Genomic DNA, 144,179 nt, shown 5'->3' with positions numbered 1-144,179 from the left:
ATTTCCCGTTTCTATGACACCGGAAAGTGAGAAAATTACATTCTGCACGTAAAATTTGGACGCTAATTCTTTTGCGCATAGAATTGAATAATCGAGTTGGGACCCATTAGCTTTTCCTATTTATGACATAATCAATGCTCGTGCCAAATTTCCCGTTTCTATGACACCGGAAAGTGAGAAAATTACATTCCGTACGTAAAATTTGGACGCTAATTCTTTTGCGCATAGAATTGAATAATCGAGTTGGGACCCATTAGCTTTTCCTATTTATGACATAATCAATGCTCGTGCCAAATTTCCCGTTTCTATGACACCGGAAAGTGAGAAAATTAGATTCTGTACGTAAAATTTGGACGCTAATTCTTTTGCGCATATAATTGAATAATCGAGTTGGGACCCATTAGCTTTTCCTATTTATGACATAATCAATGCTCGTGCCAAATTTCCCGTTTCTATGACACCGGAAAGTGAGAAAATTACATTCCGTACGTAAAATTTGGACGCTAATTCTTTTGCGCATAGAATTCAATAATCGAGTTGGGACCCATTAGCTTTTACTATTTATGACATAATCAATGCTCGTGCCAATTTTCCCGTTTCTATGACACCGGAAAGTGAGAAAATTACATTCCGCACGTAAAATTTGGACGCTAATTCTTTTGCGCATAGAATTGAATAATCGAGTTGGGACCCATTAGCTTTTCCTATTTATGACATAATCAATGCTCGTGCCAAATTTCCCGTTTCTATGACAACGGAATGTGAGAAAATTAGATTCCATACGTAAAATTTGGACGCTAATTCTTTTGTGCATAGAATTGAATAATGGAGTTGGGACCCATTAGCTTTTACTATTTATGACATAATTAATGCTTTTGCCAAATTTCCTGTTTCTATGACACTGGAAAGTAAAGAAATTACATTCCGCACGTAAAATTTCGACGCCAATTCTTTTGCGCTAGAATTGAATAATGGAGTTGGGACCTATTAACTTTTCCTATTTATGACATAATCAATGCTCGTGCCAAATTTCATGTTTCTATGACACCAGAAAGTGAGAAAATTAGATTCCGTACGTAAAATTTGGACGCTTATTCTTTTGCGCATAGAATTGAATAATCGAGTTGGGACCCATTAGCTTTTCCTACTTATGACATAACCAATGCTCGTGCCAAATTTCCCATTTCTATGACACTGGAAAGTGAGAAAATTACATTCCGCACGTAAAATTTCGACGCCAATTCTTTTGCGCTAGAATTGAATAATCGAGTTGGGACCCATTCACTTTTCCTATTTATGACATAATCAATGCTCGTGCCAAATTTCACGTTTCTATGACACCGGAAAGTGAGAAAATTACATTCCGCACGTAAAATTTGGACGCTAATTCTTTTGTGCATAGAATTGAATAATCGAATTGGGACCCATGAGCTTTTCCTTTTTATGACATAATCAATGCTCCTGCCAAATTTCACGTTTCTATGACATTGGGAAGTGAGAGATTTAGATTATGTACGTAAAATTTTGACGCTAATTCTTTTGCGCATAGAATTGAACAATCAAGTTGGGACCTATTAACTTTTCCTATTTATGACATAATCAATGCTCGTGCCAAATTTCCCGTTTCTATGACATTGGGAAGTGAGTGATTTAGATTATGTACGTTAAATTTCGACACCAATTATTTTGCGCTAGAATTGAATAATCGAGTTGGGACCCAATTTCTTTTCCTATTTTGGAGATAATCTATGCTTGCGCCAAATTTCATGTTTCTACGACATCGGGAAGTTGGAGAACTTTTGGCGAGTCAGTCAGTCAGTCAGTGAGTCAGTCAGTCAGTGAGTCAGTGAGTCAGTCAGTCAGTGAGTCAGTGAGTCAGTGAGGGCTTTCAGCTTTATATATATAGATTATCGTATCATGCACTTCCCATTACTACATGGGTGTGGTGTAACTCTCAAAAAGTCAGTATGATTTTTTTCAGCAGACATTTTTTTCGGCCCTAGACAACATCCATTTTGTATAACATCCATAACCTTTTGTTTTATCATTTAGTAAGCCAAATAATGGGAGGGCCATGATGATTTTTTCAACCCCATACAGTGTAGAATATCCCTCTATCTGTAAGATTATGCAGAAATATCTTCCTTAAGGGCTCCCACGCACTTGTGTTTTTTAACACTATGTTTTTTTTAACACGAATGTCTATGGGACTTTCTAATGTGAAAAACGCATTGCACAAAAATCGCAAAGCACAAACTTGTGAGGTGTTTTTAACATTAGAAAGTCCCACTGACACTTGTGGGACTAACGCAGCATTAAAAAACACAAGTGCGTGGGAGTCCCAAGGCCTCATGTCTATGGGCGGATTGGATTCCGCATACGGGAGCCCGCAGCGGAATCCGACCCTGCTAGTGGCTGAGGACAAAGCGGGATTCTACTTACCCGTCCGGCTCTTCTGCGGGTCATCTCTTCACTGCGGATGTGTGCGGAAGTGCCGGCTGGTAATAAACGAAAAAAAAGAAAGCGTTTAAACTACTAAAGCAAGAAGGCAGTGAGAAGCGCTAAAATATGCAAAGAAAGGATCAAGATTGCTAAGGGGGAGGCAGAAAGACTGATCACCAAAGAGAGCAAAAACAACCCTAAACTATTCTTCAATTATATTAACAGTAAGGATTGCACCAAGAGCACTGGCCCTTTAACAAATAATGCAGGAGAAATCATTGAAGATGATGGAGGGAAGGTAAACCTATTAAATAGTTTCTTTTCAAGTGTATTCATGAACAAAAAGGAAATGCCACATGAGATGCAGGGGAATAAAATGAACCCCTCACAAAATATTACATACCTAACACAGAAGGAAGTGCGGAACCGATTAAAGAGGATTAAAATCGATAAATCGCCAGGCCCAGATGGAATACAACCAAGGGTTCTAAGGGAACTAAGTGATGTGATAGCTAGGCCGCTATTTCTAATATTTATGGATACTATCAAAACCGGGGGTTGTACCACTGCATTGGCGCATTACCAATGTAGTTCCAATATACAAAAAGGGGTCCAAAAGAGAGCCTGGTAACTACAGGCCAGTAAGTCTCACTTCAGTAACTGGAAAAATATTCAAGGGGTTTCTGAGAGACGCCATCATAGAATACCTCAAGAAGAACAATGGAATAACTCCTCACCAGCATGGGTTAATGAGGGGTCGATCATGTCAGACCAATCTGATCAGCTTCTACGATGAAGTAAGTTCTAGGCTGGACCTGGTAGAGTCTATTAATCTTGTATATCTGGATTTCTCTAAAGCATTTGACACCGTGCCGCATAATAGGCTGATATATAAAATGAGACAGCTCGGATTGGGTGAAAACGTGTGTATCTGGGTAAAGAATTGGCTCAGAGATAGAAAGCAGAGGGTGGTAATAAACGATTCATACTCTGATTGGGCCACAGTCACTAGCGGGGTGCCACAGGGCTTAGTATTGGGCCCCATTCTGTTCAATATATTTATCAATGACTTGATAGAGGGGCTGCACAGTAAAATATCAATATTTGCAGATGACACAAAATTATACAAGATAATCAATGCAACGGAGGACAATGTATGGCTACAAACGGACCTAGATCTGTTTATACCCAGGACTATGACGGTAACAAGAGGGCATCTGCTACGTCTATAAGAAAGCAGGTTTCATCGCCAACACAGAAAAGGGTTCTTTACTGTAAGAGTAGTGAGACTGTGGAACTCTTTGCCTGAGGATGTGGTGATGGCAAAATCCATAGAGGAGTTTAAGAGGGGACTAGATGTCTTTCTAGTACGGAAGGATATTACAGGCTATAAATTTTAGGTGACCAGCGGGTTGTTGATTCGAGTCTACAGACAGGTAGGAACTATTAGAGGTTGATCCAGGGATTAGTCTGACTGTCATTAGGGAGTCGGGAAGGAATGTTTCCCCGGAAAGGGCTAATTGGCTTCTGCCACTTGGTTTTTTTTGCCTTCCTCTGGATCAACAAGGAGGTTGAACGGGCTGAACTAGATGGACATTGTCTTCCTTCGGCCTTACATACTATGTTACTATGGCGCGATGCCACACATGTGCAGTGGAGTTTTTTTTAAAACTCCTGTTTTCCCGCAGAATCCGCAGCCTGTCCACAATTCATGGATTGGCCGGCTTCCATTGACTTCAAATAAAATGGAGCATGCTGCGTTTGTTTTTCCAGACCAGAAGATTCGCAAATCAAATCTGCATGCTTTATTTCACTTGTGGATTCCCACGTATCCCTATGGGATCTGCGTATCTTCTGTGCGGGCAAATCAAATCTGTCTGTTGACATTGGGTCTTACTGTGTGCTGACAGGGATTTTGCCAGAATTCTTGATTCAGGCTGTAAATTTGTAGCTAAAAAAGCATTTATTCTCACATAGCATGATTATCAGCCATAGATTTGAATCGTCCTCTTGGCTTCGCTATTCAGGCTGTGTGAAATGTGGCTGTAACAGATGTATTTGTTGCTCCGTTGTTCACACTACAAAAAACTTTGTGTCATGTCACAAAAAAAGCCTTAATTCATAGCTCAATACATAAACCGTAGTACTACTTCTCTGGTTTAGAAGACATATCTGATATTGAACATGCTGGAAGGAACCTGCTATCGGCTGTTTCATCCCATTTCTTTTTGGTTTATATAGAAGATGTTTCCTTTTCACCCATTTTGAGGTAAAAATCACCATCGCAAACGTCTTCATAGAGAGGCATTTTGGATGCATATTTTGCAAACCTAAGAACCGTTGACTTGACTTTTTATTGCACTATTAGTTATTTTTATTCTGTTTCCTTGCAATTGTATCTTGTCAAGTCTTCTTGTTTCAAGCACCCCATTGGCTTTTTATTGTGATAAAAGTGTTACTCACATGTGCCTTGATTAGAGATGAGCGAACCTACTCGGCCACGCCCCTTTTTCGCCCGAGCCCCGCAATTTTCGAGTACTTCCGTACTCGGGCGAAAAGATTCTGGGGGCGCCGTGGGTGAGTGGGGGGTTGCAGCGAGGCAGAGGGAGAGAGAGAGGGCTCCCCCCTGTTCCCCGCTGCTACCCCCCGCTCTGCCACGCCCTCCCCCGCCCCCCGGCGTCCCGCCGAATCTTTTCACCCGAGTACGGAAGTACTCGAAAATCGCGGTGCTCGATTGAGTAATTAGTCGAAACGAGTATATTCGCTCATCTCTAGCCTTGATGTCTATGTTAAGGTAACTAAACGTCCCAATTTAGGCAGGACAATCTTACTTTGGGACCCTGTCTCCCGCTTTCCCCAGGGTCCCCAGCATGACAGCCATTTGTCCCACTTTCAGGACATGGAGTCACCATTAAAGTGACTCCCCAGCTGGTAATTACTCTGTGGCGCCACTCCTGGATTCACACACGGACGGCAGTGTGTGCAACCTGGAACTTCCTCCCCTCCTTGGTTCCGCAAGAGGAGAGGAGAAGGGAGGAGGTGCTACTGTAGATGCACACACTTCTGCCTGCAGCAGTGCTGAGAAGAAGAGCAACAGCGCTCTGAAGACCAGGAGGGAAGGGTAAGTTTATGGGTTTCAGTGGGGGTTCTATTATTACTGGGGCCACTCTGGGGGTCACTATTACTACTGGGGCTGATATAGGGGACACTGTTACTACTGAGACCACTCTGCATGTGGCAGCATACCTCTAGCTGACTTAGGGTATGTTTAGACGCAGTAAAAATGCTGTGGAATGTCTGCAGCGAAATTTCCGCTGCAAATTATGCATTTCCGCATCCAAAAACAGTCAAAATCCATATCATTGGTGCAATTGCCTCCTCTTTTTGAGAAACATTTTGCGGACAGGATTTATGTTCATGACAAACCACCCAAAAGGCAGCTTTTCAGAGGATGCAATATGTAATTCAACATCATCATCCAAGTCATCACAATCACAGTACCATCTCAGAACAAAGGATTAATTTTAAAGACAGGATTTTTGTTCACGAAGAAACACCCATAAGCAAGATTTTCAGAAAAATAAAGATCTTTCTAATGCTGTTTCAGGGCTGAAGACGACTGAAAAACAACCAAGAAGCTCAATTTCATCTTGAGTTGCTCACCCAATTCTATTCTGGGTTCAGGTCCAAGAAACATTTATTTGAACCGTGGACATTATAATGATTCCACCTCACTTCTTGGAAAATCTCGGAGGATGGGGTCCGTGGCCACACATGATATCAAGAGGACACGTGGAATAAGAGCTCCATCAGTCAGCAGTTTGCAGCAAGGCCCCTTTCTTAAAACTAATACCATCACTATCACCAGCAGAGCCTCCTGAACATTATAATACCTATCTGGCTGCATTATGGAATGTGCCTAGTGCATGAGATGAAGCAATGCCATCCGTTTTCTGAGCCTCCTGCTAAAACATCTATCCATTGACGTTATGGCCTTTATAGGCTAGAGACCCTGGGAGAGCCTCTCATTTATTCAACCCTCATAAGCTTGCTTCTCAGAAAATACCTCCTGGATAGCTGCAAGAACAAAGCACTACTTATTTATGTACCCCCACACTGGTAGTCTACATCTTCAACCTCAAGGATCTACTCTTTATCCTCTCCCAATTTAACCCCTCTTCAACTCCTTACTCTCTACCCCTCCAGCTCTTTACCCTGTATCCTCCTTTCTCTCCATTCTTCCTACTACAGATAGTCCCCTACTTGCGAATGTTCGAGTTATGAACTTCGCAACATATGAACAATCTGTCCTGCACAGTATGATGTGATGCTATGGCATTACATCATACTGTGCAGGGACCAGACAGGTTTCCATCAAGCCTATCTGGTCAGATCGCGGAACGCTGTGCGGTTGCTAGGCAGCCGGGGCCTTCTGAAAGGCCCTAGGGCTTCCTGTGCAGAGCACCTATCAAGCCGTGCTTGATAGGCGCTCTGCAAATGCAGCCCTTGGGCCTTGCAGAAGGCCCCCGGCTGCCTAGCAACCGCACAGCGTCCCGCGATCTTATCGCAGGACACTGTACAGGACCCCTGAATGTCGGGTGCCGGCTGTTTCTTACAGCAGACACCCAGCGGCAGCAGTTCCGACGAGTCGTGCTGCTCGTCGGAACTGTTAACGCTTGAAATACCACTGCCTATTCTGACAGCGGCATTTAAAGTGTTAACAGTTCCGATGAGCAGCACAGCTCATCAGAACTAGTGCCGCCGGGTGCCAGCTGTAAGAACAGCTGGCACCTGACGTTGTATAGAGCGGGATCCATCCCCGATATTAATAAAAAAAATAATTATAAAAAAAAAGTTGAGATTTTTCTCTTCTAAAAACATTGATGGGAAAGTAGATGTCTATCCACTCTCTTAAAGGAGGTGTCTGACCATTTCTTCACGGATTCCTCTGGATAGATCATCCGTAGCTGATAGATAGGGGTTTGTTTGGTGTTCCGATGTCCATCAGCTGATTGGCCAGTGTCCAGTGCGGCAGGCTGGATGTTGTCATCAGTGGACAGGAGAGGAAGTGCCAGCGCCAGTTCACTCAATGGGAGAGACGTGCTGCTACTGCACTACCTGCTTCTCTCCTGGTCAAGACTGGATGTGATGTCACAGCCAGGAGAGAAGCAGGAAGCGCTGTGGCAGTGCAGCTCTCCCATTGATTTCAATGGGAGTGAAGGAGGCACTGGCACTTCCTGCAGTGAACATTGATGAGAATGTCCGATCCGCTGCACTGGACATGAGCTGATGGATGAGGGACCCATGCGACAGATCAGACAATAAGCTGATGCACAGGGATCCTGAGCTGCGGAACCCTGTCCCCATCAACTACTGATGACTTATCCTTGGAAAAGAGGCATTGTGTGGACCTCTGAAAAGCATTGCATGTATTTCCCTTTTGATACTTCAATAAACAAATGGATGGTGTATCTGTATTCTGACACCATGTCTCTTGGCACTGACAGTGGAATCCTACTTTATATATATATATATATATATATATATATATATATATATATATACATATATATTAGTGGACATGGAAGAGGGCGGTTGTTTTGCTATTCTGCCCACTTTAAGAATCAAAGAATCGTAGAGTTGGAAGGGACCTCTAGGGTCATCTGGTAGCTCTTCTCTGAACTTTTCCCAGTTTGTTCATCTTTTTAACCCTTTGCAATCCAATTTTGGAGTCAGGGTTTCCTAGGGGGTTCTCACTTTCTTCCATTATACAATGGCACCACCTGCTGGCTAGAGCAGTATTGGACATGCTGGAGAGGCCCCCAACAACAGAGCGGACAGTAATATACAGTAAGAATACCCTGCCGGACGTCTTCCGACATTGGAGCTGTACAGCCTTCAATCAGAATGTCTTTAGACGTCAGACAGTGGATTGGAAAGGGTTAAAATTGGGGTGCCGAGAACTGGAGACAATTTTTCAGATGCGGTCTGAACAAGGAAGAGTAGAGGGGGATAATTACCTCACATAATCTAAACTCTATGCGTCTCTTCATACATCCCAGAATTGTTTTTTTTTTGCTGCTGCATCACACTGTTGCCTCATGCTCAGTTTCTGAGCTATTAGTATACCCAAGTCTTTTTCACATGTGCTGCTTAGCCCAATTCCTCCCATTCTGTATGTGATTTTTTTGTTTTTCTTGCGCAGATGTTGTCCCTTTTATTTCTCCTTGCTAAATACCATTCTGTTTGTTGACGCTTACTGTTCAAGTGTGTTCAGATCTTTTTGAATCCTCTCTCTTTCTGCTCCAGTATTAGCCATCTCTCCTAGCTTTGTGTTGTAGGCAAATTTGATCAAATTTCCCTAGAAATTGAACAACACTGGGCCCAGGACAGAGCCTTGTGGTACCCCACTTAACAGATTCTTCCAATTGCATGTGCAGCCATTTATGACCACTCTTTGTGAATTCACCTAACAGTTGCCTTGTCAATTCGATATTTGGTCATTTTTTAACCCCTTAATGACATGGCCTATTTTGAGCTTAAGGACCAAGCCTTATTTTTCAAATCTAACATCTGTCACTTTCTGTGCTAATAACTTTTGAATGCTTTTACTTATCAAGGTGATTCTGAGATTGTTTTTTCGTGACATATTGTACTTTATGTTAGTGTAAAAATTTCATCAATAAATTTTGTCCTTATTAGGAAAAAAAATCCAAATTTACTGAAAATTTGGAAAAATTCACAATTTTCAAACTTTGAATTGTTTTCTTTGTAAGATAGAAAGTCAAACACCACAACATAGTTATTAATTAACATTTCCCATAGGCCTACTTTACACAGCAATCATTTTTTAAGTGTTATTTTACTTTTTGCAGACTCCACAAAGTATATAAATTTAGCAGTAATTTTTCACATTTACTAGCAAATTTCAAAATCTAAATTTTTTAAGGACCAATGCAGTTCAGACATAGTTTTGCCGAGCCTGTATATCAGAATCCCCCATGAATTGCCCCATTTTAAAATCAGCACCCTTCAAAGTATTCAAAATGGCATTTAGAAAGTTTATTAACCCTTTAGATGTTTTACAGGAATTAAAGGAAAGTGCATCAAAAATTAGAACAGTTCCTTTTTTCTACTGATTTTCAATATAAAACCTTTTTTTATATATAAAACAGTAGGAGTTAGCAAAGAAACAAAACTTGGAATGTATTACCCAGATTCCGCAGTTTTTAGAAATGCCCCATATGTGGACGTAGCCTGTTGTATGGGCACATGGCAGGACTCAGAAGGATAGGAGCGCTTCTTGGCTTTTTGAATGCAGATTTTGCTGGAATAATTTTCAGACCCCATGTAGTGTTTGCAGTGCCCCTGAGGTACCAGTGCATTTGAAACCCCCAACAACTGACCCCATTTTGGAAACTACACCCCTCAGGGAATTTTTTAAGGGGTGTAGTGAGCGGTTTGAACCCACAGGTGTTTGAGGAATTTTTTTTAACAATTTGAGTTGAGAACGAAAAATTCACATTTTTCCAATAATGCTCAGCTTTAGGCCCAGATTTTCATTTTTCACCAGGGGCAGAAGGAGAAAACATAGTCCATAATGCATTACCCAATTACTCTCGAGCACGGAAATGCCCCATATGTGGATGTAAACTGTTGTTTGGGCACATGGCAGGGCTCAGAAAGAAAGGAGCGCTTTTTTTGAATGCAGATTTTGCTGGAATAATTTTCAGACACCGTGTAGTGTTTGCAGTGCCCCTGAGGTACCAGTGCATTTGAGACCCCCAACAACTGACCCCATTTTGGAAACTACACCCCTCTGGGAATTTTTTAAGGGGTGTAGTGAGCGGTTTGAACCCACAGGTGTTTGAGGAATTTTTTTTAACAATTTGAGTTGAGAACGAAAAATTCACATTTTTCCAATAATGCTCAGCTTTAGGCCCAGATTTTCATTTTTCACCTGGGGCAGAAGGAGAAAACATAGTCCATAATGCATTACCCAATTACTCTCGAGCACGGAAATGCCCCATATGTGGATGTAAACTGTTGTTTGGGCACATGGCAGGGCTCAGAAAGAAAGGAGCGCTTTTTTTGAATGCAGATTTTGTTGGAATAATTTTCAGACACCGTGTAGTGTTTGCAGTGCCCCTGAGGTACCAGTGCATTTGAGACCCCCAACAACTGACCCCATTTTGGAAATTACACCCCTCAGGGAATTTTTTAAGGGGTGTAGTGAGCGGTTTGAACCCACAGGTATTTGAGGAATTTTTTTAACAGTTTGAGTTCAATACAAAAAAAATCACATTTTTCACATAATGTTCAGCTTTAGGCCCAGATTTATATTTTTACCAGTGGCAGAAGGAAAAAACGTACCCCATGATGCGTTACCCAGTTGCTCTCGAACACGGAAATGCCCCATATGTGGACGTAGCCTGTTGTATGGGCACATGGCAGGACTCAGAAGGATAGGAGCGCTTCTTGGCTTTTTGAATGCAGATTTTGCTGGAATAATTTTCAGACCCCATGTAGTGTTTGCAGTGCCCCTGAGGTACCAGTGCATTTGAAACCCCCAACAACTGACCCCATTTTGGAAACTACACCCCTCAGGGAATTTTTTAAGGGGTGTAGTGAGCGGTTTGAACCCACAGGTGTTTGAGGAATTTTTTTTAACAATTTGAGTTGAGAACGAAAAATTCACATTTTTCCAATAATGCTCAGCTTTAGGCCCAGATTTTCATTTTTCACCAGGGGCAGAAGGAGAAAACATAGTCCATAATGCATTACCCAATTACTCTCGAGCACGGAAATGCCCCATATGTGGATGTAAACTGTTGTTTGGGCACATGGCAGGGCTCAGAAAGAAAGGAGCGCTTTTTTTGAATGCAGATTTTGCTGGAATAATTTTCAGACACCGTGTAGTGTTTGCAGTGCCCCTGAGGTACCAGTGCATTTGAGACCCCCAACAACTGACCCCATTTTGGAAACTACACCCCTCTGGAAATTTTTTAAGGGGTGTAGTGAGCGGTTTGAACCCACAGGTGTTTGAGGAATTTTTTTTAACAATTTGAGTTGAGAACGAAAAATTCACATTTTTCCAATAATGCTCAGCTTTAGGCCCAGATTTTCATTTTTCACCAGGGGCAGAAGGAGAAAACATAGTCCATAATGCATTACCCAATTACTCTCGAGCACGGAAATGCCCCATATGTGGATGTAAACTGTTGTTTGGGCACATGGCAGGGCTCAGAAAGAAAGGAGCGCTTTTTTTGAATGCAGATTTTGCTGGAATAATTTTCAGACACCGTGTAGTGTTTGCAGTGCCCCTGAGGTACCAGTGCATTTGAGACCCCCAACAACTGACCCCATTTTGGAAACTACACCCCTCAGGGAATTTTTTAAGGGGTGTAGTGAGCGGTTTGAACCCACAGGTATTTGAGGAATTTTTTTTAACAATTTGAGTTGAGAACGAAAAATTCACATTTTTCCAATAATGCTCAGTTTAGGCCCAGATTTTTATTTTTTACCAGGGGCAGAAGGAGAAAACGTAACCCATGATGTTACCCAACAGGAAAATGCCCCATATGTGAATCTAAACTGTTTTTAGGGCGCAGGGCTCAGAAGGGAAGGACTTAGCATGTGGCTTTATGTACAAGCTGTGCGAAGTACATCAGGGTAAAACGTCAGGGCAATAAAAAAATTAAAATTTCAGGGACGTGTGGTAGATCTTAAAACACTCATTTATACAGAGGCCGGGTTGTGTGGGGCACGTTTCACACTGGTATCTGGTGTCTTCTCTTATCCCCTGTTTGTAGCACACTCTGCACCTCTTTTGGGTCCTTCCCTTCGTCGCAGTGGAGGGAATTTCACTGAGAAAATGCTGCCCTGGTACAATTCTTGTGGCCTCGCTTCCAGAAGTACTGGGCCTCTCCCCCACCTCCTGGTCCCCAAATATTAGGTCCTTGATAACTTCCTCTTGAAATTCAAGGAATGTCCCCCTGTGGCCTGCACCTCGGAACAGCACGTAGGCATTATACAGTGCCATCTGTACGAGGTGCACGGCCAGTTTTTTGTACCACACCCGTGTTTTCCGCATGGCTCTATAGGGCTCCAGTACCTGGTCTGATAGATCGACCCCTCCCATGTACTTATTATAGTCGAGGACGCAGTCTGGTTTGGGGGTCTCTGCACTGGTACCTCGTACTGGGCAGGGGGTACTGCTGTGGCCGTGTATTGTCGTCAACATAAGGACATCCCTCTTGTCCTTATATTTAACGCACAATACATTGTCGCTGCATTGGGCCCGGCTCTCACCCCTTCTGAGCAGTTGCCCAAGCAGCGTCTTAGGGAGGCTTTTTTGATTTTTCCGAACAGTGCCACATGCCACTGTTCCTCTGGAAGCGAGGCACTGAAACAGGGGGACACTGGTATAAAAGTTATCCAGGTACAGATGGTAACCCTGGTCTAATAGTGGGTGCACCAGTTCCCACACTATTTTCCCTGTTACTCCCAGCACGGGGGGGCATTCTGGGGGCTCAATTTTAGTGTCCTTCCCCTCGTAAATACGGAACTTGTGGGTGTACCCTGATGTACTTTCGCACAGCTTGTACAACTTCACACCATACCGTGCCCGCTTACTGGGCAGGTACTGGCGGAATTTTAGCCTCCCCTTGAAGTGTACCAGGGACTCGTCTACTGCAATGTTTATCTGTGGGGCATACGCCTGGGCAAACTTGGCGTTAAAATGGTCTATTACGGGCCTGATCTTATACAACCGATCGTAATTGGGGTGATCGCTGGGGGGGCACAGCTTGTTGTCATTGTAGTGCAGAAATTTTAAAATACACTCAAAGCGCGTCCTCGACATCGCCATGCGGAACATTGGGGTGTGGTACAAAATATCGGTAGACCAGTACGCCCTGATTGTTGGCTTCTTTATTAGCCCCATGGTTAGTATAAGCCCCCAAAATTTTTGTATCTCTGGTGCATCCACAGGGGTCCACTTATCGGGTCTGGCATAGCTGGAGGTGGGATTTTGTTAAATAAAATTCTGGGCGTACAAATTAGTCTGGGTAACAATGTGGGCAATGAACTCTTCTGAAAAAAAAAACTTGAAGAAGTCCTTCCCTCTGAGCCCTTCCGGATCAAATTGAATCCCTGGGTTCCCAATAAAATCAGGGATCTGGGGTCTGTAATCTTCCGGGGTACTCCAGTGAGCATCTGATGCATTGGGGTCAGTGGCGGTCCTTGGACGCCTTCTCGGGGGTGCAGGGAGCTCAGACTCGCTGGATGAGGATGAGGAGTCGGAGAATGCCAAAAAAGTGGGGTCGTCATCACCACTACCTGAGTCCGAGTCTGATGCAATGATTGCATACAGTTCCTCTGAAGTGTACCTCCTGCGGGCCATATTTATATAAAATGGGGCACACGGGGAAAAAGTTTTATTAGATGGGACACTGCGGGATGGGGTGACCACGGGACGGGGGTCGGAAACTTATGTGGTGTATTCACGTAAGTGTTTTTTTTTTTTTCTTTTTTTTTTTTTTTACACAGACGAATACACTGACACAACACGGACTAACGACACACTACACACTAGACGGACTAACTAAACGCTACACTAACTAATAACGGGTGACGGGACAGGTAACGAAATGGGAACAACAGGAACTTTTTTTTTTTTTTTTTTTTTTTTTTTACACAGACGAATACACTGACACAACACGGACTAACGACACACTACACACTAGACGGACTAACTAAACGCTACACTAACTAATAACGGGTGACGGGACAGGTAACGAAATGGGAACAACAGGAACTTTTTTTTTTTTTTTTTTTACACCAAGGGATACACTGACTACACGCTGCGCTACACTACACTGCTGATCGCACGCTACAGCTCACTCACTACACTTCTGATCACACACTACAGATCCCTCACTCACTACACTACACTGCACTTCTGATCACTCACTCCACTCTGCTACACTACACTGCCTGATCAATCACTCACTACACTCACTACACTACACTGCCTGATCAATCACTCACTACACTCACTACACTACACCACACTGATCACTAACACTCACTCCACTACACCACACTGATGACTAACTCCTCTCCACTACACTGATCACTAACTCCACTCTGCTACACTACACTCCACTACACTACACTCCACTCCACTCCACTACACTACACTACACTACACTCACTCCCTGCCTAATCTACACTCTAATCGCACTTTATATTCAGAAAAAACACAGTAGGTGCTCTCTGTACAAGCACCGGAAACACACTGCGGTGCTTGCACATGGAGCCCCTACTGTAAACAGCGCGAAGTCCGCTGCTGCGCTGTGATTGGTCAGGGAGTTTTTCCCTGACCAATCACAGCGATCGTGGGGGAGGGACCGCTCTGATTGGTCCTCAGCCCGGACGCAGCACTTGTCTGCTGACTATGTCAACAGACATCACTGCTGTGTCGCCGCGATTGTCACCGCGGCGACACTTTAATGGCATGACGTACCAGGTACGTCATGTTGCGGGAAGTATCCCGCTACCATGACGTACCAGGTACGTCCAGGAGCGGGAAGGGGTTAAAATAAGTATGGTATGAGAAACTTTGTCAAATGCTTTACTAAAGTCAAGATATAGTATATCTACCGCATTTTTTTGATCAACCCAGTCAGTGATACTATCATAGAAGAAAATTATATTTGTCTGGCATGACTTGTTTGTTACAAACCCATGCTGGCTCTGGTTAATTACTGCATTCTCATCCAAGTACTTGCATACATGCTGTTTACATTTATTAAGTTATCGCTTTGCCATTTATGATTGTTGCAGTACACAAAGTATGCATCCATGAACACTAATAGATTTTTTTTGTATCTTGGCTCTCTGTAACATGTATATGATGTATGCATATGTGTTTAATGAATATACTGTAAAGCCCATGATCACATTATCGTTAAACCTTGTGTTTTTCTGTTCCGTCAGAATGCCAGATCCAAAATACAATGTAAAGATAAAGCTCCTTACCTATGAAGAGGCCAGTCTGGCGTCCATTCTGCCCTCCAGTATTTTACGTAGCAAAATAGCACAGCATGCTGAAGTATTTTCTACTAGACCAGTGTGGAGGCTCTGAAAGGGGCCTGTGACACAGATGTGAATAAAGCCTATGGCTTTGTTCATCTGTATCGTTTATCTGTATCGCGATTTCCGTTCATTATGAAAACTGTAATGCAATGCCAGATCCATCAGCGCAGTTTTGAAATGATTGTTAATGTTTGTGTCGTTTTTGCAGGCAAAATTGCTATATTCCAGACAAGCAATCATTTTAAAATGCACAAATTTGCAGCTAATTTGATGTACATGGGGTTGCTTACGATTAATGTGAAATTAGCAACCTCAGCTGCCTTACATTAATGTGGTGTTCACAGGTCACGATTAAATCGCACTTCTGCACTGATTTTTTTAATGAAACCGCAGCAAAAAGTAATGCAAATTGAACAGAATGTGTGAATACATATTAATAATATGAGCCTTGTGTGGTTCAGAGTGTTAAGGCAGCAGAAATGCAGTCCTAAGCTCTGGCTCACAACCTGAAGGTTGTGGGTTCAATCACCGCTTGGTTCAGGTAGCCAGCTCAAGGTTGACTCAGCCTTCCATCCTTCTGAGGTCGGTAAAAAGAGTACCCAGCTTGGTGGGGGATAATAAATTACCTGAAAATGCTGTGAATGAAGTTGGCTCTACACAAATAGCAAGATTTATTTTTTTTAATAATAACCCCACATACCTTACATTAAAACAACCCTCTGGTTTCAGGACAGAATTCTATGCTAGGACCAAAAGGGGTGCGTATATTACCTGCAGTTGTTCTTCTCTGCCAGCTATCCAATCTGCCAGTTCCGGTCCATTTTTTGGCCATCCAAGATGGCCAATGGAGTTGTCAGCCTACCTGATCCCCACAGTGTATTGGTAGTGCTAGACTACTCATGCACTGTATTTGCTCTCTGATTGGCTAGTGCTCCTTATGTGAGGGTCACTGGCCAATCAGACAGCAACGTACAATGTGCATTAGCTAGTTAGAATGCTGTGGTAGTCATATTGGCCAGTCGAACAGCGGACCCGAGGGATGGCAGGGAAGCAAAAACTGCTAGTAATGTCCCACTGCCATCTCAGATTACAGAAGAGAATTTCGTTTCGAAACCGGGCGGTCACTTTAAAAGTTTATTCAGATGATGTGGTAAAATGTCCCTTTTTTTTCTAACATAAATATTATAAAATGCACCATTTTAACAGTTTTGCAGTAATTATAGTGAAAAAAAAAAAGAAAAACACTACTTGACCACATTGTCTAAATAAAGGGATTGTCCACTTCTGAACTATTGACGACCAATGGAGCTTTGAGCTCCATACACACTAACAGTGGCATGGTGAACAATGGATCAGCTGGGCTTCGGTATGGTGGACACTTGCCGATCATCTAGTGATGACCTACTGTATGCAGAGTTTGAGTCATCAATAGTTTAGAAGTGAACAACCCAGTTAACAGGTCATCACACTTTGTTGGAACAAAAAACGAAAGATTAGCAAGGATGCACGCTGGCCCTTTAAGTATGGGGGCATGTGTGTGCATTAACCCTATGCACAGAGTATGGAGACTAGGAGCTGGAAGGGATGCGGCATCTGCTGCATAAAGAATGTGAATGGTGAAGCAGGTGAGCCAAGATGGCGGATGGTAACATTTTGCTTATTTTTGTTCTTTTTCCTATATTGCTTTGGAGGCATTTATGATATTTTTTTTTCTTCCCACTTCTGCTGACATTCTTTGCCAATTACTGAGGTGTAAAGGGGATGGATGTGAACCTTTTAATCTTCTTAGCTTTCCTGTTCTGGGATGGGGCAGTCCTTGCACTGGTGTTGCCATGAGTTTCAGACGATAATCGTTTTCTACCCAGTGGTGGGGTTCCTGGTGAGATAAAGCCCTATAACACTGCGACAGGTTTATGCCATATCTTATAACATTACTGCAAGGAATTATTGCAAGCCTTTTTCTGAGCATGAATTCTTGAGTTTGACCAGTTTAGTCCTACGCTAAATATACAGTATGTGTGTAATATATATGTATATTTATAACCCTCTCCTTCCAAACTAAAAGTATTTGGACACCACTATCAGTAGAATGGATTGCGTCTTATTAGCACGTAATGTGTAAACCATGCTATACAGGATGCAGACCATTGGAGGTGTCAGCCATAGTTTGTGATGGTAAATGTATATTATTAGATATACAGGTTGTCATGCCTTTGGCAGTCTCTGTTCAGTAGGATTGTCTGTACTGTATGAGGTATATGGTATTGCTTTATTTCTGGCATTACTAGATAGACTTTCTGTTAGGGCTCCATCTAGTGGGCTTTTATTTTTTTTTAAAACAAATTTTTATTGAGTTTTCCAAATAATCAGGTTACATACAAACAAGATTGCCGTGATGAAGATGACAAGGCTAAGAGTGCTTATCCTAGCGACAGTTTCTTCAGTAATTTTACATTTTGCAATAAACTACATTGAGAAAACAAATTTTTTCCTTTCAGAAACGATATAAACTAACTTTATCTTGGTGGGCTACATAGGGTGTCCTGGTAGCCTTTGTTCTATATAAACATGTACTAAAACATAACCTAAGTGGGAAGAGGATGGGGGTAGGGAAGGAGAGGGGTAGGTGATGCTATGCGCTTGTTTGTGGGGTTACCCCCCCGGTCTTACTTTGCGGCCGTTGTATCCTACCAGGAGGAGGGTGCCTGTGTTAGGTGCAGTCGGTCTGCCAAGCGTGGTCCACGCCCGTGTCCATCGCACCGTCCGTTCCAACGTCCGGGGCCTCCTTCACGGTACAGTCCAGTTTTTTTTTTGTTTCAGTGTTATGAATGTAGTTACGATTGAGGGTCCGCTGTTTTTAGGCCTTTGTGTTTCCCTGAGGTTCTCGTTCCGGCCCCGGGAGACTCCCGGCGCTGCGAGGCGGGCCTCACTGGGGAATTCTTTTCCACAGCTCCCATTCCTTTAAAAATTTGTCCCGAGTATTAGTTTTCCAACTCGTTAGCTCCTCTAGGTTGTATATTAAGTCTACCCTGTCTCTCCACTGTGCTGTGGTAGGGGGGGATTTTTGTAGCCACCTAGTTGGAATTAGGGCTTTCGCGACGTCTAACAGTAGGGCAATGATTTTATCCTTGAGGGGGTGGAAGTTATCCGTCGGCTTCCATAGGAGCACCATTTCTGGTGTTAGTTTTAAGTTTGGTTTAACGGTTTTGATTGCTCCTTCGATGTCCTTCCAAAAAGAGCCCAATGCTGGGCAGTCCCACCATATGTGTCTGTACGAGCCTGTCGCGGTGTCACATCTCCAGCACTTCTCGTGGGGAGCTAATTTGTGTGTATGTAGCCATTGGGGTGTTCTATACCACCTTGCTAGTATCTTGTAGTGGCTTTCTTGTAGGAGTACGCAGGGGGATAATCCGAAGGCCAGTCTGAGGATGATTTTTGTATCCTCCGCAGAGATGGTGATGTTAAGTTCGCGTTCCCATGAGGTTAGATAGGCGGGCTTATATCCTGTATAGGGGGCGATGTATTTTTTGTGAAGGTTTGAGGTGATCTTATTTTTTGAGGCGCCTTCCAGGTAGAATTTCTCGAATGGTGTTGAGGGCCTAGTCGATTTATATCTCTTGGCAAAGTCATCTATTGTTTTGGTAATCTGCGCTTTTTGTAGGAAGGGGATATTGAAATCTGGGGTTAAAAGCTGAACAGCTTCTCTTGCTCCTAGGTGAATTATGGGTTGTAGGTCTCCTAATTTGATTCCTGCGAACCTCTCCCAGACGCTCCTAGACACCGGGTCTGGCTCAAAACCTAGTAGTTTACCCAGAGTGTCTAGTGGGCATTTATATACTGAGCCTCAGTCTATTTTGTCCTCTGAGGGATTCTGTATCTTTTACCCATGACCTCAGTGACATCAGCTCAGCCCACAGTAGCCATTTTCTGGCACATTCCCTCCATGTCTGGACTGCTCTAGAGACCCTCTGGAAACCTTTATTATCCAGGCTCACAGCAGCATCGTCAGTATGTCAGAACTCCTACCTGAAGTCATACCCTTAACATCCTGTGTATATTATGTTTCCAGTTCCATCATTATACCACTTTCATAGTTTCTAGTCTTATGTGTGTTATTCAGATAGCATAGCATGTGTCCTAGTGTATGCGCATGCACGCTTATCATCTCTCATGACTGTATTACATGCTTCCTGTCTTCTCACATGTATGTAATGTATTCTATGTCCTGCTATGTTAGTGTACATTCCTAAGTGCATTATTTTCTTTGTTCTACAGTTTTACCCCTACCTTGCAATAAAGTTGAAAGCGGACATTGCTCCATCGTCATTGTGTTGCAGGGAAGGTGATCTGCCTGTCTACTTATGCTCCACTCATAGGGAGGACAGAACAGTAAAACGACGGCCCCTCATAGACTGGATATCAGTAAAACGACGGCCCCTCATAGACTGGATATCAGTAAAACGACGGCCCCTCATAGACTGGATATCAGTAAAACGACGGCCCCTTCGCAGGCTGGATAGAGAAACAGGGACTTCTCACAGGCTGGACACAGGGCACCAGCAGTCTAGACAGCAGGATACCAAACCACGCTTAGCGCTATACGCAGAGATACTGCTACAATACGCCCACTACAGTGGTAAGTGTGTAAGCTGGTCTGGAGCGTCACCATGTCAACGTTAGAGACTGAACTGTATGAGACAAGGTCTCACATCTCAGCTAGCTCCAGAAGCTCAAAAGGATCAGTGAGTAGCTCTACAGTCGCCATTGCTCGTGCAAAAGAGGAAGCTGCCAAAATGCGAGTGCATTATGTTGAGCAAGAAAGGCAATTAAAAGTAGAGTAAGCACACATGGAAGCAGCACTGGAAAAACTATCAGTAGAGAAAGAAGCTGCAGCTGCTGTGGCTGAAGCAGAGGCTTTGGAAGAAGCAGCCATCTACGCAAGTGAAAGATTCAGCAACATGTCTAGGGGCAGTTCTGGTCACCAAGACAATTTTCAGCGTACTTCAGACTATGTACAGCTACATGCTAAGTCGGGTGACCACTCGTGCTCAGATCCAGGAGAGGAGTCAAACCTCCAAAAAGAGCTCCGCCAGCAATCGGGAACACAGCAAGTGACCTCAGCAGACCAAATGCCCAACATCAAATTAGATAGCAGTTTGATATTCAGTCGACCCTCAGTACAACCTGAGCTTGAACCAACAAATGTTTGGAGTACCGCGGTCGCCACCAATAAGAAGGAACCTGTAGACTGTAACTATTATCATAGCAGCGTTTCAAAGAATCGCAGTAACTCACTAGGACCTCCACAAAGCAACTTACCTTCAGATCTACCACACAGAGATAAAGGTATGACAGACCTCGTCAAATTCTTTGCACGATGTGAGCTAATAACTAAAGGACTCACAAAGTTTAATGACAGACCTGAAGGCTATAGAGCATGGCGTTCGTCATTCAGAAATATGATCAAAGATCTCGACCTGTCTGTAAGTGAAGAAGTTGACCTCCTAGTCAAATGGTTAGGCAACGAGTCAGCAGAACATGCAAAGCAAATTAGATACATAAGCATTAAAGGGGTTGTCCCGCGGCAGCAAGTGGGTCTATACACTTCTGTATGGCCATATTAATGCACTTTGTAATGTACATTGTGCATTAATTATGAGCCATACAGAAGTTATAAAAAGTTTTATACTTACCTGCTCCGTTGCTAGCGTCCTCGTTCCCATTGAGCCGACTAATTTTCGCCCTCCGATGGCCAAATTAGCCGCGCTTGCGCAGTCCGGGTCTTCTGCTCTCTTCAATGGAGCCGCTCGTGCAGAATGCCGGCTCCGTGTAGTTCCGCCCCGTCACGTGCTGATTCCAGCCAATCAGGAGGCTGGAATCGGCAATGGACCGCACAGAAGAGCTGCGGTCCACGGAGGGAGCAGACCCCGGCGGCCATCTTCAGCAGGTAAGTATGAAGACGCCGGACCGCCGGGATTCAGGTAAGCACTCTCCGTTTGTTTTTTTTAACCCCTGCATCGGGGTTGTCTCGCGCCGAACGGGGGGGGGGGTTAAAAAAAAACAAAAACCCGTTTCGGCGTGGGACAACCCCTTTAACTACCCAAGCAGAGGACTAAAAATGATATGGGAAAGACTGGAGAAGTGTTATGGCTCACCAGAAGTGGTAGAAAACGCACTCTTCAAAAGGATTGAGGATTTTCCTAAGGTTCCCAATAAAGGATTTCAGAAGCTAAGAGAATTAAAGGGGTTGTCCCGCGACAGCAAGTGGGGTTATGCACTTCTGTATGACCATATTAATGTACTTTGTAATATACATCGTGCATTAAATATTGGCCATACAGAAGTTATACACTTACCCCCTCCGGTGCTGGCGTCCCCGTCTCCATGGCGACGATCAAACTTCTTCTCTGGTCGCACGAACAGTCGGGCTTGCGCAGACAGGAATCCCCTTCTGGAAGGTCCTTGCTCACGAGCTGTGTCCTGGCTCCTCCCCCTTCTCAGCATCATCGCGTAGCTCCGCTCCCGTCACATGGTGCCGATCAGCCAATGGAGAAGAACATCCACGGTGCACCATGGGAGAAGACCCGCAGTGCACCTTGGGAAATGACGGCGGCCATCTTGGAAGAGGAATTTTTATAACTTCATGAAACGATCTAACGGTGAGTAGAAACGCTCTTTAAAATCGCTTTCCATGGGTAGATTATCATGTTTGCTTTAGGAGGGGGACTGGGCAGAGAAAAAATTTACAATTTTGCCGTGGGACAACCCCTTTAAGTGATCTGCTGATGGAACTCGAAGTTGCTAAAGGTGAGGGAGACTTGCAAGGTCTCGCATTTTTAGACACAGCACGTGGTGTCAACCCCATTGTACAGAAATTACCTTACAGTCTACAAGAAAAGTGGATTACTCAAGGCTCCAAGTACAAACAACAGCACGACGTCTCATTCCCTCCATTCTCCTTTTTTGTGGATTTCATACGCCAACAATCAAAGACTAGGAATGACCCAAGTTTTGACTTCTCAACATCTGAAACTGCTTACACCAGAACTAACAAACCTGCTTCACTTCGTAACCCGAAAGCTACACCTGTTGCAGTACACAAAACCAGCATATCTGCTGTGCATCCCTTAACAAGAGACCCTTGCAAAGAGTGCCCTCTACATAAGAAGCTCCACCCATTGCAGAAATGTAGAGGATTCAGGGAAAAACCTCTTAAGGACCGGAAAGCCTTTCTCAAGGAAAACCAAATTTGCTACAAGTGTTGTGCCTCAACATCTCATCGGGCGAAACACTATACAGCAAACATCGAGTGTTCAGAATGTCATAGTAAGGAGCACACCATGGCCTTACATCCCGAGCCCGCCCCATGGACTCTCACACCTTCAGACCAGGCTACAGAGCATGGCGGGGAGGAGAAAGTCACAGTACTTCCTGAAGTGTCACCCCACTGTACCCAAGTCTGTGGGGAGGGCCTCAGAGGTAAATCCTGCTCTAAGATTTGTCTTGTTAAAGTTTATCCAATTGGACAGAAAGAAATGTCTGTAAGGTTGTATACCATTCTTGACGATCAAAGCAACAGGTCCCTTGCCAGCTCTACTTTCTTCGACATCTTCAACATCGAAGGACATAGCTCTCCATATTCACTTAAGACTTGCACAGGCGTGACTGAAGAAGCCGGAAGAAGAGCTACTGGTTTTCAAATAGAATCCATGGATGGTGAAACATCCCTGCCTCTACCTAAACTGATAGATTGTAATCAAATTCCAAACAACAGAGAGGAGATTCCAACACCTGAAGCAGCATTACTACATAAGCACTTGAAGACCATGGCCCATCTCATCCCTGCTTTAGATCCTAAGGCTCAAATAGTGCTTCTGCTTGGAAGGGACATCATAAGAGTCCACAAGGTCAGAAAACAGGTAAATGGCCCTCACAATTCTCCATTTGCACAGAAACTAGACCTAGGATGGATCATTGTAGGTGACGTCTGCCTAGGAAATGTCCACAAACCATCCACGGAAAATTCCTATTGCACTAATACACTGGAAAATGGACGTCCATCCTTTTTCCATCCTTGTCCTAACAGGTTCCTGATAAGAGACAAACCTAACAGTATTTCATACTCTGACTCTACGGAAATCGGACCCATTTCTGTGACGAAGACAGAGACAACTTAGGATGCACAGTGTTCCAGAGGACAAAAGACGACCACAAAATCGCCCCCTCTATTGAAGACGAAGCCTTCTTGAACATAATGGAACAAGGCTTTTTCAAAGATGAAACAAACAATTGGGTGACACCACTTCCTTTCAAAACTCAGGGACGCCATCTCCCCGACAACAGAGATCAAGCACTGAAGCGCTTTTTCTCACTCAGACGCAACCTTCTAAGAAGACCAGATATGAGTGAACATTTTTTCACATTCATGGGGAGGATATTTGGAAACGGTCATGCGGAAGTTGCTCCACCTCTAAGAGAAAAGGAGGAACACTGGTACCTGCCAATCTTTGGTGTCTACCACCCTAAGAAGCCAGGACAGATCTGGGTAGTATTTGACTCCAGTTCACAGTGTGAAGGAGTCTCCCTCAATGATGTTCTCATGACCGGACCAGACCTCAATAACACACTATTAGGAGTGCTCATTAGGTTCCGTAAAGGATTAATTTCCATTGTTGCCGACATACAGCAGATGTTTCATTGTTTTCTAGTGAAAGAAGAACATAGGAACTTCTTGAGATTCTTCTGGTTTAAAGACAACGACCAAACCAAAGAGATAATGGAATACCGAATGAAAGTACATGTTTTTGGCAACAGCCCATCTCCTGCAGTTGCCATCTATGGACTCAAAAGGTCTGCCCGAGAAGGTGAAGAAGAATATGGACAAGATGTCAGGCAGTTTGTAGAAAGAGACTTTTATGTGGACGATGGCCTGAAATCACTTCCATCACCAGATGCAGCAATCGACCTACTCAAAAGAACCCAAAGTATACTTGCTTGTTCGAACCTAAAACTCCATAAGATAGCTTCAAACAGCAAGGTTGTCATGAAAGCCTTTCCCACTCAAGATCACGCCAATGACCTGAAGGATCTAGACTTGGCAACGGCCACAATACCCTTGCAGCACAGCCTAGGACTCAACTGGGACCTCAACAACGACACCTTTACCTTTCAGGTGGATCAAAAGCCAAAACTATTCACACAACGCGGTGTCCTTTCTACGATCAACAGCATCTACGACCCGCTTGGGTTTGCAGCTCCCGTGACCATTCAAGGTAAGATGCTGCTCAGAGACTTAATTGCAGATACATGTGATTGGGACTCCCCTCTTTCCCCAGAGAAGGAGACATTGTGGGTAAAGTGGAGAGACTCCCTGGTAGCGTTATCTGACCTACACGTTCCTAGGCTGTATGCACACGTGCCTATTGCAGAGGTCAAGTCTAAAGAGCTGTATGTATTTTGTGATGCCTCAATGAAAGCAATTGCTGCAGTTGCCTACCTCAAAACGATTGACATTAAGGGCCAGACACATATTGGGTTTGTGATGGGAAAGGCAAAACTGGCACCATCTCCTGAGCCTACCATACCAAGGCTGGAGCTTTGTGCTGCCGTTCTGGCAGTAGAACTAGCTGAACTCATTGTGACAGAAATAGATATGACACTTGATGACACAGAATTTCATACAGACAGCAAAGTAGTGCTAAGCTACATTTACAATGAGTCTAGAGATTCTATGTGTATGTGCATAACAGAGTCCACAGGATTAGAAAGTCATCAAAACCTACTCAGTGGCACTATGTACCGACTGATCACAACTCAGCAGATCATGCTACAAGAGCTGTACCAGCACCACTCCTTAAAGACACCCCATGGCTCACAGGGCCAACTTTCTTTTATAAACCAGTACTGGACACTCACAAGAAAGGCACCTACGAACTGCTAGACCCAGATTCCGATGGCAGAGATTCGCCCTAAAGTTTCCACGCTCATTACGACACTTTCTAGCAAACAGCTGGGATCTAAACGTTTTAACAGGTTCTCAACTTGGAAGTCACTAAACAGCGCTGTAAGTTGCTTAATTCATATAGCCAGATCCTTCAGAGCCACGCCAGCAAGATCAAGTCATTGCAGAGGTTGGCACCGCTGTCCAAAGGGCTATACAGTGGATGAACTTACACAGGCCAAGGATGTTATCATCAATTGTGTGCAACAAGAGATTTACGCAAGCGAACTAGAATCACTCCAAAATCAAAAGAATGTGCCTAAAGATAGTTACCTCAGGAAACGTGACCCATATATAGATGTTAAAGGGGTTGTCCCGAGGCAGCAAGTGGGTCTATACACTTCTGCATGGCCATAATAATGCACTTTGTAATGTACATTGTGCATTAATTATGAGCCATACAGAAGTTATAAAAAGTTTTATACTTACCTGCTCCGTTGCTGGCGTCCTCGTCTCCATGGTGCCGACTAATTTTTGGCCTCCGATGGCCAAATTAGCCGCGCTTGCGCAGTCCGGGTCTTCTCCTCTTCTCTATGGGGCTCCGTGTAGCTCCGCCCCGTCACGTGCCGATTCCAGCCAATCAGGAGGCTGGAATCGGCAATGGACCGCACAGAAGCCCTGCGGTCCATGAAGACAGAGGATCCCGGCGGCCATCTTCAGCAGGTGAGTATGAAGACGCCGGACCGCCGGGATTCAGGTAAGCGCTGTGCGGGTGGTTTTTTTAACCCCTGCATCGGGGTTGTCTCGCGCCGAACGGGGGGGGGGGGGTTTAAAAAAAAAAAAACCCGTTTCGGCGCGGGACATCTCCTTTAATGGACTGTTGAGAGTTGGAGGACGTGTCTCAAATGCACAGCTTGATAGTAATGAGTGCCATCCTATAATACTCCCTAACGATCATGTTGCGTCTCTACTTGTGCGGCATTACCATGAACAGACTAAACAGGGACGTTTTGTTCACTGAGGGAGCTCTATGTACAGCTGGATTTTGGATAGTTGGAGCCAAAAGGCTTGTGAGTAATGTCATTTTCAGATGTGTTACATGTCGGAAACTCCGTGGTACATTTCAGTCGTAGAAAATGGCTAATCTCCCTTCTGACAGACTCAGCACTGAACCACCTTTCACAAATGTTGGGCTCGACGTGTTTGGCCCATGGTCCATCACTACGCGGCGCACTAGAGGAGGCGAAGCAAACAGCAAACGCTGGGCTGTCCTATTCACTTGTATGAGTATCAGGGCAGTGCATATAGAAGTTATTGAGTCTTTTGACACATCAAGCTTCATAAATGCATTAAGACGCTTCATTTCTATTAGAGGTCCAGTCAAGCAAATCCGTTCTGATAGAGGTACCAATTTCATTGGAGCGTGTAAAGAGTTGAATATTTCCTCAAACATTGACAGCGACCATGTAGGAAGATATCTTGCAGACCAAGGTTGCACATGGTCATTTAACCCTCCACATTCTTTTCACATGGGCGGCTCATGGGAGCGTATGATCGGCATAGCACATAGGATCCTTGATTCAATATTCCTCCACGAGGGCACTTCAAGACTCACCCATGAGACCCTCACAACTCTTATGGCTGAAGTAGTAGCTATCATAAATGCGAGACCATTAATGCCAATATCCAGAGATCCAGATGACCCTCCTTTGCTTACCCCTTCTAGTCTACTCACGCAAAAGTTCAATGCAATTACAGCTCCTGCTGGTGAGTTTGATTCTAAGGACTTGTACAAGTGTCAATGGAGATGGGTACAAAGCTTGGCAAATGTGTTTTGGGAAAAGTGGAGGAAACAATACATCTCAACTTTACAGACTAGGAATAAGTGGCATTCCAGTAAACCCAACATGGAAGTTGGCAATTTTGTTCTTGTCAAGGACTCTCAGTCAAAAAAAAAACGAATGGCCTATGGGACTCATAACCAAGGTTTTTCCTAGTGAAGATGGGAAAGTCAGAAAGGTGGAAGTCAAATTGTGCAAACAAAATGAGCCTAAACTCTTCTTCAGACCTGTTACTGAACTAATTTCATTACTCACAACGAAGAGGTCTTAATGTGGTAACCTTGGGTTACCAGATGAGGAGTGTCATGCCTTTGGCAGTCTCTGTTCAGTAAGATTGTCTGTACTGTATGAGGTATATGGTATTGCTTTATTTCTGGCATTACTAGATAGACTTTCTGTTAGGGCTCCATCTAGTGGGCATTTATATACTGAGCCTCAGTCTATTTTGTCTTCTGAGGGATTCTGTATCTTTTACCCATGACCTCAGTGACATTATCAGCTCAGCCCACAGTAGCCATTTTCTGGCACATTCCCTCAATGTCTGGACTGCTCTAGAGACCCTCCGGAAACCTTTATTATCCAGGCTCACAGCAGCATCGTCGGTATGTGAGAACTTCTACCTGATGTCCTACTCTTAACATCCTGTGTATATTATGTTTCCAGTTCCATCATTATACCACTTTTATAGTTTCTAGTCTTATGTGTGTTATTCAGATAGCATAGCATGTGTCCTAGTGTATGTGCATGCACGCTTATGATCTCTCATGACTGTATTACATGCTTCCTGTCTTTTCACATGTATGTAATGTATTCTATGTCCTGCTATGTTAGTGTACATTCCTAAGTGCATTATTTTCTTTGTTCTACAGTTTTACCTCTCCCTTGCAATAAAGTTGAAAGCGGACATTGCTCCATCATCATTGTGTTGCAGGGAAGGTGATCTGCCTGTCTACTTATGCTCCACTCATAGGGAGGACAGAACACAGGTAATGCTGCTGCACAAAACCATTAATCACGAAATGCAGTGCATCAGCCCATCTACAATGGTGCGAAAAACATCATTATTTCACAGTTGAACAATGGAGGAACATTCTGTGGAGTGACGAATCGTGCTACTCCATACTCAAATTCGATAGACGTATCTGGGTGTGGAGGACGCCTGGAGAATGCCTTAACCTGAGTGTATCGTGCCAAGTGCCAACAGTTATGTACGGTGGAGGTCCAGTTATGGTTTCGGTCCGCTGGTTGTAGTGACAAGAACCATGAACACAGAGGTGTACTCTGACATTCTAGACAATAATGTGCTGCTGACAATGTGGTAATACTCTGGGAATGGTCAACAATACCTTCAGCAAGAGAACATGCCTTGTCACAAATCCAACACTGTTTTACATTGGTTTTAATATATGGATGTTTCGCGATTGGACTAGCTGAACAGATCCCGACTTGAGCCCTTCTAAACATCTTTGTGATGACCTGGAATGTCAAGTTAGAAAATGTAAACAGTGTCCATCTTCTTTAATTGAGTTTGCCAGACGTTTTAAGGATGGATGGAGGGAAACACCAGATGGAGTGTCTCAGTCATCAGTAGAAAGTATGCCACGGAGAGTATCTGATGTCATTACGGACAAAGGAGTCCCACTAAGTATTAGCATATGTAATAAATACTACTTTTGATTCTTGCTCAAGTATCCAATTACTTTTGGTAGGATAGTGTGTATACACATACAGTGGATATAAAAAGTCTACACACCCCTGTAGATACGAGACTTTTGTCATGTTAAAAAATCTGACAAAGATGAATCATTTCAGATTTATTGCCAACTTTAGTTTCATCCATTATCTGTACAATTCCATTGGAAAACAAGCAAATTGTTCAGGGTGGAAAAATAAAATAATCATAGAGAATCATATAATGGTAGAGTTGGAAGGGACCTCCAGGGTCATCGGGTCCAACCCCCTGCCCAGTGCAGGATTTATTAAATCACCCCAGACAAATAATTGTCCAGACTTTGTTTGAACACTTCCATTGAAGGAGAACTCATCACCTCCCATGGTAACCTGTTCCACTCATTGATCACCCTCACAATCAGAAAGGTTTTTCTAATATCTAATTTGTGTCTCTTCCCTTTCAGTTTCATTCCATTGCTTCTAGTATTTCCTTGTGCAAATGAGAATAGGGCTGATCCCTGTGCACTGTGACAGTCCTTCAGATATTTGTAGACAGCTATTAAGTCTCCTCTCAGCCTTCTTATTTGCAAGCTAAACATTTCCCGATCCTTCAACCATTCTTTTTTTTTTTCAAAACTCTGTTTTATTACAATTTTTTCTTTCATAATCAAAAACAAAACATAGCAACTCACATTACGATACAAGAGAAAAAATTACATAGCTAAATCACATTAAAATCTTTGACACATGTACATGTTGAGTAATTGCATCGCAATGTTTAACAATCTATATATATAAAGACGAAAGCCCTCACTGACTCACTCACTCATTCACTGACTGACTGACTGACTGACTCGCCAAAAGTTCTCCAACTTCCCGATGTCATAGAAACATAAATTTTGGCACAAGCAAAGATTATCTCCAAAATAGGAAAAGTAATTGGGTCCCAACTCGATTATTCAATCCTAGCGCAAAAGAATTAGCGTCGAAAATTAACATACATAACCTAAATCTCTCACTTCCCAATGTCATAGAAACTTAAAATTTGGCACGGGCATTGAATATGTCATAAATAGGAAAAGTTAATAGGTCCCAACATGATCATTCAATTCTATGCGCAAAAGAATTAGCGTCCAAATTTTACGTATGGAATCTAATTTTCTCACATAGAAACTTAAAATTTGGCACGGGCATTGAATATGTCATAAATAGGAAAAGTTAATAGGTCCCAACATGATCATTCAATTCTATGCGCAAAAGAATTAGCGTCCAAATTTTACGTATGGAATCTAATTTTCTCACATAGAAACTTAAAATTTGGCACGGGCATTGAATATGTCATAAATAGGAAAAGTTAATGGGTCCCAACTCGATTATTCAATTCTATGCGCAAAAGAATTAGCGTCCAGATTTTACGTACGGAATCTAATTCTCTCACTTCCCGGTGTCATAGAAACTCGAAATTTGGCACGAGCATTGATTATGTCATAAATAGGAAAAGCTAATGGGTCCCAACTCGATTATTCAATTCTATGCGCAAAAGAATTAGCGTCCAAATTTTATGTACGGATTCTAATTTTCTCACATAGAAACTTAAAATTTGGCACGGGCATTGAATATGTCATAAAAAGGAAAAGTTAATGGGTCCCAACTCGATTATTCAATTCTATGCGCAAAAGAATTAGCGTCCAAATTTTACGTACGGAATCTAAATCTCTCACTTCCCAGTGTCATAGAAACGTGAAATTTGGCACGAGCATTGATTATATCATAAATAGGAAAAGCTAACGGGTCCCAACTTGATTATTCAATTCTATGCGCAAAAGAATTAGCATCCAAATTTTACATACGGAATGTAATTTTCTCACTTTCCGGTGTCATAGGAACGTGAAATTTTGCTGGAACATTGATTATGTCATAAATAGGAAAAGCTAATAGGTCCCAACTCGATTATTCAATTCTATGCGCAAAAGACTTAGCGTCGAAATTTTACGTACATAATGTAAATCTCTCACTTCCCAAAGTCATAGAAACATGAAATTTGCCATAAGCATTGAATATGTCATAAATAGGAAAAGCTAATGGGTCCCAACTCGATGATTCAATTCTAGCGCAAAAGAACTAGCGTCCAAATTTTACGTACGGAATCTAATTCTCTCCCTTTTTGGTGTCATAGAAACATGAAATTTGGAACGGGCATTGATTGTCATAAATAGGAAAAGTTAATGGGTCCCACCTCGATTGTTCAATTCCAAGCGCAAAAGAATTAGCGTCCACATTTTACGTACAAAATCTAATTCTCTCACTTCCCGATGTCATAGAAACTTGAAATTTGGCACGGGCATTGATTATGTCATAAATAGGAAAAGTTAATAGGTCCCAACTCGATTATTCAATTCTAAGTGCAAAAGAATTAGTGTCCAAATTTTACGTATGGAATCTAATTCTCTCACTTCCTGATGTCATTTTATATAATGGAAACGTCGCATGGTTACCTCTCAGTGGTGTTTCCTGGGTAACGCAGAGAACTATGCAAAATGGTGAACATATGTTTTTCCGGTATCTCTAAAGTAACCACGACTTCAGAAGATTTTCCGTGTGAACACCAGATAAACACCAGTACCAAATTAACTCGGGCGAAGCCGGTTATATCAGCTAGTAGCTTATATAGGAGCAGAGCCACTCAGAAACAGGGGAGGACTGACATCATTCATCCAACCACCACACCCCTCAGCTCCAGGAAAGGTAGAGACACTGCTAAACCCTGGTCCGGCCTGAAAGCAAGGTGAAGACTTCAGAACAGCTGCAAAAGTCTGTCACTGGTTGTGAATTGTATGGAGGGAGGTGTATCATTCAGAAGTGCAAGGATACTTTTTTGTCTTTGTGGATATTTGAGAAAGTGAAAATGACCTTCTATAAAGCTGGATGGATTTCCAGCGAAAAGAGAGGAGACCTCTGTTTGTGAGAGTTACTTCAGTTACACTTCACGGTTACTTAGACGCACACATGTGCACTTGGCTTACAGTGCGCCTTCTTCCTTTCTAGGCTGCACTGTCTCAATCCATTTCATATGCTGAAAGCATCCTGGTGATGTATTTTCCTTGGGCGTGAAAATATTTGTGTATGTGGCAGTGAGCAAAAAAATAAGAATTGAAAAACCTCTCATATATACATAGAAAATGGATTTTATACATAAAGGATGTTTTCAACACATATTAACACACAACCATATTAGTCATACTTTATAATATTGCTATAATCTAACTTGTTGAATCGAAATGCAAGAGCAGGGAATCAGAACTGCTTCAGGAATGATGGTTGACTGTGTGCATGAACCCCCTACATTGGCGCTACCACAACATTTCTGTTGGATCAAAGGGGCCGTCTGGTTTAGAAAATACATTTTACAAATACCCTTTTATAGCATTATAAAATAATAGAAGAAATGCCTCATTTGGGACTTTCAACCATTAAAGCAGAGAATGGCTAGTTATATATATATAGCACATTAGCTTTAATTGTCAACATAGAACAAAATAAAATAAAACAAACATTTAACAGTGGATTTTAAGAGTATAGCTTCGTGTCTCTTTGGTTTTTCTTTTTATTAAATTTACTATATGCTATGGCGAATCAATATACAAAAATTTCTTGTCTTCTCTCCTATATGATTTAATAACATTGCTTCATGTTATTTTTAATCTTCCTAATCTATCCGCTCCTGCTTGAGTGTGATACCAGGATGTGTTACTATTAACCATTCTTCATAGGACATGATTTGCAGACTGCTCACCGTCCTGGTAACTCTTCTCTGAACTTGCTCCAGTTTGTCGATGTCTTTTTTAGGGCTCCTGTCCACGGGTGATAGTTCATTGCGTTATGTGCAGCGATAATCCAGCCACGGGTAACACAGTGAAAGCTTTCCATAGCGTGGCCGAGAAGCAAGAGATGTCACTGGATACTGGCGATCACGGAAAAGTGAAAAAAAAAGTTTAAAAAAAAGTTAAATCATGTGGCACGCATGCGCAGAAAGCTGGGGAGCCCAGTTCCTGGTCACATGATCACTGTTATCCATCGGATAACATTAATCATGGAAAGTTAAAAGAAAAAGTAAAAACAAAAAGTTATTCAGTTGTGCCCTGAAAGCCAATGGGTGTTCTCTCCATTATAGGCCTAGCCATGTGTCCTCTAAGTAGATTATGGCCACAATGGGTATGTTTCTAAATATGGAAAACACAGGGGTATCCATTTTAGGGTGAACGTCTTCATTCATATGTGCGCTGTACAAAAAAAAATGCTTTTTGAATTGACGCAATTGCCAAAAAATTGAAAATCATATTTTTTTTCCTTCTGCCTTGCTTAGATTAATTCAAATAATGTGAGGTAAAAACACACAGCACACCCCTAGATAAATTCGTTATGGGGTCTAGTTTTCAAAATGGGGTCATTTGTAGGGGTCCTCTATCATTTTGGCCGCTCAATGGCTCTACAAGTGGGCAATGGGGCCTGGAATTTATTCAGTTGTACCCTGAAATCCAACAGGTGTTCCTTCCATTATAGGTCTATCCATGTGTCCTGTAAGCAGATTAGGGCCACAATGGGTTTGTCTCTGAACACGGGACAAACAGGGGTATCTATTTTGTATTGAAAGCCTTCATTCATTTGTGTGCTGTACAAAAAAACAGTTTTTAAATTGACACAATTGCCCAAAAAAAAAAATCAAGATTGTAATTTTTTCCTACCACTTGGCTTAAATTAATTCATAAACTGTGGGGTGAAAATACAGTACACGCCTAGATAAATTCGCTAAGGGGTCTAGTTTTCAAAATGGGGTTTGTCCATCGTTTTGGCCTCTAAAGGGCTCTGCAAGTGGGCAATGAGGCCTAAAATGCCTTCAAGCTAAATTTCTGTTCTGAAAGCCACTGGCTGCTACTTTCATTTTGGGCCCTGTTGTGCATACAGACATAATATTAGGGCCCCAATGGGTATGTTTCTAAACACATAGCACAAACAGGAGTATCCATTTTGGGGTGTAAATCCCACTATAGAAAAAAATCTGCCTTTAAAATGATGAATTTTCAAAAATATAAAATTAAAATTTTCTCCTCTAAATTGCATTAATCCCTGAAAAAAAAACAGTGGGGTCAAAATACTCATGGACACCCCTCAGTCAAATGTGACACGTCAGATTTTCAAAATTTGGCTTCGTCACTAAGGCGCAAACAGGCTTTGTCACTAATGGGTTAAGCTTTGGGACTGTTTTTCTGCTGCTGGAAGTAGGGCTTTAGTAAAGGTGAAGAGAATTAAGGCCCTTTTACACACAGCGATTAATTATCACTCAAAATTAGCTCAATAGCCATCTTTTGATTATCTTTTGATAATCGATAATCGTTGTGTGTAAATGTGTGCCCATCTTGCACTTACTGTGCACTTTTCGTCCTTCAGGACTATAAAATAAGCTGGACTGCAGGCTGTGTTCTCCATGGGCAGCGCTGATAACAGCTGATAACATTCTTTAACACCTGTTAACAGCTGCTGTCCCACTGGAGAACAATAGAGATGCATTTATAGAACAGACCACCCACTGTACTCTAAATACATGCAGTGAAGTACTAAAGAGCTGATTAGCCCATTAGTATCTATGCAAAATGATCGCTCAGAACTGTCCGTTTCTGACGAATGTTGAGCGATCATCTGTGTGTGTAAATGCACCTTTATGAACAGTTTCAAATATCAGTCCATTTTGGCACAAAACCTTAAGGCCTCTGCTAAAAAGCTGAAGATGAAGAAGAATTTTACCTTTGAGTGCGGCAACAACCCAAAGCAGACCTTCAAATCAAGAAAGGAATGTGGGTTGACATGAAAATGGCGATACAAAACCGCTTCACAGGTTAATTTGGGCTTGCGGATTTTGCTGCGGATTTTCGTGCGGAAAAATCCACCCGCGTTTTTTTCAGCAGCGCTTTTTTACTTTTTGTCGCGTATTTGTCGCGTATTTGGTGCGGTTTTGGCTGCGTCCATAGAGCTCTATGGACAAAAAAACGCTGAGGAAAAGACCAAAGAATGAACATGCTGCATCTTTTAAAACCGCGACGCAGCTGCATTTCCGCACTGCGGCTGTGCGGAAAAAATTCGTCCTGTGAGAACAGCTTTTTGGCAAATCTCATTTGTGCTGCATTGCACTGCAAACGCAGCGGTTTTGCCGCAGTGCGGATATGCAACGGCAATCCGCGGCAAAACCGCAGCAAATCTGCCCTGTGTGAACCCAGCCTAAAAGATTTCAGTTTGTTTTCCAATGCAATTGTGCAGATAACAGAGCACATTATAAATCTGAAATGATTCGTCTTTGTCAAATTTTTAAAACATGACAAAGACATGGCATATTAACAGGGGTGTGTAGACTTTTTATATCCACTGTATATGAAAAGACACCACTGTGTATAAATGCTAAAGATAATTTTGCAGTGTAATTGTTTTTTTGAAAGTGAAAAAGAAACAAAAGCAAAATTACTAGACAGCGGAAATACAGTTTACTAAGCATGTTCTGCTTATATGTTGCAGATACTTATTAATTATACATACATGCTAATTTCAAGCTGAATATTTATGCAATGCGGGGATGCACTACAGTCTCATTTTTTTTTTGTATTTCTTTAGCAAGATCAAAACCATTTATTGTAAATAATGTATGAGCAGCAGCTATTCATAAAGCTACCTATAAAGTGCAATTCGCACTGGAAACGGGTTTTAAAAGCAACTATTTTTTCTTTAAACGTTTCTCTGTAGTTTGGATAAAATCTAAACTCAACTCAGCAGTTGTATGACTCTGCAATACACATAACTAGGCTCTATTTCTCAGCGCCAATGGTGCTGTTTTAAAGGGAATTTATCCCCTCCCATGAGCCCCATAAACTAAAGATATGGGTTCGGAGGAGCTGAAATGTTGAATCCAGGGATGTGACTCTTATACTTATCTTCCTCTTGCAAAGCTGTGGTTGCATGCAAACTACATAGGCACGCGCAGAGAATGACAAGAATCAGTTTTCTATTCTCCTTTGCAACCAAGTGGAAATGGGCTTCTCAGAAGTAGAAATAAAGCAACAGGGAAAAACAGATGACATGTGGCCACCCCATCCATGCCAGCCCTAGATTAGATGGAACTCTGTGTGCTCCAGTCAAAAGAAAAAAAAAATATTTGTGCAAAAGCAACAAAATAACAGAATGTCCACGCCAAAACAGCTCAGTGAACAAATACTGTACCATAATCATGCTAATAACCCAAATACAGCACCAAGCTGAGTATATAAATATAGCACGATCCAACCTCAGTACATGGATACAATACAAAAACAAAGCTGATAACATAAATACAGTCCTAGAACCAAGCTCACAACATACATAGTAGCAGAACTAAGCATTTCTGTTGTGTGGACGCAGATGGAGCAACAGTGGCGCATCAGAAGGCAGAAAACAGAGCCAGGAGGAAGCTAATTCATGTAGCGCTACAAAGATACTGCCATACAAAGGAAGAAGACCATCTGACTGAGTGGACCCAAAAGGGTGATATCCCCAGCCTACATCCTACAAGTTGGTTGCCGGCGCCCTGTGCAACCACACAGGTCGCACATAGCTAAGGCCCACCATGTGGTCAACTAAACAGCCTAAGGCCTTGCTCCCATGGCTGTAAGCTTGTGGAGGCCCGCAGGGGGTTATAGCTGTGAGCTGGGCTGCGACCCTACGTACAGCTGCTAAAAATTGTACTGCGCATAACCACGTATTCACGCAGGCGGTCAAGCGCAGTAGACCTTTTTTGTTTATATAATTCCTGTGCTGTCATTTACCGATGATCAGCAGTCCATATGCAATGTGGTTGGGCAATGTGTATGGGCTGTGGGTGTATCCACGACCATAGAGAACAATGGGCTCTATGTCAGGGGTATCCGCAGTAAAATGCTGCAATTTATTTTCCGCTCATGGATTACGCAATGTGATCGGAACTGCGTAAATCAATTCATTTACCGTATTACTGCGAATTATACGTTTGCAGAATTCGCAATTCAAATCCCGTCGTGTGAGACTGGCCTAAGGCTATGGTTGAGCATACTAGGCAGCAAACAGATTTGTACAATGCTTTTTTTTTTAGCACTGCTGCCACTTCCATCTAGTGCTCAGTGACTTCACACTGACTGGATTGTGACTGATGGCATTTTTATTGTCATCTGATAGTATCTCATAAATTGATGTAATCTTTTATAGAGGACCAGGACAGACAATCGGCAGTTGAACATAGGCACTCACCCAAAGTGCCATCCAATTTTATATATGAGGAAGAGCAATTTTAACCCCTTAATGACACAGTCTCTCCCCCCCCCCAACACACACCCATTTTCGTTCTTTCCTCCCGTTTAAAAAAAAAATTTAACTCTTCTACTCATCGCCGTCGCTGTCTGAGGACTTGTTTTTGCGGGACGAGTTGTATTTTTAAATGGTACCATTTAATGTACCATATAAGGTACTGAAAACTCTAAAATTCTAAGTGGAGTAAAATGAAAAAAAAAAAAAAGAACTTTCGCCATCTTTTGGTGCGTCTTGTTTCTGCAGCGCACAAACTGCAAAAAATGACATGCTAACTTTATGCTATGGGTCAGTACGATTACTACAATACCAAATTTATAGTTTTTTTTGTTGCTGTACTACTTTTATAGACAGGATGACCAAATAAAAATGTGCATTTCCGGCTTAATTCCTTTTTCTGACGATGTTCATCATGTAGGGTAAAAAATGCATTACTTTAAAAGATAGGACTTTTAGGCCTTATTCACACGTGCTACATAAAATGCAAGATTTTGTAGCGCTACACAAACATGTATGTGAAGCCCATGGTTTCCAATGGGTTCTTTCACATGAGAGTTGGTTTACAATGGTTTCTTTCAGGCTACAAAACATAAGCTTCACATACACGCGTTTTTGTAGCGCTACAAAGTTGTGCAATTTTTGTAGCCCGTGTGAATAAGGCCTTTCGAACACCTCAATACCAAATATGTATTTTTGTTTTATAATTTAATTTTTTTATTGTAAATATGGCAAAAGGTTTTTTTTTTTTTACTTTTATTACTTTCCCCCCCCCAACAATTAGTAAAAATGAGAACAATACAGTTTCACTCTTTTTTTTTTAGTCCCAACAGGGAACAACCACTTGCGGTGCTTTGATCGCTCATGCAGCGTGACGAAATGCCATAGCATTACGTCATACTGCGATTGAGCAGGCAGTCTATCAAGCCCCCCCCCACAGGGATGGCTTGATAGGGATTCTGCCAAGACAGCCCTGGAGCCTTTCAGAAGGCCCCTGGCTGCCATTACACCCACACGGCTCCCTGCGATCTCATCGCAGGGGGCTGTACAGGTCCCCTGAACATTGTTTGGGGAATTTAAATGGTGTTGTCAGAATTGATAGCGACATTTAGAGGGTTAACAGGTCTGATGAGCCACGCAGCTGAGTAGAGCTGTAGCCGCCATGTGTCGGTTGTAATAAACAGCCAGCACCCGCAATCTCCCTTCATACATACCCCAACCCCGCAGGATGTACATGTACACATCTCTTTAAAGGGGTTGTCTCGCAAAAGCAAGTGGGGTTAAGCACTTCTGTATGGCCATATTAATGCACTTTGTAATATACATCGTGCATTAAATATGAGCCATACAGAAGTTATTCACTTACCTTCCCTGCACTGGTGTCCCCGTCTCCATGGCTCCGTCTAACTTGAGCGTCTAATCGCCCGATTAGACGCGCTTGCGCAGAAGGGTCTTCTGCCTTCGTCTTGGTCTGGCATGAGCGGCGTTCTGGCTCCGCCCCCTTCTACGTGTCATCGCGTAGCTCCGCCCCATCACGTGTGACGATTCCAGCCAATCAGGAGGCTGGAATCGGCACACGTGACGGGGCGGAGCTACGCGATGACGCGTAGAAGGGGGCGGAGCCAGAAAGCCACTGCTGCCGGACAGACCCGAAGGCAGAAGACCCTTCTGCGCAAGCGCGTCTAATCGGGCGATTAGACGCTCAAGTTAGACGGAGCCATGGAGACGGGGACGCCAGCGCAGGGAAGGTAAGTGAATAACTTCTGTATGGCTCATATTTAATGCACGATGTATATTACAAAGTGCATTAATATGGCCATACAGAAGTGCTTAACCCCACTTGCTTTTGCGAGACAACCCCTTTAAGATCATACTCCAGCCAAGCGGACGGTTACACAATGAAGATGCCGGGCTGTGAGGGGAGCTTACCTTGCATGAAAGGGAAACCCTTATTGTTTTAAGAGCATAGTTTATCACAGCCTGTAACTTGCGGCAGGCATCTACTTCAACCAATCAAGTGCTATCCCTTTTTGCAGCTGAGACACACAGGCTGCACCTTGAGAATCTGGTCAATGGGGATGGCAAGAAGAAAAGTTTCACTTGCGTAATACCAGCAATGACTGAACTGGTGCGACAGTGCAGGTTTCTCCATGCTTGTAGGTGCAGAGTACTGACCAATGCAGGGATGGAACTGCGGCCTCTTATCAGCTTACTGAGAACAGAGAAGGTGAAGCTGCAGAGCAGAAGATCTGAATAGTTACTGGATCCCTCCATAATTATTATACATAATGTATATAAAATGTACATGGTGACTACTGCAAGAAGTAAGTGCTCCTCACCCCCACAGAGCATATAAAGATCTTTTTCTATATCCGTACTCTTCCTTCCCCTTATGGTTCAGTGTCTCCTGAACCCCTCCATCTCACTTCCTGCATACCATGACAGTATGTTTGTGTAATTGTAATATGTTGTGGGCCTTCTTGTATAAAGTGCATATAGTATGTTATTTGTAGTGGTTGTATGTAGGGTGACTGTGAGCCAATGTCTGCAGTGCATGTATACACGTGTGCAATGAGTAAAAGCTAACTATAGCTTGAAACATGTAGGAAAACTTTTTTGCATGTATTTTTAATCGCGCTACAATAAAGTGTGTGATTTATTTTTCCGAAATTGCAGAAACAATTGTATGAAGTATGCAGTGCTTATATACAGGTGTGTAAAGTGTAGGTGTTTGCATAGTGTGTGTAGTGCTGATAGCATTGTTTCAGCTATTTAACCCCTTGGAGAACAAAAGGAGCTGAATGTAGATAAGAGCCCTCCGGCTATTAACTGCATTGAGCCAGAGGCTTCATTTGCACACTAAGAAGCTATAAAGTAGCTGAGTAGCTACTTGGTAGTTTATGCTAAATGATCGCTCAAAGCGGTCACTTAAACTGTCATTTGAGCGATTTTTGAGAGATCATTGCTCCATGTAAATGGGCCTTTAGTTTCACTGATTGCATTGCAAAGAATTAAATCCACAGTTACAATGTGCTTCTTTCCTGCAAAAATTAGAGCACACTGTGAATTTCAAAATCCACAGCATGGCTAAATTTGGCTGTGGATTTCTTCAGCATGTGAATGGGGCTGGTTTTGAAATTTTAGTGCACATTTAGCACCCAAAATTCCACAGCAATTCAGCTGTGTGTGATGTCTCGCTTAGACCTCTTTCACAAAGCAAAATTTATTCAGCATTTTTAGCCAAAACTAGGATTGGAACCTATAAAGACTATGATGGAAGGATTTGCATCTCCTCTATACTTTGGACCCAGTCCTAGTTATGTATTACAAATATTGATGGAAAATATCAGTAGTGACCAAAATACTGCCATGTGAGCAGTGCTGGGTATTCAGAATAGCATATGGTGTTGATACACAGTGTTGACGGAGAAGCAGTACGGCCACCTTGGTTGGCCAGGACGCTAGGGTCGCAAGTATTGTAGAGACTTTCATGATATCTACAGTTTATCCAATAGTTTGAATATTTGTCACCTACTTGATGTACTACCAGGGGCTCAGTGCATTGGCATGTAACATATACTGTATACTCAATGCACTGAGCCCGTCAATACATCTGGTCAGGCAACGAGTCTGCACTGTGAGGGAAGAAGCAGTCTGTAGAATAGAACAGCTTACCTTCCAGCACCCGGGGACGGTGGCTGCATATGAGCAGGGAGAGCAGTGCAACACGGGGGTGGTGGGTCAGAGTGGGGGCAGTGTGTTATTGAAAATAAAGTACATCTAAGAGACCATTCATACACTGTTATATGCAACAGTACAGTGGCGTCCACAGCTATTCTGTAGAGAACAGCTACAGACACATCTGAATGTAGCACCCTCTACTGTTATACAGCTAGTTGGTGGTTTTCTCAGCCAGATCTTCTCCTAGATGCATATAAGAAGAGTTTTTTTCCCCCGACTCCCTAAGTACCAAGCACATTACATTTACAGTGCTTGGTTCTGAGCTTTCTTCCCATCTGATAGCAAAAATACAGCGCAGGATTAAAGCGCCTGCAATTAAGCAGGGCCAGGTCAGGTGCACAGCCAAAGACCCGGAAGAGAAGGTGGAAGCATTTTTTAACGGCTTTTGCCTTCTTCTTTCTAGGCTACATAGAGCTCAGTGAGTGCTATGTAGTGCAGAGAGAAAGCAGAAGTGTTACTTCCTCTAATCGACCCGGTGGACAAATGCGCCCCCCCCCTCCCCCCCCAAAAAAATCTATACTCTCCTGGTCCGCGGTGTCCCAATGGTCCCCGGCGGCGCTGTGGCAGACTTCAGAGTACCCTGCGCCTCCAGCAAAGCGAGCGCTGTGATAGGCTAATGGAGCGCCAGAGCCAATCATAGCCACTCAGTGAATGACATCACAGCGCTCGCTTTGCTGGAGGCAGGGTATTCAAAGCCCCATCACCAGCAAAGCTGAAATGGTAGACGGGGAGGACTCTGAAGTTTGCCGCATCGCTGCCGGGGACCATCGGGACACCGCAGACCAGGCGAGTATAAGGCCCCCCCCCCCCGAAAATAAGACACTGTGCCTCTTTTGGGGCAAAAAATAATATAAGACAGTTTTTCGGGGAAACACGGTACATATATAGTAACATAGTATGTAAGGCCGAAAAAATGACACATGTACATCCAGTTCAGCCTATTAGCCCCCCCAATGTTGATCCAGAGTAAATAAAAAAAAAAAACAATGAGGCAGAAGCCAATTTTCCCCCTTCACAGCTTCTTTCCCACGAGCGTATATCAGCTCCGTTTTCACAGCCGGCCAATATACATGGCCATATTCTCGTGACGTAAAAGTGCACGGCCAGCCCAATATAGCACCGGGCGTTTTTACGAGCCAAAATACGTCGGCGTGGCTGCTAAACTCCCTCCCTCTGTTCTTCTACCCGCTCGTTCTTTAAGGTAGGAGGCGGCAGAGAGCGAGCAGGGAGGAGAGCAGAGGTGAGCCTACGAGAGGGAGGGGAAAGGGGCGATGGCTTGGTAGCCTCGAAGGATATGCATCGGGGCCCATACCGTGTGAACGGGCGCACAAATGTTAGATTTGTGTACCCGTTCAGGAGCTTTAAAGGGGTTGTCCCGCGAAAGCAAGTGGGGTTATACACTTCTGTATGGCCATATTAATGCACTTTGTAATGTACATCGTGCATTAAATATGAGCCATACAGAAGTTATTCACTTACCTGTTCCATTGCTAGCGTCCTCGTCTCCATGGTGCCGTCTAATTTCAGCGTCTAATCGCCCGATTAGACGCGCTTGCGCAGTCCGGTCTTCTCCCTGGTGAATGGGGCCGCTCGTGCCGGAGAGCTGGTCCTCGTAGCTCCGCCCCGTCACGTGTGCCGATTCCAGCCAATCAGGAGGCTGGAATCGGCAATGGACCGCACAGAGCCCACGGTGCACCATGGGAGAAGACCCGCGGTGCATCGTGGGTGAAGATCCCAGCGGCCATCTTAGTAAGGTAAGGAAGAAGTCGCCGCAGCGCGGGGATTCGGGTAAGTACTAAAGGTTTTGTTTTTTTAACACATGCATTGGGTTTGTCTCGCGCCGAACGGGGGGCCTATTGAATAAAAAAAAAACCCGTTTCGGCGCGGGACAACCCCTTTAACGCCACAGATGATAGCGTATATCGGCCCACCGTGAAACTGGCGGCCGATATACGCTCGTGGGAAAGAAGCCTAAGGGGAAAAAAATTTCTTCCTGACTCCAATCTGCCAATGCAGGCTCCATATTTAATTCTCAGTCTTCCCTGGATGGGTGGAGTAGACTAGCTGCTATGATATCTCTATGCACTGCACACAAAGGAGAGCAGAATACATTTTTCTCTATCTCATTGTAGCACGAAAGCCCTCACTGACTGACTGCCACTAATTCTCCAACTTCCTGATGTCATAGAAACATGAAATTTGGCACAAGCATAGATGTCTAAAATAGGAAAGGTAAAGGGGTCTCAACTCGATTATGCAATTCTAGCGCAAAAGAACTAGCGTTTAAATTTTACGTACGGAATCTAATTCTCTCACTTCCCGATGTCGTAGAAACATGAAATTTGGCACGAGCATTGATTATATCATAAATAGGAAAAGCTAATGGGTCCCAACTCGATTATTCAATTCTAAGCGCAAAAGAATTAGCGTCCAAATTTTATGTACGTAATCTAATTCTCTCACTTCCCGATGTCCTAAAAACTTGAAATTTGGCACGAGCATTGATTATGTCATAAATAGGAAAAGCTAATGGGTCCCAACTCAATTATTCAATTCTAAATGCAAAAGAATTAGCGTCCAAATTTTACGTACATAATTTAATTCCCACACTTCCCAATGCAACAAATAATTACACAACTTTTTACCGCACAAATGTGAAATTTGCCATGACCATTCTTTGCATACTAAATATTGGAAATTTAAAGGGTTGCAACTCGATTATTCGATCCTATGAATAAAAGTAAGTGAACCCCTATGTAATGTAACTAATAACACACATCTGTACTGCACAAACTTGAAATTTGGCATGACCATTCCTATGTTATGTAACTAATAACATATCTGTACGCCGCAATATATGAGACAGTTATCTTCTCAAAGGAAACGTCGCATGGATACCTCCACGTGGTGTTTCCTGGATAACGCAAAGAACCATGCAAAATGGTGAACATATTTTTTTCCTCGGTATCTCTTAAGTAACCACGACTTCATAAGATTTTCCATGTAAACACCAGATAAACACCAGTACCAAATTAACTCGGGCGAAGCTGGGTATATCAGCTAGTACAGTCATAAATGAGTTGGCCTGGGAGCGGGACCTAGGCACTGACCTCACAAAGGAGGTATGGAAGAAGGCATAGGTCATGACTCATAAGATGAACATATCCAGTAAGATGCAGGAACTTAATTACAAGATTCTGACACGGTGGTACAGGACCCTGTGGGGTTGGCCGGGGTTTACCCCCAATATTCGGACCTGTGCTGGAGGTGCCTTAGTGAGTGGGGAACTTTAATTCACGTGTGATGGTCCTGCGTACTAATTCAGCCACTTTGGCAGGAGGTAGGAGCATTATACACGACTATCTGTAAATGTGTAATTAACCCATTAGTGACCAAGCCTGTTTGCGCCTTAATGACCAGGCCAAATTTTGGAAATCTGACATATGTCACTTTAACATAGAATAGCTCCGTAAAGGTTTTGCATACCCAAGTGATTCTGACATTGTTTTTTCGCCACATGTTGTACTTTATTTAGGTGGTGAAAATAGTCCGATATAATTTGTGTATAAATATTAAAAGTGCAAATTTTGGGAATTTTTGAAAAAATTATTGTTTTTTCACATTTTCAATTGTAATATATCACATATGTGCAAACATAATGTACAAACGTTTGCTAAGATATATATTTCCATCTATTTACTTTATTCTGAATGCACACTTGAAAGACTTGTGTTTTTTTTAACCATTTAGGAGACATACAAATTTAACATTACTTTTCAGCATTTTGAGTAACACTGTTTTCCTACACCAAGCCAAGATTGCAAAGGCTCATAGGGGTCAGAATGATAGATACCCCACAAATGTCCCCATTTTAAAAACTACACCCCTTAATATATTTACTGAGGGGGGGGGGGGGGTCATGAGTATTTTGACCCCACAGTTGTTTTTCAGGAAGTAATTCAATTTAGAGGAGAAAAGGTAAAATTTCATATTTTTGCAAATATGTCATTTTAAAGACATATTTTTTCCTATAGTTTACATGAAAATGAGGATTTACACCCCAAAATGGATCCCCCTGTTTGTCTTTTGTTCAGAAATATACCCACAGTGGCCCTAATGTTATATCTGGATTCACAACGGGCCCAAAATGAAAGGAGTAGTCAGTGTCTTTCAGAACATAGATTTTGCTTCAAGACCTTTTAGGCCCCATAGCACACTTGTATGGCCCAAACCATAGAGAACCCCCACGAATGAACCCATTTTGAAAACTAGACCCATTAACGAATTTATCTAGGGGTGTACTGTGTATTTTGATACCACAGTTTTTGAATGAATTCAAGCAAAGCAAAAGGAAAAAAATGTGATTTTTGTTTTTTTGGCAATCCTGTCATTTTAAAAACAGCTTTTTTTCTACAGCACACATATGAAGGAAGACTTGCACCCTAAATGGATACCCCTGTTTGTCCTGTTTTCAGAAATATACCCATTGTGGCCCTAATCTTATGTCTGGATACACAACGGGGCCCAAAATGATAGGAGTAGTCGGTGGCTTTTAGAACATAAATTTTGCTTGAAGGCCTTTTACGCCCCATACATAGTAAGGCCGAATGAAGACAATGTCCATCCAGTCCAGCCTGTTATCCTCCGGTGTTGTTGATCCAGAGGAAGGCAAAAAACCCCAAGAGGCAGGAGCCAATTAGCCCTTTTGGGGGAAAAATTCCTTCCCGACTCCCTAATGGCAATCAGACTAATCCCTAGATCAACCCCTAATAGTTCCTACCTGTCTGTATACCCTGATTAATAATTAACCTAAGATTTATATCCTGTAATATCCTTCGCTCTGGAAAGACATCAAGTCCCCTTTTAAACTCCTCTATGGATTTTGCCATCACCACATCCTCAGGCAGAGTTCCACAGTCTAACTGCTCTTACAGTAAATAACCCCTTTCTGTGTTGGTGATGAAACCTGCTTTCCTCTAGATGTAGCGGATGCCCTCGTTACCGTCGCAGTCCTGGGCATAAGCAGATCATGGGAGAGATCCTTGTATTTTCCCCTCATGTATTTATACATAGTTATTTGATCTCCCCTTAGTTGTCTTTTTTCCAGGGTAAATAATCCCAATTTGGATAGCCTCTCTGGGTATTCCAGTCCCTTCATTCCATGTATTAGTGTAGTTGCCCTTCTTTGAACCTCCTCCAGCACTGTAACATCTTTCCTGAGCACCGGTGACCAGAACTGTGCGCAGTATTCCATGTGGGACATGACAAGTGCCTTATATAGTGGAAGGATAATGTTCTCGTCCCTCGCCCCTATACCTCTTTTATTGCACCCCAAGACTTTATTAGCTTTTGCAGCAGCTGACTGGCATTGGTTACTCCAGTTTAGTCTACAATCCACTAGTAACCCCAGGTCTTTTTCCATATCACTTTTCCCTAGCATTACCCCATTTAGTGTATATTGGTGACATCCGTTTCTCCTGCCCATGTGCATAACCTTACATTTATCAATATTGAACTTCATTTGCCATTTTTCTGCCCAAGCCCCCAGCTTATCTAGGTCCGCTTGTAGCCGTACATTGTCCTCCGTTTGATTGATTGTATTGTATAATTTTGTGTCATCTGCAAATATTGATATTTTGCTGTGCAGCCCCTCTATCAGGTCGTTGATAAATATATTGAACAGAATGGGGCCCGATACTGAACCCTGTGGCACCCCACTAGCGACGGTGGCCCAATCAGAGTACGAACCATTTATCACCACCCTGTGCCTTCTATCTCTGAGCCAATTCTTTACCCAGATACACACGTTTTTCACCCAATCCAAGCTGTCTCATTTTATATATCAGCCTATTATGCGGCACGGTGTCAAATGCTTTAGAGAAGTGCAGATATACGAGATCAATAGACTCTCCCAGGTCCAGCCTAAAACTTACTTCACCGTAGAAGCTGATCAGATTAGTCTGACATGGTCGACCCTTCATGAATCCATGCTGGTGAGGAGGTATTCCATTGTTCTCCTTGAGGTATTCTTCAATGGCGTCTCTCAGAAACCCCTCGAATATTTTTCCCGTTACTGAAGTGAGACTTACCGGCCTTTAGTTACCAGGCTCACTTTTGGTCCCCTTTTTGTAAATTGGAACCACGTTGGCAATGCGCCAATCCAATGGTACAACCCCAGTCTTGATAGTATCAACAAATATTAGATATAGCGGCCTAGCTATCACATCACTTAGTTCCTTTAGTACCCTTGTTTGTATTCCATCTGGGCCTGACGAGTTGTAGAGTTCTTGAGCGGCCAAAACTATAGAGAACCTCCACAAGTGACCCCATTTTAAAAACTAGACCCCTTAACGAATTCATCTAGGGCGTGTACTGTGTATTTTAACCCAATTTTTGAATAAATCTAAGCAAAGCAGTTGACAAAAATTACAATTTTCATTTTTTTGGCAATTGTGTCAATTTAAAAATAGTTTTTTGTACAGCACATATATTAATAAAGACTATCACCTCAAAATGGATAGCCGTTTGTGCCGTGTTCAGAAACATACCCATTGTGGCCCTAATCTACTTACAGGACACATGGCTAGGCCTATAATGGAAGGAGCACCCGTTGGATTTCAGGGTACAACTGAAAAAATTCCAGGCCCAATCGCCCACTTATAGAGCCATTGAGCGGCCAAAACTATAAGGAACCCCCTCAAGTGACCCCATTTTGAAAACTAGACCCCTTAACAAATTCCTCTAGTGGTGTACTGCATATTTTGACCCCACAGTATTTGCATAAATCTAAGCAAAGCAGAAGGAAAAAAATATGACTCATTTTTTTGGGCAATTTTGTCAATTTAATAACAGTTTTTTGTATAGTGTACATAGGAATGAAGACGTTCACCCCAAAATGGATTACCCCGTTTGTCTCATGTTAAGAAACATACCGATTGTGGCCCTAATCTACTTACAGGACACATTGCAAGGCCTATAATGGAGGGAACACCCGTTGGATTGCAGGGCACAACTTCAAAAAATGGTCAAAGTGGGTAGATAGAATCGTAATAGTACCCAAACTTGACTTGTAAACACTTGAGACGAAGGGGTCGCTAATATAATGTGAGATGATCTTAGTTTGTGATTTATATGGCTAAGTGTAATAACAAACATCAATGTGTAAGCCAATCACCACTCAGATAGAAATACTAGAGCTAAACGTGGAGTATATGTTACTTAGGATAACATCAAAGGTTGACTTAATTCAATAGTCAACAACACTAAGCTCCAGTATTAAAGATATGTGGTTTATGTGGCTAAGGGCTCGGTCACACGAGCGTAGGCGTATTTACGTTTGCACGTGCGCAGCGTTTAATCGCCGGAAAGAACGTTTTTCGGCGATCATGACCAGAGCTAGAAAGCGTATTATCGTTTGTTCCTACTTTGCAAACTATCTTTTCGGCCATCGAATATGTGTTGGCGCGTATTTCGGTCGCATATGTTCCGTTTTTTTTCGGGTTGCCGTTTTTACGCACCGTAAAATCGCCCGTGCAAACGAATACATTGGAAACCAATGCCTCAGATGGTCACGTTTATACGATTGGGCGCAAAAACGTGCCGTTTATGCGCTCGTGTGAACGCACCCTAAATACCATACAAGGCATCAATACATGATCCAATCACCACTTAGGTACAATTACCATAGAAAAGCGTGGTGTTTGAATCACTTTGAATGACAGCAGAGGTTGGCTTGGTTCAATAGTCAACAGCGCTGAACTTCAATCTTGAAGGTAAGTAAGAAATCACACAAGGATCTCATGTACTTATGAAGCGACCCACATCAATGTCTGAATGATGGTAGTAGCGCTCAAAATAGATGAAAAACTTAAGAGTTTAATAAAGATATTTAAAAACTCAAGAATCCGTCCGGGAGGTAATAATTTCTTCTCAATTATCTCGGGAATATCACACACTCGTATACACTTGAGAAGGAGAGCAGTCCTCTCAAGTGAATTGATTGACGCTCAACGCGTTTCCCTACTAGAGTGGATAGTAGTTCATCAGGAGCGATTAGATGAATTTAGTCAATTAGAGTTGACAGTAACATCAGAAATACTTTGCCATGATGATGTCTTTCGGCAAGAGAATAACGTCTCAAGAAAGTGCCATAGTAGTGGTCTGAGGCACCATAAGGTTAAAAGGCCTCTGTCAGCTATCGCTGGTGTGATAGTGTAGAAAGGCTCTCAGGTAAAGTATAAGACAAAGGTACCGAAAAGATGGTGTATCCCTTGTATATACTATCTATGGACTAGTAGAGGATGATAGTAGAAAAATAAATAATGAAATTGGGATCAAGGATATCAATTAAGATGTTGATTGATTCCCAGGCTCTATACAGAGGTCGAGTAGTTTGAGAGTAAAGACCTATCACTGCTTAAATACACTGTGCAGGAGCACATAATTAGAATTGGCTCCGTCCGTGACAGTCATCCTCTAAGGGGGATCAAATCCCAATCATTATTAGAGCATCTGGATCCCATTCATTCAAAAGCTAGTCACACATGAATCGCCTAGTAGCGGGAGCGGAGCAATATCCTTGCTACCCAAATAGGAGAGCTATCTATCACAAAAATACATCCAAAATAAAAAATGGTAGAGCCTAGAACTCTGATGGTGCCGACCCCATTGAGAACATATACTACAAAGATAATTTTCCTCTGCCACAGCTGTAACAGCTGTGGCAGAGAAGAATGATGTTCGCCCATTGAATTCAATGGAGCCGGCAATACAGCTGGCTCAATTGAAAGCAATGGGCTGCCGGCGAGCGCGGGATGAATTTTCGGGAAGGGCTTAAAAATATAAGCCCTTCCCTGAAAATCATCCAAAAATGTGTAAAAAAAATTAAAAATAATAATAATATATATATATATTATATACACACACACACACACACACACACACACACACACACCTTGTCCCTGCAGCCGGAGTTCAGCCGCGGCCGGCAGTTCTCCTGAAATGCTCTGTCTAGTATTCAGCAGGCGGGGATTTCAGCTGTCATTCAATAGCTGAGAGCTGCCCCTGATTGGTCCTTGCGCTGAGCCAATCAGAGGCAGCACTCACTCACCCATTCATGAATTCATGAATGGGTGAGTGAGAGCTGCCTCTGATTGGTGAGGGCTGTGACCAGAGGCAGCTCTCACTCACCCATTCATGAATTCATGAATGGGTGAGTGAGCGCTGCCTCTGATTGGCTCAGCGCAAGGACCAATCAGGGGCAGCTCTCAGCTATTGAATGACAGCTGAAATCCCCACCTGCTGAATACTAGACAGAGTATTTCAGGAGAACTGCCGGCCGCGGTCACGCGATTTGCGGATGCGAATCAGTCATGCGATCCGCAAATCACGGCAAAAAACGGTCGTCTGACCGAGGCCTCAGGGTGACTACCCACTACAGTTCTTTTTCACTGCAAAATTTGCAGCGTTTTTTTTTTCTCCAGGGGTCTATGGGACTTGTTAATGTTAAAATCGCATCGCGCAAAATCGCGATTTCGCGGTAAATTGTGATTTTGCCGTGATGCGTTTTTAACATTAGAAGGCCCCATAGACACCTGGAAAAAAAAAATACAGCAAATTCGCAAATGCTAGTGGGTAGTCACCCTAATTGCTGCACTAATTTTTGGGTAATTAGGACAAAAGCGGGGTAGTGCTGTTTATTTATTGCAATTATATGTCTGCTTTGGATGTATTATTATCAATATTGCAGTTAATAAAATACTTTTTGAACCATACGTGATTGCATCAAGGAGGGCATTATACAGTAGTACTAAGCAGTGTAGCTGTGATTTCTGTAGCTGTGGGACAGTAAACCTGTACTATTAGCTGCAGCAGGGTGTCTGTATGAGTCTCTCTTCCTCTGTCTCTCTCCTCTTGTTCTCACCTCTCCATTACCTCATAAACTTGTACGGGCAGCGTGAGATGGCAGCAAGCAAACCCCCCTCCTACCTTCCCATTATCCATCTTGGTGTCTGTTACTAAAACAGACTGCACATGACAACAGACATTAGACAGCAAGATAGAAGGAAGTCAGACCCCTAGTGGCTGGTGCTTTAACCCCTTAGTGACGAAGCCTGTTTGCACCTTAGTGACTGAGCCAAATTTTGGAAATCTGACACGTGTCACTTTATATTTGAATAACTCCGTAAAGGTTTTGCATATCCAAGTGATTCAGACATTGTTTTTTTTTGCCACATATTGTACTTCATTCAAGTGGTAAAAATAGACTGACAGAATTTGTGTATATTAATTAAAAGTGCCAAAATTGGGAACATTTTGAAAAAATTGTCAGTTTCTTCACATTTTCAATTGCAATATTTTAAATATGTGCAAACATACAGTACAAATTTTTGATAAGGTATATATTTCCACCTGTTAACTTTATTCTTGGTGCATTTTTGAAATAATTTTTTTAACCATTTAGGAGAGGTACAAATTTAACATTAGTTATCAACATTTTGAGGAACACTTTGTTTTCCTGCACCAAGCCAAGATTGCAAAGGCTCATAGGTGTCAGAATGACCCCATTTTAACCCCTTCCCGCTCCATGACGTACCGGTATGTCATGGAGCGGCGAAGTATGTATGAAGAAAGGTTGCGTGGCAACCTCTCTTCATATAGTGCGGGCGTCAGCTGTTTATAAGAGCTGACACCCGTGGGCAATAGCTGCTATTGGCCGTTCGCGGCTATTAACCATTTAAATGCTGCTGTCAGAATTGAGGGGGTCCCGCATGCCCCCCCCCCGCCTTGAGATCGGGGGAGCCATGCAGGTGTCATGGCAGCCGGGGGCCTAATGAAAGGCCCCAGGGCTGCCTTACCAGACTGCCTATCAAGCCATCCTCGTGGGGTGGCTTGATAGACTGCCTGTTAAATTGCAGTATGACGTAATGGTATAGCATTACGTTATACAGCAGGAGCGATCAAAGCATCGCATGTTAAAGTCCCCCAGGGGGACTTCAAAGTAAAGTAAAAAAAAAAAAAATCAATAAAGTTTTTTTAATTGTAAAAAAAAAAAAAGTTATAAAAGTTTAAATCACCCCCTTTTGCCATATCTATTATTAAAAAATCTAAATTATAAAATTTAAAATATGTTTTTGGTATCGCCGCGTCCGTAAAAGTCCGATCTATCAAAGTAGCGCATTATTTGCAAGTTTGGTATCCTAGTAATCGTACCGGCCCATAGAATAAAGTTATCATGTCGCTTTTGTTGCCGTTTTTTTGCTGCTTGTTTACATAGGCTGATTAATCATCTGTCTTTCTGCCTGCAGAAACTGAACTACAAACAAAAAGAAAACAACTTTCTTTTTGTTATTCAGTCGGTGCATACATTTACACGGGACCCCTCAAATTTTTGCTGGATCGTGGGAATCCAAACAATTATCGGCCCGTATAAAAGCACCTTTACAGTGATTTGTCAGTGCACTAACAATTTAAGCTAAATAAAGTGAATTGCATTTTTCTAGTTTCACATAAGCACTTTAAATTGTAGCACCCATTTAAGGCTCCAGTTACCCAAAACGCTTCATCATTTTAACGAGTGATCGATGTCAGAGTTCGCTCAGACAGCCTGTTTATACAGCAGATACATCGTTGGCGTTCAAAACGAGAAATCGTTAAGCCGTTCGCGGTATACTTAAGAACGACTGAACGAGCGCTATTTAAACTGAACAATTAGTGAACAAACCAACAATGATTTTCTTATCTGTATAAAATGAACAAAAAGTGAACGATTTATCGTTTGTCGTTCGATTGTTGGCCGAGTTAAAACGTATAGTTCATTTTTGCTCATTTGAACGATATGTTCCGCGTAAAAGGGCCTTAACTGTATTTCCTACAGGCCAGAGTTAACTCATTGTCATCTTGGAAAAATCAATAATTATTAATAAGGAAAGCTCGAACTATTGCTTAAAACTGTATCTACAGTAAATAAAGGGAACAGCTTTAAATACCATGTGAAGAATGGCAAATCCACAAAACTAGCATTACCATGTACGATATCATTTATTGTAAAATAATTAACCCCTTGCTGGATGAATACAAGTAATCCCTTCAACCTGTTCAGTGATATCATCCAACCTTTTCCTGCACTGATCTTGCAGTCCGTAATATTCTGTCTCCATTTTGCATATAGCGGACTGTAAACATTTCGTCACCTCTGTCACATGAACGTCATTCACAGAACAATCCTTATTGTGTTCTTTAAGGAGGAGCCGATACGAGCCGTGGAGATCTTTGGCATCAACAACCTTAGCTTTACAAGGCTCCATTCTCTTCTTTACCTCTTGCTTTATTCTCTTCAGCTCCTTTTCACTAAATTCTATTTCCAATTCTTCAATCTGTTAAATACAACAGGTATACAATAGCAAGTTAAAAGGAATTCTAAAATGTGTAGATTTTATTATTTCACTACAGCTTTATGGCATGAAAACAACATTTAATTTAATGGTAAACCTGGCAGCATTGGATATACTGCAATTGGAAATGATCAGTAACAAAGATTTGCTTGATAAACAAAATGTCATTTACACTTTCTGAATGTAAATTCAGGGCGCAGCAGGCGTGTGCTTGTATAATTATACATTTCACTCCAGATAGCATTTCCCACTGAAGAATCAAGAAATGTCAACTCTTTGTATATAAATAACATTTTCAGCACTGACATATCATATTTTTAACCCATTACTGACCAACAATACATCTTTTTACTGCAGTCGCTAACAGGCTTTATTCGATGCATGTATGTTTTTATGGCACATGTGTCCCGTGTCAGGCATAGTAGGAGCTCTGCTATCCAATGACAGCCAAGCTCTAACATTCTTGCTTAATCTCTTAAAGGGGTTGTCTGGTTCCTGGACAACATTCCCCCGATAGCTGCAACTAGGTTAAAACAACAACTTACCCTTCTTCTGCTGTGGGGATGCAGATCTGTTGACCTGCTGTCCACCCTTGTTGTGAAGGTGACTTCCTGTGATGACATCTTGCACAACGAACACTGGAAGGATGGCAGGGCTATAGTGCTGGTGGCAGGGCTATAGTGCTGGATCCTCATGGCAGAAGAAGGGCAAGCAAGTACTTTTTGTTGTTTTAACGCAGTTGCGTCTATTGGTGGAATTGAATGCTCCTCAAAGCAGCATATAAGTGGTTTATAGAGGTAGGGTCTCTTTCTATACCCCATCGGCCCACCACACAGCAATAGTGGGGTGTTGATGGACTGCTATGGTAGCCACAGCCCTAACAATTGCCTCCTTGCTTCCCCCTTATCAAAGCGTATAAGACCCTGCCAGAAGCAGGGTTTAATAGGCTGCTGAAATACATTGCTATAATGTACTGCAGTGTATTATGGAAACGATCATTCCTAGTGTTCAAGTCCTCTAATGAGACAAAAATGTAAAAAACGTGTATAGAAATTTTTAAAAAATATAAAATAATAAAAAATCTCAGTGCCCCAAACACCTTATTATGTAAAAGCAAAACAAACAACACGCACACACACCTGGTATGGGCAGATTCATAATGACCCAAAAGAAAAAAGTTACATTATTTAACATGCACAGTTAATGTTGTAAAAGAAAAACAAAAACATGGTCATATCCTTTTCAACAAAAACAACAGCATAAAAAGCATTTAAAATAGTACTAATAAAATTTACAGTTCATCCCACAAAAAAACCCCAAAACAAACAAAAAAAAAATTCACACAGTTTTATGAAATGGACAAAATAAAAGGGTTATGGGTCTTTGAAAGCAACAATACCAAAAAATAAGAAAAAAAAATTCTATTGTGCAAAAGTTTTAAAACAAAAAAATACATATAAATTTGGTGTTGCTGTAATTGTGCTGACCCAAAGAAAAACCTAAATATTTTAATACTGCACAGTGAATGCAAGTTATACAAGAGAATAAAAGTTATACAAGGCATTATATGTACTCAAAAACGATGCAACTAAAATACAATTTGACCTGCAAAGTGCAAGCTATTGTAAGGCTGTGTTGACTGCAAAAAATTATGGCTCTTGGAAATCAGGCTACGAAAAAAAAATAATGAATAAATAAAAAGTTGGTTGGTCATTTGGGCCTAAAAACAGGCTGGTAGTTAAGGAGTTAAATTTGTTTTTTCTTTGCGTTTCATTTTTTTTCCCTTTATACGATGTGTGATGAAGACCCTTCCTGCATGGTCGATGTTTAGCTAATAAAGAGGTGTCCTGAGGGTGGTGGGACTGTAGATTCTAATGAGTGTCCTGCCATCTTGCCCCTCAATTTCCCTCCAATTATGTTCATGTGTTAAAAAGTTAAACAACAAAATAAAGAATGAAAAAAATATTTGCCATTTCTTTGTGGTGCTGTCAACTGGATGCAGAAAATCAAAGTTTCTTCCCATCTTAATTTTAATTGTTCTACGCATTATTCAAACCATCGTTTGAAGTCTGATTAGAGAAGTCATTAGGCAATCAATAACTTCCCCACAAAAGTGCCATATGTATATATTACTACTTGATCAGGTGAGCGGTTCTCCTATCAATCCTACCATTGATATATACACAACCTCCTGTATGTAGAAGGCCATTCTTTTTCTTTGCTCTTTGAAAAGGCATGACCCTAAAGTTGAAAAATAGACATAAAATATAAACAAAAGTCCATAGCTGCTGATTTCGTGTCTACAAGGTCCCCAAGTCTCTACCTCAATGGAAGATGCCTGCGGGGATCAGTGATGTTTATGGGGGAGTTGTGAGAAATAGCTGTCAGAAGATACCGGTAGTTATTTCATGTTTATAGCCACCATGTTTATGGTGATCACTATGTTTGAAGGATCAGAGGTTGGATCTACATCTACATGTACTAACATCTAATATCCAGACACGGTTAAGAATATCAACAACATGGAATTTGCATGTGCGCCCCATGTGGGTATCCTCTGGGTGCTTTGGCTTCCAAAAACCTACTTGTAGGTGAAATAGCAAATTTGTTGGCACCTTTTTACAATTTTGCACTTTGACCATTTCACTCCGAAATCCCAAATCATTCTATCTTTTCTCTATGTAACGCCTAAACAAGTTCATGCTCCATGTAGGACATATCTATCTGTGGAATTTGGAAGGAAGTCTGTTAATTTTCCTATAAATTAGATTAATTTCATCAAATTATAGATGATATTTTTAGTATGTGGTAGTTTATTTCTGAACGCTGCAGGTGAAAAGCTGATTTTAACTTTAGCAACCAATCAGTCATTTATCACTGACGTGGCAGATGTCAATATTAACAATAATTACTCCACAACTACAAAATGCTATATAAAACTATCTCTAGTACATGTTACAATAGGAAAAAAACAGTTAATACATTTTTCAAAGCTAAAAACATTTTGTGCACAATTAAGTTGAATGTCCAGTCAAGAATGGACAGTTTTTTGGGGTCATCTTAAAACTTAAACATTTTAGGGTAGAGTGGATGGGCAGAGGACATCACCAGCTGTGCCTGTGGACTCCCTTCATATTTTGTAGACTCAAGTCAAGACGCCCAGCGCATGTGCAGCCAGAAGGTGCACTCTATATCAATGGAGGAGGCATGACAAAGGGTTGGTCATATACACCTCCAGAGGCTGCCATCCTATGGATTGGGCCATCATCTGAACAGCACAGAAGGCTGTCTGAGAAGGAGACCATGGCTTCACGAATAATCCAGAAGTTATAACGATGCATTAGTGAGATATAAACATCATTTACTTTAAACGCCAAGCAGCACTATTAAAACAGTCCACCCCTTCAACAAAAGTCTGAGCAAACTGTGTTTGAAGAAAAAAACAGCTTTCCCAGATTCCTTCTCTCACAAATCCTAATCATTTTGGCAAGAAATACATACCCCTCCAGTACTAGTCCAACTACAGGCTTACAGTGGGAAGGATGGGGGGGGGGGGGGGGGAACTATTTTTCTTTCTAAGTGATTTAAAAAACAAACAAAAAAAAAAACTAAAAACTTTTTTTTTATAGTTTTACTAGGGAACTTGACCAAGCTTTCAAACTGATCGGATCTATAATGCACAACACCACTTCTGTCTTGCAGTGTATTGTGCTTGTCGGTGACATACGAACAGATAACTTATTAAGAACTTGTCCAAGTGCTTTGCAAATCTAGGGCCTTTGTTAGATGCTGGCTACTATGGCAGCTCATTGGCACCTTGGAAATCTCTGTGCTACGATGTTTCTTTAACTCCCATTCACTGCTATGGGAGTTACAGGAACAATGTTAAGTAAGTCGCCTTGGCAGTTTCTGCACTCCCGGTGGGGTGGATTACACACAGATGAGGGTATTTTGATCTCAGCCATGAAAGGCTAAAATGGGAATACCTCTTTAAATGCAATGTGCATGGATTCTCACTTGCTTCAGGCTACCTGATATTTTGCTGTGGAGCACCTTATGGGATGGAGAGAATGCTTGAGTGAGAAGTCCTGCCTATATAAAAAGTACACTTTCTTTCTTATTGGGGGTCCTAAAAACCACCATAGAAAGGTAAATTTACACAAATCTTCCCTGCTCCTAACTACTGCTGTCATCTGCAAACCCGCTGACAGATGCCTTTTAAAGTGCCACAAACTTTTCAAACAACTTGTGCTTATATGATAGCAAGTGTGATAATTAGCAAAACTGCTATGTACTTCATTTGCCTAAAAAGATGCTTTTGTATTGAATAATCCCTTTAAAGTGTTGTCTTCCTTCCACCAAGCTTGTTGTCCACTAGCTGCTAGCTTTTGATTGACAAGGGGATGCTAGGACAGCAGAGCTGGGTGATGAGTCATCATGCTCATTGAGCTGTATGCAGAGAGGAGGTGGAAGAAGAAACACTCACACAGGGATAGCTGTAAATAGCGATAATGGTGAACTATTCTGCTGTTTATACACATGTATACTGCTAAATCTTTCTGTACGCTCCTGCATGATGAGGTTATGTCTGTGTGTATAATAGGCATTTAGAAAGCATGGTTTCTGCAGTTCTCTATGTATAGGTCTATAAAATACAGCAGAGCAGCAGCTCCTCCCTTCAGTTCTGAGAAGGATGGACAAGCACATGTACAGCCTGTACAAGGGAAAATGCAGGATATAAGTCATATAGAGGACAGAAAGAGGGTTATTCCCTGTCATCTTATTTATGGTAGCTTATTTAGAAAAGGTATCTGAAAACTCAGGCATGCTTTAAACTAGTCACCATATGCAATATAAGCTCATACCTGTTCTTCTGATGATGAATTCCTGAGTATGGCTAGCTTGTGGAGTTGATCTTCTGTATCACGCAAACATTTTAACACTTTTATATCAGTAGGTATATAAGGTGGTTGTGAACTACTTGGGACAAATGTGCATATTGTGTTCATGTTGTGAACAGCTAAGCTACGTTCTTCTTCACATGCAGACTCCAGGACAGTGTCCTATTAAGTGATAGAAAATAAAATTGTTATTTCTAATACAACTTGTACTTCGCTATAAACAAAACAACCTATTTTATGAATGAAAAATTAAACTTTGGAGTAAGACAATGTCTTGACCTCTATTTTCTGTTCATGATTATCAGATTATCTCCAACACACTTGCAGCACTGCATATGATGTGATGGAGCATGTAAGAGACCTAAGGAAGTTGGCATTGGTGGTGGAGTGGTTGTTTCACTAGACATATGTGCTTTCACACTGACACGGAAATTTTCACCAGAGTTCTCAATGACATTATTAGTTTTAATACACAGGATATTAAAGGAACATTAAACCTAGAAATGAATTATAAAAATTACCAGGAGATAATTTCACCCTCACTGTTTGACAGTCTATAAGATTTTCTCCAGGACTCTGAAGGTCTTCTAGAAATCCTGCAGACAATCTCTTGCTGATCCATCCTATTTTAAACTGTGGAATAGCTGAGGAGGTGAGGCTAAAGGCCCATTTACACAGGACGAGTGTTGGGCAAATGATGCCCGACACTCGTCCCTGTGTTTCCGCGCCCTCATACTCCTGCACAGGAGCTAGCAGAGCTGGCTCGCATACGGAGTGGCCAGCAGGGGGACGGGGCAGTGCAGGAGATTTCTCTCCTCTCGCTCCCTGGCCCCCTCCATTGAGATAACACAGTGGCCGTTTGCTACTGAATGGCTGCTGTTTAAACTGCACGATGAGTAATGAGCTTCATCGCTGATCTTTTATGCTGCATAAAAGGAGGTTCATGCTACAGCCGGTTATCCTACTGCATATAGAGTATGAGGGGGGGGGGGGGCTCCTGCTGCAGTCAGTTGTCCTATTGCACACAGAGCATGGGGAGAGGCTCCTGCTGCAGCCAGTTGTCCTACGGCACACAGAGCAGAGGGAAGAGGCTCCTGCTGCAGCCAGTTGTCCTACTGCATACAGAGCATGGGGCTGGGGGAGCTCCTGCAGCAGACAGTTGTCCTATTGCACACAGAGCAGAGGGGGGAGGCTCCTGATGCAGCAAGTTGTCCTGCTGCAGACAGAGTGGGAGGGGGTGTGTTCCTGCTGCAGCCAGTTGTCCTACTGCAGACAGAGCAAAGGGGGGAGGCTCCTGCTGCAGCCAGTTGTCCTACTGCAGACAGAGCAAAGGGGGGAGGCTCCTGCTGCAGCCAGTTGTACTACTGCAGACAAAGCAGAGAGGTGAGGCTCCTGCTGCAGCCAGTTTTCCTATAGCAGATGCAGGATGGTGAGCAGAAGGAGAGGGACATAGCTAAACTACAGGGGGCACAGAGCATATTTCTTCATATATTTCTCAATTTAAGTTGTAATATGAGACAAAATAGGATAAAGGGTAAAAGGAGGAAAATGGAGGAAATGCTGGGATATTCTCTTGTGACTTTCAATGTTTAGTGTTCCTTTAAGTTCTAAAGACCCTCATAGCTGTTGAGAATTTGGAGCTTGCTAGGATGTCAAAGAGGACAGCTGGGAAACACTAAGGCCAGTGTCACATTTATGCAGTGTTTTGTCTGCAATATGCAGTAAATAGAACCCATTGATTTCAATGGGTTTGTTCACATAAGCATATTTTGCGCACGCATTTTGTTTGCACAAAAAAAAAAATGCAGCATGCTACATTTTCCTGCATATTTGCACACAAAAATAGCAGATATTGAAGTATTTAACTTAACTGTCCATTTCAATGAATGGGAGCATGACTGTGTTTTTTTTTTTGCACACAGTAAAACACGCTTTTGCACATACAAATACCAACTGTGAAAATACACAGCATAAAGTGCTTACGCCAGTGTAACAACGGCCTAAGGGGTGAAGTTGACTTTATAAGCTCCCTGATGTTAACCTCTGTAGAAATGGCATTCATTAAATAGTTGTACAATTACAAGCATGACGGACGGGATGAATGCAACAGCAAACACGTTTAGTAGCAATAGATCTGATTGCTAGATAACAAGATGTAGGTACATAATGTCTGCCTGATCCTCACAAAAAATCACTTACAATTGATTTTAATTAAAATGTTCTTTCCATCTTAGTAGTGGCACAAAGTATTTGCACTGACAGGAACATTAGAGCACCATCACATTTTTCCAGAAAAGGGATAAACAGATAATGGAAAGTGAAATGTGCTGCAATAAAAGCCACTAACTGTCCATTGTAGCATAAAAAACTAACCAATAATGCTTCTACTATGTTATAAAATGATAGAATGTTGCTGGTATAGCAATGTGAACTGCTACATAAATGTACGGACCCATAGATCTGCCATAGGAAACATCACAGAGCGCTCAGGTATAGGTATCAAAAAAGCTAGAGGGAACCTGTCATCTTGAGTATGCTGCCGTGCATACTAGTAGGGGGAATCTGTCAATCACGGTAAGTGGGCAACAGGAGTGCCAGCTCATGAATAACCAAGTGATCTCTGACAGCACCCTGCAGGATTATAGAGTACCTTCTCCAAAACCACAAGTGATCGACCGCTGAAATCAGCATGCCTGTCACTACTTCATGCTGCCCTCCGTGAGTACAGCATAATGAAGACGGCAGGTTCGACATGTAATACACTGTCTTCATTAATTATGGTAATTCAGCGGGAAAAAGTGAAATAAAAGTATAAGTGGAAGGTCGTCGCTTTGTTTTATTTGAAAGAAGCAGAACTGAAGATCAGAGGCCTCACCATCCATTGCCAGTATACAGATTCTATATGTTTCCACTCCATGTAGGCTTCCAAGTAGGAAATCTCACATTTCAGCGCTTTTAGTAACTGGGGAAAGAAGATCAGTTATTTCCAGTAATATTAATCACATGTATTAGTACAATGCTTCTAAAATTCTACTTCTAAAAAGAGAACAGAAAGATTTAGTTTCCTATATATCTGGTAAAATACTATAGTAACAGTTTGTAAGGCTGTAAACAGACACCCCGCCATCCACCGACAATGTTGATCCAGAGGAAGGCAAAAAACAAACAAACCATGAGGTAGAAGCTAATGTACCTAATTTTAGAGAAAAAAAAAATTCCTTTCTGGCTCAAATCTGTCAAATCAGAATAATCCTCGGATCAATCACCCTGAAGTAATTAGTGATTATAACATGTAATATTGTTACACTCCAGAAAGACGTCCAGCCCCTCTTGTACTCGGTTAGTGAATTCATCATCACCACATCCTCAGGCAGAGAGTTCCATAGTCTCACTGCTCTTACAGTAAAGAAGCCTCTTCCATGTTGGTGTAGAAACCTTCTTTCCTCTAGACGTAGAGGGCGCCCCCTTGTTACAGTCACAGTCCTGGGTGTAAATAGATGATAGGAGAGATCTCTGTATTGTCCCCTGATATATTATACACAGTTATAAGGTCACCCCTCAGCCGTCCTTTTTCTAAACTAAATAACCTCAACTTTGGTAACTTCCCTGGGTATTGTAGTCCGGTCGTTCCGTTTATTACTTTAGTTGCCCGCTTTTGTACCCGCTCAAGCTCTGATATGTCCTTCTTGAGTACAGGTGCCCAAAACTGTCCACAATATTCCATGTGTGGTCTGACCAGTGACTTGTAAAGCGGAACAACAATGTTCTCGTCATGCACCCATGGACCTCTGTTGATGCACCCCATGATCTGCCTTGGCAGCAGCTGCCTGACACTGGTTGCTCTAGTTAAGCTTACAGCTAACTAAAATCCCCCAGTCCTTCTCCATGTCAGTGTTACTCAGTGGTTTCCCATGTAGTGTGTAATGGTGACATGTATTTCCCCATGCCATGTACAGAACCTTACATTTATTACTGTTAAACATCATTTACAACTTTTCTGCCCCCCAACTTATCCAAATCCATTTACAGCCGTATACTGTCCTTTTGTGTTAATTACTTTACATAGTTTTGTATCATCTGCATATAGTGATGTTTTACTGTAAAATCATTCTACAATAAGAATAATTTATACTCCTGCTGAGCCCATTTCATCCCATACTGCTACATTGCTCAATACATTTTCCCTATAGGTTTGTACTCCTTAACTGTTCGGTTCTACGCCCTGCTTATAGGCAAGAGCACACAACACAGATAGTACTACCTATCCAATATTCATCAGAAATAGATTTCTCTAATTGTCTATAGTTCAGTATTTTGTGTGAAAAAAAGATTTTCCCTAAATTTTATTCCCTAAATGTTGTGAACTCTTGCAGTGATTGGGTTATAGAGGATGATGTCCTAAATACTGTGTAAACTGCTATATATAATTAGATCTAATCTACATAAAGAGTTAAAGAGGTTAAAATAATCCCCAATCCACGGGATAAGTGTTTGATTGGCTGGGGTTTGACCTGTGAGATCCTCACCACTAGGAGAATTGGGGTCCTGGGTCCTAGTGCATGTGTGCTGCTGATTTCATTCAGAGGATGGACCCCTGTGTGTAGGAGATCATTTTAAATTCTGGTACAACCCCTTTAAGAAATGTTGTAAATGTAGACGGTGATCCCATGTTACAGCCTGTATTAGGGTATGCTCACACAAGGCAGTTTTGCCATGGATTCCAACCTATGCATTGCAAAAAGGGAGAAGTCCATGGTTAAAGCCCTCAGTATAAACTGATGGGCTGCAGATTTATAAAAAACAAAAAATAACCCACAGGTCAATTCTGCTGCGGATTACACACAGATTTCTTCCACAGAGTGTGGAAAGCGAGATTGGTTAAAAGCTCATTCATAAAGCTGCTACAGTATGAAGTCATAAAGTAGCAGTGCACCATGACATGTATACTTGCTGTGCCACCAATCCTCATACTGTTACGTTCGTGTGGGCAAACAAACAAACAAACATTGGACCCACATGAACGTGATGCAAAAGAGAGGGAATTGGAACAACGGACATACCGACAGACTGAGGCTGCATTCCCACGAACGTATATCGGCTCGGTTTTCACGCCGAGCCTATATACGTTGTCCTCATCTGCAGGGGGGGGGGGAGGATAGAAGAGCCAGGAGCAGGAACTGAGCTCCCGCCCCCTCTCTGCCTCCTCTCCGCCCCTCTGCACTATTTGCAATGGGGAGAGGTGGGGCGGGGCTAATTTGCGGAACTTAGCCCCGCCCCTGCCCCACCTCCTCTCATTGCAAATAGTGCAGAGGGGCGGAGAGGAGGCAGAGAGGGGGCGGGAGCTCAGTTCCTGCTCCTGGCTCTTCCATCCTCCCCCCCCCCCTTGCACACGAGAACAACGTATATCGGCTCAGCGTGAAAACCGAGCCGATATACGTTCGTGTGAATGCACCCTGAGGAAAATGACAGAACTGACATACAAGACACGGAAGGGGAAACTGACCGTGTGCTGAAGGGAAGATGGCGAGACCCTACCTAACAAGCAGAGCGATCGCCTCAATAAAGGCAGCCCCACGCTGGAACCTCGGCCCTGGCTCTCCCAGAATAGGTGATACACGGAACCAGGACAAGTACAGACAAACCTAATGCGCAAACACACTTAACACACAACCTCGCACGCTAAAGCAGATGATAACGCTGAATATAAAGACGAGGTGTTAGTTCATATATTGGCCAATGAACTTAAGCTGCAAGGCCGCGATAAAGGCTCCTCGTGTCTTGCAGTCCCTACTCTAGCAAGACGCACCCAGTCAGCACAGGACACCAAACACCCAGAAAGCTGACCAGGCACTACACACACAGCAAGCTGCCAGCTGACCAAAACACTACACACACAGCAAGCTGACATGACACAAACACAGGTAGACAAGACTGAGGAAATACAGCTTCCTCTTGCAGAGGGGCTGGGGTATATATCTACCCCCAAACCCAGAGGGATTGGCTGACCAGAACCACCACACCGAGCCAGCTTAATTAACTCTCGCCTGTGCAGATGTGCTCCTGGAACCCAGAGTACTATAAGTCCCAGAAGCACAACCTAACACATACTCTATCTTGGTGTGTATGCGTATGTAATACATGCAAAGATAGTGAAGGCCTAATTTTTTTGCATGTAAAAAAAAAAACAAAACAAGTGTGAGTTGCCCAATATAAATCAATGGAATATTGGCATTGCGCGCTGCAAGAGTGAAAATAGCGCATGCGGTGCACACTTTTGTGAGAGAGGCCTTATGGTGCAGATTTTTCACACACAAAACTGTTGTGCTAAATCTGCAAATATCTGTCCCATGTAAATATACCCTACCAGCCCAGAGCTGCATTCACAATTCTGCTGGCTCCCATTACAAACAGCTGATAAACTGATTTTTAGACACTTTAGAAAGAGCCTTGATGAAATGTTATATTGCATTGGAACAGTTTGTTTTTCCTACTTTGGAATACTGTACAGTGTCAGGTGTAATGCAGGTATTTCCCAGAATGCCGATCACTAGAACAAGCAATTCTGTGAGGCCTTACAGAACTGTGAATACAGCTCTGGGCTACAACACATTCTGTTAAAAAAATAAGTAAAGCACAGTAGCTGAACCTTTATTAATGTGAAAAAAAAAATTCTGTGTGTAAACTGCAGTTTTCAAGATGGCCGCTATTTTTTAACTACCTAATGCATACTTTATACCGCTCTCTGATTGGACCGTACTGATCACGTGAGCAGTGCTGGCCAACCAGAGAGCAAGTTTAGTGCATTGGAAGTCAAACATTACCAATGCACGGTGGGGTTTAGGTTGTCTGAACCTTGTGTCAGCGGCCTTGGATGATCCAGAACCGCCAAATTAGAGGGACATCAGCACAGAAGCCTAATAGCAGGTAATATAACTACCCCCTCGGGTCCTAGGACAAAATTTTGTCCTGGAATCAAAGGTCACTAAGTCCAAATTTGTTGACTGCCCACTAACAATTGCTAATTTTGTATAAGATCTTCCCTTCCAAGTCTATAATTTTTGCTTTGGGTTTGCTCCCTGTAGTCCAATACTTCCCATGTAAGAAAAATTTACTGTGTCCAAGTATCCGTTTTTACAGGAAAACAAACAAAAAAATAAAAATAAAAAATTTTCAAATCAGCTTTAATTAAAGGGTTTGTGCCATTTTCCAAAATTATCCCCAGATTGGAGTTTCAGACTCTTAAGGCCCATGTAGACACAACGATTATCGCTCAAAATATGCTCAAAAGCCATCAATAAGTCTAAACGCCTGCCCATTGTGCACTTTTCTAGAAATGAGCAATGACTCTTAACAGCGGAGCAGGCTGATATCTCAGCCGGCAGCGCTGATAAGATTCTCTTAGCTGGTATCCCGCTGGCAGTTCTCAGCGGGACACCAGCTGAAAGCATGGAGAACAAAACAGCTGCATTGTTCTCGTAGAGATCGAGGTTGTATCCCGCTCCGCCTGCATTAACTCTCTAGTAGCTACTTAGCTACTTAGAGTTATGCAAAAATGATCGCTGAAAACGGTCACTCAAACTGTCGTTTGAGCGATTTTTGAGCAACTATCTTTCAGTGTAAATGGCCCTTACTGATCATAAAGTTATTCCCTAACCACAGAATATTAAAAAACTTTATGATCGGTGGGGGGGTCTCACTGCTGGGAAACAAACTGATACAGAGAATAGGGGTTCAGAAGATCCCCGCATAAATTGCGCAGTGGTTGCAGATTTGTGCCGCCTCTTCATTCATTTCAATAGAAGCGCTGGAGATTTCTGAGTGCTTGTACTCAGCAATTTCCAACACTCCCATTGATAGGAATGGAGTGGTGATGTGCATGCGCAACGTGCACTCCATTCATGTGGGGACCTTTTGGGACCCCTGTTCCTTGGGATTGAAGGGTGTCCCACCAATAATAAAGTATTAAACTAAAGTAGTAACTTTATAACTTGGCACAACCACTTTAGAGGAGTCAGTATACATATTGATGGCCTATAGTCTGAATATACCATCAATGGCTGGTTGGTGGGTGCTCAACTAATCTGACCTCCACCGATCACTAGAGTGAAGTGGTAATAATGCTAAGAAAAAGCTGTGTTCTTAGGCTTGTTTTGGAGGCAGTATGGTTGGCCAACAACTGCAATGGGTCTACATAAAGCGTCTCGAGAAAACTGGGCAAAATTAACTGGTTGATGAAGCGGATAGCGCTTTCTAGTGATTGTTAGCAGCCATAACGGTCAGACACCTATTAGATAAACATTTATAGCAATTCCTATCAATGTCTCCTCTACAACAACCCCTTTAATAGGTGACAGCAGCTGATTGTCATTCAGAAAGTTTTAGTTCCCATATGGTTATTAGGGGAGTTTGTCCACTGCATCGCCAATGTATTGTCCGAGTCCTGGGGCATGCATTAGAGAACAAGATTTTTTTTATTTTTATCTGTCCCATTAGCTTTTTTCGAGAGGGACAATGCAGGGTTACTCGTTCTGCTCTCGTTATTTGCTCTTGGCAGCACTTATAAATCCATTACTTTCCCTCTCTTACATAATGATTTGTTGAATTGGCTTAGCTGGTCAATCTATATTGCGTTATCACATTGTTAGTACAACATATTATTTTACTTACCTTATCACACTTTTTAGGTTGTCGAACAAGCTCCGTTTCCATGATAGAAAAATGACTAGCGGTTTTGTCAATGTGACAACCTTGAGAATAAGAATGGATCTAGAGTACACGATTACGAAAAAAAATAGTTGTGGTCATAATCTGTTCTTGTAAGCAATCCATTATGCATCTTAAAGTGTCATTATAAATGCATGCTGTAATTAGCAATCTATACCTGGCAGAGTATTTGATCGGCGCAGCATATTCTTTGACCAAGAAGTCAGAGGTTATATTGGTTTTACAAGCTTCTTGCTTATTTTATATGACATGTAAAGTAAGTTGCCATACTTAAAATTCATCTGAACAATAGATAATCAAAAAGATTAAAGTGCTCTGCTGGACAGAAGAAGCTATATTTATTCGGAGTCCGACAGACAAAAAAAAAGCCATTTACACATGAGTTTTGACTCTCCCCGGATGCCGCAAGCCAGAATTTATAGCTGCTCCAGTTCTCCCGCGGCTTATATGCCACTTCAAAGCACTTCTCCATTTATACGCATGAACAGCTGTTTTCAGCTGATAGTCTGCAACTAAAATAGGTTAAAATCACCATCTTTGGAGTTGCTTTAAGGAACATATTAGGGACCAACATTATTAGTGCTTCCATACTAAAGTTATCATTTGAAAAGCTCATTTGGCAGTAGGAGTATCCCAGATTTATCCTGAAGAATTGCTGGGAATTTCAAATCCTACATAGTTCACCTGCAGATCTGTTGGTCTCAAGTTTGGTCAGCAAGTTTATTACAGATCGCAGTTTATTCTAAGATGCTTAACCCTTTCCAATCCAATTTGTATCCTGGTTTTCCTAGGGGGCTTACTCTTTTTCTGCCATTGTACCACAGCGCTATCTGCTGGCTAAAGCCACTACTGCATGAGGTGACACATTGGATAGGCTCCAACAGCAGAGATGCTGGCAATATACAGTAAGAGAACCCCGACGGACGTCTTCCAACATTGGAGCTGTACAGCCTTAAATCATAATGTCTTCAAAGGTCAAACAGTGGATTAGAAAGGGTTAAAAGCAACACTCTAGGCTGGGCCACTAGCCCGCCTCCGATCCTGACACCACAGTCTTTGGAAGAGGTCAAGAAATGAAAGCGGTGTTGCTACTTGCAACAAAGTCAGATTTTCTTTTACATAGCGCTCATAAATCTGAAATCATAGTGTTCTTTTTGTAATAGCGAATACTTATTACAGAAGGCTATGTGCAAATCAGATCAATTATTGAAACGCAAGAGGCCTTTGCTGAAAGGCACCCAGGTACAAAACCGCCTGCTTAACATTGCATTCAGAGGCTGGTTCAGAAATGGTGGCAAAGTGGGTCTATCGCAAGCATCATGCGACTCATCCGTGACATTCAGCAGTGCATTGTAAATAGCCCTTAAAAAGCAATGTGAAGACTGTCCCAGCAAGTTGGTGTAACACATTTAAGATGTTGGCGAGTGCTGAAATCTATGAACCTAAAACTATACCGAATAGCGTGCGTACAGGAACTAAGTAAGCCCGACAAAATTAAATTTGTAAATTACGGTATGTGGTTGCTGACTAGGATTGTTAGAGGACTTTTGGACTCATCGCTGTACTTTATGATGGACTAAGTGTGGTCTCATTTATCAGGTCACATGAATTCATGGAAGATGAGGTACTGGTTTACTGATAATCCCCAGCGGACTTCCAAAACACCTCCGTGTGACCAGAAATTTGGAATGCACTGTCAGCAACATTATTAGTGGGTCCAATTTTTTACGAATCAGCTGTAAATACAGTGCTTCATCTGGACATGTTTGAACAGTTTAATGACCAACTAATACCAGAAGAATTAATGTACTGCTTTTTCCAACAAGATGGGCAACATGGCACGCCTTCTGCGACTCACTGGCATGATTTCATGAGCCGTTTACAGAAGAGCGAACTGTGAGCAAGTGGTTAAAGCTGCCACGTTCCCCAGACTTATTCTTATGCGATTTTTATTTAGGGAAATTGAAATTTGTACGCCAATAATCCACATACCCTGGATGAACTAAATGAAAACATCACGAACACGATCAACACACATTGAAGAGCTAAAGTCAGCATCAGCCAAGATGTTACAACTAGAGATGAGTGAGCGTACTCATCCGAGCTTGATGCTCGTTCGAGTATTAGGGTGTTCGAGATGCTCGTTACTCGAGACGAGCACCACGCGATGTTCGAGTTACTTTCACTTTTATCTCTGAGACGTTAGCGCGCTTTTCTGGCCAATAGAAAGACATGGAAGGCATTACAACTTCCTCCTGTGACATTCCAGCCCTATACCACCCCCCTGCAGTGAGTGGCTGGGGAGATCAGTTGACACCTGAGTATTAAAATCGGCCCCTCCCGCGGCTCACCACAGATGCATTCTGACAGAGATCAGGGACAGTGCTGCTGATGGTGGAGCTGCTATAGGGAGAGTGTTAAGTGTTATTTTAGTCTTCAAGAACCCCAACAGTCCTTCTTAGAGCCACATCTGACCGTGTGCAGTACTGTTGAGGCTGCTTTTAGCAGTGTTGCACAACTTTTTTTTTTTGTATATCGGGCGTGCAGACCATTGCGTCCTCAGTCTGCAGTCATTGTACAGAGTATAGAGGCAGTACTGGTGAGGCAGGGAAAGAGGGAAAGGTAAAAGAGATATACTGTCTATATAGGCAGTGGGCTTTTTCAAAAAAATTGGGGAAAAATACTATCTTTGGGCTGCCTGTGACAGTCTTCAGTGTACTGTGTGTCTGCTGGGGGTAGTAGTCCTAATTAATACGCAGCTAAGCGTTACAGCAGGCGTATGCAAAATAGTTTCCTGGCTCTGCTGTGCCCGTTACATCACCGCCATCATAGCGCCAGAGGGAAAGAGTATACAATATATACGCTGCATACAGTATCTGTCTGGTGTTTCAGCTCACCATTTAAACAAATTGAAGCAAAATACTTAAGGCGTACCACTGCCCTTTGGCGACTTGACTGCTTCTGCGCAGTGAATTCCACTAGCTCAGTCCTACGCACCTACGTCTCACTACAGGCGTGCGCAAAATTGTTTCCTGGCTCTGCTGTGCGTTCCGTAAGCAAAGTCAGCCTCCAACCACAGGCGAATAAGCGGCACATTTAATTACAGCGTTTCTGTTTCTGCTCCACTCGTAATACACCATGCTGAGGGGTAGGGGTAGGCCTAGAGGACGTGGACACGGGCGAGGACGCGGAGGCCCAAGTCAGGGTGTGGGCACAGGCCGAGCTCCTGATCCAGGTGTATCACAGCCGACTGCTGCGGGATTAGGGGAGAGGCAAGTTTCAGGGGTCCCCAGATTCATCTCACAATTAATGGGTCCACGCGGTAGACCTTTATTAGAAAATGAGCAGTGTGAGCAGGTCCTGTCATGGATGGCAGAAAGTGCATCCAGCAATCTATCTACCACCCAGACTTCTACGCCGTCCACTGCTGCAACTTTGAATCCTCTGGCTGCTGCTCCTCCTTCCTCCCAGCCTCCTCACTCCATTACAATGACACATTCTGAGGAGCAGGCAGACTCCCAGGAACTGTTCTCGGGCCCCTGCCCAGAATGGGCAGCAATGGTTCCTCTCCCACAGGAGGAGTTTGTCGTGACCGATGCCCAACCTTTGGAAAATTCCCGGGGTTCGGGGGATGAGGCTGGGGACTTCCGGCAACTGTCTCAAGAGCTTTCAGTGGGTGAGGAGGACGATGACGATGAGACACAGTTGTCTATCAGTGAGGTAGTAGTAAGGGCAGTAAGTCCGAGGGAGGAGCGCACAGAGGATTTGGAGGAAGAGCAGCTGGATGATGAGGTGACTGACCCCACCTGCTTTGCTAAGCCTACTGAGGACAGGTCTTCAGAGGGGGAGGCAAGTGCAGCAGCTGGGCAGGTTGGAAGAGGCAGTGCGGTGGCCAGGGGTAGAGGCAGAGCCAGACCGAATAATCCACCAACTGTTTCCCAAAGCGCCCCCTCGCGCCATGCCACCCTGCAGAGGCCAAGGTGCTCAAAGGTATGGCAGTTTTTCACTGAGAGTGCAGACGACCGACGAACTGTGGTGTGCAAGGTTTGTCGCGCCAAGATCAGCCGGGGAGCCACCACCACCAGCATGCGCAGGCATATGATGGCCAAGCACCCCACAAGGTGGGACGAAGGCCGTTCACCGCCTCCGGTTCGCACCACTGCCTCTCCCCCTGTGCCCCAACCTGCCACTGAGATCCAACCCCCCTCTCAGGCACGACCGTCTCCCGGCCTGCACCCACACCCTCACCTCCGCTGTCCTCGGCCCCATCTAGCAATGTCTCTCAGCGCAGTGTCCAGCCGTCGCTAGCGCAACTGATTCAGCGCAAGCGCAAGTACGCCGCCACGCACCCGCACGCTCAAGCGTTAAACGTGCACATAGCCAAATTGATCAGCCTGGAGATGCTGCCGTATAGGCTTATGGAAACAGAGGCTTTCAAAAACATGATGGCGGCGGCCCCGCGCTACTCGGTTCCCAGTTGCCACTACTTTTCCCGATGTGCCGTCCCAGCCCTGCACGATCACGTCTCCCGCAACATTGTACGCGCCCTCACCAACGCGGTTACTGCCAAGGTCCACTTAACAACGGACACGTGGACAAGCACAGGCGGGCAGGGCCACTATATCTCCCTGACAGCACATTGGGTGAATTTAGTGGAGGCTGGGACCGAGTCAGAGCCTGGGACCGCTCACGTCCTACCCACCCCCAGAATTGCGGGCCCCAGCTCAGTGGTGCTATCTGCGGCGGTGTATGCTTCCTCCACTAAATCACCCTCCTCTTCCTACGCAACCTCTGTCTCGCAATCAAGATGTGTCAGCAGCAGCACGTAGCCAGCAGTCGGTGTCGCGCGGCGTGGCAGCACAGCGGTGGGCAAGCGTCAGCAGGCTGTGCTAAAAACTACTCAGCTTAGGAGAGAAGAGGCACACGGCCCACGAACTGCTGCAGGGTCTGACAGAGCAGACCGACCGCTGGCTTTCGCCGCTGAGCCTCCAACCGGGCATGGTCGTGTGTGACAACGGCCGTAACCTGGTGGCGGCTCTGCAGCTCGGCAGCCTCACGCACGTGCCATGCCTGGCCCACGTCTTTAATTTGGTGGTTCAGCGCTTTCTGAAAAGCTACCCATGCTTGTCAGACCTTCTCGGAAAGGTGCGCCGGCTCAGCGCACATTTCCGCAAGTCCAAGACGGACGCTGCCACCCTGCGGACCCTGCAACATCGGTTTAATCTGCCAGTGCACCGACTGCTGTGCGACGTGCCCACACGGTGGAACTCTACGCTCCACATGTTGGCCAGGCTCTATGAGCAGCGTAGAGCTATAGTGGAATACCAACTCCAACAATTCTTTACAGAAGAGTAGGCCTGGTTGGCAGACATCTGCCAGGTCCTTGGAAACTTTGAGGCGTCTACCCAGATGGTGAGCGGCGATGCTGCAATCATTAGCGTCACCATTCCTCTGCTATGCCTCGAGAAGTTCCCTGCAAAGCATAAAGGTAGACGCTTTGCGCTCAGAAACGGAGGCGGGGGAAGACAGTATGTCGCTGGATAGTCAGAGCACCCTCATGTCTATATCTCAGCGCATTGAGGAGGAGGAGGGGGAGGAGCATGAGGAGGAGGGGGAAGAGACAGCTTGGCCCACTGCTGAGGGTACCCATGCTGCTTGCCTGTCATCCTTTCAGCGTGCATGGCCTGAGGAGGATCCTGAAAGTGATCTTCCTAGTGAGGACAGCCATGTGTTGCGTACAGGTACCCTGGCACACATGGCGGACTTCATGTTAGGATGCCTTTCTCGTGACCCTCGCGTTACACGCATTCTGGCCACTACGGATTACTGGGTGTACACAGTGCTCGACCCACGGTATAAGGAGAACCTTTCCACTCTCATACCCGAAGAGGAAAGGGGTTCGAGAGTGATGCTATACCACAGGACCCTGGTGGACAAACTGATGGTAAAATTCCCATCCGACAGCGCTAGTGGCAGAAGGCGCAGTTCCGAGGGCCAGGTAGCAGGGGAGGCGCGGAGATCTGGCAGCATGTACAGCACAGGCAGGGGAACACTCTCCAAGGCCTTTGCCAGCTTTATGTCTCCCCAGCAAGACTGTGTCACCGCTCCCCAGTCAAGGCTGAGTCGGCGGGAGCACTAAAAGTATGGTGAGGGAGTACGTAGCCGATCGCACGACCGTCCTCCGTGACGCCTCTGCCCCCTACAACTACTCGGTGTCGAAGCTGGACACATGGCCTGAACTCGGGCTGTATGCCCTGGAGGTGTTTGCTTGTCCTGCGGCTAGCGTCTTGTCAGAGAGGGTGTTTAGTGCGGCTGGGGGAATCATCACGGATAAGCGTACCCGCCTGTCAACCGACAGTGCTAACAGGCTTACACTCATAAAGATGAACAAAGCCTGGATTTCCCCAGACTTCTCTTCTCCACCAGCGGACAGCAGCGGTACCTAAACAATACATAGGCTGCACCCGCGGATGGAAGCATCGTTCTCTATCACCATCAAAAACGGGGACCTTTTAGCTTCATCAATCTGTGTATTATATTCATCCTCCTCCTCCTGCTCCTCCTCCTGAAACCTCACGTAATCACGCCGAACGGGCAATTTTTCTTAGGCCCACAAGGCTCAGTCATATTACTTTAGTAAACAATGTTTATACGTTTCAATTCTCATTAAAGCATTGAAACTTGCGCCTGAACCAATTTTTATTTTAACTGGGCTGACTACAAGCCTAGGTACAAATTAAGCCACCTTAACCAAAGCGATTAATGGGTTTCACCTGCCCTCTTGGTTGGGCATGGGCAATTTTTCTGAGGTACATTAGTACTGTTGGTACACCAATTTTTTTGGGCCCTCGCCTACAGTGTAATCCTAGTAATTTTTATGGGCTTCGCCTGCACTCATGGTACAGCAAAGTGTGTGGGGTTGGCCTACACTTTTGCTACATAAACATAAATGTAACTTGGGCCTTGTCTATACTGCAACTACTGAAATGTGAAAGAGACTGTTATCTCCCTAAACTGCTGCTACGGGAATGTTACTGTGGCCTGTCTTGACTGCTACTACTACTGAAATGGAACTAATACTGTGCTCCCCCTATACTGCTGCTTCGGAATTGTTACTGGGGCCTGTCTGGACTGCTACTACTACTGAAATGGAACTAATACTGTGCTCCCCCTATAATGCTGCTAGCGATATGTTACTGGGGCCTGTCCCTAATGCTACCGCTAAAATGTTACTAATTCTGGGCTCTACCTATACCGCTGCTAATGCTATGTCACTGGGGTGTGGAAACGGAGGCTTCCCAAAGACATGATGGTGGCGAGGCCATTTCCCACCAACGCGGTTACTGTCAAGGTGCATATAACCACGGACACGTGGAGAGGACACGTAGTGCCTCAAAAACATCCCCCTCCTCCTCCAACAATGAAAACATTCTTGGCAAATACCTTCGCATAGGTCCGTCTGGTGGCAGTCCAAGAATTTCACCTTTACCAACACAACAAGAGAGCCCCCCCACCATCCCCCCGCCACGGCCCACTTAATCCTGGCCACATTCCGAAAACCAACTAAATAAAACCGCGCTACTAGGTCCGCAGTCGCCACCACATTCCCACCAACGCGGTTACTGTTAAGGTACATATTACCAGTCTGACTGGGGCATGCACTGTGGGCCGAAGCACACCTATATTGTATGTGACGTTAGCTCTGCTGAGCAGGGCACTGCAATGGGATACATTTATGTACCGCCGATGGGTTCCAGGAAGCCACCCATGCTGTGGGTCCACAGGGACTTCACATTAGGGAGTTGTACCTGCCAGTGTCTATGTATTAAAAACCCCGGTCAGACTGGGGCATGCAGTGTGGGCCGAAGACCACCTGCATTTAATCGGACGTTACCTCAGCTGTGATGGGCAATGCAATGGGATATATTTATGTACCGCCAGTGGCTTCCTGGGACCCACCCATGCTGTCGGTCCACACGGAGTTGTAACTGCATGTGTCCACTTCTAAAGAACCCCAGTCTGACTGGGGCATGCAGTGTGGGCCGAACACCACCTGCATTAAACCTGACGTTACCTCAGCTGTGATGGGCAATGCAATGGGATATATTTATGTACCGCCGGTGGGTTCCAGGGAGCCACCCATGCCGTGGGTCCACAGGGACTTCACATTAGGGAGTTGTACCTGCCAGTGTCTATGTATTAAAAACCCCAGTCAGACTGGGGCATGCAGTGTGGGCCGAAGACCACCTGCATTTAATCGGACGTTACCTCAGCTGTGATGGGCAATGCAATAGGATATATTTATGTACCGCCGGTGGGTTCCAGGGAGCCACCCATGCTGTGAGTCCACAGGGACTTCACATTAGGGAGTTGTACCTGCCAGTGTCTATGTATTAAAAACCCCGGTCAGACTGGGGCATGCAGTGTGGGCCGAAGACCACCTGCATTAAACCTGACGTTACCTCAGCTGTGATGGGTAATGCAATGGGATATATTTATGTACCGCCGGTGGGTTCCAGGGAGCCACCCATGCCGTGGGTCCACAGGGACTTCACATTAGGGAGTTGTACCTGCCAGTGTCTATGTATTAAAAACCCCAGTCAGACTGGGGCATGCAGTGTGGGCCGAACACCACCTGCATTTAATCGGACGTTACCTCAGCTGTGATGGGCAATGCAATAGGATATATTTATGTACCGCCGGTGGGTTCCAGGGAGCCACCCATGCTGTGAGTCCACAGGGACTTCACATTAGGGAGTTGTACCTGCCAGTGTCTATGTATTAAAAACCCCGGTCAGACTGGGGCATGCAGTGTGGGCCGAAGACCACCTGCATTTAATCGGACGTTACCTCAGCTGTGATGGGCAATGCAATGGGATATATTTATGTACCGCCGGTGGGTTCCAGGGAGCCACCCATGCCGTGGGTCCACAGGGACTTCACATTATGGAGTTGTACCTGCCAGTGTCTATGTATTAAAAACCCCGGTCAGACTGGGGCATGCAGTGTGGGCCGAAGACCACCTGCATTTAATCGGACGTTACCTCAGCTGTGATGGGCAATGCAATGGGATATATTTATGTACCGGCAGTGGCTTCCTGGGACCCACCCATGCTGTCAGTCCACACGGAGTTGTAACTGCATGTGTCCACTTCTAAAGAACCCCAGTCTGACTGGGGCATGCAGTGTGGGCCGAAGCCCACCTGTATTAAACCTGACGTTACCTCAGCTGTGATGGGCAATGCAATGGGATATATTTATGTACCGCCGGTGGGTTCCAGGGAGCCACCCATGCTGTGAGTGCACACGGAATTCCCATTGCGGAGTTGTACCTGCCTGTGACTATTTATAGAAAACCCCGGTCTGACTGGGGCATGCAGACACCTTGACAGAATGAATAGTGTGTGGCACATGGGTTCCCCATTGCTATGCCCACGTGTGCAGCTCCTGATGGAGGTGGCACAGGATTGGATTTCTCATTGCTTCTGTACAGCATTTTGGGCTATCGCCCCGCCCCTTTTAAAGAGGGTCGCTGCCTGGCCGTGCCAACCCTCTGTAGTGTGTGCCTGCGGTTCCTCCTCATGGCAGACGCACTTATAAATAGACATAAGGGTGGTGTGGCTATGAGGCCAAAGTGTGAGATGAGTGCAGCTGAAAGCTGCGCAGGGACAGTTTGGTGTGCGCTGTGGACACTGGGTCGTGCGCGGGGGGGGGGGGGGGGGTTGGGCAGCATGTAACCCAGGAGAAGTGGCAGCGGAGTGTCATGCAGGCAGTGATTGTGCTTTGTTGGAGGTATTGTGGTGCTTGGCTAAGGTATGCCTTGCTAATGAGGGCTTTTCAGAAGTAAAAATTGTTGGGGGGGGGGGGCCCACTCTTGCCGCTATTGTGGCTTAATAGTGGGACCTGGGAACTTGAGATGCAGCCCAACATGTAGCCCCTCGCCTGCCCTATCCGTTCCTGTGTCGTTCCCATCACTTTCTTGAATTGCCCAGATTTTCACAAATGAAAACATTAGCAAGCATCGGCAATATACAAAAATGCTCGGGTCGCCCATTGACGTCAATGGGGTTGGTTACTTGAAACGAACCCTCGAGCATCGCGAAAAGTTCGTCTCGAGTAACGAGCACCCGAGCATTTTGGTGCTCGCTCATCTCTAGTTGCAACGTGCCGAAAGGTTGACAGAGTGAATAGAGTTCACTTCCAGCATTTGTTGTAACATGTAGGCAAATCAATAAAGCTTTGGAAAAAACAATCCACTTGCCCGTTCTTCCAGTCACATTATCGAAGGCAGGCTACTTTTTTGGGGCCCACCTTGTATAAAGTAGGGCAGTGCACAACACAGATTCTTGTTATAACGTTATTTGAGTCCCTGTGTCTTGCACGGTTTGTGTCAGGCCCTAAAATATGCATAACACAGGATAATAAGGTCCTTTTATGCAGGCCAATTTAAGGCCCATGATGAGCGCCGATCAACAATATAATATGTTGATCGCTACTCATTGAGATGGCCTTCACACAGAGCGATAGAAGCTGTATAGGGAATGAACCATCAGTATTGTCATTGTTCATCCCCTATATACTATCATTATTCTCTGCTGCTCCTATTCAACTAAAATTAAATAAGTGCAGCGACTTTAGAAATAGTCTTGTTTAAACATACTTCACTGTTTTGTGTCAACTACTTATAGGCAGACTTATGAATTTCCATTGATACGTCAAAGTAAAAGACCGGCACTCACATGTTTTGTAGAATCTTTTCTTTCTTTTAAAATAAGTAATAATTTTCATGTAGAAAATGATTACATGTCACATTTTTGATTGGTAAGAGCCGCTCTCAAAGTACGACGATTCATGTACTACATATTCTAAGGAGTGCCGTCTCAACTTTCTACACACATATCCATGGGGACAGACTACGTACATACTCCATATAGCCTGATTCTGCATTCATGCTCCATTCCATCTGTCGACAGCTTCTTACTAATATACAATTGTTAGGTTACAAAAATATAGTATGTAGAACTGAAGGTAGGAAGTATAAAGCGGTTTTCTGTGACTTTTACTGATGACTTATTAACCTATCCTCAGGATAGGTCATCAATAGTTGATCAAAGAGATCCCTGATAATCATCTGATTCCCAAGGCTGCTGTCAATGATGACAGTACTGGAAGCAGATAGCACTGTCAACATTGTAGCAGCCCATTTAATTCAATGGGAGCTGTGCCTGTAGTAGCAAACCGGCTGCTGCAATACTGACAGCACAATCTGCTACCAGTACTGTCCATACTGACAGCTGGCCCAGGGATCCCAAGTGGAAGTCCTAGTCAACTATTGATGACCTCTATTGAAGGTAGCATACGGGGTGCAGATAAACACATATACAGACTTCACATAGCTGAAGGTTCGTCTTTATTTGAGTCCACTGCATACAGGCAACGTTTCAACAGTCATTCCAGTCTTTGTCAAGCTTATGCTGCTCATCACTTTAAATATGTCCAGATATTTCGTGGCATTTTCAAGGTCCATATCCCTCTATTGAGCATGGATAATTTACTGTTGGGGCCTCCCTCTGTGAGTATCTTGTGTGCTGCTGACACTTTTCATTCTTTGTGAGACTATATTGAGGGTAGGTCATCAGTAGTAAAAGTTCTGGAATAGCTCTCCATTACACCAAAGACCTCCAAGAACCGTCTGACCAACAAGGGTTTGACAGCTGTTCCTATACACATGAACGTTCAGCTTGTGAGTTTAGGGAGGTAAGCCACAGTCAGACAGCTCTAAGTCCTGGCTTACTTCTTGGGGAACAAAAGGAATGGGATGTTGAAATTCAACAACCCCATTCCGCAATCTTTGTTTCGCCGCCAACACCTGTTGGGCAAAAGCTGAGCCACCCCCATACACAATAATAATCTTCATTTATATAGTGCCAACATATTCCGCAGCGCTTACAAGACAGGGGGAATAAAAACAAAACCACGGTTACATGAAGTAATCAATTGATGGAGACAGTAGGGGTGAGGGTCCAGCTCCAACAAGCTTACATACTACAAATAGTGGAGTGATACAGAAGGTAAAGGGGCTGGAAATGTGCACGGTATGGCGAGATGGAGAGTGAGGGATGCTATACATATAGACAATAGTTAGATTGGGCTGTATAGTGTCTGAATCGGTGTGACTGCGGGTAGGTGAGGGCTGATAACGGCTAGCAGGGATTGCAGTCTGTAGGACAGGGAGCATGTTATAAGGTGGAGTAAAGAGGGTTGTTGTCCAGCTCCATTGTTATCGGCGGCGTTGGACAAGTAAACTCTAATGTGTATGGGGTCTGTAGACTACACAAGATTATGTTGTATCCAGTAAAGATAAAGACACCTAGATATTGTTGTTATCAGCTCATATGCAGATCTATTTGTATTTTTTTTCCAATGAAGGCAATTTGCAACGTTGTTTCATTTTGACACTTAAACATGCCTTGGAACAACAAACAAAACAAACTTTGTAAACATTGACATAGCCTTTAAAAAGTGGCAGCTTAAAATGGTGGAACAAACACTTCCGTACCTTATATAAAACAGCGCATTCCTCTAGATGAGACGCATATAAAGCTCTCCAGCAGAATCGTAGCTTGCCGTTCAGCCACTGAAGGAACCGGAAATCTGCATCTTCTTTAGTGGATGAAGACATATCTTTACATTTTTGGATGGACATGTCCTGGGAACACTAGAAGATTTAAAAGGCATATTTTATACATAGTACACAAACAATGGTGCCCTCTCGCTTATTTTACTGTAAACCACATCACAGTGGCAGAAAAACAAAATCTTTATTTCACTTCTTTTAAACAAACTGAAGGTCTTGAGGTACTTGATAGTTTCATCACCGGATTTAGACCATTCCTAATAATAATGATCATAATATAATGGAAAATACCAGAAGAGTGATCTTTTATATAGTTCACTCATATTGCTAAAATCCAACACCAGAGCTTTATTATCCCCATGGCCACACTTGAAGAAAAAAAAATCCTTTAGAAAATGTCTATTTACTACTAGCCATAGAAACAATGTCTATGACTTCTGTAAAGCTGAAAATAGAAAGCATTCCCGATGCTATAGCACTTCTATGTACATGATGAGAACTCTACAACCGCTGGATGGGACAGGAGCTGGCATTTTATGGTTGACATAAAAAGTCTACATATCCTTATAGGATATTTAGCCAGACATTGTATGAAACCGCTGTCCTCCAGGGGTGGCTTCTCATGTTATGCAGGTAGCACCTATATTACCTGCAAAATCAGACCCTTACCACCCCAGGGTCTCACAGTCACACAATATTTAAAAAATTAGTCGTACCACATTTAGTACGCATGTGAAATTTTTTTTAATTTTAATCCACAATGAAAAGGTTCTATATAATCAAATGCATAATTTCTCAGACATAGTTTAGCGACATTTTGGACAAGTGTCCTTTATTAAAAGGGGTTTTCCAGTAAGAGTACTATTGATGACCTATACTCAATATTCAATAGGTCATCAATAGTTGATCGGCTGGGGTTCGTCGCTCTGGACCCTGATCGATCAGCTGATTGTGTACCCGCCAACAGTGCCACCATTACACAGAGGTCGAAGCGGAAGCAGTGGAAGTCGCTGCTCCAGCTTACGTGAAGTGGCCGCTGCTTGTAACTGCAGGCACGTCTCTTGTGGATTTCAATGAGAGCCGTGCTTGTGGTTACAAGAGCCGTCCACTACACAGAGATCGGAGCAGAGACTTCCGCCCCGACCTCTATGTAGTTGTGCACCCACTGACAGTGCCGCAATCAGCTGATTGGTCGGGGTACCAAGTGACAGACCCCAGCCAATCAACTGTTGATGACCTATCCTGTGCATAGGTCATCAATAGTATTCTCGCTGGAAAAACCCTTTAAGCTAGAACAAAGAAAAGTAATAAAAACACGTCAGTAAACAATATATACATAATATAGTCATATACATGATTACAATATAAACATACAAATCCACTTCTTTAAGTATTGCCTATCACCTCCTCTTCTTATCAAAGCCAGTCAATAATTTGTTCACGGAGACAGATCGGTTCTCAGATCTATAACTTAATCACTGTGGACCTTCTCCTCGAGGTCTCTAGCCCTCAGCAGTGAGTTCCTCCAAGTCATTTGGAGCATCCAAGTCCTGATGTTTTATGCCTAAAACTGCGCATTTCTTTCTGCTTTGTACTGCTAAAAATGAGAAATAAAGCCACATGTTTTTTCCAAGTAAACGAGTCAAAACGGTGCGTAGGCACAAATGATAAGCCTTTTTTCAGAACATTAGTTTCCTCAATAGATAGATGTCTGGCTGAAAGATTAATGACTTGTAGATTTTTCTCTTGACTTTGAGGGGTTGGCTTTTTCTGACTTTTGTTTTCCATTCTTCGTCCCTTGGTGATTGCTTTAGACTTTGTTTTCTTTATTATTGTTATAGTGTAACACATTGTTTTGATCCCAGTCAGAGGGTATATACAATAATGGTTATACTTAGCGTGGAGAAAATTTTAAATATATTTGGCAGGTGTAGCATTAACCCCATTGCCCTGAGGAGCACTATTAAAGCACAAAACTTGAGATTTGCGAGCATTCATTTGCACTAAATGTATTATACAAGGTCTTCCATACATTGCTTTTGCAGCAGGCTGTGTGGGATTGAATAGGAGGAGAGACAAGCCTCCCTTCTCCCACCCCCTCACTGACTGAGAGGAGCCCTGGCTATATAAACCAAGGCGGTGCACAAGCCTACCAGGTCTGTCAGTTTCCAATGAGAATCCATACATAGTGGATGTGTGTTTTGGGTGGCTGTGCGAAAGCATGTTTGGTCTGGCATCATGGCCATTCTGCTGTGTAACTAAATGCAAGTGTACTGTTTAGCCAAAGACTGTCCTGATGAATCAACAATAGTTTTATAGCGCTGAGCAAACATGTCAACAGGAAATAAGATAGAAAATCATAATTCAGAAGTCACTGAATAATGAAGCAACTAGCAGTGACAGCTGCTAATAACAGAACTAAAAACCACAGCTCGTCAGAGACTCTCAGAGCCAACCATTAGGCTGGGTTTCCACAAAGCAGAATCCCGCCGGAAATCTCGCCCGTTTGGCACTTAGCTGCAGGTTTGGAGCGGCTTGTCACACGCTTTTCCGTTGCGGCCGGTGCTCCCATAGAGGAGAGCGCGGCCGCAACGACAACAAAAAAAATTGACATGCTGCTGCTGGGGAATCCGCGCCACAGAGCTGGCTTTGTCGCGACGGATTCACCATTCCCGTGTGGACGAGATTTTTGATAAATCTCGTCCACATAGCTGGCTAATCCCAGCATTTCCGAGGCAAATCCGTCCTGTGTGAACCGATCCTTAGGCTAACAATGAGATTTACACTGACAGTTTGTAAATCTAAAAATAACTTACCTGTCCGGACGCTGCAGATCTGCCCTCCGTTTCGGCTGGAACTTCTTTCTTCGGCCCGCGTGGATGTGTTCGGCACTCCGGCAGCGTGCCGCGCGCATGCGTCGTGCACACTTTTTAATTTGAACTCCTGCTCTCCCACGCCGGAGAGCAGAAATTCAGCTGCGGGTGTGCCGCGGATCCGGAAAGCTTCCATAGAAGCCTGCGGGAGCCCCGCACTAAAATGGAGCATGCTGCGGGTGTTTTCCTGCACATGCAATCCGTGCCTCAGGGGAAAATGACATCCGCAGGTATTTAATTACCTGTGGTGTCCAATGCATCCCTATGGGGCGCGGATCACGCGTGCGGGTGATCCACTGCGGATATTTTCCCGTGGACATGAGGCCTAATAGACTATACATCCATATCAGTAAGGTATATTGATTGGGAACCTAGTGGTGGCTAGACACACCGGCATCGGTGGTCTTATATTACAAAGTATTAAAAGTATAAACATCAAAGGGTGGAAACCTTATACCTTTAGTCTATATTCACATAAACCGGTTTCAAAATTAGCAGGTTTTTTAAAAATCACATAATTGTGTTTAGGTAGTGGGTGCCGTACATCATTTTAATTCTATAAATAAAAGTTATTTTTTAATATTTTGGGTGTATTTAGTGATATTTATTTATTCCTACTTTTTTCTTTATGGCTTTTTCTGCATCCCACATTTTTCCACTCCTGGCTTAGCATTTTTTCCACATGGTCCTTGATATATTGGTATGTTTTGATATGTATTCCATTAGTTTTTGGTTGCTCAATCAACATACTGGTCTGATATGATTCATGCATATGCGTTTCCATTCCCGTATAACTCAGCATATTGTATGGGATCATGTCAGAATATAAACTAGAAATATGGGAAAGGATTTTTATCCTTTGTAGTCTCTCTTGTAATGCAAGACCTCACCTTTATTGCTCCAATTGACCAGGCTGAAGACTCTACACCAGAGATAAAACAGGATAGCAGTGGGGCGAAGCGCAATGCTAAACATGGACAAAATCTGGAAAAGTAGTAATAGCAACTAAATGAAGGATAGTGCAAACCACCGTTTTCCCCATAGTCATGTATGGATGTGAAAGCTAGACTGCAAAAAAAGCCAATAGGAGGATTGATGCGTTTGAGCTGTGGTGCTGGCGAAAGCTGCTGCGTATGCCCTGGATGGCGAGAGTAACAAACAGAGAAGTCCTGAATCGTATAAGACCTGATAAATCACTGGAGGGCAAGAGGACCAGACTCAGACTCATGGAGGGCAAGATGGCCGGGCTCAGACTCACATATGTTGGCCATGTAATGTGAGCAGTGTCGCTAGAAAAATCTATAATCCTTGGACAGATCTGTGGCAAAAGAAGACCTGGCCTCCACAGAACACGATGGCTGATACTGTCAAAGCTGATACTGGCGTGGATATCACAGAACTGAAAGAAGCCGTGCAAAACCGAAAAACATGGAGGGAGCTCAACTTTAGGGACGCGAACAACTAAATAGCCAACAACAACAGTTTGTTTTCTGCCCTGTCCCATTGGTTGCCTCCTGAGTATATTTTGTGTTTTATATTGTGATGACACACACAAGCTCCAGGGGTGGCTTCGACTTGGCCCCCCTTCAACTCTTAGCATCATGGAAGTCTGAGATGGTTAAAGAGAGGATGCTAGTTCTCCTGACAGGTCTGTGATAGTAAATACATGCATCCTCCATTAAATAATTCTGGATCATCTTTCCTTAGAATTCTACGTGATGACATTCTTCTGTTACTTCTCCTGGAAATGTAATAATAAATTAAAAACTGTTAATAGTGTGTTCCAACTGAGGATGATCTGACAGACTGTAGGAGCATACCCCACTAACAAGAGGACTGTAACGCCTAGCTGTCAATTCATTTATATATTTTTAGGCAAAATAACAGATGAACAGCACAACGACCAATCTAAGAAAAGGTGCTCCAAAATTGCTATTTGATTAGGATTGCAAGTATTTACTTAGATGTGCCAGGAAAACCAGCAGATGCTCTATAAAAACTGGTACGTCTTGTAAAAATGGTCAGACTTTTTCTCTTCACTCCTGTCACTTGCTCCTCCTAAAAATTGAAGAGGATATGTGACTATTTCAATTGGAAAACTATTTGAAGAGATTAGATTAGATTAGATTTTTATTAATATTAAACATTCTTTAAGAAAAAGGTTGAGTCAGACAAATTCTAAGTTTACTTAATGAAACCATCTCCAGTAAACTAGAAATTCGCAGTGACAGGATATTTTTACACTGATCAGTTTCCTGAACACAAGTATAAGTCCGATCCCAATTTTGTAAATTGTGTGCAACCTGTCAACTGTCATATACCCAGATGATCACAGGCCCTAAAAGTGGTTCCACCCCTGGCCTATAAAAGGCTCTCAGAGGCTCATTGTGTGTAGTGACCTCTTCTTCCGCTTGTATAGAGCTTGTTAACCACTAGATGCCTCTATAACACAATCAAAAAGATTTTGCCCAGTTAACAGAGTTTAAGAGGGGCGCATTATTGGGATGTGAGAAGCTGGATGGTCGTATCGATGACTTACCCACCATTTTGACCTGACTGTTAAGGAGGTGCTGGGACTAGTGGACACATGAGGGTGTGCATACAAGGTGCACGGAGTGCACAAATGAAAGTTGGATACGGTCCATTCTATAATAATTGTGCTGGCTTTTATTGTATCTCACCACCTTTGGAAACTATTTGCACTATAATTCAAGGCCATTTCTTAACATTAATTGTATCAGAAAATGTACAGGAAATGTCTGCTCCACAGTGATGCGATAATAAAAATGTCTTTAGTCCTTCAAACCTTATAGGAAACTAAGTCACATCCTTTGAGTCCCGTAAACTAAAGTTGTAGAGGGACCCACCAAGTCCAGGGATACCAATTTGATACTCACCTGCTTCCCCATTCCCTCATTGACTGCCCACGCCACGTATCCTGCCCACATAGATGAGGAAAAAAAAGTAAGACTGAGCATGTGTGACCACCTCTGACCATTTACTCAGCTGGACATAGAATAGAAAACTCTGCTATGGATTTGCAAGAGAATCTGTCGCAGATATCTAAAGTCGGCAGTCTGATTTTAGTCGTGGATTTGCAGTTTGTTACACCGCAGATCTGCACAATTCAATGGGGGTTAATACACTTCAATAGATGACCAGTCACTTATTTTTTCTATGATATGGGTTTTAAAATTTGCACAGCAAGAACAGAGACGTTGATTTTCCCACTTAAGAAATGGGAGATAAATTTTAGCACAGAATCTGTTTCAAAATTCCTTAGGCTGCCTGTCCCCGGGCGTTGCGATATCGGAGCCGCCGCCCCGGGAGCAGGAGCCAGCAGACGGATCTCCATGGTGAACCTATCTGACAGATAGGCTCACCGCGGAGAATCGCAGCATGCTGCGATTTGCCGACCTCGAGCGGAGAATCGCTATGATTCTTTGCTCGTGGACAGGGGGGAAGCGCTTTCCATAGCAACACTATGGAAAGCTTTCACTGCGTTCTCTGCAGCCGGACTATTGCCGCGGGGAACACAGTGAAAATACACCCGTAGACAGGCAGCCTTATTCTTAGGGACTTCTACCCACTTCCACAACCACTGTGGGTGACCAGATAAGGGCCACAATTGATTTTCTAGACCTGGTTCTGCACCACTTCATCTAGATCTTGATGGGCACATTCAATCTCCAATTTGCACACCCACACAAAAAAAAAAAAAAAAAAAAAAAAGAACAGCCTCTTTGGGGTGAAATTACAATACTCTGCAGCATTAGAAGGATCAATTATAAGTAGCAGGTAAGCTCTGCTATGAATGCAATATCTAACTGCAGTATGTTGCTAGGTAACAAGGAAGAAGTAACATTACAGTCATTTTAGGTTGCTAGAAAGAAAGAAAAAAAAAATCAATAACAAATAGCAATATGGTTAAATGAATTGGGTTCAGGCTCAAGTGGATACACAAGCACAGACATAAGAAACCAGCGTAATATTAAATTATTACTGGAGTGGCACAGTTGTGTGAATGGATGTGACATATGTAAGCTGACTTAAAGGGGTTGTCCCGCGCCGAAACGTTTTTTTTTTTTTTTCAATAGCCCCCCCGTTTGGTGCGAGACAAACCCGATGCAGGGGTTAAACAAGAAAACCGCACAGTGCTTACCTGAATCCCCGCGCTCCGGTGACTTCTTACTTACCCGGTGAAGATGGCCGCCGGGATCTTCTCCCTCGGTGGACCGCAGGGCTTCTGTGCGGTCCATTGCCGATTCCAGCCTCCTGATTGGCTGGAATCGGCACGTGACGGGGCGGAGCTACAAGGAGCCGCTCTCCGGCACGAGCGGCCCCATTCAGAAAAGAAGAAGACCGGACTGCGCAAGCGCGTCTAATCCGGCGATTAGACGCTGAAAATTAGACGGCACCATGGAGACGAGGACGCCAGCAACGGAACAGGGAAGTGAATAACTTCTGTATGGCTCATAATTAATGCACAATGTACATTACAAAGTGCATTAATATGGCCATACAGAAGTGTATAGACCCATTTGCTTTCGCGGGACAACCCCTTTAAGGGGATGTGCCCAATAGCAATACTGTATTTTTTGCACATACTTTCTATGTACGGATTCTGTATAGGTAGCTTAGAAAAAAACATCCCAGATGGCTTATAAGTAGCCAATTGACAATTACATAGCATTGCATGTCATGTGCATTTATTGATAAACTAGTCATATCTGACCTAACTGCTCCCTCCTCACTCCTGTTGTGACTCCCTCAGTCTTTCCGAATGGTGGGTGTGATTTATATACTTGCCCGCCTCCTCCCTGGGAAGCCGCCGGTTGGTCCGTGCATCGGACTTATCTCTGAGTTCAGTATACACGCACACACTGCTCCGTGTGTATGCACATTGAATGCAAAGATGATTCAGAGCGGCAGCTTCCTGGGTGGCCAGTGAAGGAATGAGGAGAAACGCCGATTTAAAAAGCACATCCATGGATTCAGAGGTTTATGATGCTCATGGGACCTGACAGCTTCTATTTAGCCCCAAGAGGACCAGACACTTTTTAGGGATTGTACCCATGTGGTGGTTTTACTGCCCTATTTTTTTTACTTCAGCTACAAAAATTACTTTTGCAGCTTTTTTTTTCTCTCGTAACCTATAAGGCTATTTTTTAACCTCTTAACGCTTTAGGATGTACAGTTACATCCTGTAGCATCGGGGTATGTATGTTTCTTACAGCCGGCACTCACCTGCAACAGCTCCAATAAGCAGCGCAGCAAATTGGAGCTGTTAACCCTTTAAATGCCGCTGTCAATTCTAACAGAGCCATTTAAATCCCCAGACCTATGTTTGGGGGTCTCTTAGGCCTTCTGCGATGAGATCGCAGGGAGAAATGAGAGTGTCATGGCAGCCAGGGGTCTTCTGAAAGGCCCCAGGGCTGTCATAGGCACGGCTTGATAATCTACCTGTCAGATCACAGTAAGATGTAATGCTATGGCATTACATCATACTGCAGGGGCAATCAAAACATCGCAAGTTTATGTTCCCTCTAGGGACTAAAAAACAAAAGTAAAAGTAAGTTTTAAAAAGTTTTACTGTCATACTGTAATAAGTAAAAAAAAAAAAAACCTTTTGCCATATTTCAAATAAAATAATATTTATATCTGAATAATAAAAAAAAAATCATATTTGGTATTAGTTTGTCCGTAAAAGTCGGATCTTTCAAGGCAACACATTATTTACGCCATTCGGTGAACGTCGTCAGAAAAAAAATAATGTCAGAATTGTGCTTTTTTTTTTTTTTTGGTCACCCTGTCTCCTAGAAAAAAATGTAACAAAAAGGGATCAAAAAGTCATATGTATTCAATTCCTACCAACGGAAACTTCAGGATGTCCTGCACAAAATGAGTCCTCACACAACTATGTCGACCGAAAAATAAAAAAGTTATTGCGGTCAAAAGATGGGTGACAGAAAATAATTTAAATATCTTTGTTACAGTTTGTGCACCTTAGAAACAAGATGCACTAAAAGATGGCGGAATATCGTTTTTTTTTCCATTTCACTCCATTTAGAATTTTTAACAAAAGTTTATTTAGTACATTATATGGCACATTAAATAGTACCATTAAAAAATACAATTGATCCCGCAAAAAACAAGCCCTCAGACAAGGTGGCGATGGATAAATAAAACGGTTATGATTTGAAAAAAAAAAATGGAAATGGAAAAACTAAAAATGGAAAAAAAGAAGGGCCATGTCCTTAAAGGGTTAATATTTTTTTTTCATTGACTTTTTTTTCCATTTTTTGGTTTTATTGAGAGTAAGAATCTAAAAAAAAGGTTTGTAATGTTTGTTTTTTTTATTTTTAAAATGGGTACATTTAGGCTAAAATAGGGGAACAGGTTCCTCGTTTTCTTTTGGACATTTTGATATATAATTTGTATCGTTTTGGATTACAGGACGCATATGGCATACTATATTCTGTAATTTTTTTTTACCACCTATGTCCCCCATGATGTGATATAAGACCTCTTGAAGTCATTCACATGGTCTTTTTTTCTTCTTTTAATTTCATACTTTTCCACTGTAGATGTGGGTCATCCTTAGGACCCGCATTTACATGGGAAAACATTCCCCTGTAGTGACATCAGTCACTAAAAGAGCTGAACAAGTTCTGAAAGGACCCTGCAGCTCTTCTGTGGCAGGGGACACCCAGCAATCACATAACCGCTGGATGGCATAGTGGAAATAATATGTTCACTCTTTAGTACATAGTGCGCATTGACTGCTATGTAGCTTGGAAAGGAGAAGGCATAAGTAGTTTTTTAACCCCTTGTCCTCAGGCTATGTCTGCCAGCTGATTAATTGCAGGAGCAGAGTCTTTAATTCCGCGCCGTACTTCTGCTATCGGCTGAGATTAACCCCAGGACCAGGCGCCGTATATTTACCGTGCTTCGTTCTTAAGGGGTTGAAATAGTCAGAAGAATACAGCTCAGGTTCCCTAAATCAGTTCTTACAGTTACTTTCATGTTTAGCATACCAATATGTGCAAGGTGCATGCAAGTGCCAAGATGGATGGCTAAAACAAAACCGCTAAATTCTTGGAGGTGTATCAATACCTTTTAAAAAGCCGCACAGATTACTTTTTATTCCGGTCTGAAAGCTTCTGTGTGATTAACATTTTCCAGCTCTACTCACTGGCACACGTATGCACTTAAAGCGGCATGGAGTCATTTCTATAAAAGCAGGACTTTATACATGAATAATGTGAACCAGTGGTGAAAAGCTGCGAGTTGTAAAAATAGAATTTCAGCAGTATAATTATGTCAGATCATTTATGTACAGCATGTACATCTTGTATTACTGCCCCTGTACCGGGGAAATCTGGAGAAAACAACCTTTCATGTACCCACTCTCCCTGCACAGCGTGAACAAGCATGAACCTTTAGTGGTTTCTATAGAAATGCTTCATAATGAAGATCAATAGGGAGTCAGCTCTGTCACAAAAAGAAAGGATTTTTCCTTTCTTAAATGCTGCGGCAACGACATCTGACAAACCAAATTCTTGCTAATAAACCCACAGACCAATTATCTGTATTACAGACTAATATTCAACACAGTCATTATTAAAACTCCTTTCATTTACTTTAATTCTTTTTTTATTCCAGCCACTTTATATAGCTGCCCAAAGTGACAGTTCTCTTAAGGTCCAGACAAAGGGGGAAAAAAAACCTTGATCACTGGCAAAAACTATCTTTCTCCCCCCAAAAGACTGCATGATAAAATTTAACTCCATACTTACTAATCTCTCATGTGTTATGGCTCTTAATACCATTAAATACCTAATTATTCTCGTTAATCTCTTACTAATTTCCCTATAACTAAGGCTGCATTCACATGAACGTATATCGGCTCGGTTTTCACACCGAGCCGATATACGTCATCCTCATCTGCAGGAAGGGGTGGGGGGATGGAAGAGGCAGGAGCTGAGCTCCAGCCCCCTCTCTGCCTCCTCTCCACCCCTCTGCACAATCCTCTGAACTTAGCCCCGCCCCAGTTCCGCCTCTCCCCATTGCAAATAGTGCAGAGGGGTGGAGAGGAGGCAGAGAGGGGGCGGGAGCTCAGTTCCTGCTCCTGGCTCTTCCATCCTTCCCCCCCCCCCCTGCAGATGAGGACGACGTATATCGGCTCGGCGTGAAAACCGAGCCGATATACATAGTAACATAGCTCGTAAGGCTGAATGAAGACAATGTCCATCTAGTCCAGCCTGTCTAGCCTCCTGTTTTGTTGATCCAGAGGAAGGCAAAAAACCCCAAGAGCAGAAGCCAATTAGCCCTTTTGGGAAAAAATTCCTTCCCGACTCCCTAATGGCAGTCAGACTGTTCCCTGGATCAACCCCTAATAGTTCCTACCTGCCTGTATACCCGGATTAACAAATAACATTAGATTTATAGCCTATAATATCCTTCCCCTCTCCAGAAAGACATCAAGTCCCCTTTTAAACTCCTCTAAGGATTTTGCCATCACTACGTCCTCAGGCAGAGAGTTCCACAGTCTAACTGCTCTAACAGTAAAGAACCCCTTTCTATGTTGGTGATGAAACCTGCTTTCCTCTAAACGTAGCGGATGTCCTCTTGTTACCGTCGCAGTCCTGGGTATAAACAGTTCCTGGGAGAGATTCTTGTATTGTCCCCTCATGTACTTATACATAGTTATTTGATCGCCTCTTAACCTTCTTTTTTCTAGAGTAAATAGTCCCAATTTGGATAGCCTCTCTGGGTATGCCAGTCCCGTCATTCCATGTATTAGTTTAGTTGCCCTTCTTTGAATCCCCTCCAATACCGTAACATCTTTCCTGAGCACCGGTGACCAGAACTGAGCGCAGTATTCCATGTGAGGCCTGACAAGTGCCTTATATAATGGAAAGATAATGTTCTCGTCCTTCATCCCTATACCTCTTTTAATGCATCCCAAAACTTTATTTGCCTTTGCAGCAGCTGACTGGCATTGGTTACTCCAGTTCAGTCTACAATCCACTAGTACCCCCAGGTCTTTTTCCATTTCACTTTTCCCTAGCGGTACCCCATTAAGTGAATATTGGTAACATCCATTCTTGCTGCCCATGTGCATAACCTTACATTTATCAACATTGAACTTCATTTGCCATTTTTCTGCCCAAGCCCCCAGCTTATCTAGGTCAGTTTGTAGCTGCACATAGTCCTCCGTTGCATTAATTATATTGTATAATTTTGTGTCATCTGCAAATATTGATATTTTACTATGCAGTCCCTCTATCAGGTCGTTGATAAATATATTGAACAGAATGGGGTCCAATACTGAACCCTGTGGCACCCCACTAGTGACTGTGGCCCAATCAGAGTATGAACCATTTATTACCACCCTCTGCTTTCTATCATTGAGCCAATTTTTAACCCGATTACACACGTTTTCACTCAATCCGAGCTGTCTCATTTTCTATATTAGCCTATTATGTGGCACGGTGTCAAACGCTTTAGAGAAGTCCAGATATACGAGATCAATTTTGTCTGACATGAGCGACCCTTCATGAATCCATGCTGGTGAGGAGTTATTCCCTTGTTCTCCTTGAGGTGCTCATCGATGGCGTCTCTCAGAATCCCCTCGTAAATTTTTCCCGTTACTGAGGTGAGACTTACCGGCCTGTAATTACCAGGCTCACTTTTGGTCCCCTTTTTATAAATTGGAACCACGTTGGCAATGCGCCAATCCAATGGACAACACCGGCCTTGATAGTGTCTAGAAATATTAGGTATAGCGGCCTAGCTATCTCTTCACTTAGTTCCCTTAGTATCCTTGGGTGTATTCCATCTGGGCCTGGCGATTTATTGATTTTAATCTTCTTTAACCTGTTCCGCACTTCCTCCTGCGTTAGGTATGATATATTTTGCGAGGGGTTTATTTTATTCCCCTGTATCTCATGTGGCATTTCCTTTTCGTTTGTGAATACGCTTGAAAAGAAACTATTTAATAGATTTGCCTTCCCTCCATCATCTTCAATGATTCCTCCTGCATTATTTGTTAAAGGGCCCGTGCTCTCCCTGCAAATCCTTTTGCTGTTAATATAGTTGAAAAATAGTTTTGGGTTGTTTTTGCTCTCTTTGGCGATCACTCTTTCCGCCTCCTCCTTAGCAATTTTGATCGTATCTTTGCATATTTTGTTTTTTTTCCTGTACGATTTTAGCGCTTCTTCGCTGCCTTCTTGCTTTAGTAAGTCACAGTGGTATGAATTATCTATATAAATCCAAAACTAAGGCCGTCACAGATATAGAATTAAAATTTACCTTTTATTACAGATTTACTTAAAAAACGAGGTCAAGGCCTACTAACAAAAACCAAACATAAAACAATTAGTAACAGGACAGACAAATCCACAACAGTGGGGTACTGGGAGGGATATGGGAGGGAGAATTATATAAATGACTCCCAAACGGATCCCGTTTAGTCTTTCCCAGAAAAAAACCAAGAGTCGCTTATATCAAATGAATGGAACCATAGCCTCTAACCACATAAATATATGTCGTTTAGGGCTGTGGTATAGTTCGTATATGCTCCAGACGGAGACTGACAAATGTCATATGAATCAAAAGCAGCCTGCTTATTTCCTTGGGACTCTTAGATGTTTTGCGATCAGTGTCCCTTGGTGTATTATTTACACTTTATTGTACGGTACGTTATTAGTACTCTTTATACAACGAATAGAACCGTGGCCTCTAACCATATAGATATGTCGTTTTAAGGCTGTGATATGGTTCGTATGCACTCCAGAAGGAGAATATCATATGTCATATGTAGACGCAGCCTCTTTCAATTCTTCGGACTCTTAGGTGTTTATTAGATCGGTGTGTTTGGTGTAGTATTTACACTTTATTGTACGGTGCGTTCTTGGCACTCTTTTCACCGTTCTTGTTCTAATGACTCTTCAGAACCATGTACTGGGAGCTTTAAAGTTCATATAGCTCATACTTAGTACTTCTAATATTCATCACACTTCTGCTCTTAGTAAGATTTTTTGCTCACTTCTGCTCTTAGTAAGATTTTTTGCTCGACGCGTTTCTGTATCGGAATGACCAACAGTTCATCAGGAGCTGGGCAAGAATAAGCCCTTAGATAAGCAAAGAAGAGTTTTATCTGAATTGATACACCAGATCGATGGCTGGAATGTGTCTGTCACTATAGTCAAAGGAATACTCCCAGTTGCCTCATTAGGATATCAGCCTGAAACCCCACAATGGTTTAGGTCCCAGGAATGCTCTAATCATTCAAGATCCAAAGATCAATATAACTGGATCTTAATTAACTCGCAGTTGGATGCTGAGAAAAGCCTAGAGAGCATAACTCTGGAATGGAGTGTAAAGACAGTGCATCGTGTGCGTCATGTGAAAATACTATACACGATGCACACAGATGCTGTCAGATTTATGCCACTCTAAAGTAGTACCCAGATTTTTGAGTAGTTAGCTATGAACAGTTAACTGTCCGCCACGGACTAGTAGCTTCAAAATAGACGGCTGTCAGGTTAAATACCTGTTAGCCCCATGCAAGTGTAGTATGGGGGACAATACCCCACTTCAGCCTATATGCTACCAGTAACTGCCACAATGGCAAAAACCAATTTTAAGCTAACTGAATGGCTTGTATTAGTAAAACAGAGTCAGCTGTAATAGTCTCCAGGACGAGAGAGAGAGATAGAGCAAGGCAAAAAGGGATAAGGAGTAAACTCCAGCAGCGCCTGCGGCTCTGGTGGTGAGCTGCAGGTATCTCAGAGATACCTGCAGCTCACCACCAGAGCCGCAGGCGCTGCTGGAGTTTACTCCTTATCCCTTTTTGCCTTGCTCTATCTCTCTCTCTCGTCCTGGAGACTATTACAGCTGACTCTGTTTTACTAATACAAGCCATTCAGTTAGCTTAAAATTGGTTTTTGCCATTGTGGCAGTTACTGGTAGCATATAGGCTGAAGTGGGGTATTGTCCCCCATACTACACTTGCATGGGGCTAACAGGTATTTAACCTGACAGCCGTCTATTTTGAAGCTACTAGTCCGTGGCGGACAGTTAACTGTTCATAGCTAACTACTCAAAAATCTGGGTACTACTTTAGAGTGGCATAAATCTGACAGCATCTGTGTGCATCGTGTATAGTATTTTCACATGACGCACACGATGCACTGTCTTTACACTCCATTCCAGAGTTATGCTCTCTAGGCTTTTCTCAGCATCCAACTGCGAGTTAATTAAGATCCAGTTATATTGATCTTTGGATCTTGAATGATTAGAGCATTCCTGGGACCTAAACCATTGTGGGGTTTCAGGCTGATATCCTAATGAGGCAACTGGGAGTATTCCTTTGACTATAGTGACAGACACATTCCAGCCATCGATCTGGTGTATCAATTCAGATAAAACTCTTCTTTGCTTATCTAAGGGCTTATTCTTGCCCAGCTCCTGATGAACTGTTGGTCATTCCGATACAGAAACGCGTCGAGCAAAAAATCTTACTAAGAGCAGAAGTGAGCAAAAAATCTTACTAAGAGCAGAAGTGTGATGAATATTAGAAGTACTAAGTATGAGCTATATGAACTTTAAAGCTCCCAGTACATGGTTCTGAAGAGTCATTAGAACAAGAACGGTGAAAAGAGTGCCAAGAACGCACCGTACAATAAAGTGTAAATACTACACCAAACACACCGATCTAATAAACACCTAAGAGTCCGAAGAATTGAAAGAGGCTGCGTCTACATATGACATATGATATTCTCCTTCTGGAGTGCATACGAACCATATCACAGCCTTAAAACGACATATCTATATGGTTAGAGGCCACGGTTCTATTCGTTGTATAAAGAGTACTAATAACGTACCGTACAATAAAGTGTAAATAATACACCAAGGGACACTGATCGCAAAACATCTAAGAGTCCCAAGGAAATAAGCAGGCTGCTTTTGATTCATATGACATTTGTCAGTCTCCGTCTGGAGCATATACGAACTATACCACAGCCCTAAACGACATATATTTATGTGGTTAGAGGCTATGGTTCCATTCATTTGATATAAGCGACTCTTGGTTTTTTTCTGGGAAAGACTAAACGGGATCCGTTTGGGAGTCATTTATATAATTCTCCCTCCCATATCCCTCCCAGTACCCCACTGTTGTGGATTTGTCTGTCCTGTTACTAATTGTTTTATGTTTGGTTTTTGTTAGTAGGCCTTGACCTCGTTTTTTAAGTAAATCTGTAATAAAAGGTAAATTTTAATTCTATATCTGTGACGGCTTCTTGCTTTAGTAGTTTGAACGCTTTCTTTTTTTCGTTTATTGCCCCTCTTACCGTCTTGTAGAGCCACATTGGTTTCCTTTTAGTTGAGATTCTTTTATTTTTAAAGGGAATGAACTGTTCACATGACGTGATTAGGATCCTTTTAAACTTTTTCCATTTGCCCTCCGTACTGGCATTTTTGAGGATGGTGTCCCAATTAATGTTACCGATAGTAGTTCTAAGCTCATCAAATTTTGCTTTACCAAAGTTTAGTTTGTCACTCCCTGATAAGGCTTCTTGTTGAATGACAGCTGGAAGTTGATTATATTGTGGTCACTGTCCCCAAGTGCCCCTCAACCTGTACCCCCTTTATTCGGTCCGGTTTGTTAGTTAGTACTAGGTCCAGAATGGCTCTCCCTCTTGTTGGTTCCTGCACAAGTTGTTTCAGATAATTATCTTTAATTACTCTCAAGAACTTATCACCCCTGTAAGATTTGCAGGTCTCATTTTCCCACGTTGGTGGGAATGCACCCTAAAGGCCTTTTTACATGTGCTCCTGTAATTTGATCGCTAATCGTTCTGTGAAAATGCATGCAGCAACTGAATGAGAGTTGATCAGTCATTCAGTTTCTGTATGCGGAAAATCCAACAATGCGTCGTTGCATGTAAACTGCAGTTGTTCACTTTGGAACGACTGTCTGCTTACTGTGGATGGGCGGGGAGGAACACTATCTGTCTGCTGCGCTTCCATTTCGGCAGCGCTGTGAGCAATGCCAATGATACACACTTCTGTGTAACGGCACCAGAGCAAGAATCACTAGGACAAGTGTCAGCATCGTTTGCCCCACAGTTTGTCCCGTATGAAAGGACCATAAAGCCGGCCTCACATAAATGGGTCGATTCCACATGTGGGGGGCGGAAGCAAAAAGCAGCCGTGTGCCCGGCCAGCATCTGTGGCATACCTGTCCTTTAGCATCTTTAATAATAATATATAATAATAATCTTTATTTGTATAGCGCCAACTTATTCCGCAGCGCTTTCAGGCATGGATAAATGCAAAACAATACAACAATTACAATGTGAGATACATTGGGTTGGACACAAATGGGTTGAAGGTGGTACAGGAGGTGCAGGGGGTGGGGAACACAGGCAATAGGAAATTTTATGTACAGATCATTTATTATCTTTATCTGTACTGTAGATGATCGCAGCAAGAAGCCATCTGATACGGAGTACAGATTCCCCCCCCTCCCCCCCCCCAAATTCCTGCTTTTCCGACGTCATCGCGGAAGGGCTGCTGGTCAGACAGCTTCCATTGCCTTCAATGGAAGCCTACAGCCCAAAAATAGAGCATTTTATTTCTGCGAGCGGAAACTAGAATCACCGTCTACTAATGTGAACCCATGCTCTATTCTTGTTAATGGATGCAGAATACTGCGGATTGTCCGCGCAGGTGATGATCGCTGATTCCGTAATCCAAATCCAGTTGTGCGAGACCCACCTAACCTGGGTGCTTTTACACAGGATGATCTGTTAGGCCTCATGTCCACTAGGTAAATGGATTTAGCAAATCCGTGCGGATGTCCCGCACGCGTGATCCGCGCCCATAGGGATGCATTGGACACCCACAGGTAAGTAAATACTTGCGGATGTCCTTTTTCCCTGCCCTGTGGATCGCAGGTCCGGGAAATCACCCGCAGCATGCTCCATTTTCTGCGGGTTTCCTGCACGGACGGCTCCCGCAGGCTTCCATTGAAGCCTATGGAAGCCATCCGTATCCGCAGCACACCCGCAGCTGAATTTCTGCTCTGCCGCGGGAGAGTAGGAGTTCAAAAAAAAAAAAGAGAGAGAGAGTGCACGGCGCATGCGCGAGGCACGCTGCCGGCATGCCGAGCACACCCGCCGGGCCGAAGAAAGAAGATCCGTCTGCGACGGAGGGCAGGTCCGCAGCGTCCGGATAGCTAAGTAAATCTTATTTTCAGGCCTCATGTCTGCGGGAAAGGAGGGACCCGCTGCGGGATTCTGCATGGAGAATTCACACAGGCCCGAATTTCCTAGTGGACATGAGGCCTTAGGCAACAAATGCTCGACAGGTCATTCCAGCAATAATTGTTCCTGTGCTTTTACATAAGTGACTGACTGTCTACACGGAACGATACATTGTTTAGTTTTCTGCATACTTTTACTCCGAATGATAATCGTTCTGTATAAAAGCACCTTGACTTTTGTGCCAGGCTTACTATAGCTGTAATTTATCAGCTGTCATTTTCCAAGGGAAGAGGTAAGCTGCTTTCAGTAAACCATGACATGATGTCCATTGAAATGAATGGGCGTTGTGTTTGGTTGGATTTACGCATGCAGATTTTGAAAGTATGGCCATTGCTTGTATGTTTCTTTCCTTTAGCGCCAATTCTGAAAAAAAGCAAAACCTGCATGTAGAAATCCAGGGGAAGATGTATGAAAACGGTCTAAAAGAAAAAAAACATAGTACAGCCTTATGAGGAATGAAAGCTGCACTGTGATTGGTTGCTATGGGCAACACAGATAGTTTTTCTTTTAGACAGTTTCCTCCCCCCCCCAGTCTTATTCACAGATGAGTCATCTCCTCAAGAGGGAGAGCTAATCTTTGCCATGTCGATGTGGACCCCATTCTACTACATTCATAAAGTCCGCAGGTCTGATCTGATGCCAAATCCGAAGAGAGAATAAAGGCATTAACCCCTTCCTGTTGCAGCCCTTTTGATTTTTTTTTTATGTTGCCTGCATTGATGAACGAAAAGCAAACCACTCTCGTTCGTCGTTCACTCACAATTAAACTGCGCAATTATTATTCATCTAAACGCACCTTAAAGTCCTTAATCCGCTGCCAGACATCTCTCATGGCACCTTAGCTCTTGTGATTATAAAAAGATTTTGGGCATGTAAAATTCAACATACCCCATCCTTTCTCTCCCAGACACAGAAGGCAGGAAGAGTTGGGAGGCTACTGACTCCCCCCTTCCCCCATGTGTGCGGCTGTAGCAGTGGGTTTGTCTAATCTCCTGCTCCCTCCATGTTGCTTGCACAGGGAGCAGGGGATAGAACAATATTCTGCTGCACTTTTCTGCTCCCATTGCACTTGATGACTAACAATTTTTGTGAAAACTTCTGTAAAAAAAAACAAAAACAAGTGACTACAGCATAATCAAGGTGTCTGCCACGACTTTATACTGAACTCAGATAAACTTGCTGATACATTCCCTTTAAAGCAACTCTGTACACTTCCAAAAGTAATATACTCTGTGTTACAATTCAGTGATCTCAGGTCGTGTAACTGACGGGGTGGCCAAATTATCCAACTCAGCCCAAGCCAATTAATATAATAGTTGGTGCACAGTAGAGATATCAACTACATACCAAGCAAATTGTAATGTGGTCGCCCACTTTAACTCTTTTCTTTTCCAAAAGAATTTCAAGTATCTTCATTTTGTGCAAGAGCCAAGAAAAGGCCAACAGTATTTCCCGGCTGCCCTCTTCACCGTGATTTGGAAGCCTGTGGAATTCCAGCCTTCCGTATCCTTGAAACAGAAGTAAACTTTTCACATATCTCACACGATCAGCTGTAAAATAAAACAGAATTTTACAGTGAGCACTTATCAGAGTTATATATCTTAACAGAATATAGAGAGGATACTTGGATTAATACAAGAACCTAAAAAAAACAGAGCTAACTGACAAACTTTAGAGACTATTGAAACATGCATATGGTTCTGAATCTATGTAGTAGCCTTACAACGTCAGGACCATCAACAGTTGATCGGCAGAGGTCAACCGCTCAAGGCCACGTGCGCCTTCAGCCAATTACAGCCATTCAATGCTGTCATTGAATGGCTGTAACTGGCTGACGGCGTGTGTATTAGCTTTCTGGAGGCGGGGATTCCAAGCCCCGCATTCAGAAAGCAATGCTGCGCCGGGGACGAGGAGCGAGCGACATCCTGCCGGAGCGCGACAGAACGCCGGGGGAGGTGAGTAATGATTTTTTTTTTTTACACTTTTTTTTTGGTATTACCGGCGTATAAGACGACCCCCGACTTCAGAGCAGATTTTTCGGGGTTCAAAAGTCGACTTATACGCCGGTATATACAGTAACACCCAATCACAGCGCAGCTTTCATGTTACCTCAGCAGAAAGAGAAATAACCAATCACAGCGCAACTTTTATTCTGCCTCAGCGGTATAATATATAACAACCAATCACAGCGCAGCATTCATTTTACCTCAGTGGTATAATGTATAGCAACCAATCACAGCACAGCTTTCATGTAACCTGAGTAGTATAAGTATCAACCAATCACAGCACAGCTTTCATGTTGCCTCAGCAGTATAATATATAGCTGCCAATCACAGCACAGCTTTCATGTTACCTCAGCAGTATAAGAAATAGCAAACAATCACAGCACAGCTTTCATTTTACCTCAGCATTCTCAATATCCAGTAATTGTCTTGCGAAACGTTCAGCAGTGGCATCATTTTGTAGTTGAACACGCTTGCTCGTAATGCCTTTTGCTTTCGTGCTTGAGATGGAAATCAAACGATCTTTGCCTGGGGGGCATAACTGTCGACGATGCTCGCACGCGCGCCACCTATCGTAGGATAGATGTACTATGCCAGTAATCTTCCCAGGAGTGTACTCAACAACTTCCCAAAGTTTCATGGCGATTGGATGAATGGTGTAGTAATGCATAAAGGACAGACAGACAGACACATTCATTTTTATATATATAGATGACATCAGGAAGTGAGAGAATTAGATTCCGCACGTAAAATTTGGACGCTAATTCTTTTGCGCTTAGAATTGAATAATCGAGTTGGAACCCATTAGCTTTCCTTATTTATGACATAATCAATGCTCGTGCCAAATTTCAAGTTTCTATGACATTGGGAAGTGAGAAAAATACATTCCGTACGTAAAATTTGGACGCTAATTCTTTGGCGATTAGACTTGAATATTCGGATGGGACTCATTACCTTTTCCTATTTATGACATAATCAATGCTTGTGCCAAATTACATCGGAAAGTGAGAGAATTAGATTCCGTACGTAAAATTTGGACGCTAATTCTTTGGCGCTTAGAATTAAATAATTGTGTTGGGACCTATTAACTTTTTCTATTTATGACATAAATCAATGCTCGTGCCAAATTTCAAGTTTTTATGACATTGGAAAGTGAGAAAATTAGATTCCGTACGTAAAATTTGGACGCTAGTTCTTTTGCGCTAGAATTGAATAATCGAGTTGGGACTCATTAATTTTTCCTATTTTGGATATAATCAATGCTCGTGCCAAATTTCATGTTTTTACGACATCGGGAAGTGAGAAAATTACATTCTGCACGTAAAATTTGGACGCTAATTCTTTTGCGCATAGAATTGAATAATCAAGTTGGGACCTATTAACTTTTCCTATTTATGACATAATCTATGCTCCTGCCAAATTTCCCGTTTCTATGACATTGGGAAGTGAGAGATTTAGATTATGTACGTAAAATTTTGACGCCAATTCTTTTGCGCTAGAATTGAATAATCGAGTTGGGACCCAATTTCTTTTCCTATTTTGGAGATAATCTATGCTCGTGCCAAAATTCATGTTTCTACGATATCGGGAAGTTGGAGAACTTTTGGCGAGTGAGTGAGTGAGTCAGTCAGTGAGTGAGTCAGTGAGTGAGTCAGTGAGGGCTTTCATCTTTATATATATATAGATATACATCTTAGCCTGATATGGTGCACTACATACTATGTCTAACACTCACTCATCATCACAATAGCATCTACAACAAACCTCATGTCTCACATCATCTACATCCACACAAGCTGTACACTTTTCATCAATAATTTGCTGAGGTTCCATGACAACTGTTTCATTAAGGGGCAAAATCCTGATTTAACAAATTTCGAACTTTAGTTCTGTGAAATCACGGTACGTCCTCGAATATATAATAGCAAAGGGGAACGGCGAGCTGCGCAAGCAGAGAGACATTGAAGGGAACTTCACGCTGGTTTGCCCTGGATATGTAGTGTATTTGAAATAGCTGATGCTTCTGCATTATCACTATCATTTCTAATTCCACTGAATACATATTTTTCTGAGCATGGATAGATATATATATTTCTCACTCGTGTCATTGGGGAACACAGCAAAGACCATGGGGTATAGCTACTGCTACTAGGAGGCGACACTAAGCACAAAAGTGTTAGCTCCGCCCACTGGCTATATTCCCTTCTGCTGACACCAGGCTAATCAGTTTTTAGCTTAGTATTGTAGGAGGCAGGTTTCTCACAGTTAACCCAAACCGAGGAGGGCAAACAGTTCAGGAGTGGTTCCGACTATTGTCTTCCCGCCCCCCTCCTCACAGATGAAAAGGAGGCATATCCAGGGTTCCTGCATGTGGCCCGCCAGCTAGAGCCCCCTGTATTTTCTAGGATCCACATCTCCTCCTCATGGAGTAGTCAATGTTGGGGGAGGGCTCTGCTGGAGCTGGGGAGCTGCCATCCTCAAGGAGCTGAATTTGAGGCCAGAGGTGAGTATGTCTCCCCCCCCCCCCTCCATTCTTCTCCCCTCTCAGGCTTTCCCCAGTCTGCTGGGGTGCGGGTGTAGCTGTGCTACAGGCTGCTTACATTTGGGGAAATAGATGCACAGAGTTCTGGGCACTCCCTTCTCCCTACACTTTCCCCCCCCTCCCCTGGTCCTGAGGCAGCAGCAGGCTCCAGCGGGAATACCTGGGTGGTAGTTGTCTCCTGGGAGTCCTTGCTGGGGGCAGTTGCGGAGATCAGGGGAAAGGAGGGCCTCTGGATCAGAACGGTGCTTGCTGGCACAGACTTCCTCGACGGGGGCTTGGCCTCGGCGAAAGTATCACACCCCAGGCATGCCATGGAGGGGGCATGCCTTCAGCGGCAGAGGGCTCAGCAGGCTTCAGCCGCCCAGTCCTCAAATAGGCGTGGCGTGGCCTAGGCGGGAGAGTTGCCCCCCCTGCATGATGCAGAAGGGGCGTTTTTTTTTTGTTTTGTTTTTTTTAATTCACCGCCCCGCTCTCCGGAGTATATACAGAGTGGAGTGGAGCGATAATGCTGCCAGGGCTGACAGGAGGGATAATGGGTGGAACACCCTCAGGGGATAAGAAGAGAGGAGGTGTGGCTCCATGGGCCTATCAGGAGATATCACGCCCCTTTCACAGCCTCCCTGCCCTCTCTCCTTCCGGCCTCATCTTGGCAGCTGTCCTCAGGAACTTATCAGCGGTGGACAGCACTCTGGCCTCTCTGCCCTGCGGCTCCCCAGACCTCATCTGGACCAAGGGTAAGCTCTTCCTGGCGGCCAGCTTCTCCGCTGCGCTTTCCCTTCTACAGGTGAAGTGCACAATACAGAAAAGAATCCAAATTATGGGAACTTGAGGATATGTGCAGTAAAAAAATTTCTTCTTTATTATAAGCTCAAGAGGTGATCAAGACCCCAAGCGGGTTGAAACGCGTCCTCTGTACGTGTGATTTTAATATGCACAGTTTATAATAAAGAAGACTTTTTTTTACTGCACATATCCTCAAGTTCCCATAATTTGGATTCTTTTCTGTGTTTGAAAACCACCTGATCGAGTGGCTAAAGAGGAGTGTGAGTATATCAATCATCAAGAAGTATATGCAAACAAGCAGAATTCGAGGAAGCAAGGTGAGACTTTTTTTCTTCAGGAGTGCACAATAGTTTGGCATTGAGCGTGCATTTGCAGCTATTGCTGTGAAATCCCAGCACCATGTCCGACCCCAGAGCTCAGGAGTCCAGACTGGGACTAGCCAGAGTTACACATTATGCTTGCACTCACTGTAATACCAAGTTCGCATGCTGACAGGTTGAGCCTTTTTGTAAAGACCGTACACTTGCAAAACAGGCGGCTGTGCAATCGCCAGGCATCCCCCCATTCAGCCCTCACCTGTGGTTGAGCCAGAATGGGCCTGCTCCCTGTCTCTTCTGGTGTCTGTCCTCACCCGACCGTCTGATGCGATTCTGGATAGTGGGACTTTGGTCTCCCAGGACACTTCCAGTATGCATGATGGGGTCAGGGATGGCTCGCTACGCGCCCATCGACGGAAGTGACGTAGGCCTTCCAGCTCGCAGTTGTCCTCCAGGTCACCGTCCTCCTTGTCACTTTTGCATTCCACAGGTATGAGGTCGTGGCGGTCGTCTAGGGATGATACTTGTTCGGAAGGGGAGTTGTCAGAATCCTCCTCTGTCTCTGACGCAGAGGAAGAGCAGGCTCCTAAATTCTCCATGATGGTGGAAAGCTTGATAGTGGCGGTACGAGAAACATTCCAGCTCATCGAGCAGGACCCCGAAGCACCGGTGATGTCCTTCTCTTAGGCGTCCCAGGCGCCCCCAAAGACTTTTCCTCCCCATGAGGACTTTGATAAGGTTTTGTCTAAGGAATGGAAAGCTGCTAACAGGCGCTTTTCTAAGTTGGGTTATTTGGACGTGATGTATCCTTTTCCACAAGAGAAAGTGGTGGAGAAGTGGTTAACTTCACCGATGGTCGATCCACCTGTTTCTCGCTTGGCAAAACACACAGTTCTGCCCACAGCAGATCCTCTTCTCTCAGGGACTCCCGAGAACGGAGCCTGGAGTCTTTGGCTAAATCCGTGTTTGAAGCAGCAGGTTCAGCCCTCAGGCCCGTATTTGCCTCGTCCTTGGTCAGTAAGGCTATCACGGATTGGGCGAAGCAGTTATGCGGGAGAATCCTCGTGGGAGCTTCTCTGGGGAATATAGCGGATATGGCGCAACAGATCGAACAATTGGGCGGTACCACCTTTGGATTTGAACCTGGTTTTGGACACCCTACAGGCTCATTTGTTCGAACCGTTAGCAGAGATACCATGGCGGTTATGGTCCTGGAAGGTAGCCTTCCTGGTGGCGGTTTACTTCTCTCCGCAGGGTCTCTGAGATTGTGGCACTGTCGGCAAAGTCACCTCCCCAAGGTAGTGTCGGCCATCCATATGAAGGAGGACATTGTGCTGCCATCGTTCTGTCCAGCTGCAGTCCACCCAAGAGGATGAGCTCTGCACACTTTAGACCTAGACTAAAGGTCTATTTGGAACAGACCTCATCATTCTGATGCTCTGATTCTCTATTCGTGATACTGGAAGGTCCGAGATGCGGTCTTGCGGCCTCCAAAGTTACCATCTCACGTTGGATTCGCTCGGCGGTGGTTGAGGTCTAGCGGGCTAAGGGTAAGACACCGCCGTTTGGGGTGACGGCACACTCTGCCAGGGCAGTGGGAGCCTCATGGGTGGTATGCCATGGTGCCTCCGCTTCGCAAGTGTGTAGGGCGGCTACCTGGTCGTCCCTACGCACTTTCTCTAAATTATACCAGATTCACATGTTTGCGTCATCCGACGCTTCGCTAGGTACGGAGGTTTTACAGACGGCTGTAAACTGACCGCATGCGTTTATGATTTCCTTTTCCCTCCCTCGGGGACTGCTTTTGAACGTCCCATGGTCTTTGCTGTGTCCCCCAATGACACGAGCGAGAAAAAAGGATTTTTTACTCACCGTAAAATCTTTCTCATCTCGTCATTGGGGGACACAGCACCCACCCTTTCTTCCTTTCTATATGACACAGTGTTTTGTCCTGGCCAGGACCCTGGCTCTGTAAGTTGCACATGGTGCTGCGTTTTCGTTAGTTATAACTTTTGTGTCCTATTGCTAACTATTGCTGTTTCTCCGTTCCCACGTGGCTGCTCCTACTGCTGGCATACAAACTGATTAGCCTGGTGTCTAAAGGAGGAAATATAGCCAGTGGGCGGAGCTAACACTTTTGTGCTTGGTGTCACCTCCTAGTGGCAGTAGCTATATCCCACAGTCTTTGTGTGTCCCCCCAATGATGAGACGAGAAAGATTTTATAGTGAGTAAAAAATCCTCTTATTATATTTTAGAGTCAGTGTCTGGGCTAGGCTTTCTACTAGTATTCAATATACAGTGTGGTTCAACACCCCCAATATATCTGAAAGAGCCTTGCAGGACTATATATCCTGCGGCATTTATGGGGATCTGTAGTCTGTTGGGGTGCACAGTGTGGATACATTGTGACTCGCACCCATGCTCTAGATGCAGATTGTCTCCTTTAAACAAATGTGAAAAATCTGTGAAAGTAATTGTCTACAGTATCTGTTTGGGGTTGTCACCAAAACAGAGGTAGAGTAGGGAGCTGGCAGAAAGCTACCAAAAGTTTATTAGTAGAGATGAGCGAGCATACTCTTCCGAGCTTGATGCTCGTTTGAGTATTAGGGTGTTCGAGAGGCTCGTTACTCGAGACGAGCACCACGCGATGTTCGAGTTACTTTCACTTTCATCTCTGAGACATTAGCACGCTTTTCTGGCCAATAGAAAGACATGGAAGGCATTACAACTACCTCCTGTGACATTCCAGCCCTATACCACCCCCCTGCAGTGAGTGGCTGGGGAGATCAGTTGACACCCGAGTATTAAAATCTGCCCCGCCCACGGCTCGCTGCAGATGCATTCTGACAGAGATCAGGGAAAGTGCTGGTGATGCTGCTGCTGCTATAGGGAGAGTGTTAGGTGTTATATTCGTCTTGAAGAACCCCAACGGTCCTTCTTAGGGTCATATCTGACCGTGTGCAGTACTGTTGAGGCTGCTTTTAGCAGTGTTGTACAATTTTTTTTTTTTGTATATCGGGCAGGCAGACCATTGCGTCTGCAGTCATTGTACAGAGTATAGGGGCAGTACTGGTGAGGCAGGGACAGTGGGAAAGGTGAAAGAGATATACTGTCTATATAGGCAGTGGGCTTTTTCCAAAAAATTGGGGAAAAATACTATATATGGGCTGCCTGTGACCGTCTTCAGTGTACTGAGTGTCTGCTGGGGGTAGTAGTCCTAATTAATACACAGCTAAGCGTTACAGCAGGCTTGCGCAAAATTGTTTCCTGGCTCTGCTGTGCCCGTTACATCACCGCCGTCATAGCGCCAGAGGGAAACAGTATACATAATATACGCTGCATACAGTATCTGTCTGGTGTTTCAGCTCGCCATTTAAAAAAATGAAGCAAAATACTTAAAGGGGTTGTCCCGCGCCGAAACGTTTTTTGTTTTTTTTTCAACAGCCCCCCCGTTCGGCGCGAGACAACCCCGATGCAGGGGTTAAACAAGAACACCGGACAGCGCTTACCTGAATCCCCGCGCTCCGGTGACTTCTTACTTACCTGCTGAAGATGGCCGCCGGGATCTTCTCCCTCGGTGGACCGCAGGGCTTCTGTGCGGTCCATTGCCGATTCCAGCCTCCTGATTGGCTGGAATCGGCACGTGACGGGGCGGAGCTACACGGAGCCCCATTGAGAAAAGAAGAAGACCCGGACTGCGCAAGCGCGTCTAATTTGGCCATTAGACGCTGAAAATTAGACGGGCTCCATGGAAACGAGGACGCCAGCAACGGAACAGGTAAGTGAAAAAATTCTGATAACTTCTGTATGGCTCATAATTAATGCACAATGTACATTACAAAGTGCATTAATATGGCCATACAGAAGTGTATAGACCCACTTTGTTTCGCGGGACAACCCCTTTAAGGCCTACCACTGCCCTTTGGCCACTTGACTGCTTCTGCGCTGTGAATTCCACTAGCTCAGTCATACGCACCTACGTCTCACTACAGGCGTACGCAAAATTGTTTCCTGGCTCTGCTGTGCGTTCCGTAAGCGAAGTCAGGCTCCAACCACAGGCCAATAAGCGGCACATTTAATTACAGCGTTCTGTTTCTGCTCTACTCGTAATACACCATGCTGAGGGATAGGGGTAGGCCTAGAGGACGTGGACGCAGGCGAGGACGCGGAGGCCCAAGTCAGGGTGTGGGCACAGGCCGAGCTCCTGATCCAGGTGTATCGCAGCCGACTGCTGCGGGAATTAGGAGAGAGGCACATTTCTGGTGTCCCCAGATTCATCTCACAATTAATGGGTCCACGCGGTAGACCTTTATTAGAAAATGAGCAGTGTGAGCAGGTCCTGTCATGGATGGCAGAAAGTGCATCCAGCAATCTATTGACCACCCAGACTTCTACGCCGTCCACTGCTGTAACTCTGAATCCTCTGGCTGCTGCTCCTCCTTCCTCCCAGCCTCCTCACTCCATTACAATGACACATTCTGAGGAGCAGGCAGACTCCCAGGAACTGTTCTCGGGCCCCTGCCCACAATGGGCAGCAATGGTTCCTCTCCCACCGGAGGAGTTTGTCGTGACCGATGCCCAACCTTTGGAAAGTTCCCGGGGTCCGGGGGATGAGGCTGGGGACTTCCGGCAACTGTCTTAAGAGCTTTCAGTGGGTGAGGAGGACGATGACGATGACGATGAGACACAGTTGTCTATCAGTGAGGTAGTAGTAAGGGCAGTAAGTCCGAGGGAGGAGCGCACAGAGGATTCGGAGGAAGAGCAGCTGGACGATGAGGTGACTGACCCAACCTGGTTTGCTAAGCCTACTGAGGACAGGTCTTCAGAGGGGGAGGCAAGAGCAGCAGCAGGGCAGGTTGGAAGAGGCAGTGTGGTGGCCAGGGGTAGAGGCAGGGCCAGACCGAATAATCCACCAACTGTTTCCCAAAGCGCCCCCTCGCGCCATGCCACCCTGCAGAGGCCGAGGTGCTCAAAGGTGTGGCAGTTTTTCACTGAGAGTGCAGACGACCGACGAACTGTGGTGTGCAAGGTTTGTCGCGCCGAGATCAGCCGTGGAGCCACCACCACCAGCCTCACCACCACCAGCATGCGCAGACATATGATGGCCAAGCACCCCACAAGGTGGGACAAAGGCCGTTCACCGCCTCCGGTTTGCACCACTGCCTCTCCCCCTGTGCCCCAACCTGCCACTGAGATCCAACCCCCGTCTCAGGACACAGGCACTACCGTCTCCCGGCCTGCACCCACACCCTCACCTCCGCTGTCCTCGGCCCCATCCAGCAATGTCTCTCAGCGCAGCGTCCAACCGTCGCTAGAGCAACTGTTTGAGCGCAAGTACGCCGCCACGCACCCGCACGCTCAAGCGTTAAACGTGCACATAGCCAAATTGATCAGCCTGGAGATGCTGCCGTATAGGCTTGTGAAAACGGAGGCTTTCAAAAACACGATGGCGGTGGCGGCCCCGCGCTACTCGGTTCCCAGTCGCCACTACTTTTCCCGATGTGCTGTCCCAGCCCTGCACGACCACGTCTCCCGCAACATTGTATGTGCCCTCACCAACGCAGTTACTGCTGTGGGGGAAATTATCTAGGACCCCATTATTGTATGGTATCACCTTTAAATTCTGTCTCAGATATTCATTTTATCAGCCGCAATCACAACATTAACAGATATGACCCTTAGACATTGCAATAACTCAGAATAACTAACAAAGTAATAAAACCACACCTGGTGACTAGTCAGGAGATGGTTGAAGTACAGATATAAGATTGATAAGAGAGAGAGCTACAGAAAGATAACAGAAAGTAACAGAAATTGATAGGTATAAGCAATATACTTACCTCAAAATAAATCCATAAAAAGTAAACACACTAAACCGCTGAAGAATGGAAAATTTTAGGTATTACGAATGGACTTTGATTAAACATGTGGCAGGCTATTGAATGATGTAAACACCTATGTAATGTTTGGCTCAGAATCTACGTCACTTTAAATATGTGATATGTCTATAAAAAGAACTTGCAATGACCAATAAACGTGGAGACGAATTGTACACTAAATGCAGCTGTATACATTTTCATTCTCCCTGCCGATCGGTATTACTTAAACAATGATGAGTACTCATTTCAATTTGGACGCCGGATCACATAACGGGAGTTTTTTCCTAACACTGCCAAGGTCCACTTAACAACGGACACGTGGACAAGCACAGGCGGGCAGGGCCACTATATCTCCCTGACGGAACATTGGGTGAATTTAGTGGAGGCTGGGACCGCTCACGTCCTACCCACCCCCAGAATTGCGGGCCCGAGCTCGGTGCTGGTATCTGCGGCGGTGTATGCTTCCTCCACTAAACCACCCTCCTCCTCCTCCTCCTACGCAACCTCTGTATCGCAATCAAGATGCGTCAGCTGCAGCACGTCGCCACCAGTCGGTGTCGCGCGGGGTGGCAGCACAGCGGTGGGAAAGCGCCAGCAGGCCGTGCTGAAACTACTCAGCTTAGGAGAGAAGAGGCACACGGCCCACGAACTGCTGCAGGGTCTGACAGAGCAGACTGACCGCTGGCTTTCGCCACTCAGCCTCCAACCGGGCATGGTCGTGTGTGACAACGGCCGTAACCTGGTGGCGGCTCTGCAGCTCGGCAGCCTCACTCACGTGCCATGCCTGGCCCACGTCTTTAATTTGTTGGTTCAGCGGTTTCTGAAAAGCTACCCACGCTTGTCAGACCTGCTCGGAAAGGTGCGCCTGCTCAGCGCACATTTCCGCAGGTCCAAGACGGACGCTGCCACCCTGCGGACCCTGCAACATCGGTTTAATCTGCCAGTGCGCCGACTGCTGTGCGACGTGCCCACACGGTGGAACTTTACGCTCCACATGTTGGCCAGGCTCTATGAGCAGCGTAGAGCTATAGTGGAATACCAACTCCAACATGGGCAGCGTAGTGGGAGTCAGCCTCCTCAATTCTTTACAGAAGAGTGGGCCTGGTTGGCAGACATCTGCCAGGTCCTTGGTAACTTTGAGGAGTCTACGCAGATGGTGAGCGGCGATGCTGCAATCATTAGCGTCACCATTCCTCTGCTATGCCTCTTGAGAAGTTCCCTGCAAAGCATAAAGGCAGACGCTTTGCGCTCGGAAACGGAGGCAGGGGAAGACAGTATGTCGCTGGATAGTCAGAGCACCCTCATGTCTATATCTCAGCGCGTTGAGGAGGAGGGGGAGGGGGAGGAGCATGAGGAGGAGGGGGAAGAGACAGCTTGGCCCACTGCTGAGGGTACCCATGCTGCTTGCCTGTCATCCTTTCAGCGTGTATGGCCTGAGGAGGAGGAGGAGGATCCTGAAAGTGATCTTCCTAGTGAGGACAGCCATGTGTTGCGTACAGGTACCCTGGCACACATGGCGGACTTCATGTTAGGATGCCTTTCTCGTGACCCTCGCGTTACACGCATTCTGGCCACTACGGATTACTGGGTGTACACACTGCTCGACCCACGGTATAAGGAGAACCTTTCCACTCTCATACCCGAAGAGGAAAGGGGTTCGAGAGTGATGCTATACCACAGGACCCTGGCGGACAAACTGATGGTAAAATTCCCATCCGACAGCGCTAGTGGCAGAAGGCGCAGTTCCGAGGGCCAGGTAGCAGGGGAGGCGCGGAGATCAGGCAGCATGTACAGCACAGGCAGGGGAACACTCTCCAAGGCCTTTGCCAGCTTTATGGCTCACCAGCAAGACTGTGTCACCGCTCCCCAGTCAAGGCTGAGTCGGCGGGAGCACTGTAAAAGGATGGTGAGGGAGTACGTAGCCGATTGCACGACCGTCCTCCGTGACGCCTTTGCCCCCTACAACTACTGGGTGTCGAAGCTGGACACGTGGCCTGAACTCGCGCTGTATGCCCTGGAGGTGCTTGCTTGTCCTGCGGCTAGCGTCTTGTCAGAGAGGGTGTTTAGTGTGGCTGGGGGAATCATCACGGATAAGCGTACCCGCCTGTCAACCGACAGTGCCGACAGGCTTACACTCATAAAGATGAACAAAGCCTGGATTTCCCCAGACTTCTCTTCTCCACCAGTGGACAGCAGCGGTACCTAAACAATACGTAGGCTGCACCCGTGGATGGAAGCATTGTTCTCTATCACCATCAAAAACGGGGACCTTTTAGCTTCATCAATCTGTGTATTATATTCATCCTCCTCCTCCTAAAACCTCACATAATCATGCCAAACGGGCAATTTTTCTTAGGCCCACAAGGCTCAGTCATATTACTTTTGTAAACAATGTTTATACGTTTCAATTCTCATTAAAGCGTTGAAACTTGCACCTGAACCAATTTTTATTTTAACTGGGCTGCCTACAGGCCTAGTTACAAATTAAGCCACATTAACCAAAGCGATTAATGGGTTTCACCTGCCCTCTTGGTTGGGCATGGGCAATTTTTCTGAGGTACATTAGTACTGTTGGTACACCAATTTTTTTGGGCCCTCGCCTACAGTGTAATCCTAGTAATTTTTATGGGCTTCGCCTGCACTCATGGTACAGCAAGGTGTGTGGGGTTGGCCTACACTTTTGCTACATAAATGTAACTGGGCCTTGTCTATACTGCAACTACTGAAATGTGAAAGACTGTTATCTCCCTAAACTGCTGCAACAGGAATGTTACTGTGGCCTGTCTTGACTGCTACTACTACTGAAATGGAACTAATACTGTGCTCCCCCTATACTGCTGCTTTGGAATTGTTACTGGGGCCTGTCTGCACTGCTACTACTACTGAAATGGAACTAATACTGTGCTCCCCCTATAATGCTGCTAGCGATATGTTACTGGGGCCTGTCCCTAATGCTACCGCTGAAATGTTACTAATTCTGGGCTCTACCTATACCACTACTAATGCTAGGTCACTGGGGTGTGGAAACGGAGGCTTCCCAAAGACATGATGGTGGCGAGGCCATTTCCCACCAACGTGGTTACTGTTAAGGTGCATATAACCACGGACACGTGGAGAGGACACGTAGTGCCTCAAAAACATCCCCCTCCTCCTCCAATGAAAACATTCTTGGCAAATACCTTTGCATTGGTCCGTCTGGTGGCAGTCCAAGAATTTCACCTTTACCGACACAACAAGAGAGCCCCCCCACCACCACCCCCGCTACGGTCCACTTAATCCTGGCCACATTCCGAAAACCAACTAAATAAGACCGCGCTACTAGGTCCGCAGTCGCCACCACATTCCCACCAACGCGGTTACTGTTAAGGTACATATTACCAGTCTGACTGGGGCATGCACTGTGGGCCGAAGCACACCTGTATTGTATGTGACGTTAGCTCTGCTGTCCAGGGCGCTGCAATGGGATACATTTATGTACAGCCGGTGGGTTCCAGGGAGCCACCCATGCTGTGGGTGCACACGGAATTCCCATTGCGGAGTTGTACCTGCCTGTGACTATTTATAAAAAACCCCGGTCTAACTGGGGCATGCAGACACCTTGACAGAATGAATAGTGTGTGGCACATAGGTTCCCCATTGCTATGCCCACGTGTGCAGCTCCTGATGGAGGTGGCACAGGATTGGATTTCTCATTGCTTCTGTACAGCATTGTGGGCTATCGCCCCGCTCCTTTTAAAGAGGGTCGCTGCCTGGCCGTGCCAACCCTCTGCAGTGTGTGCCTGTGGTTCCTCCTCATGGCAGACGCACTTATAAATAGACATGAGGGTGGTGTGGCTGAGGCCAGCGTGTGGCATGAGTGCAGTTGAAGGCTGGGCAGGGACACTTTGGTGTGCGCTGTGGACACTGGGTCGTGCGGGGGGGGGGGGGGGGTTGGGCAGCATGTTACCCAGGAGAAGTGGCAGCGGAGTGTCATGCAGGCAGTGATTGTGCTTTGTTGGAGGTAGTGTGGTGCTTAGCTAAGGTATGCCTTGCTAATGAGGGTTTTTCAGAAGTAAAAATTGTTGGGAGGGGGGGGACCCACTCTTGCTGCTATTGTGGCTTAATAGTGGGACTTGGGAACTTGAGATGCAGCCCAACATGTAGCCCCTCGCCTGCCCTATCCGTTTCTGTGTCGTTCCCATCACTTTCTTGAATTTCCCAGATTTTCACAAATGAAAACCTTAGCGAGCATCGGCGATATACAAAAATGCTCGGGTCGCCTATTGACTTCAATGGGGTTCGTTACTCGAAACGAACCCTCGAGCATCGCGAAAAGTTCGTCTCGAGTAACGAGCACCCGAGCATTTTGGTGCTCGCTCATCTCTATTTATTAGGAGTTCAAAGGTTTGAGAAAAATTCCAAAGTTGTAGTTATATTACCAACGTGGCACCTGCATTCTCCTCATAAGGGACTAAATAATCAATAGGGGCAAGAGGAGGATAGGCTATTCATAACCCCTTAATAACTGAGCTTTTTTATTTCCATTTTCGTTTTTTCTCTCCCCTCTTAAAAAATTGTAACTCCTTTTTTTATCCATCGACGTAGCTGTATGAGGGCTTGCTTTTTGTGGGACAAGCCTTATTTTTCAATGGTACTATTTAATGCACCATATAATGTACTGAAAAACTGGAAAATGGAAATATTTTTTTTAATTCTGCCATCTTTCGGTGCGTCTTGTTTCTACGGCGCTGAAACTGCAACAACAGTGACAGGATAACTTTATTCTATGGGTCAGTATGATTACTACGATACCAAACTTGGAGGGTTTTTTTGTTGTTGTGTTACTTGTATTTTTTTTCAAAGATCTTCGGCACGCAACAGCTTTTTTATTTTTCCATCAGTGGAGCCAGGGCTCATTTTTTTGCGGGACTTCCTGTAGATTCCTTTGGTACCATTTTGGAATACATACGGCATTTTTATAGCTTTTTATTGCATTTTTCTTGGAAACGGTGACCAAAAAAGCGCATTTCTGTTATTTATTTATTTTTTCTGACGATGTTCATCGTGTGGTGTAAATAATGTGTTACTTGGATAGATCAGACTTTTACAGACATAGTGATACCAAATATGTATTTTTTATTTATTATGTAGAGGTTTTTATTATAAATATGGCAAAAGGGATTTTTTTTTAAATTACTTTTTAAAAAAAAAAAATTTCAAAAACTTTATTGCTCATATTTTCTCTTTTCTTTTAGTCCCCAGGGGGGACAACACCATTGCAATGCTTTAATTGCTCCTGCAGTATGATGTAATGCTACAACATTACATCATACTGCTATTGGGCAGGCAGTCTATCAAGCTACGGTATGGCCTGATAGGAATTCTGCCATGACAGCCCTGGGGGCCTTTCAGAAGGCCCCCGGCTGCCATGACACCCTCACAGCTCCCTGTGATCTCGGATCCTCAAACATCATTCAGAATTGTCAGAACTGGCATTTAAAGCGTTAACAGCTCCGAAGAGCAGCATGGCTTATCAGGGCTATTGCCACCGGGTCTCGGCTGTAAGAAACAACAGACACCCGTGATGTATGGAGGGAGATCACCCAGCATTCTCCCTCCATACATGTCCTGCAGCGGCAGGACGTAAAAACAATACAAGTCCTCAATTAGTCCGTATTTTCTAGGTCATGTTGCCATAGATGTATTATTAGAAAAAAATTACTTAAGTAGTCTGGCCATCAAAGGGGTTATCTAAGCAGTGAAATCAATGGGACCCCACAGCCTGCAATTACAAGCGCAGCTCTCATTGATTTCAACTAGAGTTGCGCCTACAATTTCTAGCACCGGGCACTACACAGGGGTCAGAGCAGTGCTTCTGCTCCAATTTTGGTGTATCTTGGTGGGCGCTGCCTGGATAACCCCTTTAAAGTTATCAAGTTTAAAGCGTACCTGAGTTTTCAACAAGTTTTGATGCTGTTTACACCCCATTTCATATCTGTATGTTCTGATTTTCAGGTCGTCTTCCTCATTTTTCTGCTGGGAAGGGGCGAGTAGCAAGCCTAGTATTCGGCCAGTAGATCACTGATCTGCACTTTCTTGCCCTTACTTCTTATACTACATTGTGCAGTCTCTGGTCCAATCAGCGGGGAGGCAGTATCTGAATGCCCGTCCCTGTGCTCTCTCAGAATGATTCAGGCATTTGGAGACATTCTGACCCAATGGTTAGTAAACCCAGTATAATGTGTGCATAGAAACATAAAAACAATAACAACGGGAGAGGCAGAGATTGTGCAGATAGTTATCAGAGCCTGCAGATCTGTCAGCCCGTAATTGCAGGGAAGCTGCCTGTTAATATAACCCTTTCCCTTGTTGCTATGGAAATGTCTGTGTCTTTGTCGCTAAGGAAGCTCTGTGCACAACGACAGAGAGTGGACTACAGAGTAGCTAGTAGGGAGACCCCTGGTGGCAGCCACTGCAAATATGATTTACAGGTAAAGCAACAAAGTTTTTAATGCAACTGTATTACAGAAATGATGAGACTAAAATGAAGATGAGCATAAGTTGTCTGAAAAGATAGTGCCACTTTAAGACTGTCACATACCCATGTTGAACGTTTCATATGTTGAAGGTGATGAATTATGTTTGCTTGAAAAGATTTGCTCTAGTAAGTGAAACAGCAGATTCCAGAACTTGGATGCCTAAGAAGTAAAAAAATTAGATAAACAATAATTTGTACTGAGGAACTCAATAGGTGTATTCTAATTCGTAGTACTGTAATGACCACTATAGACTCACAATGTACCATTTCTTCTCCAATAAAAATCAAGGACACAGAATCATCTTGAGGTTATAACTAGGGCTGAAGCTGAGGTAGGTGGCCAGGGTACTAAGGGATGGGATTGCAGCTGGGACAATAGAATCGGTAACTGGAGAAGGCTGATGATAACACCAGTCCTTCCCAAATAACCACCCTTTCACCTCACTATGCAGAACCATTCAACGGTTAATTCTAGATGGCTAAAAAGATGAATTAGGCCAATCAGTAATACGGTTTCCTGAAAGGCTCCATGACAGCACCACCTGAGATTGTCTTCACAAGTTTTCATTTCCCCGAACATCTAGCCTATAAGGTTTAGTAAAGCTATGTAATTTTTTCCAAAAGCCAGCTTTACATATTTGATCAACAGAAGACGAGACCTCTTCTGCCCAAGAAGCAGAAAAGGCTCTGGTAGAATGGGCCTTGAGACCCATTGGTTCATTGAAAGCTTTCTGTGCTTCAATAATAGTAAGACAAATTTATCTGGAAATGGGGCTCTTAGCCCCTTTTTCCCCCCTTGTTGTGACCGAAGAATTGGATAAATAAATGATCCACTGACTTTTGGGATTCAATGTATTACAGAACTGTTCTCACATCAACACTGCGGAAACTACGTTCTTGGTCATTTTTCTGGTTATTACGAAAGAAGGGAATTACAATACCCTGAGATTTATGAAAATATGATACTACCTAGGGCAAAAATGAGGGGTTTAAATAGAATTCTATTCTCAGGGACCCTAAAAAGGCTCTTGAATTGACAAAGTTTGAAGCTCACTCACTGGTCGCGCTGTAGCTATGGTAACTAGAAAAAAAACGTTTTCAGTGTTAGGGCTCTAATTGGGTTAGAATCTAAAGGTTCTAAAAGGAATTGAAGCTAAAGGCTTTAAAGACCTGGTTTAAATTCCAAGATGGAAATAGATTCTTAATTCTAGGTTTTAATGTCTGCCGCCTTAAAAAAACCTAGAAGCCCATGTGACCTCTGAGAGTTTAGTATTGTAAAAACACAAAGTGCTGCCATCTGGACTCTTGATGTACTAGGAGAAAGACTTATGTCTAGTCCAATTTGAAGGAAATCAAGAAAAAGAAATATTTGCAGTTGAGGACTGGAATCTCGTTTTACCACTACATCATGCAAATTTTTTTTCTACACTTTAAAAACGGAAAATCTTGTAGGTAGTATCTTTCCTACTAGACAACAAGGTTCAGATCAATTTTTCAGTATCCATGCTGAAAGATGAAGGTTTGATACATTTTGATAGGTTACTCGATCCAGAAGGGATGGAAGATGTACTGGTTTCCTGGATGCTGAAGATCTTCAGAAGAGAGAACCAGCTTCTCCAAGGCCAAAAGCGGGACTATAATCATCAGAGGGCATTTTTCACGAAGACGTTTCTAGAGAACTCTGAGTATCAGAGGAAATGCAAATACCAGTTCATGGCCCCAATGAAGTTTATTATCTGATACGTCCCCTATCCGGGGACCATATATTAAATGGATTTTTAGAACAGGGAGCTGGAAAAAGAGCTTGCTCTGTCTACTCCACAAAAAAAGTGGACTATCTGAGCCCCCTAATCATAACTGGCATCTGTCATGATTTAAATCATGGGATCTTGAAAACAACTGACTCCCCTTCAAATTGTTTGATAACAACCAGAGAATTTGTTACAATGTTCCCAATTATCATCTCCCTGTCTAGTAAAGTCTGTTCATTGTTCCATATAGAAAGGATTGCACTCTGGAGGAACTCTGTATGAAACTGCGCCCATGCTACCTCTGGTATGCAAGAGGTCAGTTTCCCTAGAAAGGACATAGCTGATTGAATATGGCAAGTTTTTAGTTTTAGAAAGCATTTAATTTGAAGCATTTTGTCTGTAGGGAGAAAAGTGCATTACTTGTCAGAGTCCAAAATAATTTAGAGTCATTTTTAATTTTTTTCTAATTGATTGTCTAACCCAGAGACTGAAGAAGCTGGGTAGTTAGCAGTAAATGGGACTTTAAGAGCTCCTCAGTCATCTAAATATGGAATTGTTATTATTAACTTTTTACTTAAGATGACTACCAGTTCCGCCATTATCTTTATAACGATTTGGGAGCTGAAGATATCTTGAAAGGCAGACATTTAAATGAAAAATTATGCACTTCCCTTCCCATAGGTATTGCAAATTTGAGCTATTGTTGAGATTCAGGATGGATTGGAACATGAAAACAAGCATCCTTTAGGTCTATAGTTGCAATAAAGGCCTCTTTTTTGAGCTTCTTGATTCTATCTTGAATCTCATTTATTAACTTGTTCAAAGGTTTCAGATTAATAATTATGTGAAATTTTTCCATAGGGTTTTTCAACAAGGAATAATTTGGAGTAATAGCCCTTTCTTTGCTCAGCTAAATCCTGTAATAGATCCTAAAGTCCATGTTGAATCAGAGTTCATTGAGATGAGGGGCAAGAGCTTATTGTAAAATTCTGAGGAGGGTCAAAAATGAACTCTATGTGGTATCTCCCCTTTATGATATTTGAAAGCCAGACGTTTTCGCAAAGCCAAACTCATTTCCATGAAAAGGCCTATAATCTTGCCTTCTTGATTGCGGTTGAAGAGGAAGTTCCTTCTTCTACTCCCTTTTGCATAACGCTAGCATCCTGTTTTGCCTTTACCTCTGCTAGCCTCTTGAATTTGTCTGTAGTTGCTAAAAAAGGATTTTCTGTTTTTGTGGTTCTTCTTCAGGAAAACCCTTTTTACCTATCTGAAGCCTTTTCCAAGATTTTATCTAGGTCTGGTTCAATCAGAAACTGTCCATGAAATGAAAAAGAACATTACGTATATTTTGAAGCCATATCCCCTGAGCAGGATTTTAAGCATTAAACTCTTCTAGTCGAAATGGACAAAGTTGTAGTACGTGCTGATAATTTGACCAACTCTGCAGTAATGTCTGCCAAAAAACCTGTGGCAATTTTAAGAATTGGCAGTGAATCTAGAATTTGTGCACAAGATGTTTTATTTTAAATATGTTACTTTAATTAATTTAACCAACCATTAAGATCTCGAACCACTCATGTGGCTACAATTCCTGGTTGAAGCAAGGCTGAAGCCGCCTCTCTTGTCTGCTTTAAGAGACTTTCTGTTCTTCAACCCATTGGATCTCTTAGCTGTGTGTCATCTTCAAAGGCTAAGGAGGTACACTTTAGCAACCTTAACTACTTGGGTATTCCCTTTCAGAATGGCCTCCAAGTCCGCACAATCATCCTCTGTGAAGGGATAACGTCTTTTAACCCCTTAGTGATGGAGCTTTTTTTTCCATGTTCAATTTTTCCTCCCTCCTTTTAAAAAAATCGTAACTTTTATTTATACATCGACGTCGCTGTAGTATGACGGCTTGTTTTTTGCGGGACGAGCTGTATTTTTCAATGGTACTATTTAATATACCATATAATGTACTGAAAAACTTTAAAAAATTCCAAGTGGAGAGAAATTGAAAAAAAAAAATGACATTCCGCCATCTTTCGGTGCGTCCTGTTTCTACGGCGCACAAACTGCAACAAAAATATGACATGATAACTTTATTCTATGGGTCAATACGATTACTATGATACCAAACTTATATAGTTTTTTTTTGCTGTACTACTTGTATTTTTTTAAAGATATTTAATTTTTAAAATTATTTTGTCTATATTTTCTGCGCACAATAACTTTTACGGACGCAGCGATACCAAATACATATTTTTGCTTTATTATTTAGATTCTTTTATTGCAAAAATGGCAAAAGGTTTTTTTTTTAACTTTTATTACTTTTTTTAAAAATAATTAGTAAAACTTTACTGTTTTTTTTTTACACTTTCTTTCAGTCCCCAGGGGGAACACAACCAGCGATGCTTTGATCGCTCCTGCAGTATGACATACTGCTTTTTGACAGGCAGTCTATCAAGGCCCCCAGCTGCCATGACACCTGCACGGTTCCCCTGATCTCACCGCGCGCGCGCGGGGGGGGGGGGGGGGGGGGGGGGCCTACGGGACCCTTGAACATTGTTTGGGGGATTTAAATGCCGCTGTCAGAATTGACAGCGGCATTTAAAGGGTTAATAGCCGCAATCGGCCGCGCGGCGGATTGCAGCTATTGCCCGCGGGTGTCAGCTGTAACAAACAGCTGGCACCCGTGCTGTATGGAGGGAGATAGCGCCGCTATCTCCCTCCATACACGTCCTGCAGGACATAAAAACACTATTGGGTCGTCACTAAGGGGTTAATAACTCTTGGAATGAAAGAACTCATTTCTGGTTTATTCCATTTCTTTTTAATTACTTTATGTATATTTTCATAGACTGGGAAAGTATGTTTTAGTCTTTCTCCTAGACCACCAAATATTTCATCTTGAATAGTTCTAGGCTTTTTTGGCTCACCCATATTAAGAGTGGCTCTAATTGCCTTAATTAGCTCATCAATATCATCTCTATTGAATAGAATTTTTTTATAGCCATCATCATCTAAGGAATCATGAAGATTTTCTCCTTCTTTAACTTCAAAGAAAATGGCGCTTTTTTCGGAATCAGAGTAATTACTGAAACTACTTGTTCTTTTATATGATATTAGAACAGAAGAAGGAGTGGATGGTATTAGATTTTGAGAAGCCAATGCAGAGTGAACTTCATCGCTAATTAACGTCTTTATATCATTCATAAAATCCCCAGATTTTTCCTTGATTACTTTTGCTATACACATTTTGCATAAAGTTTTAATACAGCCTGGAGAGAATTTCTTTCATACATGAAGGACATTTTTTCAGTCGTGTTTTAGAAGAACTGGCCAAGTCCTTATCCCTCTGTTAAAAAGAACAGCAGGGAAAAGGATCGGTAAGGCTGCCTGTCCACGGGCGATATATCACTGCGTTATCCGTGGGCGATAATATGTCTGCAGGTAATGCAGTGAATGCTTTCAATAGGCTAACTACTAAAGCGTAGCCCGACGTCCACGAGCGGAAAACCATAGCGATTCTCCACTCGCGGGATTAAAATCGGGGCATGCTGCGATTTGCCGCGATTCTCCGTGGTGAGCCTATCAATTAGATAGGCTCATCGTGGAGACCGGTCAGTGCTCCCCCCTCGTCCCCAGTGGCGGAATATCGCGATATTCCGTCAAGGATGGGAGCAGGCAGCCTACAGCTACTTAAATGCATATTTTGTAGGATGCATCTAAAATAGGCTAGTTACAAGACCAGGGTTTTCAGCCGGGTTGTCAGATGCTGTAATTCGCAAAGCTTTATAGCCTCGCAGGTAAAAAACTGTATGCAGCCCAAATAGAAAAAGGTAATATGCCATGTCAGAGAGCCGTGCCCATCCCTACAGTGGGGCATATGCGTGCCATCAACCGAGCCATCAGGAGCAGGTTAGGAGAGGACCTGGAAGCACGGCAGCGATGTGCCTATTAGGGTTCCACATTTTTTGGCCGCAATTAAGAGAATTCAAACCAGGTAGAACAGCCCATGCTGATCGTAGGTAAAAAAGAAAGAAAGGAATTTTTTTCTGCCAGGAACGCCAAGAGCTGCCAGCACCTCTTTGGATACCAGCCTACTGATAGGACAGGAAAAGCATTGAGGAAAGGGGTGCTTTAAATCTCTCTGTGTTTCTCCTGTCCTATCAGGAGGGGCAATCTCTGAGGGTGTTCTTGTGGAGACGACAGGGATAATAGGGATTATTCTGATTGCCATTATAGAGTCCGGAAGGAATCTTCTCCCAAATGGGCTAATTGGCTTCTGCCTCTTGGGGTTTTTGCCATCCTCTGGAGCAACAAGGGTTTGAAACAGGCAACAGGTTGAACTAGATGGTCATTGTCTTCATTCAACCTAACATAACATACTATGTAAGGCTGTTCTCTTGCTTAACCTCTTAAGGAGGTTGCCTGCCCCCCCCCCCCACACACACACACACATTTTTGGTATTCCTCCCTGCCTTTAAAAAAATCATAACACTTAACTATTACCTCCTACCTGACTCACTTAGACACCCCTCAAGCCCAACTACTAGCCCATGCATACCCTTCCCTGACCCCTTTACATGTGGTCTCTGGAACAGCCAATCGGCATGCAATAAACTCCCCACCACCCATGACTTTTTTACTGCTAAATCTCTAAATCTGCTAGCTCTCACAGAAATGTGGATACAGCAGTCTGACATGGCCTGGAGGAGGAGTAGGTGCTCTTCTATCCCCGAAATGTACCTACCAGGTCATCTCCCCCGCACTCACTTTTCTATTGTTTGAGGTACATATGCTACAACTTTTTTATCCGCTGTCCAAGCGGGTAGCAGTTATCTACCACCCCCAAGGTGCTCCTCGCCTGTTTCTGGACCACTTTGCCGCCTGGCTCCCCCACTTCCTATCATGTGAAATTCCAACCCTCATCTTAGGTGATTTTAACATCCCCATGAATCACCCCATCTGCCTCTCAACTTCTATCGCTCACCTCCTGCCTTGGTGTCTCACAACTCACAGCCTCTCCAACTCACAGGGATGGCAATATTCTTGATCTGGTCTACCTCCGTCTGTGCTCTGCTTCCAACTTAACTAACTCCCCTCTTCCGCTCTAGGACCATAGCCTCCTCTCTTTCGCTGGTAAGCTTCCTGGTATCTCCCCAGACCCTCCTACCTACTGTACATACAGGAACCTTCAGGCCATTCACACACAATACTTTGCTGAGTCCCTACAGTCTTCTCTGTCCCCCATCTCTCTCCTCTCTTGCCCCAACCTGGCTGCCGCACATTACAACACTACTCTCATACATGCCCTGGATGAAGCGGCGCCCTCCTGACCCAAGCCATCTGGTGAAGACCACGGCAACCATGGCTCACGCTTCAAACATGCTTCATTCAGCAGTGCTCTAGATGTTCTGAATGGCTGTGGAGAAAGTCGCAAACGTCCGTGGACTTTCTCCATTATAAATTCATGCTCAGAACCTACAATCTAGCCCTCCACCATGTCAAACAAGTCTACTTCACCTCTTTTGTCTCCTCACTATCTCACAACCCTAAACGGCTCTTTGATACTTGTCACTCCCTTCTCAGCCCTAAACTGAAGCCCCCCTTGACAGATCTCAATGCTGAAGAGCTAGCTGCCTACTTCAAAAAGAAAAATCGATGACATCCGGCAGGAAATAACCTCTGACTAGCCTTGACCCTAGCCTCATCAGTACTGCATCTAGCTCCCGCTCACTCCCTGAACTCAGACTGACAGAGGAAGAAGTCTCCAGATTGCTTTCCTCTGCTCGCCCCACTACCTCCACTAGCGACCCTCTCCCCTCACACCTCCTCCAGTCCTTCTCCCCGGTAATTATAGCCCATCTCACCACTATATTCAACCTCTCTCTGGCATTTTTCCCTCCTCTTTCAAACATGCTATCATATCCCCACTGCTAAATATACCGATTCTTGACTCGACTGATGCTGACGCATCTTACATCTCCCCTTCATCTCCAAACTACTAGAACACCTGGTCTACTCCCACCTTATATAAGCTATCTATCAGAAAACTCTTTTTGACCCCAGTCTGGCTTCTGCTCCCCTACACTTACACAGAAACTGCCTCTACAAAAGGTGTCAAATGACCTCCTGACAGCTAAATCGATGACTACTCCCTAGTGATCCTCCTTGATCTCTCCGCAGCATTTAACACTCTTGACCACAAACTTCTACTCAGTATGCTTCGCTTTATTGGACTAAAGGACAATGCTCTCTCCAGGTTCTCCTCCTACCTATCTGACCGCTCATTCAGTGTCTCCTTTGCTGGCTCTACCTCCTCTTCTCTGTTGGGGTCCCCCAGGGCTCAGTCCTTGGCCCCCTCCTTTTCTCCATCAACACAGCCTCTATTGGACAAACCATCAGGAGTTCTGGCTTTCAGTACCATCTCTATGCTGATATGGACGAGGAGGAAAAAGAGGGGTGGAGCAAAACCCGTACCGTTGTGTTTGTTGTGAATAATGATACTATAAAAGTCGTGAAGTGGTAACTTCAATAATGGAGGTACTGCCTGACCAGATGACGCACCACCTGGGTGGGCGTGATAGAGTAAGAGAATAGAAAAAAAACTGGCAATGGAGACGGCGCAACACTCCAGATTAAAGCAAATAGGAAGTGACCAAAGGTATGTGAAACATCTCCTTTTATTTAATAAAAGTACGTGATCAGCTTATGAAAACGCGTTTCGGGGATAACCCCTTCCTCAGTTCAGCTGGTGTTCATCCTGCTCCTGCCCTGGCTGACCCGCACTCCACAGGCAAACAGATCTAATGATTAACCCCTTTTGGGACCCACCAATTGCCTGTATATTTTAAACACCAGCTGAACTAACGAAGGGGTTTTTCGACTGGCAGAATTTCCGCAGCCTATTCGTCCCATGTGAACATCGCATAGGGTGACTAATTAAGCCGTTCTTCTCCGCTATCCCTTCAGTACGCTGGGCCCGTTTTCAGCCTTCCAAAATGGCTACCACAAATATATGGTCCAGTGGGGTCTTAAAGGGATTGTCCTGTTACTGGACAAAATCATTTTAATAGGTCTGACTGCAGTAAGACAACTAACAGAGTAGTATTTATCCTTCTGCTGCCGCCTAGATCCAGTGCTGCAGCCCCGCTGTAGTCACAGCATTTGTTGTGACAGCTGTCATCACTGAAAGTCAGGTGACTGCTGCAGCCAATCAGAGCCTGCCAGATGAATGAGTAGTGACACTGCAGCCTCTGATTGGCTACAGCGCTACCTTACTTCTGGTGACAGCAGCTGTCATAACAAAAGCCCGAGCTGCAGCATCCTAGAGGCGGTGCTCTGTTATTTTACTACAGCTAGCCCCTATGGAGGGGATGTTGTCCGAACAATGACATAGGTTTAAGTTGTGGCACAGGTGGTAGTTAACGCAGCAGGATGTAAATGTACATCCTATGGATGGCACGAGCTCAGAAGTAAGCCTACGCCATCCCACAGTGGAAGCCGGTTGTGACTGACAGCCGGGATTAGGGAGAAAACCGATCCCCGCTGTAAACTCCTTAGATGACGTCATCAATGTAGATCAAAGGGAGCGCTAAGTAATTATGAAGGGATGTTGGGTTGCCGTAGCAACCAGACACTGGCGTCCCGGGGCCTATCATGGCCTGTTCTCACTATTGTGAGTGACAATGCATTGCAGTACAAACATACCACTATGTATTAACATAGTGATCAGAGCTTTTCTGGTTCACGTCCCTTACAGAGACATAAAAAAAAAAACATAGGCCACCTGCACAAGGGCGGAAATTCCACAGAATTTTCGCCCTTGGCCGCTGCCATAGGATTGCATTAGAAAACGCAATCCTAGGCAGACGACCGCGATTTGTCCGAGTGAAATCACACGCGGAGAACAAAATTGTGGCATGTTCTATTTCTGTGCGAGTCTTGCATAGGCCCGCACAGAAATGTCAGCAGTGATGGGCCGCCTCCGCTCTGCGCATGCGCCGGCTGGTCACCACTGACAAAAATGGTACAAAAAAAACTACAGCTCGTCACACAAAAAACAAGGCTTTTAAGTGCTCTGTCCATGGAAAAATAAAAACGTAATGATACTTTCAATGTAACGATGTAAAAAAAATAAATTATAATTTCCGGGAAAAAAAGCATTCGTACTGTGCAAAAGCTAAAGAAAAAAAAAATGGCACCGTTTTAATTGTACCATCCTGCAGAAAAATATATTGTGTCATTTGTGCTTAATGATTAGGGCTTTATTTACACGAGCGTATATCGGCGGGCGTTTTCCCGGCTGGCCGATATAGGCTTCCATCTAAGCAGTTCCCCCCTACCGGTCCTCTGCCTCTCTTCTCCACTTTGGCGTTTGCAATGGGAGGGTGCGGAGCTCTGTCCCACCCACTCCCATTGCTAGCTATGGACTAGGGATGGGAGCTTATCTCCCGGGCAGGGGGAGGAGTCTGCTCAAATGGAAATGTAAATCGTCTGTCCGTGAAAACGCTGGCCGATATACGCTCGTGTAAATGAGCCCGAAGGGAAGGAGAGGGGACTGCTCAGATGGAAGTGTATATCGTCTGTCCGTGAAAACGCTGGCCGATCTACGCTCGTGTAAATGAGCCCGAAGGGAAGGAGAGGGGACTGCTCAGATGGAAGCGTATATCGTCTGTCCGTGAAAACGCTGGCCAATATACGCTCGTGTAAATAAGCCCGAAGGGAAGGGGAGGGGACTGCTCAGATGGAAGCGTATATCGTCTGTCCGTGAAAACGCTGGCCGATATACGCTCGTGTAAATAAGCCCTAAGGCTGGGTTCACACATTGCATAATCCCGCCAGCACTTAGCCGCCGGTTTTGGAGTGGCCTGCCTGCATGCTTTTCCGTTGCGGCCGGCACTCCCATAGAGAGGAGCGTGGCTGCAATAGACAAATAAAAAAAAAATAGACATGCTGCGGCTGGGGAATCCACAACTAATTGGCCGTTCGTGTCGACAAGATTTTTGACAAATCTCGTTCACATGACTGGCTAATTCCGGGATTAGCGGCCACAGACGGATTTGCCACAGCGAAATTCTGCATGGAATTTCCGCGGCAAATCCGCCCTGTGTAAAACCAGCCTTACAGTGTTAAAAAAAAAAAAAAAACTATGGCAGAATTTATGTTTTTTCTACGCGCCCTTCAAAGCAGAAAAATGTATAAAAGTTTACAATACATACATGTAAAACTACAAAAAATAAAAACTACAGTTGGCCATGTTAAGAACAAGCCTTCCCGCGGCTGTGTCAATGGAAAAATAAAAACATTGTCCCATCCTCCAATTTTTAATTGTCTCCCTTTTAGTTCCAGGAGTTCAATGCCTTTCTTAAAATATTATTTCTCTGTGGCGCAGTTGTTGGATCCCCTATTACAGTTATGCGCAGTGTGGTAGAGCACACCTCATATACATAGAGAGTGGAACACCCGCGGCAACCAATCAGATTACACCTCTCATTCAAATACATGTTGCAATATCAAAAGCGTGCGCTGATTGGCTGCCACAGCACTAGGCCCGCATGTGCGTCTCTTACCGCCTCTGGACTGTTAAATTTAGACTTCCGGAACATTTCAGGATCCCAGTATGAATCCAAGGAGGATAACACCCGGCACAGGGCGCACAGAGCCTCCCTCACATTTTTCACGCGGCTCATCTTCTTACTTCCTACAACTGAATTGAACGACCGCCACTGCCATGCGTTGCTAAGCAACGCCGGAGGCATATTTCCCTTTTCAGCGGCAGTTAAGCAGCGCTGCTGATTAGAGCCACCTGATTGGCTCTTCGGCACCATGTGACTACACAGCGTGCACGCGGATTGCCTTCAGCAGCCGTGCACTACACGCTACAGTTAAGCAGACGTGCACTACACACTACACATAAGCAGCACGGGGTTGGGTTTAGGGTTACACCTAACACTAAACCTAAACCCTAACCCCGTGCTGCTTAAGTGTAGTGTGTAGTGCACGTCTGCTTAACTGTAGTGTGTAGTGCACGGCTGCTGAAGGCAATCCGCGTGCACGCTGTGTAGTCACATGGTGCCGAAGAGCCAATCAGATAGCTCTAATTAGCAGCGCTGCTTAAGTGCGGCTGAAAAGGGAAATATGCACGCCGGAGATCGCGAAGGGACACCGGAAGTGAAATCAGGGATCACGTGACTGGATATGAGGAGTGAGCGGCGGACATGTTTATTTCTGGCAAGTCATGGCACAGGGTTATAATGATTACATTATGTCGTGAACGTTACAGTTAGTCACGTCGGCGGGAGGGGAGAATGATCTGTATGGATGCTATATTTTCTGTGTTTTTTTCTATAAACATAGGGGAATGAGAATTTTAGGATTGTAATCTATATATAAACGCCTTTCAAACAAACTGACCGCCACTCCCCAATTCTCTGCAATCATAAAGGCAGCCAAAATGTCCCCAATAACTAGCCAGCCACCGTGCTTCCACGATATAAACCACAGTGCCTCATAACTTGCCAACCACAGTGCTTCCATAATATACCCCACAGTGGCTCCATAATATATACCACAGTGCCTCCCTAATATACACCACAGTGCACCATGACCTGCCAACCACAGTGCCTCCATAATATACACAACAGTACCTTATAATCAGCCAACCACAGTACTTCCATAATATACACCAAAGTGACTCTGTAATATACACCACAATGGCTCCGTAATATATACCACAGTGCCTTATAAGCAGCCAACCACTGTGCCTCTATAATATACACCACACTGGCTCTATAATATGTACCACAGTGCCGCTAATACTGGTATATACCACAGAACTAAGAACCAGCCAACTACAGTGCCTCCCTAATATACACCACAGTGGCTCCATACTATATACCACAGTGCCTCATAACCTGCCAACCACAGTGCCTCCATAATATACACCAAAGTGGCTCCATACTATATACCACAGTGCCTCATAACCTGTCAAGCACAGTTCCTCCATAATATACACCACAGTGGCTCCATACTACGGTATATACCACAGTGCCCCATAACCTGCCAACCACAGTGCCTCCATAATATACACCACAGTGGCTCCATACTATATACCACAGTGCCCCATAACCTGCCAAGCACAGTGCCTCCATAATATACACCACAGTGGCTACATACTATATACCACAGTGCCCCATAACCTGCCAAGCACAGTGCCTCCATAATATACACCACAGTGGCTCCATACTCTATACCACAGTGCCCTATAACCAGCCTCTTTAATATATACCACAGAGCCAAGAACCAGCTAACCACAGTGCTTCCATAATATATACCACAGTGCCTTCATAATATTCACCACAGTGCCTCCATAATATACACTACAGTACCCCATAACCAGCCAACCACAGTGCCTCCATAACATATACTGCATGCTGTTTTTTTGTGCATAAGTAAGAACCCATTGATATTTGGGGGTTCTTCTACTTTGTGCATTGTGCAACGCAAAGCAGAAATGCTGTGGCAGAACGGGAAGCTGTGAGTAGTAAAATACACTACTATATTTGTGGGGTGTGAATTTATAAGACTCTGATGGGGCTGGAGTTTTCTTTTTTTTAAAGCTCACAAACAGCGGCAGCAACATTAAAAGAGCCACCAGGTATGGACCACCTACATTCTACAGCAGCAGAAGTTTACTACGTTTTTATACCACAAGAGGGCAACAAAGGCTTATAATAAATATAATGTGGTAGAAATAGTGTAAAAAAGTTTTAACACTATTTTTAAAAATGTTTCTGGAAGACTATTTAGAATTGTCCTGTACAGAATGTTACTCTATAATATCCTCACACAATATAGACTTTAACATATATTAAAGAAAACAGATATAAGACTCAACGCAGAGTTATCCAAGATTCTACAAGCAACAAGTTCTTAGGTTGCCATCACACTGGCGAGAAAATTGTGTGATTTTCACATGATGCGAAAGTGAGTAACATCGCAGAATTATGAAACCAATTATTTTCAATGGTTTCCTTCACACTTGCGATGTTTTCACTCATGTGATTGTTCCCACCAAGAGAAACCACGTAATCTTGTAGATATGATACCTTTTAATGGCTAACAAAAATACATGATGTAATAGTGAGCTTGCGAACCAACGCAGGGTTCTTCTTCAGGCTTATGGATTGGATCTGAAGAGGCATGGATATTTATACACACTTATAGCATACATACTTATGACAAGGCACAGATATGGATGTGATTGGTTCGCACTTAAAAGGAATTCTGCAACAGCAAACTTTTTTTTCTAGGCACTGATAGCGGAGTAAAAGTTTTATGGTCCCTTAATTACTGTTGGGGGGGGGGGGTCGTCAGGCCAGGAATGCTACAAGAGGTACACAGACATTTTTAGCTAAACACTGATAAGGGAGGAAAGTTTATGGTCCCTGAATTACTGTTGATGGGGGTCTTATCTGTGCAATCAAGTCTCACACTTCCCATTCACGCATAAATCCTGGGGAATAATTTAACCCAGTATTCAGCGTGTCAAAGGTTGTTATCAATTTATATTCCCAAATTCTTCTGTGGTTTTGTGACTTGAAAACAATCTTCAATATCAAAACCCTCATATCTCCTATGTCATGTCCATGGTTAGAAAAGTGCTCGGCCACAGGCAATTCTCTTTTTCTGTGTTTAATCGTGTGGCGATGAGATCTCATCCTTGCTTTCAGTTTCTGTCCTGTTTCTCCAACATAAAGACCCCCAACAGGACATTTACTGCACATGATCAGGTACACAATATCAGATGTGGAACATGTGAATGTCCCCGGGATCTTATAGTCCTGCTGTGTGTTGGGGATCCGTATCCTGTCCGCAGTCAGTACATGTGAGCAGGTCTTACAGCTCCTTACATTACAGGGATAAGTTCCTTTTTGTGTGTCAGAGGGTAATGCACTCCTGATTATAAAGTTCCTCAAGTTAGGAGGTTGCCTGTAACACAGAAGTGGAGGGTCCGGGAATATGGTTTTCAGACGGTCATCCTTGTGCAGGGTATGGTGGAGTTTCTTTGCAGTTTTCCTTAGTCCCTCTAGTTGCGGATTGTAGGTTACTACTAGAGGCACACGATTGTTTCTTTCCTTCTCCTTGAATCGGAGTAGTTGATTCCTGGGTATCCTGGTGGCTCTGGTGATTTGGTCATTAATTGAGGTGGGATGGTAGCCCTGATTTATAAATGTCCTTCTAAGATGGTACAAATGTTCCTCTCTGTCTGTTGGGTTGGAGCAGATCCGGTTATACCTGATGGCCTGGCTGTAAACAATGGACTTTTTGCTCTACTGCCTAACACGGTACCAGATCTTTGTTTTCACTCATGTGATGTTACATGGAAAAAAAAATCGCAGTATGTCCTATCTTTCTGCGTTTTGATTTTTTTTTTATCTCCCATGTTTCCCTATGGAGCCTCCTTTTTATGGCATCGCAACACACGAACTTGCGATTTTGATGTAATGTGTTTTTAACATTAAAAAGTCCTATTGACTTTTGCGTGAAATAAACGGGTGAGAAAATCGTAAGTGGCAGCAATGTTTTTGCGAGAAAAAGCAGCGCTTACGCTCAAAAATCGCAGGAAAAAAGTTTCAATTTTCCCACGATTTTTTTGCGGCGATATTGCGATTGCCCGTGTCAAACCACCCTTATATGTCCGTTAAGCACAATCTATAGTGACACTATAACTAGCCGCAGGAACACAGGTATTTATCTAAAGTGCTGATGCCAGCCATGATCTGTATTGGACAGTAAAAGTTACACAAGCCCAACCTCACACGGGCACAAGTGTATTTGCTCACGCCTGAGCCCATTCATTTGCACGTGGCAAACAAAGACGCACTGATTGAAATGGCTAATTAGTTCCAGATGTGTTCTTTTTCCACCGCAATGACACAGTGTTTCACGAATCCTGCGTATTGCCTCACATTTGTGCCTCCCTACATTGACTTCTATGAGGACATCGGTGTGCATGTTCTATTTATTTATTTTGCGCTTCCGGGTTCTATTCTCTACGTATTGCATAAATGTTGCGGGTGCAATTACGTCCCTGTGAAGCCAGCCTAAATTAAAAAAGGCTGAATTCACATGGGCGTATTTGTGCACAAAATTTTTTTGTGCACAACATGCAGAAAATAGAGCACATTGATTGAAATGGGTTAGTTCACAGTTTCGTATTATGCGCGCGCAATTGCGTCGGGGAAAAAAATGCAGCATGCTCTATTTTAGTGCACCCATTAATACTTTGGCCATGTCAATGGTTGGAAGCATCTGTGCATATTTTTTTGTGTGTGCAAAAAGTACAGTAAAAAACACAGTTGCGCACAGACACGCAACTTTCATTCCACAAAACTGCACACAAATAAGCTTATGCTCTTGTGTAGTCGGCCTAACGCTCGCCCACGCTCCCAGAGACAACCAATTCTCCCTGGCATTGTAAAGAATGTCGTCATACTGAACACTGTATTAATTAAGCTCTCAGAACTTTTATGTGACTCCAAAAACATTCTATGTCTGTTGGGACATGGTAGATGTTGTTTAGAGGAGGTTTTTGGGGTCTTTGTGCATCGATAGTCAAGAAGGACATATCAGAGCTTGAACTGGTACAAAGGCGGGTAATTAAAGGAATAAACTAAATGGCCAAACTACAATACCCAGAGAGGTTACCCAGAGGGCCACAATGCCGCCGGCCCCATTGAAAACAATGGGTGGTGTTATGTGAGAGCACACACAAAATAGAATATGCTGTGATGTGTTTCCCACATTACATCGTGGTGCCATGGAGAAAAACATCAATCATGTATATGACCCCATTCAAAAGAACGGGGTTCATATTCGTGCAAAATTTGTGCGTCTTGCAATGCACAAATCTCGCGCAAATTTCTCGCCCACCGTGTGAAGTCAGCCTTACAATATTATATAACATTATCACTGATTACTTCAGAAGGGTTGAAAATTGACTTTACCTCATTGTTTTTTGTTTCTTTTCCCTTCCTCTGGATCCACAATGTAGGATAATAAGCTGAAGTGGATGTGTCTTTTTTCCGCCTTAAGCTTTATTCACACGAGCGTATATCGGCCGCTGTTTTCACAGCCGGCCAATATAAACCACCATGTAATGCATTGAATTCCAATGCATCAGCACAGACATGCATTTTCTGGCAGCGTAAAAGTATCCGGCCGGCCAATATAGCGCCGGGCGCTTTTACGCCAGGCAGGAAAGATAGTCCTAGAACTATGTTTCCCTGGTGGAATAAGTCAGCTGCTGCATAGACTCCTATGGGAGCGAATGACAGCGGCCCGAGAAGGGAGGGGGAGGGAGTTTAGCAGCATGACTACTAAACTTCCTCCCCCTTGTCTCCAACCCTTGCCGGCTATTTGCATTTGGAGGGGACGGGGCAGAGCTAGTTGCTAAGCTTATAACACTAGCTCCCGCCCTGTCCCGCCTCCTCCCCTTGCTGAGAGCCAGCGAGGGGGGGGGGGGGGTAAGGGGGAGAACAGCTTAGCAGAGCTGAATTGTCTCCCTCCGCCCAGCGGCATTGCGGGCTCGGCGTATATGCGCAGGGCCAGGGCCATCTGCACGGGCACACAAACATTAGCTGTGTGCGCCCATTCACGCCCTTTTACGGGACCGGCGCGCAAACATAAAAATGCTGACACCCATGTGAAAGAACCTTACATACTATGTTACTATTGACAAGTTATAAGTAGTTGATGGGAGGCGGTTCGCCACTTGGGACCCCAGTGATGAGCTTTCAGGCTACCGCAGTCAGTGCTGATGTAAGCCAGAAGCTGACAGCTCCACCTGTATTGCAGCTGCCCGGGTTAGTATTATATAGGAGCTGTACCTGTAATTACCGCTGATCAACTAGTGATGTCCTATCCTGAGCATAGCAATTGTAGAAAACAGAAAGGGGCGCAGCGCTCTCTTGACTAGTATAAATGGAATATTTAGTGTATGTGTTTTTATGTTTGCTCGGGCACGACGTTGATTCACATGAATGGACGATTTTCCGCAATCGAGTTCAGAGCTTAATTAGCGTTTTCTCATCCATTCACACGGCTGGGCGCAATGTTTTAGCAAAAAAAAAAGAAAACGTCGCAGCACGGAAATCCCTCGCACGGCAGAAATCCTTAAAATGACTTCAAATGCCTAAAAAGAGGCACCTGTAAGCTTTCCGCAGCGTTGGACACTGCTAAATTGCCTCCTCCTCTCTTTTTTTCCAGCTCCCATAAACGTCTATGGGAGCCGCTGGCGTATATCAGACGAAAGATAGAACCAGAAATATATTTTCCGTCTGTGCATAAAATCGCCCGCCGATTTCAGTCGCGAATGTTCTTTTTTTTACAGTGCAACGTTTTTACACGCCACAAATTCGCCCATGTAAACGAATGCATTGGAATCCAATGCCTAAGATGGTCGCATATATCGGCCGGGTGAAAACGCGGCTACATAGCCATGTAAAAACGCTTGTGTAAATAAAGCCTGAAGGTAATAAACTTGTTCTGCTCACCTTGGGTGGCTGTGCTACAGGCACAATGACACATAGTACAGTGAAACCTCTACTAACATTGACATCCACTAAGGCCGATTTTGAGTATGGCCAGTTTTTTTAGCCATAATTTTGTCTCTAGTAACATTGGTTGCCTCTAATAACACCAGCATGTACCGGTCCACGTGACCTTGCTGCTGAACCCATGTGATCTCCTGCTCGGCGTCTCCTCCTACTCCTCCTGCTGGTAATGCAACCTACCCTTCTCCATCATCGACCACGGCTAATATGCTAGTACAGTACAGTACTCCAATGTAACAGCACAGTGATAACGCCAAGGACAGATAATGATGTCACCTGCAGTCCTATGTAACAGCACAGAGAACACACTGATAAGTCTAAGGACAGATGTTATACTGTAATACAACAGATGTCACCTGCAGTCCTATGTAACAGCACAGAGAACACAGTGCTAACGCTGAGGACAAATGATGTCGATGTGACCTTCAGTTCTATGTAACACCACAGACAACACACAGTAACATGTTCAATGACATGTTAAATGCTCATTTATTCTGTACAGTAATCTTTTGTATTCATTTATTATTGTTATTGTTTTTGGCATTAAAGAACATATTTATTCTACATTAAATGTGGTTTGCTGTTTTTTTTTTTTTTTTAAATGTCTCAAACAAATTAATTGTATTTAAAATGATTCGTATGCAAATAATTACCTCGAGTAGCGATGGTTTCAGGTAAAGATGATTGCTCTCAGACGAATTACCAACGTTGGTAGAGGTTTTACTGTATATCAAGCACTCCAGGGTCTGCTGCATCCGTTACCAATCACTCCCCAAAATGGAAAGGTTAGAGGAAACTTCACAAGTAGACAAAATAGTATGTGTCGCTTTGGCTCAAATAAATAGACATTAGCTTCTGTATTCCGTCTTGTGATGAAGATGATCTCTATTGGGGAATGTATTCTTTTTCTGTCTATTTGTGAACTATCTGGGGCGCTTCTGGGCCAGCGGGGGTGGGGTGGGGGGAGGGATCTCTCTCACTCTCTCCCCGCTCCCCCCTGCCGCCCCCTTGCATGCTGCTCTGGCGAGTACGCAGTTACTCGATAAGACTGCTACTCGCTTGAGCAGCAGCCTTAAACGAGCATGCTCACTCATCTCTATTACCAACATAATTCGTGACATTTAACCTCTTAAGAACCAGACACTTTTTAGGCATTTTACCCACGTGGTGGTTTTACTGACCAATTGCTTTTCTTTCAGCTATCAAATTATTTTTGCTGTGTTTTTTTTTTCTTTCCATGAGGGCTTTTTTAATATTCTTTTTCACAGAATTTATTTTCCATTCTTTTTTAGTTTTATTGGGGGTAAAAAGCTAAAAAAAAAGTGGTTTTTTAAAATGTATAGTTGTTTGTTTTTAAAATTAGTATATTTACACTAAAATAAAGTACAGGAATGGGTTCCTCATTTTGTTTCAGATATTTACTATATAATTTGTATAGTCTCGAATTAGAGGACGCATACAATGACTGTTTATGTTTGCATCGGCGGTGGGTCATTTTCTTTTTAATATATATTTTCATTTTATTCTGTAATTTTTCTTCTTTAACATCCATGTCCCCCATGACATCATCTAGGATCTCTGGGGGTCATTCACATTGTCTTTTTTTTCTTAATTTTCTAAATTTCACTCTTTTCCACTGTAATTGGGGCATCCATAGGAGCATAGAATCATTGAATCATAGAATGGTGGAGTTGGACAGGAACTCCAGGGTCATCTGGTCCAACCCCCTGCTCAGTGCAGGATTCACTAAATCATCCCAGACAGATATTTGTCCAACCTTTTTTTGAACACTTCCATTGAAGGAGAAGTCCCCACCTCCCGTGGTAACCTGTTTCACTCATTGATCACCCTCACTGTCAGAAAGTTTTTTCTAATATCTAATTAAGAAGCAGCATCTATAGCAGCCCTAGTTACAGGGAAAAGCATCCCCCTAGTGTGACAGTAGTCACTAACAGATCTGATCTAGGTCTGCTTGGACCCTGCAGCTCTGCCATGGCAGGGGGCATACGGCAGTCACACGATCGCCGTGTCGAATAGTGGAAATGACTCTTCCACTTTCTCTCTTCACTGCATACTGTGCATCGAGCGCTATGTAGCCTGCAAGAAAGAAGGTAGAAGTAGGTTAAAAATCGATTCTGCATTTTCCTCTGAGTCCTCGGTTGTCATTGACAGCCGAGGACCTGACCTGCTGCATTGCAGCAACAGGAGCTTTGATCCTGTGCCGTATATTTACTATCATTTTTGGGTACATTAACTATATTGTAAAGCTTCTTTTTTTTTTTTTATGATAGCAGGGAGAGAAAATGCATCAATTCTGCCATAGATTTTTTAATTTTTTTTTACAGCGTTAATTATGCAGCATAAATGAGACAATACATTTTTTCTGCGGGTCGGTACGGTTACAGCGAGACCAAAATTCTTACATTTTTTTTAGGTTTTTCCACTTTTCTGCAATAAAAACCCTTTTTTTGGAAACTTTTTTTTTTTCTAAATCGCTGCATTCAAACTACATAAAAACTACAGTTGGCCGCGCAAAAAACAAGCCCTTACACGACCGCGTCGACAGAAAAATAAAAAAGTTATGGCTTTTGATAAATGGAGAAGAAAATCCGTCAAAAATCGTTGCGTCCTTAAGCCAAAAATAGGCCGTGTCAAGAAGGGGTTATACCCCCAGACAAATGCACTTTTAAAAAAAATAGATGAACTTATTACTAACGGGAAAGAGCGGGGGGTTATTATTTTACATAAGAACAGGAACAATGAACATGAACTAAATGACTTACACATTCATACTAAGGAATACAGGTCTATCCTAGACAAATCACCCATGGGGTAAAATCCGTCCACCTCTGATTTTTACAAAATGTCCTCCACAAAGGCAGCCTGCTGTGGGGCACATGCAGCAAGCTATCTCTTTGGGGAATATTATTTGTTTTTATTTAATAAATCTGCTATACAGATAGTCCCCTACTTCGAGTTACGAACTTCACAAGATGCGAACAATCTGTCCTGCACAGTATGATGTAATACTATGGCATTATATCATACTGTGCAGGGACCGGACAGGCTTCTATCAAGCCTGTTCAGTCAGATCAAGGAATGCTGTGCGGTTGCTAGGCAGCCGGGGGCCTTCTAAAAGGCCCTAGTGCTGCCTATGCAGAGCGCCTATCAAGCTGTGCGCTTGATAGGCACTCTGTATAGGCAGCCCTGGGGCCTTTCAGAAGGCCCCCGGCTGCCTAGCAACTGCACAGCGTCCCACAATCTTATCATGGGACACTGTACGGGACCCCTAAACATCGGGCACCCGGCGGCAGCAGTTCCGACGAGCCGCGCTGCTCATCGAAACTGTTAATGCTTTAAATACTGCTGTCTATTCTGACAGTGGCATTTAAAGTGTTAACAGTTCCGACAAGCGGCGCGGCTCGTCGGAACTGGTGCCTCCGGTAAGAACAGCCTCCACCCGCAATCCTGCTCCATACAAGCATTTGTTCAGACATACAAACAAATGTACTTGCGACTGTTGGCTGCAGACACTCATTATTGTACCACTCTCCACCATGCATCACTGTTGGCTGCAGACACTCATTATTGTACCACTCTCCACCATGCATCACTGTTGGCTGCAGACACTCATTATTGTACCACTCTCCACCATGCTTCACTGTTGGCAGCAGACACTCATTATTATACCACCCTCCAGCCCTTCGGCGAACAAACTGCCTTCAGTTACAGACAGATATCAATGTTGCACGTTTCTTTGTGCTTCTTCAAAACATCTTGAACAGAACATCCTGAAACACTAGTCTGCTTTAAAATCTTTGTTTGGAAGAGACCTTGCTAATGCAGTGTAACTATCTTATGTCTTGTTGCTGTGCCATGGTGTATGACCTGTGACATGAAACTCTTATCCAACTCTCACCTTTGTAGCAGAGTTTGGCTGTCCTGACCCAGTTTTAAGCTTTCTACACAATTGTTTCAGTTACCTTTTCAGACTCCCAGATATACAATTACGTTCTTAGCACAAAAGGTTTGTATGGATCGGGAATCGAACATGCTCCATGCTTGGCAGGTTCCAGGTGTCTTTGACAGCTGACACCTATCTGCAACAGTCGTGATCACCATGAACGCTGATCATGGCTGTTAACCACTTGTGACAGCGATATTTAAATGCCCTGACCTGTATTTGGGGGTCCCAAACACCCCAGCTTCCTAGCGTGGTGAAATTGCGATGTGCTATTCAAATGCCATGGCAGAGCCTACGGCCCTCTGAAGGCCCCCAGGACTGCCACGACCGATTGCAATACTATAGTATTGCATAATACTGTGTGTTCGCAAGTTCAAGTCCCCTACAGGAACAAAAAAAGAATGTAAAAATAAGTACTGTACCAAGAAAAGTTGTATTAATTATTAGAAAAAGTTAAAGGCAAAAAGTTAAAAATACCCCTTTTCCCATATTCATAATTTTAAAAAAATCATTACATCGCTACGTCCGTAAAAGTTTCGACTATTAAAGCAATGCAGTGTTATCCCACACTGTGAGTGTCATCAGAGCAAAAATACAAAATGCTAGAACTGTGCTTTTTTGATCACTGCTTGTCCCAAAAAAAAAATCTATAAAAGCAATCAAAATGATATATGATTCCCAAAATGCCACTAATTGAAACTACAGGATGTCCCGAAAAATGCAAGCCCTAAAACAACTACATCAACAGAAAAATAAAAACTGACCCATAGAATAAGGTTGTCTTGTTTTTTTTTGGCAGAATTGCATTTTTTTTTTCATTTCATTTCACTTAGAAATTCTTTAAAGTTTTTCAGTACATTATATGGTACATTAAATAGCACCAATGAAAAATACAACTCGTTCCGCCAAAAACAAGCCCTCATACAGCATGACATATACGTTGATGAATAAATAAGAGTTATGATTTTTTTAAATTGGTGAGCAAAAACAAAAATGAAAAAAAAAAGGGCTGTATCATAAAGGGCAAAATGACTGTATTTCAACCTATATATGAAAATTAATCACAGAAAGGGAAACATGAAAACACTCGCTGAAAACGGCCATATACTTACTGATACAGAAGGGGAAATATGTGCACCACCTCAGCATGCAGGCAGCCAAACTGCCAAATGAGGGAGCCAGTTACACCTGTGTAGGACACTGATGAGACAGCCACTCACACAGTTGGGGCAGCCCAGGGTGACAAAATAAATGTGGTTCACTTTTTGAGGTGCAGGGCAGCCCGCCAAACTATTATGGCGTCAATAATAGGCTGCTAGTCTGAATGGTGCACTACATGTATCAGAAGGTCTGGCACTTTGTATCTACTCTGTGTGGGAGTATATACCAAGCAGCCACTCTCTATAGAGAATATATTATAATATACTAATATATTAAGAGGTTGTGTGAGTGGCTGTCTCATCGGTGTCCTCCACAGGTGTAACTGGCTCCCTCATTTGGTATTTGCCTGCTTGTATGCTGAGGTTGTGCACACATTTTCCCTCCTGTATCAGTAAATAGGTGATCATTATTACCTGTCTGGTATAACTCGTTAATCATACACCTGACTACAATCCTGCAAAATCCCTAAATTTGTGCAGATCTCCATATTATTACAAATAGAATGACACCCTGCACATCTTCCTACATCCAATAGTTTCCGAGTTATCAAAAATGATGGTTCTCAGTGATCTTTAGAAAATTGACCACACGCAACCTGTATTTTTTGATCCCATGACCCAATGGTTCTGAAAATTTGAGATTTGTAGATTCTAATAATGAACAATAGTGCAAAGTTTCACAAAATCTGAGATGGTCGGATGTTACCCCTAGGGTGGTTTGTCCTGGAATGACCCAGAGAGGACCCTGCCTATGAGAGCTTACAATCTACAAGGAAGGGGGAAGGAGACAATAGGTAAGGGTAGACAGTGTTCGTGTAGTGATGGCAGCAGGGCTACTGTAGATTGTAGGTTTTCAGATTATTTTTGGAGCTCTCAGGGGGTGAAGAGTTTGATGTGTTGGGGTATTGAGTTCCAGAGCATAGGCGACATATGGAAGAGATTTTGTAGATGATTGTCTGAGTAGCATTCCAGAGGAGAGCAAAGCTGGAGGTTTTATGGGGACTGGAGATTACGTGTAGGGAGGTGTCAGATGAATAGGTCAAAGATGTATGGAAGGGACAGGCTGTGGACGATGAGGACAGCTGAGGACATATCATATCCAACAATTGTTTTTGAGTTGGAGGCGGCAGGAAGTGGTGATGGCTTGTATGTATGGTTTGAAGAACAGGACAGAATCTAATGTTACACAGAGACATCATATTTTTGGAACTGGGGAAAGTATAGAGCCATTGATTTTCATTGGGATTGGGTTTGGGAAGGGGGGAGCTGTTGAGTGAGATGGGGCAAAGATGATCAGTTCCGTTTTCTCCATGTTGAGTTTTATAAAGCGAAAAGCAAAGCAAGAGGATATTGCTGATAGACACTTTGGGATTCTGGATAGTAGAGAAGTTACTTATAGGCCAGAGAGGTAGAGTTGGATGTCATTGGCATAAAGGTGGTACAGAGAGCCATGGGACTCTATGACTTGTCTTAGGGCAGTTGTGTACGGGGAGAAGAGTAGGGGGCCTAGGACAGAGCCAAGATGGCGAGATAAAGAGGTGGTGTGTGAGAAACGCTCCAAAAACTTATAATATACATACATTTGATACTGTCACCACCATAACAATCTGTACAATACATTTATGATGATGAGTCTCTGCTGCTAAAGAAAATATATACAAACTGCAACAGAATTTCTTTTTTGAATTTTTGATAAAGTAAATTAAATGTGAATTATATATTTGTATGTAAAAAGATGGTAACTGCATAAAAAAGTTAAGACCACTGGAATGCGAAAAGAGAAAACAAAATGTTCTTGTCCTCAAGAGGCTATCTGCTAATTCACACTGTGCCAATGTCTAGGCAAAATCTCCAAGACATCTGTAGCCATTGAAGTCATTTAGTTGTAAATTGCCGATCACCACCTGCATGATTTGTAGGGCAACTGAGACATTATATTACTACAAGAGAATATGTGTTCAATTCTCAAGAATTGGATGCTTCTTAACCTACTGTAACAGTCATATATACAGCATTAATACAGTAAACCTGACGAGACCAGTCAGACAAGGTTGCACATGTGTGAATCACTTGTATGTTTTTTTTGTCTTTAGCTGAAAATTTCTTGGCTGTGTTCAGTGAGCATTTGTTATGAAACTTGTAACGGTCTTTTTCAGTTAATAATGTCCATATTTAGGTATGATATAAAGATCTAAAAAATTTGGCTATAGTAACATGTATTAGATTCTCTAAGCATTTACATGTGGATTGTCTTTTATTTTATATTTTGGTGACCATTTTGCGACAATTTATATTTGAGGGAAGTCCAGCTAAGACATAGACACATAGATAAATCTGCCACATGACTGTTAAAAAGTCTTCAGATCTGTACATATGTTTTAATGAAATGTCTGTTTTCAACATACAGATTTTTTGTACATCAGTTAGAACATTTATGGGATATTCTTAGAATTAATCCAATTTTCTTTGCCACAAATAACTCGTAAACATTATATGATTCCCAATTTGGCAAATACGCTGATGCTTTTGAACAGGGGTTCTTCAAAAGTATGCCGCATTTTCAAGCATACTCACTTTATTATCCAATTCCAAGTTGCTATGGGTAAAATATTTAGTTGGCCAGCTGAGAAGTATACATATTTGTTGGTGATGAAACTGGGAGTGGGTGTCCAGTTGTACAAGTTTTGGTCTTGAACTTTACAGCAGAACTTGGTACAATAAATATCTGAGTTAGATGAAGGTCTGATGGGTTACTGTTTCTTATAGTAGAGAGTGTGACAAGGGCATAGGGAGTCTTATTGGTCATGCAAAAGAAGGCAAAAGATATGCAAATCAAAAGATGTAAAAATACCCCCATAGTGCTACCTGTTGGAAGGTAACTACTCTATTATTCAATGTCCAAGCTTCTAACAAGCCTTGCTATAAGCCAAATAATACATCTTTCAATAAGTGGCACTGTGGAGACATTTATTCATCTTCCCATTTGCATTATTTAAATAAAAATTAAGGTCATCCTTTATATTAGACTTTAGTCCTTCCAACCTGTGAAATCATGGCTGGTCAAGATGACTCTCTGATGTACAGTACTGTGCAAAAGTTGTAGGCAGATGTCGAAAAAATGCTTTCAAAAATAGAAGTGTGAATAGTTTATTTTTGTCAATTAACAAAGTGCAGAGCGAATGAACAAAAGAGAAATCTAAATCAAATCAATATTTGGTGTGATCGCTATTTGCCTTCGAAATAACATCAATTCTAGGTACAGTTAGGGCCAGAAATATTTGGACAGTGACACAAGTTTTGTTATTTTAGCTGTTTACAAAAACATGTTCAGAAGTACAATTATATATATAATATGGGCTGAAAGTGCACACTCCCAGCTGCAATATGAGAGTTTCCACATCCAAATCGGAGAAAGGGTTTAGGAATCATAGCTCTGTAATGCATAGCCTCCTCTTTTTCAAGGGACCAAAAGTAATTGGACAATGGACTCTAAGGGCTGCAATTAACTCAGAAGGCATCTCCCTCGTTAACCTGTAATCAATTAAGTAGTTAAAAGGTCTGGGGTTGATTCCAGGTGTGTGGTTTTGGATTTGGAAGCTGTTGCTGTGACCAGACAACATGCGGTCAAAGGAACTCTCAATTGAGGTGAAGCAGAACATCCTGAGGCTGAAAAAAAAGAAAAAATCCATCAGAGAGATAGCAGACATGCTTGGAGTAGCAAAATCAACAGTCGGGTACATTCTGAGAAAAAAGGAATTCACTAGTGAGCTTGGGAACTCAAAAAGGCCTGGGCGTCCACGGAAGACAACGGTGGTGGATGATCGCCGCATACTTTCTTTGGTGAAGAAGAACCCGTTCACAACATCAACTGAAGTCCAGAACACTCTCAGGGAAGTAGGTGTATCTGTCTCTAAGTCAACAGTAAAGAGAAGACTCCATGAAAGTAAATACAAAGGGTTCACATCTAGATGCAAACCATTCATCAATTCCAAAAATAGACAGGCCAGAGTTAAATTTGCCGAAAAACACCTCAAGAAGCCAGCCCAGTTCTGGAAAAGTATTCTATGGACAGATGAGACAAAGATCAACCTGTACCAGAATGATGAGAAGAAAAAAGTTTGGAGAAGAAAGAGAACGGCACATGATCCAAGGCACACCACATCCTCTGTAAAACATGGTGGAGGCAACGTGATGGCATGGGCATGCATGGCTTTCAATGGCACTGGGTCACTTGTGTTTATTGATGACATAACAGCAGACAAGAGTAGCCGGATGAATTCTGAAGTGTACCGGGATATACTTTCAGCCCAGATTCAGCCAAATGCTGCAAAGTTGATCGGACGGCGCTTCACAGTACAGATGGACAATGACCCCAAGCATACAGCCAAAGCTACCCAGGAGTTCATGAGTGCAAAAAAGTGGAACATTCTGCAATGGCCAAGTCAATCACCAGATCTTAACCCAATTGAGCATGCATTTCACTTGCTCAAATCCAGACTTCAGACGGAAAGACCCACAAACAAGCAAGACCTGATGGCTGCGGCTGTAAAGGCCTGGCAAAGCATTAAGAAGGAGGAAACCCAGCGTTTGGTGATGTCCATGGGTTCCAGACTTAAGGCAGTGATTGCCTCCAAAGGATTCGCAACAAAATATTGAAAAAAAAATATTTTGTTTGGGTTATGTTTATTTGTCCAATTACTTTTGA

General features: G+C 43.6%; 1 protein-coding gene across 2 annotated transcripts; it reads right to left on the bottom strand.

Annotated features, from left to right (window-relative positions):
* Nucleotides 1–53,108: 53,108 nt before the first annotated feature.
* On the bottom strand, nucleotides 53,109–127,473 carry TEDC1 (tubulin epsilon and delta complex 1). 2 transcript variants are annotated; one of them, XM_066608604.1, is made up of 8 exons: nucleotides 127,304–127,473; nucleotides 116,059–116,155; nucleotides 99,301–99,503; nucleotides 79,665–79,823; nucleotides 67,049–67,147; nucleotides 61,257–61,343; nucleotides 58,346–58,543; nucleotides 53,109–53,462 (listed from the first exon to the last, which is right to left on the bottom strand). In XM_066608604.1, exons 1-8 carry the CDS (start codon nucleotides 127,421–127,423, stop codon nucleotides 53,142–53,144), a joined length of 1,284 nt encoding a protein of 427 aa, XP_066464701.1. In that variant the 5' UTR covers nucleotides 127,424–127,473; the 3' UTR covers nucleotides 53,109–53,141. The 2 variants fall into 2 exon arrangements, with proteins under 2 accessions (XP_066464701.1, XP_066464702.1); XM_066608605.1 differs by lacking the exon at nucleotides 67,049–67,147.
* Nucleotides 127,474–144,179: the final 16,706 nt, after the last annotated feature.

Source organism: Eleutherodactylus coqui, chromosome 6, assembly GCF_035609145.1.
Source record: "Eleutherodactylus coqui strain aEleCoq1 chromosome 6, aEleCoq1.hap1, whole genome shotgun sequence".
In the NCBI taxonomy this organism is placed as follows: Eukaryota; Metazoa; Chordata; class Amphibia; order Anura; family Eleutherodactylidae; genus Eleutherodactylus; species Eleutherodactylus coqui.
This window is presented reverse-complemented; position numbering and strand designations above follow the sequence as displayed.

Excerpts from the sequence above, each read along its gene's own strand:
- TEDC1 (XM_066608604.1), bottom strand. The coding sequence starts at position 127,423 with ATGAGCCGCGTGAAAAATGTGAGGGAGGCTCTGTGCGCCCTGTGCCGG. Across the intron at positions 116,156-127,303 it reads AATTTAACAGTCCAGAGGCG|GCATCCAAGTTCTGGAATCT; the intron begins GTAAGAGACGCA and ends TTTACTTCTTAG. Across the intron at positions 61,344-67,048 it reads AACCTAAAAAGTGTGATAAG|TTACTAAAAGCGCTGAAATG; the intron begins GTAAGTAAAATA and ends TTCTTTCCCCAG.